General features: G+C 42.5%; 12 protein-coding genes, 1 long non-coding RNA gene, 1 other non-coding gene and 1 pseudogene across 17 annotated transcripts; 7 read left to right on the plus strand and 8 right to left on the minus strand.

Moving 5' to 3' along the window:
- Nucleotides 1-15: 15 nt before the first annotated feature.
- On the plus strand, nt 16-1,087 carry LOC115675037 (putative receptor like protein 25). The gene has a single exon (XM_030597629.2). The coding sequence runs from the start codon at nt 245-247 to the stop codon at nt 1,001-1,003; it is 759 nt and encodes a 252-aa protein (XP_030453489.2). The 5' UTR covers nt 16-244; the 3' UTR covers nt 1,004-1,087.
- Nucleotides 1,088-8,124: 7,037 nt separating this feature from the next.
- Nucleotides 8,125-8,853, plus strand: LOC115675194 (putative receptor like protein 25). Its single transcript, XM_056316961.1, has one exon. It carries the CDS (start codon nt 8,125-8,127, stop codon nt 8,851-8,853), a length of 729 nt encoding a protein of 242 aa, XP_056172936.1.
- A 19,115-nt stretch (nt 8,854-27,968) lies between these two features.
- Nucleotides 27,969-30,892, plus strand: LOC115675151 (thaumatin-like protein 1). Its single transcript, XM_030597760.2, has 3 exons — nt 27,969-28,160; nt 28,264-28,957; nt 30,072-30,892. The coding sequence occupies exons 1-3, from the start codon at nt 28,097-28,099 to the stop codon at nt 30,256-30,258; spliced, it is 945 nt and encodes a 314-aa protein (XP_030453620.1). The 5' UTR covers nt 27,969-28,096; the 3' UTR covers nt 30,259-30,892.
- Nucleotides 30,893-37,861: 6,969 nt separating this feature from the next.
- Nucleotides 37,862-37,945, minus strand: TRNAL-CAA (transfer RNA leucine (anticodon CAA)). The gene has a single exon. It is a non-coding gene; the product is annotated as a tRNA-Leu (tRNA).
- A 4,030-nt stretch (nt 37,946-41,975) lies between these two features.
- LOC115674898 (thaumatin-like protein 1) lies at nt 41,976-44,034 on the plus strand. Its single transcript, XM_030597420.2, has 3 exons — nt 41,976-42,343; nt 42,494-43,172; nt 43,662-44,034. Exons 1-3 carry the CDS (start codon nt 42,259-42,261, stop codon nt 43,891-43,893), a joined length of 996 nt encoding a protein of 331 aa, XP_030453280.1. The 5' UTR covers nt 41,976-42,258; the 3' UTR covers nt 43,894-44,034.
- A 2,551-nt stretch (nt 44,035-46,585) lies between these two features.
- Nucleotides 46,586-51,924, minus strand: LOC115674986 (endoplasmin homolog). Its single transcript, XM_056317198.1, has 15 exons — nt 51,767-51,924; nt 51,353-51,473; nt 51,083-51,236; nt 50,917-50,997; nt 50,650-50,761; nt 50,439-50,565; nt 50,225-50,363; nt 49,536-49,653; nt 49,186-49,391; nt 48,864-49,079; nt 48,593-48,758; nt 48,214-48,358; nt 47,968-48,118; nt 47,371-47,775; nt 46,586-47,101 (listed from the first exon to the last, which is right to left on the minus strand). The coding sequence occupies exons 1-15, from the start codon at nt 51,831-51,833 to the stop codon at nt 46,790-46,792; spliced, it is 2,520 nt and encodes an 839-aa protein (XP_056173173.1). The 5' UTR covers nt 51,834-51,924; the 3' UTR covers nt 46,586-46,789.
- A 6,155-nt stretch (nt 51,925-58,079) lies between these two features.
- On the minus strand, nt 58,080-59,273 carry LOC115675128 (uncharacterized; annotated as a pseudogene).
- On the plus strand, nt 59,036-60,051 carry LOC115674917 (uncharacterized). The gene has a single exon (XM_030597437.2). It carries the CDS (start codon nt 59,333-59,335, stop codon nt 59,711-59,713), a length of 381 nt encoding a protein of 126 aa, XP_030453297.1. The 5' UTR covers nt 59,036-59,332; the 3' UTR covers nt 59,714-60,051.
- A 3,502-nt stretch (nt 60,052-63,553) lies between these two features.
- Nucleotides 63,554-64,922, plus strand: LOC115675069 (E3 ubiquitin-protein ligase CIP8). The gene has a single exon (XM_030597676.2). It carries the CDS (start codon nt 63,711-63,713, stop codon nt 64,791-64,793), a length of 1,083 nt encoding a protein of 360 aa, XP_030453536.1. The 5' UTR covers nt 63,554-63,710; the 3' UTR covers nt 64,794-64,922.
- A 3,704-nt stretch (nt 64,923-68,626) lies between these two features.
- On the minus strand, nt 68,627-74,747 carry LOC115674944 (uncharacterized). The gene is made up of 2 exons (XM_030597467.2): nt 74,595-74,747; nt 68,627-72,286 (listed from the first exon to the last, which is right to left on the minus strand). The coding sequence occupies exon 2, from the start codon at nt 72,171-72,173 to the stop codon at nt 69,105-69,107; it is 3,069 nt and encodes a 1,022-aa protein (XP_030453327.1). The 5' UTR covers nt 72,174-72,286; nt 74,595-74,747; the 3' UTR covers nt 68,627-69,104.
- A 1,828-nt stretch (nt 74,748-76,575) lies between these two features.
- On the plus strand, nt 76,576-77,836 carry LOC130139623 (uncharacterized). Its single transcript, XR_008817721.1, has 2 exons — nt 76,576-76,679; nt 77,781-77,836. It is a non-coding gene; the product is annotated as an uncharacterized LOC130139623 (long non-coding RNA).
- A 1,251-nt stretch (nt 77,837-79,087) lies between these two features.
- Nucleotides 79,088-90,308, minus strand: LOC115674957 (kinesin-like protein KIN-6). Of its 3 annotated transcripts, none has more exons than XM_030597489.2 (20): nt 89,483-90,306; nt 89,058-89,257; nt 88,835-88,955; nt 88,628-88,722; nt 87,478-87,607; nt 87,238-87,303; nt 87,031-87,093; nt 86,784-86,834; nt 86,504-86,586; nt 86,302-86,416; nt 84,724-84,772; nt 83,923-84,071; nt 83,391-83,621; nt 82,854-82,928; nt 82,695-82,769; nt 82,512-82,608; nt 81,052-81,143; nt 80,008-80,141; nt 79,816-79,894; nt 79,088-79,492 (listed from the first exon to the last, which is right to left on the minus strand). In XM_030597489.2, the coding sequence occupies exons 1-20, from the start codon at nt 90,089-90,091 to the stop codon at nt 79,406-79,408; spliced, it is 2,601 nt and encodes an 866-aa protein (XP_030453349.1). In that variant the 5' UTR covers nt 90,092-90,306; the 3' UTR covers nt 79,088-79,405. The 3 variants fall into 3 exon arrangements, with proteins under 3 accessions (XP_030453349.1, XP_030453347.1, XP_056173193.1); XM_030597487.2 differs by having other exon boundaries at nt 83,286-83,621; nt 89,483-90,305; XM_056317218.1 differs by having other exon boundaries at nt 79,460-79,646; nt 83,286-83,621; nt 89,483-90,308.
- A 1,168-nt stretch (nt 90,309-91,476) lies between these two features.
- Nucleotides 91,477-94,912, minus strand: LOC115674956 (receptor protein kinase CLAVATA1-like). The gene is made up of 2 exons (XM_030597485.2): nt 92,182-94,912; nt 91,477-91,918 (listed from the first exon to the last, which is right to left on the minus strand). The coding sequence occupies exons 1-2, from the start codon at nt 94,763-94,765 to the stop codon at nt 91,548-91,550; spliced, it is 2,955 nt and encodes a 984-aa protein (XP_030453345.1). The 5' UTR covers nt 94,766-94,912; the 3' UTR covers nt 91,477-91,547.
- Nucleotides 94,913-100,228: 5,316 nt separating this feature from the next.
- LOC115674955 (receptor protein kinase CLAVATA1-like) lies at nt 100,229-103,774 on the minus strand. The gene is made up of 2 exons (XM_030597483.2): nt 101,009-103,774; nt 100,229-100,783 (listed from the first exon to the last, which is right to left on the minus strand). The coding sequence occupies exons 1-2, from the start codon at nt 103,593-103,595 to the stop codon at nt 100,404-100,406; spliced, it is 2,967 nt and encodes a 988-aa protein (XP_030453343.1). The 5' UTR covers nt 103,596-103,774; the 3' UTR covers nt 100,229-100,403.
- Nucleotides 103,775-115,143: 11,369 nt separating this feature from the next.
- Nucleotides 115,144-120,450, minus strand: LOC115674930 (synaptotagmin-2). Of its 2 annotated transcripts, XM_056317191.1 has the most exons (13): nt 120,246-120,450; nt 119,996-120,166; nt 119,426-119,524; nt 119,201-119,251; nt 118,965-119,088; nt 118,142-118,260; nt 117,921-118,022; nt 117,712-117,786; nt 117,461-117,537; nt 117,096-117,342; nt 116,485-116,835; nt 115,937-116,068; nt 115,144-115,650 (listed from the first exon to the last, which is right to left on the minus strand). In XM_056317191.1, exons 2-13 carry the CDS (start codon nt 120,104-120,106, stop codon nt 115,519-115,521), a joined length of 1,620 nt encoding a protein of 539 aa, XP_056173166.1. In that variant the 5' UTR covers nt 120,107-120,166; nt 120,246-120,450; the 3' UTR covers nt 115,144-115,518. The 2 variants fall into 2 exon arrangements, with proteins under 2 accessions (XP_056173166.1, XP_056173165.1); XM_056317190.1 differs by having other exon boundaries at nt 119,996-120,450.
- Nucleotides 120,451-121,896: the final 1,446 nt, after the last annotated feature.

Genomic DNA, 121,896 nt, shown 5'->3' on the forward strand with positions numbered 1-121,896 from the left:
CACATTGTCCCGGTCCCTAGTCGAATGTAAATCTCTAGAATTTCTAGATCTCAGTAGTAATCAGATAGAGGATACATTCCCAAGATGGTTGGGAACACTCCCAAAGCTAAAAGTTCTCGTTTTGAGGTCCAACAACTTTAAGGGTCTTTTGAATATTCCAAAGGGAGCTATCCTATTTCCCAAGTTACGCATTTTGGACCTCTCGAGAAACAATTTCGGCGGTCCTTTGCCAACCAACTTGATAATGAACCTTGAAGGCATGATAAATAGAGAAGATGGGCAAGACGAATCATTGTATATGACACAAGCTTCCCAAATATCGTTATATGAAAACTCCGTGACCGTGACGATGAAAGGGCGAGAGGTTGAGCTAGTGAAGATCTTGACCATCTTCACAACCATCGACTTGTCACACAATTCTTTCCAAGGAGAAATTCTCGGAGTCTTTGGAAATCTTCACTCCCTCATAGGGCTCAACCTTTCGTACAACCACCTTATAGGTTCCATCCCTTCAACTTTAGGGAACTTGACTGATCTTGGATGGCTTGATCTTTCTTCGAATAAGCTTAGTGGGGGAATTCCTAGAGTACTAGGAGATTTGGCATCCCTTGGATACTTGGACCTCTCGAACAACCAACTCACTGGCCGAGTTCCTCAAGACAAGCATTTGAGCACATTTTCAAATGACTCATTTAGTGGGAATCCAGGCTTATGTGGAACTCCACTTTCAAAAGCATGCCCTGGCGATGCTCCAACTCCTCCACTATCGTCCTCGTCAACTTTCTATCCCGAAGGGTATGGAGGTTGGTTTGAACAAAAAGTACTGTGGATTGGTTATGCATCTGGAATCGTAATTGGAATTTCCATAACATATATTGCATGTGAAACTGGAAGGCCCAAATGGCTCACGCGAGGTGTTAGAATGCTAGAGACAAGAGCAGCGAAATGGATGGAGAAGACAAAGCGGAAGGCCATCAAGTTTCATGGACAAAGAAATTGTTGAGTCTCAGTCGTCTCTTTAAGTTGTGCAATGTAGATTCGGTGAATAATGATGTCACTAGACTAGCTTGAAATGTCATTTCCCTTATGGAGGCTTGTTTCTAATGTCTTCTCTTCTCGTTTCTTGGTGCAATTGTATATCAGTTCAATTGAGAAGATGAATGATGAGATTTGTCAAGCACACAGCTTTAAAAAAAAGAAACAAAAATAAAAAAAATGAAGCAAGTGTCATTAACTTCCACAAATTTCTTTTCCATCTTCCGGTGTGCGTAGCCTTGATATTGCCATGTGAATCTTTTTGCAACAAACTCCATTTGCTCCGCCCTTTACTGGCCAAAAGGTTTTGGGTGAAACCCAAAGTTCAAAAATCGAAGACATAGATTGTGAGAGATGGAAGTGGATAGTTATCCATGGGAACTGTATGTACACATTCTGTAAAAAGAAGTTACAGTAGTAATCAAACTTGCTACTTTTTAGTGGAAAAGAGAGACGTGTGTTTAACTTTCATAAGAGCGGGAGCAGTTTTTTCGGATTAAAAACTTCAGCGAGGACATTTAAGATGTGTTCTAATATGGAGCCATTAGTATCTCGTTTCTAACTTTTTCAAGGGTTACTCCTGTCTGTTTTTTTAGGTGCACAGCAAGTTTGAATCTTGGCTTTGTAGGTAATTATCGAAACCACATAATTAGACTATGGACAACTTTTTAATAATCCATAGATGAGATACGCAATAAACAACTTTTTGGAGGCAGAGATGGTATGTAATCTTCATCACCCATGAAAATTGTCAAGGCTTACATTTATTGGAAATGTAGGTTCATTGGTGATGTGATCCACTGGTCATGAATCAAATTTAGTTCTACATATATTCCGTCTTCCTTCTCTAGAATTTGTTCAGGTTTCTCATTAATGACTTGCGTATCAATCTTCAATTCTCAGGAATCCAGTGAGCATGCAAGCATCGCAAGCAGGTGGTTTGACGGTTCAATCAGTGAAGACATTCAAATAACCAATGAAGTTTACTCCATCCACACCATTGATTTTGACCGGCAAGTAAGTTGACAGATATCTCCTACAGTTTAAGCTCTTAGCTTTATTTTTGGAGCATACAAATCTCTTGCAGTCCATTTATAACTACTTGAGCAACTCCATGCCGGGCAAAAGAGAAAAAGCTCCATGGGTTGCTGAATCTGTTTCTCATTTGACATTCTGCTCTTGCATCGTAAACCAATTGATGGTTTTTCATTGTACACACCGTTACAAATTGGCATGTAGGTAACATTTGTACAGGCCTCTAATTGGTCGGGCTACCTCATTCCTCCAACTTGTACAACATTATGTAGGTGACTTCCCTTTGCATGCACAAACTTATACATGTTTATGTCGTTCTTCAGTGCACATGCAAACATTGCCGGTCGGTGAAATGGTGGTCCATGTGTTAGTGCTACAGACCTGTCGATAAGATCCAGTTTTCCGGTGATATGTGGCCTGCATTTCAAGTGGCTCCATTTCTGACCACTCTCAAAGATTAATTAAATTTTTAGGTACTCTTTTGAAATGTTAGGAATGCGTATATATGTATATATCTGTGAGTGTGTGTCTATGTATATTTATATATATTGTATTAGATGTGAGCAGGGGCTCATTTTCGACGGCCTAAAATCTTAAGAGAACTGTGTTTCCTCTGTCGTTGAATTTCCCTCTTCCATAATTGCTTCTTCTAATTAGATATAAATTTATTAGGCTCTGTGATTTCCATGTTTTACATCAGAACGTGGCCAATCCATGTTGCTGTGAAGATCAATTTCACCCCCATTTACTTGTTCTTGCTTACAGAATTTGACGATTCCCATGATTATAAGTCGGATTCAGGACATACGGGTTTGCCAATTCAAGGTTTCGTTGCCATGGAGCTACAAGTGCTTGCTGTGTCGACGCGGACTCCAGGTATATGTCGAGCAAACGAAGTTACAAATCAAAACTGCCAATGGAACATGTTGGCCAGGACGTAATTTCATCGTCCTCCCTAATCGCCTTGTGCAACTTCAGTCAGCAGACTCCATATGAATCTTTTTGCAAAAGACTCCACCTTGTAACAATACATTTTCTAGGCCTATGCCAATGCTTTCCAGAAAAATGATTTCCCCTTTTTTCAAGTAAGGGATTTCATTTTCCTAAATTTAATAATGCATATTGTAAATGTTTTTTCGTTGACTGATTATTTTCAGCAAAACCAAAACGCGTAAAAAGTCTAAAAAACTAATTCATAGAAAATTCTTTCATTCAATCGAATGCATTTATGGCTCAGACATGCCCTTCCACAGTGTTTTGGACCATTTTATCTCTTTCTTTTATTCATTGTACCCACGCTAAGGTATCACTGAACTCATCCACGGGTGCAAACAGTCTCTTCAAGGCCAGTGCCGAACTCATTCGCCGCAAACGTTATCTAGTCGCCTTTGACTTTCCAATGCCTTCTAATTTGATCAATTGCAGAGAGTTATAAAAGAGGCGAAATACTGCAAATCATCTTATAGTTTGAGTTAGAAGTAAAGCGGAAGAGAAGAATTTATGTATGTTCGATGATATAATAATGAGATTACATCAGTCTATTTATAGGCTCTATGAAATGACTAAATAAGATGACATATTGATCAACGTACGCGTAATCAAAAAGAGATATTCGCACAATCTTGAGAGACATAAAAAACCATCAGAATTATCATAAATATCTCTAACAGTTAGAAAGAAAAAAAGAATAGGAGGTTAAGCTCTTTTTGTATGTGTTTATTTTGACACTCATTTGTAGGTGTATGCAAAAGCCAGTTTATCCTTTGCATTCCAATCCACCTGAATAATATTCATACTCGTTCTAGTACAGATGAATTTAAATCCCATACAAATACATTTGTACTGAAATTAACAAACATATGTGTTTCCCCTTTTGATCGCAAACAAAAGACATCAAATATTGAATTGAAACTGAAGATGATTTCATTTCAATTCCTTTGGCTCGTCCGTGAACGTAACTTTAGGGTCGATGAAAAGAGAAAAAAGAAAGTACCTAGAAACATGGTCCGGTCAAATTAAGAGCAATTCATGGGAAGGTTTTCTATTGAAGCTTTTCTAACCTTAGCGGGTGAAAATCACTCGAAAGACAAAGGAAATACGATACTAAATTCTGTCTTAATGTCCTTTTCCGGTCATTTGGAAAGCCACTTCCGGCTGCTTTTTTCATGCTTTTCTAAGCTTTGTTTACTTTTGACAAAAGCTGGAACGCTTTTACATGGGAATCCAATCCCATTTTGATGTGGCGTTCGGTGAAAGCGCTCCAAAGTATAACGTACGTTTGGCATAAGCCCACCGACAAACCTTTGGCAAAAGACTAGTGTTGATCACTTGGCTTGTTAAACGGATTACATAAGTTGAATCCCTATCCTCATCAGGGCCACCAGACCTATCAAAGTGGGTTTAACCCAAATTTGATGGGCCGAGATTTTATATGAGTTAGTTATATTCAGTACATAGGTCATAAAAGTGTTTAGAATGGTAAAATCCAAAATAATGTGGATGTTAAATAAATTCACAGCTTACTTAGACTCAATCCACCTCTATGACTCTCTCTTCACTTTTTCTCGCCCTCACTCGATCTCACGCTCACTCACTCCTCACTCTTACCTAAGTTTGGATATAAGTTTTCCTATATTTGGTCAAATATGGAAGTGATTTAGCATTATGAGTCGGATCGAGTATGGATTAGTCGGGTTTGGATCACTAGTTTTGTATTACATAAAAATGGATCAAAACAAATTAAATGGCTCAATTTGGGTTGGACCAATTTCGATCCGACTCAAACCCAACCACCCTTTTGACGGGTCCAGCAACCACCAATGCCATTCCATCATAGGCCAACTATAAAACATCATTATGGTAGTGGTATAGTGAACAATCCAACCAATAGGGCTTTTAGAACGGCTAACCCATTTTGTGAGCTCACCAACAGACTTTCTAGAGAAGACTTGCGTCGATCACTTCACCACTTTACAAGGACAGCATAAATGGAAAATCTTACTCGCATGCTAAAGTGAATAATGGGGTGGATCTAATAGCTTTTCCTAGTGGGTGGATCAAATTATAATAAGCCTCTAAATAATGGCTGAAGAATCTCTTCTTGTTAAATCTAATCGAATGTGAAATCTAAGATAATTATCCAAAAAGTCATAAAGTTATTATACGGCAGTCAAGGACTACATTTGCAAAATTGTCAAAAAGTCAAGTACTAAATTGGCTAAATTGAAAAGTTTATAACTGAATTTATCGCCGTATAATAGATTTAGGACTTTTTTGACAATTTTCCCGTTAAATCTAATTTTTCATAACATGTATAACACTATTTCTTTCTGATTTTTCCTAGTTTTAATTAATCATGGCGCCAACCCGCTTAACAGCTCTTTTCCAATTCTGATTGGGTTGACATGGAGCAAAGCGACACCACCAAACCCTGTCCCTTTGAGGAGAAAACTCAAAAGGGAAAGAAGAATATTTGGACTTGGTTAGTTTGCTAATAATGGAGTTGGAACATTCCATTTTTAGTCTAATTAAACCCAAGACATAGTCTAATTGCTCTAGCGGGGGGAAGCGTTCTCACCAAAGTTTGACTCTTAACTGTGAAACTGTTTCCAATCTTGAATCTCTTAAGTTCAACGTTAAGTGAGAAGCCTGCCCATCATAGGCTAGCAAAGGATGTTATCCGATATGCAAGAGAGAGTCGAGAACATTGTTTGATGATGAGGCTAAAAAATATTCTCGTGATTACACAATATAAGCACGGGCCAGAAGTAACTACCCAATTTTGAATCGAGCGCCAATCATCTCTCCTAGGAGGCGAATTTAGGAAAAAAGAAAACTCTTTCAGTTAAATCGATGGCTCCAAACTCAATACAAGGAAAGATGGATTTTAAATTTGGATGAATCAATGCCTCGTATAATAAGTTGCGCCGAGTTCTTCAGCAGTTAAATCTCTTTCCAAGAATAGTCCATCTAGGATCCACTCCAGGACCGAAGGCTGCATATGCAGGGACTTATATGGTCTTGCGGTATTTCTTTCGACCAGACAGATGAAACCAAACGTGATAGTGAACAGAACTCGAGTGCTACGATAGTAATTGTGCGTGCCACGGTGCCAAAGTACGATATAACAAGTCCCTTTCCACTTTGGTTAGGCTAGATTCGAAACCCAGAAGCACGAAATTGCTTTTAGGGAACACCCAAAAAGAGAAGTCAAAAATTGTGACAACAAATCAAAATCGTCTAGTCAAATTATGTAAGCCATTGTCAATTGTTTTTGTTGGATACTCGGGAAAAAGAAGAAAAACACGTATGCCCGTAGGCATAAATCTGTGTGAGCCCGCCGACGGACCTTTCAGAGAAGACTAGTGTTGGAAGTCTATATAAGTTGAATGCCTGTCCTAGCCACCAATAAACTCGCTCGCATGATGAATTGCAAAATGGGGTGGCATCAAATCCTTGGCCTCCTCTGTTTCCTTTTTTCCTTACATTCCTACCTTCCCTTTGCATAGCCCCTTTGCCCTCCGGACCAACGCGACGCCTTGCTCCAATTTAAGAATGCCTTTGTGCTTGATAGCAAGGCGTCCAACCATAGTTGTGACCTCCCCCCCTATTCTTTGCAGACAGACTTGTGGAACAAAGGCGTAGATTGCTGCAAGTGGGATGGCATCGATTGTGATCATGTCACCGGTAACGTCATTAGTCTCGATCTTACTTGCACTTGGTTTCGTAACGATCCCTATTCCAATAGCTCCCTCCTTCTCCCGAAGCTTGAAGCGTTGACGTTGTCCTCTTGCAATTTGACCAAGTTCCCCTATTTCTTGAATTCGTTAAAAAAATTAAGAGTCTTAGACCTCTCTTTGAATAGGATTAGTGGGGAGATCCCGCGGTGGTTTTGGGGAATAAACCATGATACATTGGAATACTTAATTCTTTCAGATAACCTTCTGGAGGGAGGTATACAACAATCGCACTGGAGGAGATTGTTGTATTTTGACCTTGATAACAACTCGTTCCAAGGACCGCTCCCAATCCCTCCACCCTCTACATCTTACTTTTCTACCTCCCACAATAATTTCACTGAAGAGATCCCCCTTCGATTTGTCAGTTGAGTTCACTTTGCTATTTACATTTGTCTAGCAATAATCTCTTAGGGAATATGCCACCATGTTTTAGTAATCTAACCAATCTCATAGATCTAGACTTGAGCAGCAATAAATTACAAGGGCCATTACCGTGTTCCTTACTCAAATGCACAAACTTATCAACACTAATTCTGGGTCACAATGAGTTCAGTGATGTCTTCCCATATTGGTTAGAATCACAGCATCTGATCTACCTTGATTTGCAATCCAACAACTTTCATGGTAAGATCAACGCCACTGCCCTTGGACTCTCTTTTCCTACTCTCCAACTTTTTTTTATTTCCAACAACAACTTTATTGGAAGGTGGCCCATAGATTTTTCTCAAACACCTCATTAGGTGCAATAGATTTGTCCCACAACAATTTCGGAGGACCAATTCCACTTCCAACTCCCGACACAACTTATTATTCCATTGCAAGTAATAATATAATAGGAAACATCCCTTCTTTGATATGCAATGCCTCTTTGCTCCAGATGATCGACTTATCTAACAACGGCTTAACATGTAGCTTGCCTCGATGCTTTACAAATTTTAGCCTCGATCTAACAGTTTTGAACTTGCGAATGAATTACCTTGAGGGAACAATTCCTCAATCCTTCTGTTCGGTGAATAGCTTGATGACTCTTGACTTGAGTCGAAATCGGTTTCAAGGCACATTGCCCCGGTCTCTTGCCAAATGTAAAGATTTGGAAGTTCTAGATATCAATGACAATCAAATAGAGGATACATTCCCGAGATGGTTGGGAAAACTTCCAGAGCTAAAAGTTATGGTTTTGAGGTCCAACAATTTTAAGGGTCTTTTGAATATTTTCAGGGGAGCTCACCTCTTTCCCAAGTTACACATTTTGGACCTCTCCAACAACAAATTTGGCAGTCCTTTGCCAGTAAACTTGATAATGAACCTCAAAGACATGATGAATGGCGAAAATGGGCAGGGCAAATCAATATATATGACACAATCTTTCTTGGAAGTGTCATATGAAAATTCCATGACCGTGATGATGAAAGGGCTAGAGATTGAGCTAGTGAAAATCTTGACTATGTTCACAACTATCGACTTGTCGCACAATTCATTCGAAGGAGAAATTCCTGGAGTAATTGGACATCTTCACTCTCTCATAGGGCTCAACCTTTCTCATAACCACCTTACAGGTTCTATCCCTTTGACTCTAGGAAACTTGACTAATCTTGGATGGCTTGATCTTTCTTCAAACGAGCTTAGTGGGGTAATTCCTAGAGTACTGGGAGATTTGGCGTCCCTTGGATACTTAAATCTCTCGAAGAATCAACTTTTCGGTAGAATTCCTCAAGACAAGCAATTGAGCACATTTTCAAGTGACTCGTTTGGTGGGAATCCAGGCTTATGTAGAACTCCATTGATAAAAGCTTGCCCTGGCGATGCTCAACCTCCTCCACCATCATCCTCGTCAACTTTCGACCACGAAGGGCACGAGAGTTGGTTCAAACAAAAAGCAATGTGGATAGGTTATGCGTCAGGAATTGTAGTTGGGATTTCCATTGCATACATTGCATATGAAACGAGAACACCCAAATGGCTTCCGCGAGGTGTGAGAATATTGGAGAGAAGAGTGGCCAAGTTGATGGAGAAGCCAAAACGGAGGGCGATCAAATTTCATTGACAATGAAATTGTTTGAGGAGATGTCCCTTTAAATTGCGCAAAATAGATTCAATGAATTAAGTGTTCACCAAACCAGCTTGAATTGTCATTTCCCTTATGAAGGCTTGTTTCTAATGTCTTCTCTTCTTGTTTCTGATTGCAATTGTATATCAATCTAATTGACAAAATGAATAATGAGATCTATCAAGCACATAGCTTAAGAAAAAGCAAAAAGAAGAAAAATGATGCAAGTGCCATTAACCTCTACAAATATATTTTCCATCTTCTCATGTGCGTAGCTTTTACTTTTCAATGAATGATTAGAAGTGAAGACTGGCCTCAACCCATTCAACGAAAGTTGTGAACAAATTAATCTGCAGAGAAAATATGTCCTAAAGAATCAACACTAATATCTTTGAAGTTGCACTTCAGTAATAGATTGTGGACTGAAAGCTATTATACGTTGTCTTTGATAGAGAACGTAGGTCGAAGTGGAACTGAAAATTGTCCAATGAAATATTCAAAGTATCTTCAAATTCCAAATAATTCTACTAAAAAATGATAAAAGAGAGTGTCCTCCTCGATCATTCACTGTCCAAATTCAAAGTAATTTGTCTACTTAAGGTCATGGCTATAGCCATGCATGTCTTTATTAATGGTCATATTCTGCCCATAGATTATGTCATAGATAAAGATGCTACCATAGACTTGATTAATATGCCTTCAAGAATAGGGAACAAAGACTTCCTTGCCGTGTGGCAAGATTGAATGATAACGGAAGAAATTAACCAGTAAAATCCAAGTTATTAGATCAGCCTATCGATGCCCATCTGACGCAGGGTAAGCTATAACTGAAAAAAAAAAAAAACTTTCCTAAGTAATTCTGAAATTCAATTGATAGTAGTCTTTTTTTTTCATTCATCGTAGCATCCTTTTATAGGCGAGTAAGGAACAACCCTCTAAGCTTGGAAAATAGAGAACTTAATAAATTCGTAGAAGACAAATCACAATTAATAAGGACTCTGGAAATCTAAAACTATTCAACTACTCTCAAAAATATAAGAGATCATTAATGGCCTTCAAAGTCTTCGAGGAATGCTCCGGCATCAGTCACGGTCAAATCGCGTCAGTTTTTGGCGATCACCTTTGTCAAGATAATCACATGCCAATCGTTCTACATCATTCTCTCCTTCTTCAGAAGAACTCGCCCTCGAGTTATCATCAGGATAAAGTGGAATGTCTGGAGCGTGATACTCGAATAGGTCCGCCACGTTGAATGTTGGAGAGATATTAAGATCACCAGGAAGATCAACAACATAGGCATTGTCGTTGATCTTTTTCATAATTCGGCAAGGACCAATCTTCTTGTTGTTCAGCTTATTATATATACCAACGGGAAATCGCTCCTTGCGTAGAAAGACCATGACTTCATCGCCTACATCAAAAGTTTTGGAATGACGTCGCTTGTCAGCATGATCCTTATACTTGGCATTGGACTCAACAAGTTGGCGTGCAACGTCAGCTTGAACCTCCATAATTTTTGTCGCCAAATTTTCTGCTGCTACACTATAACCAGGAATCTTAGGCAGAGGGACCAGATCAAGTGTATGCTGAGGCACACGACCATAAATAACTTCAAATAGAGACTTCCCAGTAGACCGATTAACCGTATTGTTGAAAGCAAATTCTGCCGGGGCAACATATCGATCCCACTGTTTTGGCGTGTTATTGCAAAGACAACGGATGATGTCCGCCATTGTCCGATTAACCACTTCGGTCTGCCCATCAGTCTGAGGATGGAAGGAACTACTATACTGCAAATTAGTTCCAAACAACTTCCATAGAGTCCTCCAGAAGTGACTGAAAAACTTAGTATCTCGATCAGAAGTAATCGTCTTTGGAACACCATGCAAACGAACTACGTCGTGGAAGAAAAGGCCAGAGCATGAGAAGCATCGAATGTCTTCTTACAAGGTATAAAGTGTGACATCTTTGTAAAACGATCCACTACCACATAGATAGAATCCATACCTCGTTGAGTTCGCGGAAGTCCCGGAACAAAATCCATGGATATATCCACCCAAGGTCCGATTGGAATTGGCAATGGTGTATAAAGGCCAGTATTCTGTGAATGCCCCTTTGCAACCTGACAGACAGGACACTTCTGTACAAAACGGCCAACGTCCCGCTTCAATTGTGACCAAAAATATCGCTCCTCCACCAAGGCGATGGACTTATACGGTCGAGATGTCCCCTAAGGCTTCCTCCATGTAGCTTTCGAATCAGTTTCTCTCGAAGAAAACTTTGAGGAATACACAACCTATTGCCATAAAACAAGAATTTATCGCATATAATCATATCACTAGCAGAACCAGCAGCTTGACACTTCGCCCAAGTGTCTCGAAAATCCTCATCGTCTGGATAAAGATCACATAAAGACTCAAAATCCACTACTTTGTTTTTCATGATAACCAGTAATGCAGCTCGGCGGCTTAAAGCATCCGCCACTTTGTTTAGATGACCTGCCTTATGTCGAAGCACAAAATTAAACTGCTCCAAGAAAGAAACCCAGCGCTCATGCATCTTATTTAAATGCTTTTGGCCCTTGATGTATTTGAGCGCTTGGCGATCAGTATTGAGTATAAACTCACGCTGATAGAGATAAGGCTGCCAATTCTTAATAGCTCGAACCACAGCGTAAAATTCTTGCTCATAAGTAGACCATCGGCGTCAAGCTTCATTCAATTTTTCACTGAAATAAGCAACCGGTTTATCTTCTTGCGAGAGTACTGCGCCAATTCCGACTCCCGAAGCATCACAATCTAGCTCGAACAATTTATCAAAATTCGACAAAGTTAGAACAGGAGCAGTAGATAATTTCTCTTTTATCAAGGCAAAGCTTGCCTCAGCTACATCATCCCAGCGAAATTGCCCCTTCTTCAAACATTCTGTGATAGGTGCTAAGATAGTACTGAAATTACGAATGAACCTGCGATAGAATGTCGTCAATCCATGAAAACTCCGCACCTCCCCAACAGTCTTGTGTGTAGGCCACTCTTGAATCGCGGCAACCTTCGCCTCATCAACTCGAAGGCCATCTGCACTAACAATGTATCCCAAAAATAGCAATTCACTGGTCATAAAACTGCATCTAGGCAAGTTGATATAGAGGTGATTGTTCTCCAAAACCTGCAAAACATCTCGAAGTTGGTCTACATGTTGCTGCTCATTGGGGCTATAGACAAGTATATCATCGAAATAAACCACCACGAACTTTCCCAAGAAAGGTTTAAGGACTTGCGTCATCAAGCGCATAAAAGTGCTAGGAGCATTGGAAAGTCCAAAGAGCATGACTAACCACTCGTAAAGTCCTTCGCTGGTTTTGAATGCCGTCTTCCATTTATCCCCGGGTCTCATACGAATCTGATGGTACCCACTCCGCAAATCAATCTTCGAAAAGATCTTTGATCCAAACAACCTGTCAAGCATATCATCCAAACGGGGAATAGGGAAGCGGCACCTCACAGTAATTTTATTGATTGCTCGACTATCCATGCACATCCGTATGCTCTCATCTTTCTTTGGTGTAAGTAAAGCAGGAACTGCACAAGGGCTCATGCTCTCTCGTATAAATCCCTTCCGAAGAAGTTCTTCCACCTTTTCCCATAATATCTGATTCTCCTTCGAGGTCATGCGATAGTGGGGCAAATTTGGAAGACTAGCACCCGGTAAGAAATCAATTTGGTGCTGAATGTCTCGCATCGATGGTAGTCCATCCGATAGATCCTCAGGAATAAGACTAGAAAAAGCCTTCAGTAATGGTTGAAGTGCTTCTGGAATTTCGATGGTTTCCTGCTTAGATCCACTATCCACGATCAAGTACATACCATTCTTCTTGCGAACATTAAGTAAAACACCAGCCTTGTCCTTGTCCTGTTTTTGAGTAGTTCGCAGAACACAAGTAGCTTCATCCAAGGGACGAAGGGTAATTTTCGTCCTATCCCACACAAACGAATAAACATTCTCACACGCTCGGTGAGTAACATCAACATCATACTGCCATGGCCGTCCCAGCAAGATGTGGCATGCATCCATCTCAACAACATCACAGATTATCGTATCTTTGTACGCTTTTTTCAATAGAAATAGGCAAACGACAAATCTAAGTTACCTTTAATTCCGGCCCCTTACGAATCTAGCCAATCGTATAGGGCGAGGGATGAACTTCAGTCTTTAGTTGGAGATGATCGACAAGCGCCTGCGATATGATATTCTCGCAACTTCCGCTGTCGATGATGACGTCGCAGACCTTTCCACTGATGGTGCAACAGGTGCAGAAAAGGTTATTCCACTGCGAATCTTCCTTCTGTGGGGCTAACAGCAGTCGTCTAACCACACAATTAACATGTTCTCCTTCTTCGTCGACTATCTCTTCTTCGTCCCCCCAATCCTCCTCATTAAGCTCATCTTCAGGTTAGACCAGATTCGCCATCTTCCGCCACGGACAGTCACTCGAATGGTGCCCAGGCTCATTACATTTAAAGCACTTTCCTGGATAGGGCTTGGCATAAGGATTCGGAACAACATCACAAGCCTTTGACGCAGCGAATTCAGAAGGTTTGGGCGCCTCAACATTACTCTCCAAACTTTAGTTTGTATTGTTGAATTGCCGATTAGAGGACTCAGCACCCTCCTGCGATTTTCCTCACCCGAATTGTTCTCGAGGAGCATAATTTCCCATTCTGCTTGAGTAATTGTTTCGCTCCAACTGCAATTCCACTTTCCTAGCCATCTCTTGCACATTCTCGACAGAGTATAAACGATGTAACGAAACACGATCTTGAATATTCAAACGTAGACCATTGATATACCTGGCGGTTTGTTGCGCTTCAGATTCGGCAAGATTATTGCGGGCCGAAAGTTGAAGGCATTCCTCCGTGTAAGCTTGAACTGTCCGACTTCCTTGTTTGCAAGCCTGAAATTGCTAGAACAAAACTTGCTCAAAGTCAGCAGGAAGGAATTGAAGCTTCAACAACTGCTTCATACAATTCCAAGTTCGGATAGGTGCTTTCCCTTATCGACGTCGGGAAAGTTGTGTTTGCTCCCACCAGGCTGAGGCGCTGCCCTTCAATTTATACACCACGAGCTTTACTTGGCAGTCCTCTTCGATCTCCATGGCATCGAAGAATTTCTCAACCTCCCAGAGCCAATCTAGAAAGCCTTCAATGTTTAAGTTGCCATTGAAGGTAGGAAGGTCGACTTTCAATTGATACTGTTCGTGTTCTCGCCGATATCCTCCATGTTGACGACCCCCACGAATATGCTCTCCTTGGAATCCTCCATAACAGCAACCTTCACGAATAGGCATGTCCTGGAAATCCTCTTCATCTTCTTCTTCAGAATCCTCGACATAGTCTTGACGCCTTTGTCAGGGATTCGCCCTTCGCTCCATAGCTACTCCGAGAACTCAAGCGACAGGAATACGCTCGGCTGGAAGATCACCAAGGTTAGGGTTAGGGTTAGGGTTAGGGTTTGCAGACAACCGTTGGATGGTGGCAAGTAATTCTTGCATCGTCCGTTGGTGGTCTCGCAGAGGTTGTCGAGTTTCCTCGGCAAACTGGGTAAATTCCTCGCGTGTAACAGGTTCAGCACCCTCAGCTACAGAGGTGTTTCAATTCACGTTGTGAGACATCGTCGCAGGGAGAAACCTTGCTTTGATACCAAATGACGCAAGGTAAGCTATAACTGAAAAAAAAAAATTCCAAAGTAATTCTAAAATTCAATTGATAATAGTCTTTTTTTTCATTCATCGTAGCATCCTTTTATAGGCGAGTAAGGAACAACCCTCCAAGCTTGGAAAATAGAGAACTTAATAAATTCCTAGAAGACAAATCACAATTAATAAGGACTCTGGAAATCTAAAACTATTCAACTACTCTCGAAAATATAAGAGATCATTAATGGCCTTCGACGTCTTCGAGGAATGCTCCGGCATCAGTCACGGTCAAATCGCGTCAGTTTCTAGTGATCACCTTTGTCAAGATAATCACATGCCAATCGTTCTACATTACCATCTTACATCGGTGCCCTAGAGACAACTCAAGTGTCTCGTGTTTCGAGTCAAGCAACAAAGCTCTATAGTACAAGAAATTAGGACCCCAAAAATTTCCAATCAAGTAATCTAATTTATGACTCCAGTAACATGGAGCCTATGAATTCTATAACGGGAACGGAAGCTCTCCTAGTGCCACTGAATCAGCGTCCTGAAGCAAAACATGGCATTATCCCAAATCCTCTGTTTTCTCGTTTCTCTTTCTTTACGGTTATCAGTCCTCCCTTTCACTACAGAACAACTGTGTCATCCTGCGCAGGGTAATGCATTACTGCAGTTTAGCGTTTCACTAACTCTTCAAATTGACTCACGTTCATACTTCAATCACAGGACACGTAGGTTGAAAAAAAGACAGTTCGCTGCACGTGGGGTGGTCTCAACTGCGGCTGTTGATAAGGAACTCGTTCTAGGGCAGCTCTGACGAATATGCATGTTATTGTGGAACTGCCAATAGCAGGACTTGTACGAAACTGGAAGAGTTCTAAAACTTTGAGTTACATCTTTGGCTGATTAAGTTGAAGCAGTTATTTCAATAAAAGCTCTGAGTTATCAAACTTCCAAGGGCGCGTAGTATGTGAGGACACTTCAAGTATCCCTTCTAGTGGCAGTGTGTTTCACTAGGATATATGAAAGTTGTGGCTTCATGAAGAACAAAACTAATAAGAATATCCTCATGGGAAAGAAAAGTTCAAAATTTGATCCTAAAGAGCATTTAGCTGCCATTTTAGCTACGTTTCAGTTATGGTTCTCATTGATACGCAAGAAACCAAGTTTGTTAAATGGCTCTCTGGTAATGGTACATTTAGAATATGGTGAATCTAATCAAGTATGAGATTTAAACTCGGCATTGTTATTTCCATGAGCCAATAAATGTGACATTGTTAAATATGTCTTGAATTTTATGCACTCGGTTCGGTTTATCACTCGACCCAACATATTTTTTGTGCGACCCAAAAGTGGAGAAAAAATTGAGATTTAGTTCGCGACGTGGAGAGTTGGCCCAATAGGTCCAACCCGAAACAAGCGAACAAATCTCTATGGCGGTCCGCCCAAGCTGGAGCAAGCGAACAAATATCTTGGGGGGTTCGGGGGCTACGCCCCCGAGGAAATTTTTTTGGGAGCCCTATTTATACTGCGGCTAGGTTTTTTTCATTGATTAAAGAGATAGATTTTCGTTTCCGGAGAGATTTGTGAGCCGTGAGATTTTGTTAAGTCGTTTTTTCGACTTCTGAAAACTGTACTCTCTTTGATTATAGTGGAATCTTGTTTTGCCTCGCCCATGGACATAGATCACCTTGTGATCGAACTACGTAAATCCTTGTGTTCTGTATTTGTTTTTCCGCGTTTGTTTCGAACAGACATGATACCCAAACATTTCTTCATATACATCAATGAATTTGCTATTTTACAAGATTTTGTTCCCTGTGATAACTTGGGTATAACAGGAGGATATTGAGAAAAAAACATGCTACATAATAATACGATCAGTATGTTGATGCCAATACAGCCACCAATCAGCTGTCAGAAGAGTTGAATGTCAAAATACCGGAGGTATATGATCGCTTTAGTCCTAAGATTTGAACTTGAGCTTTTTTATTACTTATATCTGCCTCCTGAGCTTTGGTTTCCTTTCTCTGCTTGAAGTAAAACCATCCTTTTAAACACAGCATCCTCCTTCTAATGTTCACAAAAAGTGCCTTCCGTGATAGGGTCATCAATGTGAGACTGTATCTGGATTTGTCTGTGAGGCTTTCGGGCACATCCTTATAACAGGTCAAAGCATCAAAGTGAGGGAAGAAGTTGATGGATCTAAGCAAGCTAAACGTGACCACCAGGATCAGGAGGAGTCTGTCTCAAGTTTACAGAATTGAGGTACAAAAATCCAGGGAGTGGTCATGCTTATATTGGTCATCCTGGGGAGTGTCATGCTTATATTGGTCATCTACTGCTTTACGGAGTAATATCTCTCTGATGTCTATCTCTGCCACAGGTTCTATCAAGAAATGCCAAAAAGGTTAGATTTGAACGGCCAGACAAGGAGGAGGAGATGTTGCAGAGTAAGGCGTAACTCGGTTGGTCCCCAAAATCATTAAAAGGAAATGGGAGCTGTAATGAGGACATGCAGAGTCGCCGCACTAATTGGCATTTTTTTAACAAAAACAGGAGGTTTTGTCGCTCAGATAAACATACAAGTGATAAACATGAAGATGACTGGAAAAACTAGTCAATAGTAGCATTGCTACTTCTTCTTGAACATGATAAGAGAAGGATCAACAAATGAATGAGAAGATGAGTTTCGAAGATCAATCGACTATAAGTTATTTCCACAATGCAGGGAAGCTGTGATATCTGCGTCTTCATAGGCAAATTTTCAGTGATAAATTTATCTGTGAGCATCCATTAGCCTATACTGGAGTGCAAATGATCCGATAACTGGCATGCTTGCTCTTCAAGTGTGGTCAGAGATAGAAGACTAGAAAAGGCCTTGACGCGGGGGAACGACTGAGAAAATGAGGCCAGCTTGGGAAAACATTGCAAATGGTTCATAGAACAGGGTGTGGGTCAACTCGGCACCAAGCCACCAGAAGGCTGCAAGAGTTGCCTTAAACATGAGTAGGGTGTTTGTAAATGGTCTGCTTGGAAGAAGGGGAATTTTCTGGTGAACTGATGCAAATCCTCATGTAAGCAAAGCAGGTCTTTGAACTCAAACTAAATGGATAACATGAATAAACTAGCGTAAGTGTCTGGTCCACCGTTGCTGGCCGGCTTGGGTCACTGATCCAATGACTGAATTGTTGGAACCGAGTCCAAGGTCCGCATGCGGGGACATCGAAATAGCACTAACAAGTTTGGCCCCTCCCTCAACTGACTGTTTCACGAAAGATTTAGAAATGGAAAAGTTTGATTTGATCGGCTTCTCATTATCGAACTTCAACTTCTCAAAAGTCTTGAGCATCTTTAACGGCAACTCCAGTGCTTATGAAAATGATATATTAGAGAACTTGTTTACCTTGAAACCAAAATAGAAAAGAGAAATTATTAAGGAACTTGGATTTGGCTTGTTCTTATTGAAATTTCTTTCCATTCTAAACTTGTTCTACTTGATCTCTCTTTAAACTTTTAGTGGTGCTTATGTGACCCCCGGTCTTAAGATCGAAATTACTGGGTTTCAAAATGCTTGTTCTGAAAATGACGGAACTGAGGGAACTTAAACCTGATCCAGTACAAATGTCTGCTGTTTCGCCTAGTTCCTTCGCGAATTTATCATCCTCGTTGACGTTTTTCAGTGCATCTACATGCCATTTACAAGGAGAACTTCCGCTCAACATTTTCCGCTTGCCAAACCTCCTAGATCTCAGTTTGAAGTTCAATGATATCACGGTTTCTTTTCTAAAATTTAACTGGAGCAAGTCTCCTAAATCTTTAACACTTTCATTTACAAGCATCACAGGTAAAATAGCTGATTCAATCGATGAATTGAAGAACTTAAAAATCTCTCTATCTCGGTAACTGCATATTGATGGGATCAATTGCCTCATCGCCTGTAAAGTTACCAAAATTAACCTGGTTCAACCTTTCAGGCAATGAATTAACTTGTCATATCCCGTCATTCGTTGGAAAGTTTGAACGACTCATACATTGGAGGCAATTTCACTTGTGTTTCAGACTTCAGAATCTTTTCAACACTGAAAAGTCTGCTAGTCCTTAGGCTTATGGTAGAGTTAAATCTAGCTTACAACAGTTTGAATTGTACATTTCCAGAGCGTGAGACTTTGACGTTGTCATCCTGCAACTTGGCCAAGTTTCCATTTTTTTCTGAACGCTTCGCAAAGCTAGAACTCTTTTACATGGGAATCCAATCCCGTTTGATATAGCCTTCGGTGAAAGAACTCGGAAATATAATATATGCTTGGCAAGAGATAATTATCAAAAAAGTCATAAACCCTTTGTATACCGGCCAATTTAATCATAAACCTTTCAATTGTGCCAATTTAGTTCTAAACCTATTGTACGCCATCTAATTTAGTCATAAACCTTTCAACTGTGTCAATTTAGTCCTAAATCTTTTGACAATTTGCCAATTTAATCCTAAACATTATAGTGATTTTCTAATTTAGTTCTTCAGCGATTTTCGACTAAAATTATCTGGAAGGGCTACATTGGCAAATCGGTAAAAGGTTTAGGACTAAATGAGCAAATTTTCAAAAGTTTTAAGACTAAATTGGCACAATTGAAAGGTTTAGGACTGAATTGACCGTTGTACAATAATTTTAGGACTATATTGATCGCCGTACAATAAGTTCAGGACTTTCTGGACAATTTTCTCCGCTTGGTAATCTAAACCCCAACTAAAAGGAATTGAGCAGCTCTATTCATTTTGCCGATGAGAACTTACCACAGCACTTGCTATACATATTCTAGTAAGCTCCTTTCGAGTAAGCCCAGCTACTCTCTCTAGCCCAGTTACTAGTTTTGGATTTGCATTCAGAAACTACTCCAGACCATTACACACATTTCCCGCAACTGCACTTTTCTTGGGTCCATCGACTGTAGCAGCTGGAGTTCACGACTTATTTTTGTTATTTCTTTATGAATTGAGTTCAGAAACTTCAAAGAAAGAAAGATAAACCAAAGTGCGTAGCTTTGAGTGGTGACCCATCTCTACCTATCGATAGTGAGAGACAAGCTGCTGTGGCCAGATCAGTGATGGGGGACCAAAGGGATAAGATTAGGCGTTTCTTGACTTCTTCTTTTGCTTCATCGATTGATTATAACCCTACTTGCCGTCTCGTGCAGATATAATGGGCCTCAAACCAGTCAAAGCCTTCAAGCTTACAAATTGTTTGCATGGCGGTTACCTGTAACCCTCGTGAATCATACTTGACATCTGACATTTTTTTAAAGGATTTTGGTAATAAAAATGCCTCCCGAACACTAATTAAGATAATTAGCAATAAGTAAGAATGTGTATCAAGACCCTCTTTTTGTACTTTTGATGCTGAAAACGTGCACATTCATTCATGAAACTTGCCCATACATCGAATAGAAGAAGTAGCATTTCCATAATATACCTAACTAACAGGCCAGTAGAATAATATATCTAACCAGAAAAAAAAAAAAAAGAACATGTGTGGAGAGAAATAGTACAAAAAAATTATTAAAACTAAGCTAGTATGTAAAAGGAAAGATGAGAGGCTTCTGAGATACTTGATAAAGGTAAGAGGTTAATTAATTACTTGTTGATCGTCTAATTGGCGTACTTATGATTTTGTCGATCTATAATTATTTGCGGCCATAGTGTATTCCAAATGTATGCATGGGGAAGTTTGACGTTGAAATGGCCATTGAATTGGTTAATCAATAGTATGTATTAGCGCACTAACATCTATGTATTAGCGCACTAGCATCTAATGTCATTTCTCAATAGCTTTAACCTTCATAAATGCGGACGTTCTTTCGACAAATATCTAAGCTAGCCGCCTTCAATAAGATTTGGCACTCGGCCACAAAGCCAATATGAATTCATAGAGAACCACAAATCTGACCAAACCCCACGAGATATTTTCGTGGGAAGATAGAAGATTCAACTGAAAATGAAATCAATTTGTTCTTAATTGATCTCACAGTCCGCCATGATATACGCACAAATCGTCTTATAAGGGTCCCAAAGCTGCCAAATTGGAGAAACGTACTTCATAGGTTTGAAATCCTCAAGCTGGTAAAGTTGACCATCATCCTCATCATCACCGTCATCTGATCGCTACATGCAGAAGGAAATTGATGTTCGCGGTTCTCTGTTGACGAAGGTTTCACTCACCGCTCCCGTCATTCCTTGGGCTAGCAGATTTGACCTAGGACCTGTTTATTCAAGGTAAGACTCATTCTAGCAATTGATTAAATTTAAGGTTGGGTGGTTGTTTTCGGGTGAGACCAATGTCTGGAGAGTTAACCTAATGCCAAGTAAACAAAATGGCAGTTGCAGTTGAACCGAAAACAAATTATAATGATTAACTTCGGCAACTTAGCAAAGCAGTTGAACCAAGTTGAAGTAAACTTCTATACTTCAAATCGTCTCATTGGCGAATCATCGCGGGACCAACATAAAATATTCGGTAATGTGTTGAGGTTGTTGCAGATAGTCAGCCGATTTAAAGAAACTTTAATTACAAGGTTGACCAGGTTTCATTGATTTTTCGGGGGGTCAAAGGAACGTGTTCCTTACTTGTCAACAGAAGATAGACTTCTTCAATTTGTTTGGGCGGGATTCATACTTCCCATCAATAAAAAAGCACAGATGAACCAAGATAAAAATTTTGCGTTGCAATTTCTTTTTCTTGATTTTACTCTTTATTTTCTTGTGATTATGTGTCAGATCCTAATACAATTAGTGTGATGGGTAGGATGAATTTTCTTTTGCGCCAGTCGATTTCAGGCATCATTAGCTGACAATAGTCCTTTTGCCAATAAACATGCAGGGCCAAACCAAATTGATGTCCTCGAGTTCGGTCTTTTGCACGTTTCTTCTTCTGGTGCTTGGAGGACTGAATTGAGAGTGAAAGGGAAGAAAATGATTTGGAGGCGATGAGATCCCCAAAGATATGATTATCGTCTGAGTCATCGCCGCATGCGTTGCTTGGAATCAATGAACTCTTGAAAAAAGAGAATTGATCATTGTCAGTGAGTTCACATCTAAAAGCTTGTAATGTTATGAGTATTGGACATCAGAAATGTGTCTAATCCCGCACTCTCCATGTATCTGATGTCGTGTCACTATGTGACTCCCGTGTGACCTCAAGCTAGCGTAATGCGTTTCAAAATTGTGACTAGAGTGAATGATATCGTGTTGCCAAAAGGCCCGAGCGAGGACCGCCTAGTAAATTATTTTGTTAAAGGGCACAGAGGATCGGGTCTCGCGTATATTTCGTGCTTGCTTGATTCGATCTGCTCTGGTGCGGGCGAGCCTGCGAGCCCAACTCCTTATTCTTGTTGTTATGAAGTCCATGAAGTGAACTGACAAATAAAGAGACGAAAAGGGAGCTTTTTAAGCAAGGTGTGGAAAGGAAAAATGTAGAGAAGGGTCTCTGATCTTGCATCATGCATGTTTTCACTGCTGAATTGGTAAATGATTCTCACCTGATTTCAAACTAGCTAGATGTGTTTTGTAAGTCGTGCATACGCGAATGAGTCTCAACTACTTGATAATTACATCATATGGTCATTATCATTTTAAACTCTCCCTTGAGATGTTTGATGCGGTATGATTCACTTGAACCCGGAATCAAATCACTCATTATACTTTATGCCAAAATTTAGTATGTCATCATGTATGTATCGCGCAATTTCAACCACTAAAGTCAGACTCAGGTGTGCAGTGATTAGGATTAGAATTTAATGTGGATAAATACGTACATTGAAGAACCAAACTATGTCTGTCTATGTAGGTTATAAATGTGACATCTATGCGGTAAATCGCAAGCGACTAACATTATTGTACGTGTTTAGATCATTAGATGCCTATTTTAGGACAGCAAGTTGGTGCAAAGTGTTCTTGATGGAATGCCACTCAACACGGCATGTGTCTTTAAATCTATGAGGTAATGTACTAGTCGCTTATTTGTCACGGGAAAGTTACAATTTTAAAGATGCAACTTTCATTTGCAAGCGAGCGTCTCGTATACGAAAATACTTTTAATTCATTTCACATACAAAAATATAAATTTCATATTCATGAACGAGTTCCATAAAGTATGCCTTCTGAGTCATAGCTAGTAGCTTAGCCCGACCATGGCATGATTGTCATCTTTAGCGACCGATCCAATTTCCAATTTCACGTTCCACTCAAATTCAAGAGATTTTGAATTCAACTCTTTCATGATCTCATGTATTTAAAGGACGAGATTAGAGCTGGATGTCGAGATTAATACATAGTCCAAATGGTAAATATAGCGACTTCGATTCACGTCGAGAACACGCACTGGATTATCTAGCCGCAACATATCTTGTGTGCAGAGACTCCCTGGCTTCTAGCACATAGTCAGGACTGTGGTGATGAGTTCGCCGACCTTACACCTTCGGGTCATGGGCAAAGAGGAGTAGGAGGGGCTCGATTTAAACATCTCGAAGCAAGTTCATGAGTCTGTGATATCATCCGGAGGAATCGTTAATGCTGGTCTGCCCCCATTAACGCAATGAAAAAAATGTCTTTTGCCGAAACAATGCGAACTAATTTGTGATGTAGATGAAGTGGCCAAGAGATGTGTGCACGCGCGTAATGGTTGAATCCCAGATTGGGCAAAGCAGAGTTTCGAGCGCTGCTGCGGATTTTTTCTACGCCAGAGCGGATCCGCGTCATTCTTTTTGGTCGCATCTTGGGACAAATGACTAGTAGGCAAATTTGTTTCGTTTAGAAGAAAATCACTTTCTCTAATCAAAAAACAGACAGGGACTCAAGTATTTGGCTGCATTTATAGTGGCCATGGCCACGTGCCCAGATCTCGAGTTCGAACGATAATGACAGCAAGCTAGAGATTTGGCCAGCTACGGGTCATGGCGGCCGCTAGCGAGCTCGAGCGGCCATGGCGGTAGCTATTGCCAATTTCTAGTGAAGATCAGATTGCGTGAGCATATGTCTAGCCCAAATAATGTGTTTCAAGGATAATTGTCCAAAATGTTTTGAATTTACCGTACGGTGATCAACTCAATCCTAAATTTTTCAATTTTATCAAATTAATCTTTAATCTTTTGATGATTTTTCAATATAGTCTTTCTAACCAATTTTGGCCGAAAATCATTGACGTTGCAATCCAGTCAGTGTCGGCCGCTTTACGTGGCACGGCTAGCACTGACATAAATGATTTTTTCAATTTTTTTCTCCTTTTTTCCTTCCCTTTCCTTTTTTTTTTTTTCCCATTTCCCTTCACCAGGCATCACCGAGGCCCCAGCAACCGGTGGATAATGAAAAGGAAAGAAAAGAAAAAAGAAAAAATTCAAAATATATAAGAAAATTTGCAAAAATTATCCATTTATTTGACCATGCCACATAGGACGGTTAGTGCTGACTGGACTGTCACATCAGAAGATTCCAGCCAAAATTGGCCAAAATGACTATATTGATAAATCGTCAAAAGACTTAGGACTAAATTGACCAATTTGAAATTGGCCAAATTGAAAAGTTGAGAACTAAATTGGCCACCGTATAATAGGTTTAAATTTTTTTTGACAACTTCCCCTGTGTTTTGCCATGGCCATAGTGTGGGCAAGTTCTCTCTCTCATTTTCGTTTCTAATTTTTATGTTGCATAACGTGGCTTCATAACAAATTTAAATAAATCATAACACGACACGAGTTCTCCAACGCCTTAATCAACCGACGACCTACGTCAACAAAAATCGAACGGCAAGAGAAAGAGTATAACGAAAGGACTAACGTGAAATATTTAAAAAAGTAGAGAGACATTTTTGAAAAAAAAAAACAAGTAGAGAGACTATTTTTTAATCAAAAAGGGCTAAAACCCAATACAAAAATTTAACAGCGTACATTTACTATGCTTATTTTATCACTTAATAAAACATTAAATAACTTTTGTCAAAAAAAAATATGAAATAACTCTGAAGAAGGTAATGAAAAGAAACTAGTATCCAAGCGCTTATCGATTCCAAGATTAGTAAGCCAATCAGCAGAGCGATTTTCTTCTCAAAAATTATCTTGCACTTTAAACTAAAAGTGAAAACACAACAATCTTCTCTTATCTTTAAGGCATCATATATTTCCGGGAAAATTCTAAATAAGGACCTAAAGTGTCTTTACTTTCTCAAATAAGGATCTGAAGTGGACTTTGTGTCAAATAAGGACCTGAAGTACCCTTATTTTTTCAAATAAGGGCCTGAAGTGGCTATTTCTATTTCAAATAAGGGTCTAACTTTCTGAATGGTTAAGGCATTTACGTCTTTTAACTTTTTTTGAATTCTTTTCCTGTCTTTTCTTTTTTTCCTTTTTTTCTTTTTTCTTTTTTCTTTTTCTGGTTTCTCTTTGTGCTTCCCAGTGGCCGGGCAGCCGGCCACCGGCGAAGCCAGGGGAGGGTTGGGCAAGGGTGGCCTCGCCGGCAACAGGCGAGGGACGACCTCGCCTGGGCGAGGGCCACCCTCGCCGGCAACGGGCAAGGGTCGCCTCGCCGAATCTCGGTGAGGCGACCCTTGCCCTGGGCGAGGCCGCCCTCTAAAGTCACAAGCAATGGCTGGCCTCACCTAGGCGACGGGTGGCCGACAAGACCCTCGCCCATAGGGGTGTCAAAACTGAACCGTATACCCGAACCAAAACACGAATCGACCCAAACCAGCTCGAAATTTTATGTTATTTTCAGTTCGGGTCTCATTATGTTCGGGTAATAGTTATAAAATAGGTATTGTAATGTGTTTCTGTTCAATTCGGATCATAACACGTACCGAACCGAAACACGTCTTTACCAAAAACATACTTCGTCTTCGCCACTCCGCGAGTTGAATCGAAGAGACAGTCCTGGAGTCCAAAGAGTTGCCCACAACGTTAAACTGTCTTTTTTTCACGTGTCTCTCTCTCATCTTCTGGAGACTTTGTGAAGACTCTAGCAACCTACACTCTGTCTAGTCTCCCCCCAAACTCTCGCACTCCGCAAAGCATACTCTCTCTCTAGTACCTAGTACCCAGCAGCTGGTCCTGCCGATAAGCCTCCACATCCCTCCATGCAGTTCAAAATTCAAAATAAGTGACCTTCCACTTCTCTATCTCTTTCTCTTCGTTCTCCAAGAACACAGAAGCCAAGCACAGGGACATAAACATTTTCAGTTTTAGTGACGGGGGATTGGGGACCGGTGGTGCTATCGGTGCTGCTCAGCCCGGGGCTACTATTCTAGATCCCGGGACGCCACCGAGCAGTCGAGTTCGGCAACATGCAGACCAGCGGTGCCTTCGTCATCATCCACACCATCATCTTCTTCGACCTCATCACCATCTTTAAACAGGGAAAAGGGAACAAAATTGAAACTTTAGCGGTCACCAACCTTGGTCGATCTTGGGTTCTTCCAGATCTGCTACCCTCCCCCCCACTCCCTCCTCTCCATCATCGAGCCAAGGCTGAAGCCCAGGCCGAGGCTAAGTCCCCCGGCATAGAAGGAGGAGTCGATTGAGGCGCGTGAGGAGAGAGTGATGGTGGACAAACTTGGGGAAGAAAGACCAAAAAAGGGGGACAATCTCTTTCGCCAGACATCTCTCATGATCTTCTTCTTTTTCTAAAATAGGAAATCGAGCCTGATTGTGCCCTAGAGGCTAGAAATGTAGATGCAAAAAAAAACAAAATAAAAATCTGAAATCCAATCCAGACCGACCCGACCCGACCCGATGTTTCAGCTCGAGTTATATGAGATTCGGGTAGTGTTTGGGTCAGCGAGAACACACATCTCCTATGGGTCGGGTCGGGTTAGGTAGCACGAAAACTCGACCCGACCCGATCGTTGACACTCCTACTCGCCCAAGCAAGGTCGGGCCTCGCCGATGGCTTTTGAGGGCAGCCTCGCCAAAGGCATGGGTCGCCTCACCGAGGCGAGACTGCCCTCACCTAGATCCGGTGAGGCCATCCCTCGCCGGCAGCTGGCAAGGGCCGGCCTCAGCTGGGCGAGGGTTGCCCTCACCAGATTGGGCAAGGGTGACCCTCACCCAGCCCTTCCCGAGCTTCGCCGGTGGCCAGGCAACCGGTCACTGGCAAAACAAAGAGAAGATCAGAAAAGGAAAAAAAGAAAGGAAAGGAAAAAAAAAAAAAAAAGGAAAAATAAAAAATAAAATTATTTAAAATTAAAATTATTTTTAGACGAAAATGCCCTTGACCTCACCGTTCGCCAGCCAGAATATTTCGCCGTCCGGTGACCGGCGAAGCCAAGCCCTTATTTGAAACTCTCATGGTCACTTCAGGCCCTTATTTGAGACTGGCATGCCACTTCATGTCGTTATTTAACACAAAGTCAACTTCAAGCCCTTATTTTAGAAAATGATGACACTTCAAGTCTTTATTTGGAATTTTCCCTATATTTCGTATTTTGATTTTCGGACAAAAATACAGGATGGTCAAATATTTCACTCACATCTATTTTCCTATAAAAAATGTAGATGCAAAAAAAAACAAAATAAAAATCTGAAATCCAATCCAGACCGACCCGACCCGACCCGATGTTTCAGCTCGAGTTATATGAGATTCGGGTAGTGTTTGGGTCAGCGAGAACACACATCTCCTATGGGTCGGGTCGGGTTAGGTAGCACGAAAACTCGACCCGACCCGATCGTTGACACTCCTACTCGCCCAAGCAAGGTCGGGCCTCGCCGATGGCTTTTGAGGGCAGCCTCGCCAAAGGCATGGGTCGCCTCACCGAGGCGAGACTGCCCTCACCTAGATCCGGTGAGGCCATCCCTCGCCGGCAGCTGGCAAGGGCCGGCCTCAGCTGGGCGAGGGTTGCCCTCACCAGATTGGGCAAGGGTGACCCTCACCCAGCCCTTCCCGAAGCTTCGCGGTGGCCAGGCAACCTGGCCACCGGCAAAACAAAGAGAAGATCAGAAAAGGAAAAAAAGAAAGGAAAGGAAAAAAAAAAAAAAAAGGAAAAATAAAAAATAAAATTATTTAAAATTAAAATTATTTTTAGACGAAAATGCCCTTGACCTCACCTGTTCGCAAGCCGGAATATTTCGCCGTCCGGTGGCGGCCAAGCCCTTATTTGAAACTCTCATGGTCACCAGCCCTTATTTGAGGCCCGCATGCCACTTCACGTCGTTATTTAACACAAAGTCAACTTCAGTTCCCTTATTTTAGAAAATGATGACACTTCAAGTCTTTATTTGGAATTTTCCCTATATTTCGTATTTTGATTTTCGGACAAAAATACAGGATGGTCAAATATTTCACTCACATCTATTTTCCTATAAAAAAAATCCCACTTGCCGCCGCAGCGCCGTCCCCCCCCCCCCCCCCCCCCGGGCGCCACCACCTCTATAAATTATCTTGCACTTCCATTGAAGAAGAAGAACTTGCTGAGGCATTGATTCTCACCCACCTTCACCAACCTTCCACCCCCAGCTCTTCTTCTTCTTCTTCTTCTTCTTCTTCAGTTAGTCTCCTTTCCTCTGACACTATCAATGGCGCGACTCACATTGTTGGTTACTCTGTTATCCTTCCTAGTCCCTCCTCAGTTGGTACCAGGTCATTGCCAACTCGGAGCAAGTTCTGAGCTCCCACTTCGTATTTGCTCTTTGGTTTTTCTCTCGAGCTGATCAAGATTGTGTTTCTTTTTTCCAACCTGCAGGTGTCTACTCCACGACTTTCACGCTCGTCAACAAGTGCGACCACACGGTGTGGCCCGGCATCCTCTCCAACGGCGGCGAGCAACCCTTCTCCTCCACCGGCTTCGCCCTCGACAGCGGCGCCTCCAAGTCCCTCGCCGCCCCCGCCGCCTGGGGCGGCCGCTTCTGGGGCCGCACCCACTGCTCCGAAGACTCCACCGGGAAGTTCTCCTGCCTCACCGGCGACTGCGGCTCCGGCAAGCTCGAGTGCTCCGGCAGCGGCGCCGCCCCGCCGGCCACCCTCGCCGAGTTCAAGCTCGACGGCTACGGCGGCATGGACTTCTTCGACGTCAGCCTCGTGGACGGCTACAACCTCCCGCTGCTGGTGGCCCCGCAGGGGGGGTCGGGCCAGAACTGCACCACCACGGGGTGCGTCGTCGACCTGAACGCCGCCTGCCCGTCGGAGCTGAAGGTGACGAGCAGCGACGGGTCGGAGGGGGTGGCGTGCAAGAGCGCGTGCGAGGCGTTCCAGCAGCCGCAGTATTGCTGCAGCGGCGCCTACAGCACGCCGCAGACGTGCAAGCCCTCCTCCTACTCGGAGCTGTTCAAGAGCGCCTGCCCGCGCGCCTACAGCTACGCGTACGACGACGGCACCAGCACCTTCACCTGCGCCGACGCCGACTACGTCATCACCTTCTGCCCGTCTCCCAACACCAGGTGAGCTCACCGAGATCTCTCTCTTCACTGTTCAGCTTTTGCAGCTCGGACGTTCGAGCGCAATTTTGTCATTATCGAAAAGTCCGGGTCCGGTCCCCCATGTGAACGTTGCGGAGGGGTAATGCGATTGTCCCCCCATGTGACATGACTGGCCAGAGTTTGTGCGCTTTCAGACAAACTTAGTTTTGCCTGAGCCCTACACGCATATATCTCAACATTAATTTATTAAATATGTATATCGAAAGTTTTAAAATTTATAACGAAATTATAATTAAATTTTAAAATTTTTAAAAGATTACAATCAAATTTTAAAACTTTCAATAAATATAATTAAGTTTTAAAATTTGTCAAGTTGATACAATCAAATCTTTTATGAACTCCGTTCAACTTGACAGACGAAAAATGCTAATAAGTTTTAAGACTTGATTATACTTTTTCAAAATTTTAGAACTCAATTGCACTTTGTAGGTCTTTTAATATATTTATCCCAATTTATTATTATCCGATGTTTCTCGCCTTAATTTTTGCCTATGTTGGCTAGGGACATACAATTTGTAAATAATATTCCCACCAGCTTAGTTGCGAACGTAACTGAAACCGGGTCAGTTGAATTTCAACTCTACGGGAGTCCTACCTTTGAAAACTCAGCCGAGAATTGAATAAGAAGTCCTTTTCCTTCCTAAAATGAATTATTACATAGAAAAAGTATATCGCTCTTTTTAATGTATTTTCCCAAGCAACCCAGTTGATAAAATAATGATTCATTAATGAGTTTAAGGTCCCCCACTCTCCCACACATGTTGGCTGTGTGGGATACCATTGCATCGAATGGCTCAACAAGAGCACGAGATATAGCTCGCAAATGCACGACGGCCCTTCGATCTTTTCACCGTTCCCTAGTTCTGGAGATCCGGGTCCATTTCCCTCTTTTCGATGGCGGCCCCCGCACATGGGCTGAAGCCGACCGTTCCCCCCCCTCTCCTCCTCCTCAACGGTCGTTGGCGGCGGCCGACTGACCGGTGCCGTCCAGACTGTCTGCATTGAATCGCGAGCCCCCATTCTTTTACTTTTCGTTTAAACTAACGGTAACGTTTGTTCTTGGGAAAACGTGCAGCCAGAAATCGTCGTCGTCGTCTTCCGCCTCATCGGACCAGGCAACGCCGGCCGCCTCGGACTCTTTCAACAACAACACGATGGTGTACGAGGGCGTGGAGGAAACGAGCGGCGCGGCGGCCAGCCACGCGGTGGCGGGGCTGGTCGGCGTCGGGGTGGCAGTTTGGCAGCTGTGGCAGCTCTCCTGAAGTATTCCGCAACTACTTTCTTCTTAGACGACTAACCTTTTAGTTTAGGATCAATATTAATTAGGCCCATTTAGCTTCGTAGTTACTTTCACATGCACACCCAAGGACTAACCTTTTAGTTTAGGATTAATATTAAGTAGGCCCATTTAGCTTCGGAGTTACATTCACATGCACACCCATCTATACTTTTTGGCGTGGGTCCCCAAATCGGGCGGATCTTGGACCCACAGTTTATGATCTGATCCGGCACGAATCTAGAACGAGATCACCGGCATTGGCCCCACGCGCATCTGGCCACCGTCATGTGGAGCTGAGTCACCCATGACAAAGAGATCGACCGGCCAAAAACCGAATTGGACCATGGCCAAGGCCGGCTGGTCACGTTTCATCATGCCGGATGATGGGTTGTTGTCATAATCAGAGCAAACACAGCTTGCGTTAGGTTGGTTTTTGGGGGGGATTCATTATTGCGAGACGAGTGCTTTTTTCGCGCTATTCTTTGTATTCTTTAGATGGGAAAAATTTGAGGGGGTGTCGTTGAAATTTGTTCTGGAAGGTGGGGGATTCTTTGTAGAATGTGGCCTGTGCATCATTTGGTGCCAAAATTTATAAGGGGCGGTGCTATTTGATTAAACATTATATCTATTCGCTTGGAGAATATGAACATCTGATTTTGTCGGATGAGCAAAGTTGTCCGATCCGTTATCCTCGGGGACGAGGCTTCTACGTGGTTCCTCGAAGAATCTCTCAATCAGTAGTCGAACTATGTTTTATCCAAGTGCATATGGGTAGGACGTGCCACGCATATTGCTTGTATCTAGAGCTAATATATTTCTTGATGGGTGATGATGCGAGCTTATCTGGATCTAATATTACATTACATTCAAAGGTTTAGGAGTCATTTTACTTTGCTAGAGTGCACGCATGATTTGGGAGGTCAAGGGGATGACCATTTTTGGATTGGATGTATCTAGCGCAACATGACTTTCGAGAAACAATTACCAAAAGAAAAAGATAATTGTTAGAAAAAGTCATATTATTGTACATATGCCAATTCAATTTTAAACTTTCCAATATAGTCATTCTGGCAAATTTTGGCCGAAAATCGCCAATGTAAATACCGGCAATCCTATGTGGCACGGCAAGCGCTAACATGGACAAGTTTTTGCAATTTTTTTTTTAAAATTTCTCAAATTGTTTTCTTTTTTTTTCCTTTTCCTTTTTTTTCATTTTCTTTTCCTTTTACCTATGGCCAGTACTCGACAATGGTCGACAACCGGCCACAGGCCAGGGTTGCTCTTGCTAGATCTAGGCGAGGGGTGGCTTGCGAGGCCACCCTTCACAGGTGGCTGGTCACTTGCTGTACCTAAGATTGGCCACAAGCAAAAAGGAAAAGAAAAGAAAAGAATAAAAAAATTAAAAAATCATATAATTTTTAAAAAATTACAAAAATTATCTAACGTCAGCACTAGTCGTATCATGTTGAACGGACAGCATCCAAGTTTTCCGGCTAAAATTAGCCGGAATGACTATATTGATAAATTATCAAAATGTTTATAACTAAATTAGTCAAATTGAAAATTTATGATTGAATAAGTTTATGATTTTTTTGATAATTTTCTCTCCGTTCCGATTATGGAAAAACTTGTCCAGAGAGAAATTCAAACGTCCCATCTATTATATCATGGGTGTATTACTGCCCGCCCCAGTATCTAAACAAGGCCCCAAATCGTATATGACAATTGTTGCTAGTCAAAGGGTAAATAGTATTCGTGCCGAGTGGCGGTTTCAGGTCATAATCTGCTTGGAGAAAAGAAAACCATTCCACGGCATTTGACTTTCGAACTTGGTTTAGAAAAATAAATCCAGCCATCACGTATGCTGGCGAAAGATAACTCATTTCGGGCACCAACCATATGTCATCTCACCAAACTAGAGAAATTCCCTGCATCCGTGCTATTCCCCATGGAATGACCACTCCATTTCTACCTAGATCTGTTAAATGGGCCTTGAACCTATATATGATCCATTTAAAAATAAATAGATTATATATAGATCACTATAACTTTAAAAAGTCCATCTTAAATAGATCTTAAAGTTTTAAGCCTATCATAAATAAGTCTTAATAGATTGACTATGAGACTCATGTCCAACCCACCCATTAAGCCCACACACACTTTCCCCCTTTTTATAAAAATATTTTTTTTAAAATCGAAATTATTTTTATTTTTCTTCTCTTTTCTTTTCTTTTTATTTTTTTTTGTTTCCTTTCTTTTTGGCCGGTGGCTAGCCATGGCGACGGTCGGCGGCCGGCCACCGACCACGGGCAAGCTCGACCTCGCCGGATCAGCGCCTTGCCCAAGGCTGGCAAGACTCGAGCTCGCCGGCCTCAGGCGAGCCTCGAGCTCACCCAATTCCGGTGAGCCGAGCCGAGCCGAGCCAGCCTCGGGCGAGGCTCCACCTCGCCAGATCAGACGAGCTCGAGTCTCACCATATCTACGAGGCCTCGAGCGAGCTTGGCCTCGTCGGCCTTAGGCGAGGCTCCAGCATCGCCGATCTGGTGAGCCTCAACCTCGCCTCCCTCGGGCGAGCTCAACCTCATTCTACAGGCTCAAAGAGAGAGGGGCCCGTGACATGATGATGTGTTGACACGAAGCGTGGTTTGTTGCATGCACATGGCTTTGCTTGTTCCTTCACTCCCACGTTTTTGCATGCGTCGGTGTCTATGTGCGTGTCCACTTCTCGATCCATTTGCACGATAGGAACGAACATGGCTTGTTCAGGACGACCACGAGACGAACGTGCTTCTCTTTTCCCTTGGTTCTCTCTCTCTCTCTCTCTCTGGTAATAATACGAAGGACGCATGTTATGACACCCAAACGTTGTCCCAAGAAACCTCGTTTCATTTCTCTTTTTCCTCTTTGGTGTTTTCCCCTTGGGAGCAAGCCAATCAATTTAAGCAGTGCACCTCGTTGTTTATCCTACTTTGAATAGGTTCACTCCATCAAAGAGATTTATTTTACATATTTGCTGAAGTATGTGATGAGAGAATTAGATCCTTCCTTGAAGGAAGTGGTTGATGGTCAGGTCAAGCAAAGGGTGCTTTATCACGTTTCTTTCATTGAAAACATGGGATGTTGAATAATGTTATTTGATTTCATAGCACATCGAACGCTTAAAAGTCCGGTGCTTTGTGTCAATGGATGAGGTTATTGGACTGATTTGGTCACTGATTATGACATCTTAATATATTCTGTATGGTCTATTTTCGAGTGAGATCCTTCTGCACGTATTTGACCCTTTTGAAGGGGCCAAAAAAAATAAAAGAGAATCAGCGTTTAGCATTTTTCATCTAATATACTATCACGGGAGTGCTGTTCATCGGTTGACCTAACATGACAATTCCGTTACGGCTCCCAAAAAATGGAAATAGTTCCTGTTGATTTATTTACTGAAACGTAATTAGTTCGTGCATCATTCTGGTTAATGTCCTTCAGAGTCAAAATGACTAATTTGTTCATCCGCTTCGTTTTGCTAAATTGGGTTTTTATTATTGTATTCTGTCTATTCTCCCTTTTGGAGTTGTGACAGAGCATGATTAATATAATGTTGGAGGGATAAGGACTGTCGTGACGATTGTGCGTCAATAGGGTGGCTGATCATTGAGGGTTTGTCTGAATAAGCTCGGCCCAACCATTGCTCCTTCAGCCTAGCTGACATAGATCTTTTGACATGAGGCTTGGAATGTAGGCCCAGCCTCACACTCGACCCTAACGATCTTCATTTCATTTAGGACTGTATTTTCCCCCGCCTTTGATCGAAAGAAATTTTCTCCAATCATGTCTTTAATCGACTGATTACAAGTGATTATGGACATCGCACCACACGTAAAGGGTAATATTTATATGTATAACCCACCTATGATAAGACTGGATCCGGGATGAAGGGAAAGCATGATCCTTTGAGTTGTTTTTTCTTCGTTTTTCTTTCCTTTAGACTATGTTTTTTCTCCATCTTTGGTCGGAAAAAGTTCCTCGATCAGTCTTCTAATTGCTAGCTTACAATTATGGACATTACCCACATTATGCCATGCTTTTCTCTTTAAAGTCAATTTTCTGATCGATAAGTTACTAACGCAAATATCACTCACATTTATTTTTTGACCATGTTTTCCGTCATCCTTGATTAAAGGGACCTTCTCCCAACCAAAACTTCTGATTGGGTAGATTACAAATATCCACATCATCCAACCAGGGATGGAGAGGAAATTATACCACTTTATTTTCAGTTAAATTTGCATATAAGTAATATTTATAACATAACTCAACAATAGGGGGAAGTTTCCTCCAATAGAGCTTTCTCCTGATATTAGGAATCCATTTCTACTCTAGAAAAAATGCAATCTCCTCAAAGCGTCACAATTTGCATTTACATCTTTCAAAAGCAATTGACTTGTGTGTTAACTTAGTGTTTTTGGAACAGACTTGTGTGAGCAGATTAAACACATGACATACATTCAATTCCTTTTAGCACCTTAGTGCAAACAAATTTTCGATTTGAGCGATATCCATCCAATTTTGGGTAGCGCCTGACTAGCTCAATTGGATATTGCATGAGCTCGGAATTTTGCTTACTTAAGATCACGGACATTATGAGCTCCTAACTAGATGAATAAGAAAAGGAATGATATGATGTACATTAGCAAAGTATACAAAGAGCTCCTTCACTAAATGTTTATTCAAGCTTAGTCAAATCAAGACGGCCAAACACTTAAAAAGCTACAACAGTAAATGGACTTCAAGGGCTAAGACACGTGGATTTCCATGTATATAATTATAGTCTATGGATAGATAACCTTCATGATATAAAAAGGGGCTTATCAGCAGCCACCAAATTGCTACAAAAGACATGAGTCATTCACTTTTTCTTTGGATTTTGAGAAGACGCACATGGCATATCTCCCATGCATCAGATAACGCCTACAAACCCTTTTCCCCATTCCCCTTCTCCAGGTCAATCGTCAACCACAAAAATCAAAATTTGCATACATTTAGTATTCGAAAAGATAAAAAGTTGAAAGATTGACGTACCCTTTTCACTATAGTAAGAGATAGAAAACGATTTATCGCCCGCCTATCCGACGTAAAAATCTTTCATTGACACGCACGCATTACTCCCTTTGCTTTTTTGTTAAGTAGATCTCCTAAAAGCATGAACGGTGTAACTCTTCAAAAGAAAAGAGGCAAGAAGCGAAAGGTACGTGAACCCCATTTCTATCCGAACGACCCTTTACACGACAGATAACATGCACGTCAAAAACTACGTACACATGCTTTGTCGGATTGTTAAAGAACTATCGATGTCCAGTAGTCTCGTTTCTTGATCTGTCTACGTTGACTCGTCGTTGGTTTCAATTGCTTTACACGTTAAATTCCCGTCACTTACCAGAAATTTGGATCAGCTTCTTCTGGCAGCAACAAAAGTGTAAAGGGGAAACGGCGTGATCTCACTCGGATTAGTCAAAGTTTTGTGGTTGGGTATTAAGTGTACAGTTTCTGAACCATGCGAAGTTGAAACCACCTTTTCTCGCGAATTATGAATTACATTTGTCAATCAGTTCACCAATGTTCCGCGATCGATCATTGAGTCTTACGACGAGCGACGGTCTTCATCGGTGTCCCAAAAATATGGATAGCGGAAAGCACGCACATGCTTACGCACATCATTGTGCATGGTAGGCCAGTGATGAAGACCACTCGTGTAAAGTTTTCTTTAAATCGGCTACATATCCTCTACTCGGATAATTATGTTCATTTAATAACTAAAAGACAGCATATGCTACCTTGCATAAAAGCTGCCGGGAGTCGGATAAGAGTCTTCAAAGGTGGTTTGCACATGCGCATGTTGCATGTACCTATTGGCCTGGCTCCATCAACGAACAGTGTTATCCGACATGCAACGTAAGCTTTGAGCTTTTCTTTTCCTTCTCTTTTTCTTTACTTCTTCTCCCCTTTGCTGCGAGCATTCTCATTGATGATGAAGAACGAAAGAAAGGGAGCAAAAGACATGACTTATGACGCAACATAATCACTTAACAAATCCCCTTTAACAGTAAAGCAGAGATAAAATAAAAAAGTGCGATTGTCTGTTTGTCTGGCCAGCTCAAAGTGCTGGTAAGTTGAGCAGACTCTTTGCATGGAAGGCACGTCGAGAGGTCCTCGAATTCTTCTGCATGTGTCACAAAAGCTTTTGCATGGTCAACCGCTTACACGACGGATGCTGCAGAGTAGTGGTGTTCTTATCCCAATCTCTATTGCTTTTTTTCCAGCTGCTTTTTCACCCTTTATGAAAGACCAAGATCAGCGTTACGTATGCGTTGTCGATCGCTGTATTAACCTCCCCCGTCAGTGCTTGTCTTGAGATTATGATTACCTTCACGAGGTCAAATGATCTCTCTCCAAAGCTCTCCTAGTGGGGGGAAAAAGGAGGAGAGGAAGAAGAGAATTCACTCACGTAGTCAAACGCTGATTCACTACGCGGATTTTCTTGACAGCCAAGAATACCAACATGTATCTTTTACGGATTTATTATGAATTATCTCGACAATTGTATAGGTGTGAAAAGACGTGTGCCAAATTTGAATGATTGAAAGAGATGTGGGAGTACGACCAAAAAAAAACTAGATATAGGAGATTGTTTGCACTTAACTTTTTGCTTTCCTCGATCATTAGTTGGAGGAAATACCCTCTAACTAATTCTTTTCATTGGTGAATTATAAACGGTAACCTCTCCAAGATTACATGTAGCTCCATCCATGATTGGAGGAAATTCCTGCCAGACTAAGGATTAATCGGATGAAATTGGGTTATTTTCCTCCATCCTTAGATGGATGAAATCAATCATCAAACCAGACTTTTGATTAGTGGATTACAACTATGGGCACTACCCACGTATAAACCTAACCAAAATAAAATAAGGATTGTGTCTATATTTGTCATCCATCAATCAAGAATCTTGTCGAGAAAGTTTTTTCCAAACTATGAATTGATGAAAACATCGCCCCTTTTAGTTAAAAATACATTCAATTGTATCCTTATTCTTAAACACCAATTAAAGCCAATTTTCTCAAATGAGTAGAACATGGGCCTTAATAGCAACAAGGTGTGGGCCTATATGGCAAAGAGTGTTTGCTTCTATTTATTGTGATCTTGGATTTAAGTCTTGTTGGGAACACCCTGAGAGTAAAATCTTAAATGCGCTAAGCCGATGTGAGAAGTGCGCCTTTAAGATCGTCTAGAGAGCTAGACGAATCGATGTGCGCAAAAGCCGGCAAAAACACCACCTAACCCACAATACCAAAAAAGACACGATGGCCCTTAACATACATAGTCTTAAACTCTGCGCGAAGAAGATTCTATATGAATTATGGATTTTGGTGATTACCTCCTTTAACCTTGTGGGCATCAAGACCACTCGCAGAATGGTTTACTTCCATTTGGCGACATAAAGACATCAGAAATTCAAAAAAAAAATTTAAAAAAAAACAAAGGAAGGGAAAAGGAACAATCACGGAAACAAAAGGACATGGAAGAGAAAGGGAACGTGTCAGAAGTGGGATTTGAACCCACGCCCTCTTTCGAGGACCAGAACTTGAGTCTGGCGCCTTAGACCACTCGGCCATCCTGACGATGTGACCTTCGTGTCGATATTATTTTATTTAAACAATATAAACAATTAAAGGTGCATCTAAAATGAAGCAGCAAAAAACGATTGAGAACGCCATGAGTGGACGTGCCGTGGTCTCCAGTATAACTATGCTCTCGCATCTGAATAGGTAACGTCATGACAACGTACCCGTTAATGCCAAGTACACTGGATTCGACGTACAAAACCAATGTACAAAATGACGTGATATATTTTGAAGCAAGCATTCAAATGGGAGGTCCGGTCATCGTGTCGAGGCGACCGATCGGCCTTAGTCACGCAATGCCTTATCGTGTCCGAAATTTTCATGAGAAATATAGTGCGCATCCATCAATTTGAAATCGGTTCGTTCTGATTATACCTGATGGAGAGGAAAAGGGGGTAGGAAGTACACGACTTAGAAATTATGAGTTTCGTACGCGAATGGGATGATGTGCCACGGTCTCGATCCTTTAGCGAGACACAATCCCTCAGGAATCCATCCGTCATCTCTTCTTTCTCCGTGGGCGGGTCCTCCCAAATTCCTTAGTGCAACTCCACGCCACTCGAGAAGAATTTCGGTGCAAAGTGACAAAAACTTTCGGGCCCAAAGCCCACGTAGCTCCTTAAAGCTTTCTCATCTAGAAAAGATTTTTGCAAATAATCTAATGAATCTTCAAAGTAATATTAATATAAACATAGCACTCGCAATCGTGCGTACGAAGCGAGGGTGGAGGAGAAAATTAGGAAAGGTTATACGCGGGCGAATGATCATAAGTCCGGTGCCATTTTGTCAATCACATTGCATTTATCCTGAACAATCATATTGAGAAATATACGTATTTTCGCTATAAATTGTTGCGCACCCGTAAAATCAGAATATGCTTTTTCTTTAAATTCTACCTAAGTCCACATTTTGAAAAGTCGATACAACACTAAAGTAACGTAATGTATGTCTAAACATAATCAGCTTCCAAACTATAGACCACTCGCACGTGAATGTTCGGTTTAATGCCCCCCAAATTTTGCCATTTACTCCACTATCTCTTGGGCAAACCCGTCTCTCATGCCCCCACCATGATGCGAGTGGGGAGCCCAAAACAGACGATACGGCTAAGACGAAACCCGAATTACGCAAAACCCGAGTGGCGTTTCTTGAGGGTGGATGATAAAACTGGGTACATATATATGGGTGTTATTCAACACTTTTCAATTCTAAGGAACGTGTCCATCTTTTCCCAAATTGAAAGATGATAGATATAAAAAGAGGAAAGGAACATGGAAAGGAGCAATTATTACGTATCATTGAAAAGGAAAATAAATAAATAAATAAATAAAAAGTGCAATGATAAGTTTTGGGGGGGCCGGCGGTGGAAGCGGATCTTGGGCTGGAAATGATGAGGAAAGTGTCTCTTCTGGGGGTTCCTCCCCTAGCCAACCACCGATCGACAAGTGGCGACGCCTGGGGCGGTGCTTCCACCGTCCCCACGAGCTCTCTCGATCGTCGATCCCATCATGGCAACTGCAAAGATTTGGTCGTTCCCATGCTCTCTTATTTTTATTTTTTTTTTTCTTACAAAAAAGTACCGAGGTTGGAGAAAACAAAAGCCTAGAGCAAACAATTTGAAATTCATAGCAATTGAATGCGATACGAAATGCTCGAATATGTAAAAAGGATGAGGAATTGGCTTCGTCTCTATATAAAATTATAATCGCGTCGCGCGCTGTTGTTCTTAAATTGAGGTATAGTGTGTGGACAGTTAATCAACTAGTGATCATGATTCAATTTGTCAAGGAAATGTCTTTATATGTTGACACTCGCCCTATGGAACAGCTTTAAATATGTCATCACTTCAACATGTGTTTCATTCGTCGATTTCTTTATTTGCATTAGAATCAGATTCTCTCGACCGAAAATCACAGAGAAAACAAAAACAAAGAAGAAAGTTGTTTGAAACCATCATGCAAAAGTCAGAAGATTCTCAAACATGCATGGTGCTCGGGACACGTCGATCGATTTAAGGGGCGACGATTCGGAGTTTTCGACTCGATCGGGATTAAAAAGCTAAACTAAAGATTCTCGGGTTGATTTTAGCCTCCGGATTGATAGCTGTCCATGTCGTTGTCGTAATTTAATATTGATCCGATCTGATTTGACGATGAATCGGGCGTCTTAAGGAACGAATTTGAATGAAAGCAAAGAGGCCATTTTTTTCAAGTGTGAATACCTTGATCGTGACTGAGTTACCAAGAGAAAAACAGCCCAGCGCAGAATCAGATGCAAACTGTCTACTTGATGTTTCTTGATTAGGCCATTTTCCAATTCATCAATAGAGAAAAGACAAAGAAAATTAAGAGAGAAAAACGAGAGTTTCTTGGCTGCTTTTGAGACAAGGAAAGTGATGGATCCACACCATCTTTGCTTTGCCTTGCCCCCTCTACCAAAAGCTTTGACATGGCCGTCCATCTTACTTAGAAAAAGGTTTAAATTCACGATGAAAGTGTCACGTAAAGGATTAAGTGTAAATGTGTAATTATTGGCTAAAGTTTTGAACTTTAGTGATGATAAATTTGTCCGGATAAAAAGGAAAGATGAGTTTCGATTTCACTCGACGAGTGGCATGTGTGTCGAGATTCGTATTGGATAAACTTTTTCTTTATTCAAGAATAGATAGGAATTTGTCATTGAATTTTGCTTTGACTTTTTTCCAAAAAAAAATAGGAACATTCACAAAATGTAAATGGTGACACATAAACCCAAGTATAATTTCTCATAACTTTTGAAAATTCAAATAACATTTGAAATTTAACGGGAAAACGAAAAGTTCATTTCAATTGAAACGGTGGTCATGGATAGAGGTGTGCAAAGGAATCGAGAACCGCCCAGAACCGAACCGAGCCGAACCGAAGTAGCCCAGAACTGGCGATTCTCATGGGGACCAGTCCGATTCCCAGTTTCAATATACTAGAACTGGTGAGTACCAGTCCGATTCCTAGTTCCAGGCGTAGAATCGCCCACCTATCCATCCGAACCGATCAGTATATATATATTAAAAAAAATTATAGCTCACTTTCAGTAAAAGTGAGTCTTTCTTGTTTGATTTTTGTCATTTACCCTACAGTCCTACTCATGTCTCACGGTCCTCAAAATAGGAACAAAAGGAAGAAATCCTAACCTCATCTTACTCTCATCATGAGAGTCTCGCGCGGCCAATCCTTCAACTCTGTCGCTGCATCACAGACTTGCAATCGCCTCACCTACGGCTCTCCCTCACATCTCGCATCAGGCTCTCGCCTCACCTTCAACTCTATCGCTGAGTTGCAAACTCGCAACCTAGTTAAATTTTCTGCGTAAGGGTATTCATTCTTTTTGCTGCTGTTGGCGAATTCGAATTCCGAACTTAGGTGCTTCAAATTATGTTGAAGTTTAGTTCGGGATTGTTAGTTTTTGACTTGTCGATACCTTTTGCTCTTGCTCTAGCTGTCACTCTGGGTGATTCTGCGCTTACTTGAGTCTCTGTTAGCAGATTATTTCAAGGAATATACTTGGTCACTATGTTTGTAGTCTGGTTATAAATCTGTAGGAATTGGGGACTAATTCCGTGGACTCACTAGAGAACCGGACCAGACCGGCAGTCCAGTTCCTGATTTCAATTTTTCAAAATCAATTCTTAGTAGGCGGTTCCCGTTTTCGGGGTGGGAGGAACCGTTTACCCGGATAATGCTCACCCCTAAGTATGGAAGTTATTTAGGAAACGATAAGTTTGACACCATTAAAGAAACTCGATAAACTAAAAACTTCGTGCACTCTCTTTCAACACTGGGTCAAATGTTCATTCAAATACCAAATGGGCCCCGCACACCGTAAAGTTTGACCACAGTAAGAAAAAACGACGTGCCGTATCACTTGTCATTACACAACCGCAACACCAAACTCATCTTTTTCCCCGAACTGCCAAATTGTACACTCTCTATTTGTATATATAGAGTACCCACATGAACCTGCTGACACAAAACTCCTAAACACTTCTCTCTCTCTCTCGATATCTCACTTTCTCTTTTCTTGAAGTCTTTGATCCCTTCGCAAGTTATTCAAGACCTCATTTTTTATGGGTGAAACCCCCCACCACTTCTATCTCCACCCTTCTCTTCCCTCCTCCAATCTCATTGACAGTTTCTCTCAGCATTCTCGCTCTCATTCTGATTGCTGTTGCTGTTGCTCTCGCTCCTCTTTGTCTCCAACATCAACCTCATAAGACCCAGCCTTCCGAACGAACGTCAACCAGTTAATCTCATATCCCATCCATTGAACCCCAGATGCATCCGGTCCTCTGTTCTCAGCCGTCATCCCGATCTTCTGTTCGTAGTTACATTTGCCTCATTCTACTTTATTTATGTAGAGGTGAGTAAAGCTCATTCCGCCATCACTCTCTCTCGTTTTTAATTAAAGAAACTTCATTTCAATGCAGGGTTTTTGTTCTTCGTTTATGCAATATCAACATTTTATGCCCATGTTTGATCGAATGAAACTTTTGTGGTGCTAAATGTACAGGCATATCAGGAGCTACATTCACTCTAATCAACCGGTGCGACTTCACAGTGTGGCCGGGCGTTCTGGCCAATGCGGGCAGCGCTGCATTGGGCAGCACCGGGTTCGAGCTCCCTCCTGGCACCTCGCGATCCTTCCAAGCTCCCCCGACCTGGTCTGGCCGGTTCTGGGGCCGAACCGGCTGCAGCTTCGACCCCTCAACCAGCCAGGGTAGTTGTGCCACCGGGGACTGCGGCTCCAACCAAGTCGAGTGCAACGGGGCCGGGGCAGCCCCACCCGCTACCCTTGCTGAGTTCACGGTCCAAACGGGCGGTGCCCAGGACTTCTACGACGTTAGCCTGGTCGACGGGTACAACCTGCCCATGCTCGTGGATGCGAGCGGCGGGTCCGGTGCGTGCCTTTCCACCGGGTGCGTGACGGACTTGAACCAGCAGTGCCCGGCCGAGCTGCGGGACGGCTCAGGCCAGGCCTGCAAGAGCGCGTGCGAGGCATTCGGGAGCCCCCAGTACTGCTGCAGTGGCGCATACGGCTCGCCAGACACTTGCCAGCCGTCAATTTATTCGCAGATGTTCAAGGCCGCATGCCCGAGGTCATATAGTTACGCATATGACGATCGGACGAGTACATTTACATGCACCGGCGCGAATTACGCAATCACATTCTGCCCTTCATTATCAGCAAGGTAGGGAGTTAACTGAGAATTTTGAGTCTCATTTCTGTTAAAAGTAATTTGCTTATGATTACTAACTCTGGCAAATTAATTTATCATCATCAGTACTTTAGATCAAATTATTGAATCGAGCAGAAAGACGTTATTTAAATTGCAAGATACAATTGTTCCATGTTACTTTTGCTTCCATACCACTCATTTTCCAGCCATACACATGATCGATTCCCTTTTGTATGCAAGAAGCTAACATGGCATATTTCTTTAGCTTGTCATGCACAAAATGGACGGCTCAGATAGGACTTTGTTATATAATATCACATACTCGTACGAGCACGTTGCTCATCAGATACTCAAACAAATAGAATAATGCTCAACCTATAGTTTGCACATCTAAGAGGAAAGTTCGAAGATGCTTTGCTAGATTTAAATGTTTCCAAGATTCTGAACCATGTGAAATGATCTATCAGCTTCTAATCTGCTGTTCTTTCGAAAATTTCGCAGTCAAAAATCTGCCACGGACGGGTCTTCGAATGCCGGAACGACAAGTGGAAACAGCTCGGGAACAACCAGCTCGGGAACAACCGATTCGAACCAGAGTCATCCGGACGACAACCCTCCATGGTTACTGGGTTTCACCATCGGAAACTCGAGCGGCACCCTTCTCTCTCGTTGCGATTGGCCGTGGCTTCTGTCTGTCATCGTCTCTCTATCTCTCTGTTCTCTACATTCGTAATTACTCTTTATAACACATTGTTCCACATACACAAGTTTTCAGTCACACCCTTAGACTAGAGGCCAATATTCGAGGCGACCTTGTGTAGATATTTCGAATGCTTTGTTGGAAACGGTAATACGAACTGTTTATCTTCGATCATTTGTTTTCGCCCGTTCGGCACGATTTATACTCTCAGCGATCTGTAAGTAAGGAATTACGGAAAGGAAGAGCCTCTTGGAGGTGGAATATGGTTCTTGAGAATGATATATTAAAAAAAAAGGGGGCTGTTCTGTATCATTCAAAGGTGTTCGCGCGCTCTGTTGTGAATCTGAAGAAATTTGGATGAGTGATGGCCACGGCCATAAAGAAGCCCACTTTGCTGTAATCGCAAGCCTCATGTCACTTCATTTTTCATCCCAAGAAAAACCAAGATAAAGAAGTGAATGAATAGGAGAGAAAAAGTGGATTGAGTTTAAACTCTGATCTATTTGCTAGCCGGTTGGAGTGAAACGATGACATCAAAAGTGGAAAGAGACACTAAATGCAACTATCAAACGGGCAGAATTGGATGAATCTAATCTTTGGAGAATCCAATCTGTTTTAATTGTTTGGAAAGTGGCTCTAGTTGTTTCATTCTAAGAAAAATGGCACAAGTGACCTCCGAACTTTAATCCATGTGCAATGTCAACCCTAAATTTTTAATCTGTTTTATGTAATCCTTTAACTTTAGCTCAACACGCAATATCGTCCTTGAATTATTATTCTGTTTAATACGATCCTTTAATTTTTTGTACATGTTCAATTTAGTCTCTGGATTAGACAATCCAAAGATTAGATGAATCCGGGGACATATTAATCTAAGGACTAAATTGAATATTTACCAAAAATTCAAGGATCACATTAATTGAAAATTTGGGAACGATATTACATATTGAGTCAAAATTTAAAGATGTTTATTCTATTGAATGGTGATAGTACAAAGCGTGAAAGGAAAGGGATCGCTCATATCTTCTACTAACAATGTGATGTTGGAAGACAGAAGATTCTGTGGAGTGTCAAAAGCTTCGATTCTTTCTCCTCCCTTTTTGATTTTTAGACCCCCTAGTGTCCTGCAGGATGAGGCAAAGCAAGGACAATGACTAGACTTGGGAGGGCATGAGCCACCCAACTTCCTAGTCCTCGAACGAGATTCTAAAATCCCATGAAGGGGACTCCAGATTTGATGTTACGTGGTCCTAAAACAAGATCCTTTCTTGCCTGGTGGAAACAAGAGGGGGATCTACCTCTATGCTAAGGATGAACAAATCCACGAGCTCATTCGTCGTTCCATCTAGCGACCGAAGGAACGGTCCGGGGATGGAGAGAGACTTTGCAATTTAGTGCGCTTGTATGACAACCAAACATGGTTGTAGCCGCTAGTGGCTCATTGGCCACGGTGTACTTCTTCCTTTGATCGACTATTAAACACAAGTGCCTCAAGCCGCCCACTAAGGATATATGTAGTAACGTTTCTGTTCCTAAAAACAATTTCTGTTCTATTTCTATTCCCTGGACGAGTTTTTGAGCAAAAAAACACATTTAGTAACTGTACAAAATCTCTATTCCCGAAGTAGAAAAAGAGCATAAATGCATTTGGTATGATATTAAAAATTTCTACTCCCAATTTTTTCATTTAATTATAAAATTATCAATGGAGACTTAATAATTCATGTTTGGATAAAATTAAACTAGAAATAGAATAAGAACATATTATGATATATAATTAGATGACCTTAATACAATCATAAAGAAAATTAATCTGTATAGACAAAGCAAATACCGGGTGGTGGTCGAGAAAATTGCAGTTTAGGGGACTTAACAATTCATGTTTGGATAAAATTAGACTAGAAATAGAATAATGAATTGGATGACTTTAATACAATCATAAAGAAAATTTCTCCTTATAGACAAATTAAATATCGGTTTTAGGGATTCGGATTTTGGATATTGCGGTTTGGGATTTAGGGTATAGGGTTTAGGGTTTACAGTTTAGGGTTTGGGGTTTTATGGTTTAACGTTTTAGGATTTAGGGTTTGGAATTACAATTTTAAGGTTTAGGTTTTAGGGTTTCGGGTTTGGAGTTTTGGGGTTTAGTGTTTTAGGTTTTGGGTTTGGGACTTTAGGGTTTGGGTTTTTGGGTTTAGGATTTGAGGTTTAGAAGGTTTAGGGTTTTAAAGTTTAGTGTTATGGATTTTAGAATTTGGGTATTGATGTTTAGGGTTAAGGTTTAGGATATTAGGGTTTAGAGTTTGATGGTTAAGGTTTTGGATTTTAGGTTTTGAAGTTAGGGTTTGAGGGTTAAGATTTTGGATTTTAGAGTTTAGTATTTGGAGTTTTAGGATTTTGTATGAAAATATCTTATGTAAGAGAAAGAGTGATTTTGTTTCTTTATTGTTTCTTTTTTTGTCCCAAAATCAGAAAAGTAAATTTTTTTTACTTCTTATTTCTATTCCAAATTTATTCCCAGGCCACTACTCTCCCGTTTCTGCCGTGCGCTCATCAAATGATCTCAAATTCTTATGACAGAAACAAATAAAGAAAAGTTCAGCCACCCATCAGCAGGAAGTAGGATCCGCGTCAAAGAAAAAATAAACTAGCTTGCAAATTAAACTCGAATGATCGAAAAAAGGCCTCATCTTGAGCGTTCTTGCGGAGGTGAAGAAGGCTAGTAAAGAAAAACATCCCTGATGATCATAACATTACAGCTATCCTACCAACTCATATGGTTAATCCCTCTTCCTGGACATTCAAAAACCCAGAGAATCTAAACGCAGTGGATATCAGATTTCGGGTTGCTCACTAGAGAAACCCTCTTTTTATCTAAGGAAAGATCCTCCCTTCAAAAAAGGAAATCCCTGAAACCGCCACGGGAATTTTACAACTCGTCCTTGGCTTCAGCAGTTTCAGCATCTTCATTAGCATCCGGCTCGTACTTGGCTTCAGCAGTTTCAGCATCTTCAGTAGCATCAGGCTCGTCCTTGGGAGTTGCTGAGGCTTCCTTGGATTCTGTCTCAGCTTCTTCAGCATCATCGTCCTCTTCAACAGCAGCATCTGGACTAATACTTAGGCCGGATTTGACGGAATCGTATATCCGGGAAGCGAAATCCTTCGGGTCGCTGAGCATGAAACCACTCTCCATGAGTGCTGTTTGGTACATGAGCTGGGCTGTATTCTTTACGCTCTCATCCTGTAGAGCAAGCAGACCATCATTAAGACAAACTCTGAGAAATCCAACTCATTGAATGCTGTCTCGCTATAAGCTTCCAAATCATATCAGACAAGATAAAACAGTAAGTGGGAAACCAAGGGTATACAGAGGTTGATTGCACAGGGAAAAATGCAACCATAAAGAAACTTACATGGTAACGTTATTTCATTTCAAGGTTGTGCAAGTTAGTTAGTTTAGCCAAGAATAGACAGAATACTAGTTAAAGTAATTATGAAATCTATATGTACCTCAGGGTCCTTCACCACCCTTTCTCGAAGCTCCTTGATGATTGGGTGTCTTGGATTAATCTCAAGGACCCTCTTTCCACGCATATATGCCTGCTTGCTAGCATCCGATAGGGTCTGTGACTGCATGATCCTTTCCATGTTTGCACTCCATCCATATTTTGAAGTCACCACGACACAAGGAGTGTTATCCAAACGATTGCTTATCTTCACGTCATCAACATTGTCACTGGCAAGCGCACCCTTCCACCATTTAGTCAGCTCCTTGAAGGACTCCTTGAGGTCTTTATCTTTTGAGCCTTTTCCGAGTTTCAAACCCTCCTTGGACACGTTCTGGAATTTCATATCTTCATAATCCATTAGGTACTGCATCAGGTACTCATCCACTGGATCAGTGAAGAAAATAACCTGCAAAGCGAAGACACAGACACCCATCAGCATCAAAACTCAACCACCATCATAAGAAAAGACTGACATGAATTATATTGAGAAAGGTAATGTACAGGAAGGGTAATTAACTCATTAACCCTGCACCTAATGTCAGCTGAGGATTAAAGAAAATTAATAGTTTTGCACAACAAAGAAAAGAAAAACACAAACCTCATAATTTTTCTTCTTGAGTCTCTCAAGGAATGGCGACTTCTCCAATAGTTCCTTGCTGGTTCCTGTTATATAAAAGATATCCTTCTGGCCAGATTTCATTCTTGAGATGTACTGGTCCAGTGAAGTTAATTGACCATCAGACTTGGTACTGCAGAAATAATAGGAAACAAAAATAAGTGATCAGCCAAAATCATCCGGTCCCATATGATATTTAAAAATGCAACAACAGACGACAAATCATACCTCTCAAATCTGAGGAGCTTAGCCAACCGGTTTCTGTTAGTGGCATCTTCAATTATACCGAGTTTAATGGACTTGCCAAACTCATTCCAGAATTTTGTGTATTGACCTTTCTTCTCATCATCTTCATCGACAGATTTTTCAGCATCTGCTCCCAACGGCAAAAAATCCATTAAGCAGGCAGAAAAATATGAATTGGAAAGATCATCAAACTGTTTGAATGAACAAAAGACTAGCCCTAACTCGTAACAAAGTTATCACAACTTATTAAAGCAATCCCTCAAGAAATCTAGCGATGCTTCAGAGAGGAGAAGTAAACATTAAATTTCATGACATATATTCATATACAGAGGAGATGTTACTTCAAGACGAAAGACGGTACCTTTCTTGTCTTTGTTGTTAGCATCTTCCGGGTCCTCCTCAGCAATCTTACGGATCATATCAAGTGCCTTCCTGATAAGTTTCTTCTTAATTGTCTTCAAGCTGCTGTGTTGTTGAAGCATTTCGCGCGATACATTCAGGGGCAAAGTGTCGGAATCAACAAGACCCTGGGAAACAACACTTCTTTGAGAAACGCAATCTAGAAACCCATATTAGAAAACCAAGTTTCTCATTATGGATAAAAGAGCTAGAACTAAGCAAACTCTGGTTACCTTCAAAAAGTTCAGATACTTGGGCAAAAGCTCATCAAATTCATCAGAAATGAATACCCGTCGAACATATAACTTCAAGTTCGATTTGTTGGAATTGTAATAACTTTCATACAGATCCTGAGGTGCTTTAGGAGGCACAAAGAGAACAGACTTGAACTCAACATCACCTTCAGCAGTAAAGTGACTCCAAGCCAAAGGCTTCTCATCACTGAAATCCTGTAGAAAGATGAACAATTGATGATGAGGGACTATCAGAGGAAAGTTAAAATTTGGAAGAAGAAGATGATAATGAATCATCCTAGTCGCAGAAATAGTCAATTACCTTTGCTAGAGAGTGATAGAACTTCGTGTATTCCTCCTCAGTCACCTCCTTTGGATTTCTGAGCCATATAGCTTTCACATCATTCAAAAGTTCCCATTCATAAGTAGTTTCCTTCACCTTCTTAGTCTTTGGCTTTTTCTCCGCATCGTCATCTTCAGTTTTCTCAGCGTCTTCATCCCCTTCTTCCTCAGAAGAGCTGGTTTCCGCTGTTTTTATTGATTAGGATAGAAGGTTCATGAGTACGCATGCAATAGCAATCTCAAAATACATTGACATGAATATCACTAAATCGAGTACAAAAAAAATATATTAAAATTGAAAATATAGTGAAAGTCTTTCAAGATACGCACATGATTCCTCTTCATCGCTTGATTCGTCCTCGTCTGCCGGAACTTCCACGTCAACCTCTTTGCTTGCCCACAAATTGATAGGGAAGTTAATGAATTCAGAGTACTTCTTCACTAAATCCTGCAGAAGACAACCGGTGCTAGATGTTACCAAACCATTGTGTCATTAGTGAGGAATCCCATATACAAGATTGAACACCCCTAGTGGCAAGGTTAAGATACTCCATAACTTTCATGAGAATTCGGTGCTGAGAACACTGTAAGAACTACAGACGCAAGATAAGAACTGTATAGTGTACGATAACATAATAACCAGGAGGTTCTTTGGTTCTATACTGGCTTTATGATGCTGAAGTACAGAACTGTGCTTAGGGGTAGACAGTAATGACAAAATCCGCTCAGACTGCCTATGGTGACAATAGAACCTCAGTGAAGGAACATCACCACAAGAGAAAGAAGACAAAGGCATAACTGGCATCAAATAAAAAAAAATTAGTATTATTGACAAACACATCCTTGGATGCAGCTTGTTCAGAAGAAAAAGTGCATATCTAGCTCCAATCCTTTAAGTTATCAGTGCTAAATATTTGGAGAAGAATAAATGAGGCAAGGGTTGCAGAATATCCCAGAGTCTACAGTCCCTAAAAACAAATGGAACCTAGTTGTGACCCTGCTTCAAAGTAGAAATGCACCTTTAATTTGCTCTCTTCCAAGTATTCACCCGCTTCCTCTCTTAGATGCAGTCTAATCTCAGTTCCACGTCCTAACGGCTCATTCCATGTGTCCTCAGAAATTGCAAATGCCCCATCAGCCTTTGATTCCCAAACATACCTGATAGCCAGACAATAAGATATCTAATAACTGAAGGCAGATAATTTGATAATCCCAATAATGCAATCATCTTACTGTTTGTCATCATTATGTTTGCTGACGACTTCGACGTAGTCAGCAACAAGGTATACGGAATAAAAACCAACTCCAAATTGACCAATAAGGTTCAGATCTCCACTCGTCTGCATTTTCTCCACAAATGCTGCGTGAAACATTAGAATTGAATGAATAGGAGTTCGTTCAAGTAATTGAAGCAACCATCACGAGCTTGGAAATATCAAGGCACCTGAAGTTCCAGACTTGGCAATTGTTCCCAAATGCTTAATCAGATCCTCTTTTGTCATCCCAATACCTCTGTCGCGGATGGACAGAATCTTATTTTGTTTGTCTAATTTAATCTACAGAGATAAACAAACCCACCAGGTCAGTAACTAGTCAAACCCCGTGTTAAACACATTTTGAAATCATGCATTGACTAGAACAGCTAAGCCAGTGGGTTTGACCGATCAATACAGGAACACAAAAACTAGTTGGGAAAAGGTTTCAAACCAACCTGGATCTCGAGCTTAGTATCATCGCCCTCTCCCAATATCTCCTTGTCTGTCAGGGAAAGGAATCGTATTTTGTCCAGAGCCTGAATCAACAGAATCATACATCAGCCTTTATCCAAAGACAGAAAGGAAATAGTGCAAACTACAAAAAGAAGAAAAGCGTCGTACATCAGAAGCATTGGAGATCAATTCCCTAAGGAAAATGTCCTTGTTGCTGTAGAGCGAGTTGATGATGATGTCCATGAGCCGAGAAACCTCAGCTTGGAACTCAAACTTCTCCGCACTGCTGCGGAGCGACCTCTTCGAGATTGACTCCGCTTCCCTGGACCAACATCAAATTCCCAAACTCTCAATACACACGCCCACGCAGAAGACCCGTAAAACCTTACGGCGAAACTAAGCAGAAAGTAAGGGGCGAGTTCATCGGCAAACACCGACCTTTTGACGACGTCGGAATCGGTGGACAGACCATTCGGAACCGCACCGAGCTTCTCCTCGACCTTCGGGGGATCGACCAACTCGTCCGAATCACCCTCCGCATTCGCGCGCAGCTTCCTTCCTGAACCACCACAGATCCATCCCATCAGCAACACTTTACTCTTACTTCTCAAACACGCGCGATGATTTGGAAACAAAACCAAATCTACCCGCGACTAAAATCCCCAGCCACGCCTAGCTATACACCAACCCAATCGATCGCTTCTTCCTCGCGGTGGTCCGCCAAAAGTTCATCAAGCGCAAATACGAGGATCTAAGAAACTGGAAAACTACGCCGGAATCCTCGCGGCGAAGGCACCGATCTGAAATGCCATTGCCTCGACCAAGAACCTCGAAGCCCTAGGGTTTTCATACCTTGATCCGGAAGCGCGCAGAGGAGGAACAGAACCAGCAGCACGGACGGGATCGTCCACTTCGCCATTGACGATCTCTCTCCCTTCGAAAGACCTCCCTCCTGCTTCGACTTCCCAAGCTCACTCCTTTCTCGGATGATTAATGCTTCCCCGCAACCTTGTTTTATATATATATTTAAAGCCTCACGCGACTTCCGAGCCTACGAGGCCAGGCTGCTGCGATTGGCTGGATTGGTCCAGCGCGGACGATCCGACGGCCCAGAGCTCTTGCGCCGAAACGTGGCGGGCGGGTATTGGCTGCTCGATTCGTCCTCGACGTGGAGAAATGGGGCCTTTTGTGTGTAGTGTGCGGAAGGCCCCACGGGAAGACTCCGAGAGTCAAAGTCGCCCATCGGGTCTTGACCGATCTGATTGGTTACTGGATGCCAGAGTGGCGGGATCAACGGCTCCCATGCAATTGGCCAACGTGGATGAGTTTCTGGATTGCTCTTCCGGGGCGTTTGTCCACAGGGCAGAGCGTATCCAGCACGGGAATTAGAATTCCGTGCACTTCGCCGTGCACAATAATTTTAAATTTGAAAAGTTTATTGTTACTTATCTCTAAGATAAATATTGACCCCAAAAAGAAATCTTTAAGATTTTCACTTGACAAACATGATGATGGAGTAGGTCTCGAATTAGAAAATATCCGTATCATAGGTAAAATGGCAAAAGATACCAAAAATCCTAAACTATGCTCGCTATGGCACATCTACACTAATCTTTTTCTATTACACCAAAAATCACAAACTTATACATGCGCGACACATTTACCCTTCGTCAAAGTTCTGTCGATAAAAATCGTTAAAAATATGCCTACAAAGATGCCAAAAGGGAACGTTATTTTGGCTGAAAAAACATATAACGATACCTTGACAAAGGATAAATGTGTCATATAGGTACAAGTTGAGGGGTTTTTTATGTCACAAGAAAAATTTTAGGGTAAATGTATTACGATAGGCATAGTTTGGAATTCTAAAAGAATTCAGGGTAAATGTGTTACGGTGAGCATAATTTGAGATTTTATGTGACTTTTTCTCTAAATAAAACGAGACACTCATTAATCATTTCTATCTGCTCGTCGGTAAAATCGTTTTCTGTATCGTAATAACTACACTCGTGAAGTATATAGAGGACGGGACTTTAAAAAGGGATAAAACTAAAACAACAGAGCCAAAGAGCATGGTGTCATTAGACTAGTGTGTTAATCCTCTAAGAGGTAAGGGTAACCATGTATTTATGAAAAATTCAATCTTTTATTTAAACTAATTTTGACTCGTATTCATTCGACTTCCATAAATGATATAGATAAAAGAGAAAGGAACCAAAAAATTCTTTAAAATACTAAAGAAAACTTAATTCTAAGTGATGATGAAAATTTTAACTAAATAATAGATATGAAATGCATGACGTACTTACGTACTTAACATTTTTTGAACTAGCACAACAAAAATATGAAAAGTATGGAATAAAAAAATAGCGATGAAAAGATGGAAAACAAAAAAGTTAAAATTAAGATAGATCATGTCATCCTAGAAGTTAAAATTAGCACTATAAAAAACAATTTAAGACGCGCTTGCCCATATTCTACGGTCTCACCGCTCTCCTTTTGTCCTTGTTTTATAGAATCGGAGCAAATGCGACTTTACCATCATTGCGTTGCAACGACTTTACCATGACTTGCAAGCGATACTCTCATCATAGATGTTGCTGAAAAATGTTGAGACTGAGATTCCACGCATAATCATGATTTGACTGTCAAATGTATTTAATAATTCACATGACATCTCATATTGTACCTAGGGGTGTCCAAAAAGCCCGAGTCGGCCCGGCCCGACCCGCGCCGGCCCGACCCAGCCCTAAAATTTGGGTTATTTTGGGGTTGGGTATTGTCTATTTTGGATAGGGTTTTTAGGTATGGGTATTACTAAGTTTGGATAGGGTTTGGCCCGATCCATTGACACCACAAAAGCACCCATGGGCCACAGTCCACACATCTCCCTCTCTCTCCTCAACTCAAAAAAATCAACACTTTCTCTCTCTTCTCTTTCTCTCTCTTCTGTATCTTCTTCTTCTACGACATGATCTAGGGCTTCGGGGATGCTCTTCTCCTTCGCATTCTCCTCTTGAATTCGTGGCGAGATCCGCTTCCCCCCCCCCCCCCCCTCCTTCCTCCGGTGCATCCCAATTTGATCTTATTCGATTTGATTGGGGTTTCGATTTCCTTTCATCTGCTCCTCCTGATGGGACCAGAAAGTTAGCGCCTTTGCTCGCCGCTCCCCCGCCGTTCCTTCGATCGGGCCTTGGCTCCGGCATCCCTGCAATCGTCGATTGAATCCTTCGGTTGTGGATTTCCCTTTTGGTGTGGGTGGTGTTGTTCTTCAGGGGAGAAAGCGGAGACCTTTTTCTGTTTTGGGACATCACTTTTCATCGATTGGGACGGTTCTTTGCCCAATTTAGGCTTTGCCTTTTGCTTTTGCGTTTTGATTTGATTCATCTCGGATGGTGAGTTCGGAGGGATTGAGGGAGTCGCCGCCCCCCGTGCCGACGATGGCAATGGCGGCGAGGCAATTCGGGGTTACGAAGCCGATTTCGGTGTTGGGGCCCAACGAAGCCGATGTTCAGAGAAGCATGGAGTTGGAGAAAGATGAAAAAACTGGAAAGGTCGTAATTGAGTGACGAACACGAAACCCGACCCGACCTAACCCGACCCGACCCAGACCTTGGGGTATATGCTGAACAGGGCCTTGGGCCGGGTCTGGGCGGGCCAAGCGCAACCCTATTGATTTTGGGTCAGGTAGGGTATCATGAAAGCCCGACCCGACCCGACCCATTGACACCCCTAATTATATCTAGCTTTTTCACATATATATATATATATATATATATATATGTGTGTGTGTGTGTGTGTGTGTCTGTGTGTGTGTGTGTGAGTATACCTAAACATGGATATATTTAATTAGAGAGATAAATATTCTATTTATAAGCGTTGGCCGTCGTGGTCCCACAAAATCTTACGTTTTTAGAATATCCATGTGTGATTATTATGGGTGTTAAACGGGTCATAAACGGGTCTATAATTTTTTTAAACACAATCCACTTCTATGACTCTCTCTTCATTTTCTCTCGCCTTCACTCACCCCCATACTCTCACCTCATTTTGGGTATGTAATTTCCTAAATTTGGCTAAATATGAAAGTATTTTAGGTCAAGTATGGGTCACTAGATTTATATTGTATGAAAATTAAACGGGTTAAATGGATTTATTTGGATCGGATTATTTTCCACTCGATTCAACTCACCCGTTTGACAAATTTAGCTGATGTATCGGAGCCTTAATTGTTACGCCTCAATTTAGTCCTAATTTCTTCGTCTTATCACTCCATTTATTCTATTGTCTGCTCCCTGATAGCGCAACTGTTGGCGCGTCGAAATCCACTGAGTTTTTACCGCACCCTCTTATTCCATGACCCCGTTTTCCTGAAATTGCACTTGTTTTGACTTCACCGTGATTAAGTTAAAGTAGAATTATATCTTAGCCCCACCAATCTAATCCGCCTTTCGAAATATTGGCCCGTCTGGCTAGCCCACTTGCAAATTCAAGTCCAATCCAACTCAAATGCATTCATTGTAACGCTTTATGAGGGGCCTATCTGGAATGTGTTCATTTCGATGGAAACGAATAGAAAGAATGATTGCTTGAATCACTTACAAAAATGAACAAGCGAAAATATTTTCATTGTTAACAAAATTGTTCATATCATTTTTTGAAAAATATTTTCCAAATCATTTACTCTCCACAAAATAAATAGAGTCGTGGTCTTTGTTATTCAGACGAGATACCATATACAAATTCCAAAGTACATCAACATTATATACGAAAAATGGATAAAATCCAACTCAAAAGAAGAAAGTAGAGAAAAATTCAAGGCATGACACTTCCGGGAAACTTTCTTCGTGTTAGTTATTTTCCTGCTGTGGTGCAAACGATTTCAATGGAAATACACTCAATGCCTTTCGTAAGTACACAATGATGCACTTAAAAGCATTTGTCAACTACGAAGTATGAACTTGAACCCAAAAATTAATATATAGAAAAGGCTCATGCTACTTCCACGGCTATATAGGCTCTGAGCATGACTTATTCGAGAAAGAGGCAAAACTACCCTTTCGATATCGATTATTATCGTGACGTGTCAATAGCAAGTAATACCATTTTAGTTCGCCAAGAAATAAATAGATGTTAGGAAACCAGTTTTCTTAATCAAATCCTTCCCAGGGATAGATTGATGGAGACTTGAGACTCGATCTCGTTTCATTAATTCCATTAGTTACAAACTATTTGCAAACTCATTTGTAGATTTTTTACCCAAAATTAGCATTTTTTTTCCCTTTCATTCAATGGAAAAAGTACAAGGAAAACATTCGTGTATGACGCTCAATTCAATTCAGTGTCGCAACTTTAAATCCCTCATTTAAGTTTGATAACTCGGGAAATTCGATCACTCGAGGTACATCGAGCACCGGGCTTGCCGAAAAAGCCGGTTTGGCATTATCGTAGCATTAATTAATCCTACGCGGCTCGCCAGAGAAATCCTCCTTTTATAGATAAACCAAACAAAAAGTTGGCCCATGTCATGTCATGGATCGGCCGTTGGTACGATGTCCAGATCTTTAATGCGTACATTTCGTTATCATAAGATGCCAAATTTCATAAATTTTAAAGATAAGGGAGAATTGGTACCCTATAATTTCAAATGCTACCTACCGTGAATTATACTATCATTACAGTGCTGCTAATAAATTTTCGCACGAATTTCGTAAGCTTCTCCAGATTGTTTCCACCGACTACTTCCCTAATCATACTTTCCACATCATGAATTATTCAATTGCTATAGTTTCCAATTCATCATTTAGAACTTCTTTTTTCTACTTTCACGTGCTTTCAACTGCTCCTTTCCAAACCGCGTTCAAATTGGCAATCTCGGTTTCCAAGTCCAGTCGCGCCTTTTTTCAAACCTTCCTACCTTTCTTTCCCTTGATAATCTGTTTCCAAACAAAGGCAACTACGGTCATAAAAAGGAAAGATAACACAAATAGTTTATGAATTTTGGCCCAAAATACAATGTGGCCCCCAAACTTTTAATTTGTTCAATGTGATTCATGAATTTTAACTCAATGTGTGTGATCCTTAAAACTTTTAATTTGTTCAATATATTCCATGCACTATATGAAAATATTGAATGTAATCCTTTCATTAATTCAATATTAGAGACTACATTGAATATTTTCATATAGTTCAGGGATTATACCAAATATTAGGTTAAAATTCAGGAATTATATTGAATATATTAAAAATTCAGGGATTATATTACATATTAAGTCAAAGTTAAAAGATTACTTGTATTATTATTCCTAGTTAAAATTCATGGGTGTTTTTTTTCTTTTTGTTCAAATCCTGGGCGACGAAGAAAAAACGCACGCACTTCAATACATGTCTCATATTCTAATATAATTTCGAAAGTGTTACAGTATATTTTTCCTCGGGATAAATGTCCACCTGGTTAATTAATAGCCGCTTTAAAAAAGGAAAAGCGAAGGGGATCAATTTGCGGTTTCCTAGGACTCCACCGACGGAACTACCACTGGTAGTGCCCAAGGCTGACACTATTGACTTTTTGCCTTTTTGGGGTCGGGAGGGGAAACAACAGCGTCCCGTCCTAAAAACGGCGTCGCCCGGTCCGCCTTGTCCCTCGTCGCGTGTTCTCGAGAAAAATGGAAATTCGGAGAAAAAAGAAAATCGGCATTCAGAGCACCGATCTGACGAGAATTCCTAGCGCGGCCACGTCAGCGGCTCTCCCGTCGTGATCCCGAATCATATCCCGACTCGTGGCGGCACCCCATTGGACTGTCAAAAGACCCGGTGGGCGTAAGGTGCATTTAATATACCACGTAGGATTTATAATAATCCATACAGCGATCGACACGTGTCCGTAGCGGACCCACCTGTCAGACAATTGTCTCTCTCTCCCATCTCCCTCACGCGCTATGCTCTCGGTCTCCTCTGCAACCCCCCCTCTCTCTCCTCTCGTCGGCGTCGTCTGCCCGGGCCGACGACGCCGACGCCGCCGTCGAGCAGCGGCAGCGAGTGAAGCGCCGAGTACATTTGATGGCGGCGACGGAGATGGCGCGTCTTGCGCAGCCTCGGACGGACGGCGAGCGCGACCGCGTCCACGAAGCGCTCGTGGAGCTCGAGGACTAGCTCGTGAATCTCCTCTGCAACCCCACGCCCAACCCCCCCTCTCTGTAAAACCTTCGCGCATGCCTGACTTACGACTAGCTCTGCTCTCTAGTCCAACGAGCCACGCCACCGCCTCCGCCTCCGATCCATCTCCGGCGACAACTTCCGAGGTATTCAACCTTCGGGGACTCCGGAATCATGGGACTTGTCGTACACGACGTAGAACCCGTCGTCCTCGCCGACGACACAAGAGTACCAATCGTCGACGCCGAAAGCCGGGGTCGAGCTCGTCTTCGGCTTGAAGACCAACCGCAGCAGCTTCTGGATCGACCGTGAGATTCGGGAGTGCTTCTTCGCCGTCGTCGAGGTCGCCGGTTGCGGCTGCGGCTGCAGAGGAGGAGGGGGGAAGGCGCGGCGGTCAGGGTAGTGAGCATGGATAGGGTGCGGGCGGAGATGGCGGAGCCGAGCTTGAAGGACTTGAGCTTGAAGAACTGTGTCGAGCGAAGAAAGAGAGAGAGAGAGAGAGAGGGGGGGTTGGGCGTGGGGTTGCAGAGGAGATGGAGAGCAGAGCGCGTGAGGGAGATGGGAGAGAGGGACAATTGTCTGACAGATGAGCCCGCTACGGACACGTGTCGATCACTGTATGAATTATTATAAATCCTATGTGATATATTAAATGCACCTAATATTTTCTCGTCCTCAATACCTCTCTGCACCCAGCTTTCCCCTTTAAATAAAAACAAAAAAATAATAATACAAACAACCCCTAAACTTTAATATAATATAATTTATTCAATATAATTCTTAAATTTTAGCTTAATATGTAAGGTGATTCATAAGCTTTTAATTTATTTAATATATATTAAATAAATTAAAAGCTTATGAATCACATTATATAGTAGATCAAAATTTAAGACCGTTCGTTTTATTTTCTTAAAAGAAGAGGAATAGAAAGAAAGAAAAGGTGAAGATAAGCTCGAACTCCGAAGCCTCGCCCCAAAATTCACTTCACTGCTCCTCGCCGAAACGCCGCCGTTTCCCCCCGAATACCAACTCCTTCTCCTCTCACACGCACTCCTAAAATCCCCGACACACCGAACCAAAAACCCACAGCCGTGAAAACCCTCTTTACCTCTTTTTCTTCTTGTTCCTCAGTCTCTCCGTTGAGATTCCGAGGTCGTCATCATCATCATCATCATCATCATCATCACCCACCACCGTTATCCATTGATTCCGCTCGCTCCCCTCGAAGAAGAGAAGGCGAGAATCGGGGATTCGGATACCGATATGGCGGTGTCGGACGCGGTGGTGGGGAACCTGACGACGATCTACGTGGCGGTGATCGCGGCGATCAAGGCGTACGGGCTGTTGTCCGGCCGCAGCTTCGGCGGCGGCCTCATCCTGGTCCTCTCCACGGCGGTGGTGGGCCTCATCCTCGTCGCCACGCTGACGTGGGACGTGTCCCAGAAGGCCGCCCACGCGATCGCCCGGGACGACGACGACGACGACCGCCCCCCCCACGAGGTGTCCTGCAAGGGCGGCATCTGCTGGCACGGCGTCGCCGTCAAGTCCCCGGCCTCCCAGGTCCGGTTCCGCCTCCCCCAGCATCAGCAGCAGCAGCCGCCGCCGCCGCCGCCGCCGCCGCAGCACGGCGCCGCCCCTCTGTGAATACGACGTCGATTTCCGCCCTTCTTTTTGCCCATTTTCTTCCTTTCTTCTTTACTTTTTCTCCCATTTTTTGTGTTTAGTTGAATGAATTTTGGTGACGGGATTGGGATGTGAGGTTACGCTGTCCGCCGTGGTAGGATGCAGAGTCTCTGTCTACAGCTGGTCGGCCATCGTTCGTCGGTCATCCAAGCTTGGGTTTTTCCTTGTCGAAAATCAATATGGGTGTTCTCTCCTTTTCCTCCTTTTCCTTGCAACATATCGAGGGAAAGAACGTGTATACTTTCTTTGTGAGATAAATAAAGAAGGCAAATACGAGTGGAATGTTACGTGGGGTCTGACGCCTGAACGCCACCTACCGTTCGCCCATCGAGATGATTCGTTGGTGTGTTCTTTCCAAGAAAGATGATGGCAATGACGACTTAGTCAAAGCGCTGCATGATGATAAGTATCGTCCCCGAATTCTGAATCGGGGTCCACCCGGAGCGAGCGAGCGAGCGAGCGAGCGCGCGAGCCATCCGCGAGCGATTTGGCAGCAAATTGCTGAAACTCGGCTTGCGCAGGAGCTCTTCCAATGGGGGAGACGACAGTCAACATCGATCCTTCCCATCGATGGCCGAAAGTGGGGACGCCCCCCCATGATGCGTTCGTTCGGGGCATCTTTTGGCGGTCTTTAATTGTCCCCCATTTAAAGTTGCCGGTTCGTTTCTCGGGGGCGCGTGGGGCCCTTTGCCGTTTGCGGTGGGAGGAAAACACCTTTCGTTCATTAATTGGACCGATTCTGATTGGAGCCGAGCGTCGCATTAGTGTCGTCCATTGACTACAGAGCTCGCGACTTGTCGCTGCTAAGTTTGGATCTTTAGATGCTCTTGCTTTGATGCTAAACCCATTTGGGGTGTTTTGAGAGGGGAGAGGGAAGAACATGTGGGGTCTCGAATTTGAAGGGTTGCGATTCAGTCAGTGGTTAGGTAAAGCTGTTATGGCGATTCTTAGCTCTTTTAGAAGGTTAGGGAACAATTAGAATTAGGTCATACGTATCCTATGTTGATTTGACAAGTACTTGTCCAAGGAACGATATACATGTGTGATCATTAATGTAATGCGAATTCGCTTGTGAAAGGACATTTAAGTGATGGTAAGACGAGATGAATTTACATTTAGTCTCCGAAGGTAAGATGTTTATGGAACGAATTCGTTGATTATGTTGAATTACGATTTTTCACGATCTCGTGATACCATGTCAGTATGGTATAATCCGTTTATCAAGACATTTCATAATTGTCTTTTCGGTAAATTTGAGGCGGAGACCCTCGTTGGTTTGCTTTTTATATAGTAAGGACGAGCATCATAAAAAACGCAAATCTTGATTCAACAAATGGCAAGTTAATGATGAGATGACCCTTTCCAAATATGGCACAAACTCTAAATTTGAGTTAACAAGAACATTAGAGCATCGGGTTTGGTGTAGGAATAGATACTCCAGTCACCATCTTTGTGCTTTGTCAAGATGTGGGGAAAAAACGCATTGAACCCTCCTCAAATTTTGCAACTTTACCGCTCTGCATCCTCTATTTTAAGAAACGTATCCTTGAACTATCGGACAAAATCTCATCTTTAAAGAGGCCAAACTACCCTCCTTTGCAATAACTAATCTCTAAAAACCTAACCAAAATTCTAACTCCCAATAATTACCTAACAAGACCACACGCCGTGACCTGCAAATCCAGCTGCCTTCGACCATCTTCCTTCCTCGTCTCTTGTATCTGTCTTCTCGCCTTTGATCGTTGTATCCCTCATTCTCTCCTATGTTATCTTGTGCGCCGTGCGTGACACGACCTCGGATGACGGTGGCGAGGTCGCCGAGGTAGGGACCTCGATCCGAGGTCACGACAGCCATAACGACTGCGAATCCAAGGTCCTCGTGGCCCTCCTCAGCCAATTGATGGCCCCCCGGAAGCCCTAACAAGTTGGGGAGAGACGCAGAACACGGAGTGCGTGGGGCGCACACGGAGGGAGAGAGAGAGAGAGAGAGAGGGGGGCAACACTAGTGCCGGCGACTTAACTATGCGTTTGAAGAATGTGTCCGGTTTTTCTATGTCAACACATAAAAATGTAACCGGCGATTTGGCTAATAAAATCACATGATAATCCGGCGCATAGCGAGATCTTGTGCCTAAACGTGAAAGTGAGGACGTAAAAATGTACTTTTAAATACAGATGTAGCAAAGTGGTATTAAGTGGAAAACTCGGGATGATTTTTTTTTTATAAATTTGCCCAAGATGAATCATAGCACTTTATAAAAATGGTCAAATCGTAATAATAGTCAGTATAATTATCAACATACCTCATAAATATCTCACATTTTAAAATGGAAGCAAATCTCTCCCTTTTAACAATCACGTAAATCTCTTTTGTAAGCTAATCTTTTATTTCTAAGTATTTATCTCTATACACGCAAATTTAAAACTCTCTTTCGCACAGTGTCTTTTAACCGGGGGTACCGAGCCAACAAGTCGGTTAAGAAAACATTGTGCGAAGCACCGGTCGACCCAACATGTGCCAAAACACCACCTCATCACCTCAGGTGCGGGAGACTATTATACTTGCATACCTGGTAATAGCCAACTGAAGCTGACGTGGTGTCTGCCTTCAGCACCTAAGGCCCCCTAATTCCCTCTTTATCTTTGTCTTTCCGAGAGAATGGAAGTACGGGAAGTGATATTGGGAAGTCCCACCCCTTGAGGGTTCTTCCCCGTGTTTCTTCTCTTTTGAGCCTTTTAAGGACATGCTCAGGTCCATCGCACACTCATATGCATGTCCTCTTTTACTAGTGTAAGAGTGAATGAAGTCATAAAATGGAATTAAGATGCTAAAATACAAAATTTTAAAATTTTTTATCTTTATGTCCAGTGAATTGGATGGATGCAAGATTAAAATTGCATGTCCCTAGGTAAGCCTCATATATAAATTTAAAACACCTTTCCTCGTAAACTTAAAATATTTTGACGTGTCATCGCATAATGAGATATACAATTATTTGATATTTCCACCAGTTATACACTCGCTTATTTAGTCCGAAACTCATGTATATTTAGATATTAAATCACGTACTTTTTTTTTCACTTTTAATGCTATATACGTGACCTTTCTATACCAAACGCTAATATATGATCTTTTAAGCATTGAGAAGCTACCTTTTCAGTTTTTGTAAAGTAAAATACTAATTTTTTTAATTTGTTGATTGATTAGAACACTTAAAAAATTATTTGACCCAAAAAAAAACACTTAAAAAAATAAAAATTAATGCGGTTGCAAATACAATGCTTTTGTTTTGTTATTTAATAAACATTTAGAGGTAAATTATTAAAATAAAATCCTTGCGACAGGCCCGAGCACATTTCTTGAGCATGTCAAATAAGGAAAAAGAAAAATCGTTTTTTCTTTTATATAGTGCTTTGATTACGATTATTAAAAACAAAAATTAGCGCATTAAACAATCGAAAATTTCTTTAATCGGTCTGCGCACACCAAATTCCAAACCGAATAAAATAAAATAAATCAATAGCGATCACCGTCCGTTCGCGTGGTTAATCAGACGGTAATCACAATCCCTCAAAATTCAAAATCCTCCGGCGTTCGTTTTTTTCGTGGGCGGTGGGTCCCACCATATCGGTTCTCCACAGCTCACGGCCAGATAAACGAAATCGCCAATCACAGCCGTCCAGTGGCCCCCGGAACCGCAACATCGAGTCCATCCGACGGCGGACGGCGTCGCGTAAATCACCGACGCGGTACCACCTGATAAACTCTCGCCTTTTTTTTTATAAAAAAAATCTCATTAATCAAAACTTCAGCAATCTATCTACCCCTCTCTCTCTCTCTCTCTCTCTCTTCTTCTCTCTCCTCTCGCTCGTCGACGCTACTCATTTCTCAGTAAATCGCCGCCGCGCACGGCGTTCCTCCCGGCGGTCCCGTCGCACCTCGATCGACCGCAAGGCCATGGCGGAGTCTCCATCCCAAGCGCAGGCGCATCCCGTGCCCGACGCCGCCGCGGCGGCGGCGGCCTCGGAGTACTGGTGCTACCAATGCGAGAAGCGCGTCGCCGTCGAAACCCTAGCGGACCTCCACGACGTCGTGTGCGTGGAGTGCAAGAACGGCTTCGTCGAGTCGAGGCCCGCCGCGTCGTCGGCGCAGCCATCGCCGTCCGATCAGCTCGACGATCCCGCCCTCGGCTCGCAGTTCCTCCAGGTCCTGCGGTTGATCGCGCAGGCGGCGCGTGACGAGGACGTGCCCCCGCCGCCGCCCTCGAATCCGCTGTCGGACGACGATTTCCTCCGGATCGAGCTCGATGGATGGGACAACGACGAGGACGAGGATGAAGACGACGACGACGACGATGGGGAAGAGAATGAGGAGAACAGTAACCGCGAGGGAAATGAACGAGGCGAGGGGGGGAGGGAGGGTGATAATCAATCGGATAACGAGAACGGAGGAGAGAGCAGGGATGAATATGATGAGGACGATGCGCGGCGGAGGCGGCGTGACGTGCTCAGGCTCCGGATCCGAGACTTTGCAACCCGAGGTCGGAGCGGGCGTAACCGGATTCTCGATTGGGCGGAGATTTTGATGGGATTGGATGATAGCTCCATCGAGCTGAGGCTCGAAGTTCCTGAATCAGACCGCTACATAGGCAATCCGGAGGATTACGTGGATGACGCTGGGTACCAGGCTTTGCTGCAGAATTTGGCGGAGAGCGACAGTGGAAGAAGAGGAGCTCCACCAGCCGCAAAATCAGCGATTTTGGAGCTTCCAACTGTGGAGATCAGATCAAAGGACGAAACCTTGGTGTGTGCGATCTGTAAGGACATGGTGAGTGTCGGTGAGATGGCGAAGAAATTGCCCTGTGGGCATGGTTACCATGGGGATTGCATCGTGCCATGGTTGGGTGCGAGGAATACGTGTCCGGTTTGTCGGTTTGAGTTGCCGACTGATGATCCTGAGTATGAAGAGGAGAAGAAGAAGAAAATGAATGTGAATGCAGGTGGGAGCTCCGGTTCTGTTGGAGATAATTCGCTGGAATAAGTTTGCTTGATTTATTGTTGAATTTGCTTGTTTGGTGGATTAGAACAACAAATTTGAATGCTTTTTTTTTTTTGCTGCCTTGATAATGAATGTAAATGATGTTTTACCAAGTTGTCTTGTTTGTGTTTATCTGCAATTGGCTTTTGTTATATGATTTAGGATGTGATTACTCCAGCTGAGATAGGATCATAGGATGGTGTCTGTGACTTTGGGAGGATGAAGGACTGAACTACTTCTTGGTCGTATAAGGACTTTGATTGTAGATAGAAATTAGAAGCAGCCGAGGCTGAGATGCCAGAGAAAAAATGAACCTCGATAATGTGTTGTGGTCTAGACCATTGCTTTTGAAAAATATTGTGAGGTGGGTGGGGTTGGGTTTGGGAACTGCCTCGTCATTAACGACTCGTGGGCTCTCAATCGTACTTAGGTGATGTGAATGTTAGTAAGTCTTTTTTTTTAACAGGTTGGATGTAGGATGTTAGTCGGTAGTCACTCTTCGTTGTTCCATTACTTTGCAATCTACTTGTGAAGAGGTTGAACTTGCTTTTTCTTGATAGTTTGCTTCACATCTTTGTGTTGGAATTCACTGTTGTAGCGATTTAGGAGCTTCTAGTGTGCAGAGTAGTCTTCCTTGTATTCACTGAAATGCCTCATTGGTTACGTTCATACTGGAAACTGTTGTGCGATGAAGATTAAGTGCTTCTAGATGCTTTATATGTCAATCATACTTAACGAAGCAGGTTATTAACTAGGTCAGTTGATCGTCAACCTTTGTTTAGATGATGAAAATAGCCCTTTCGACTGATATTCCTGCTTTTGTGAATCATATAGTATACCATGATTGCCATTGATTTCTCAACAATTTTGTGGTTTTTGATATTGCTGAATCTTTCTACGAGGCAAATATATTAAAGTTGGGTTGTTTTGTTTGTGTGATCTAATACAAATCGCTTCTGCACCGCCATTTCCAGAAGAATTACTTATAGTGAGTCCATCTTGATTTTGGCCGTGGTGATAGATCTCACTTTGTGTCGATGAATGCAATTGATGATGAGTTGAGCAGACTAGACCTGCCGTTTGTCATAAGCATTTTTAAGAGGGGTATGACGGTGTAAGCTGAGCGGCTTTTTTTCACCTTTATGGGTGAGTTGCCCTTGCTACCTCCACTCTCATTTTTCTACTCCCTCGTCCCACTGCACATAGGCATTCCTGGGTAGTAGTTGTTTCTTGTTAGTTTGCTATTAGTTCACCTTTTCTGAAGCTTCTTTTTCTTTCCAGCGAATGTCAATTTGTGTCGCCTTTTCAATTTCTAATAGAAGTTGTTCGATTTTCTACTCTCTTGATTTTACCAACTATTGGCATGGAGGAGGATCTTCTATTCATAATGGGTACGGCGTCTTGGTCGGAGCTCGTGAAACATCATGCCGTATAACTTGTAATTTGGTAATACTCTAGGATTTTTATGGCTGACAGAAATTTGATTTGAAAGTAATTGAGTCGAGAAGAGTAATTTTTATTTGGGTGGTGAGTTAGTTCGTTGGTCAGTGATCTGCTACCGAATTTGACTATTGACCTAGCAGATTCTGGATCACCAGAAGACGCAAGTTTACCTCTTGAATGTTTGTTCTTTGGCGTTTACCAGCGGCAAAGTAGATTGAATTTGGAAAAAAGAGATCGGTACGAATATAGTATGGCCGCTGGATTGGGGAGAACTTGGTGGCTTTCTCATACAAGTAAGGGTGCGCATGACAATCATTCTGTGCCCGGGAACTATTTTTACTTAGAAATGATTCTTTTTTATTCTGTGCCCGGAAATAATTTATGAGCATTTGAAGGCGTTTGGTAACTGTCCAAAATTTCTATTCCTGGGATAGAAAAGAACAGAAATACGTTTGGTAACTATACAAAATTTCTTTTTATTAATAATATTTTAAATTGTTTAATATATATATATATATATATATTTTTTTTTTCTTTCTACCCTTCCTTTCTTTGGCCATAGCCGATCGCTGGCGACCAGCCACAGGCCAGGGCGTCGCGGCCCTTGCCGCCGCCCTGGCCGCCTGCCTCACCGCCGGCCTCGCCCAGATCAGGCGAGGCTGAGCCTCACCGTCGATCGCGATGGCGAGGTCGGCTTCGCAGTGGGTCGCGACGGCGAGGCCAACCTCACCGTGGGTCACGACGGCGAGGCTGGGCCTCGCCCGATCTGGGCGAGGCCGACCTCGCCATGATCGACAGCGAGCCGCCTCGCCCAGGCGGCGAGGGTCCAGCCCTCACCCTCGCTGTCCCCCTCGCCTCCGCCGGCGAGGGCCGTGACGCCCTCGTCGGCCCTGGGCTATGGCCGGTCGTCGGCGACTAGCCACAGCCCAGGGAAGAACAACACAAAGAAGAAAAGAAAAAAAAGAAAACGAAGAAAAAGAACTCATTTTCAAAATTGTGCCGAGAAACAAGAAGCAACTTTTTTTTACTTCTTGTTTCTCTTCCAAAACTGTTTCTGGGCACAAATTTTTGCGAAAATGTGCCCGGGAACAAAAAGTTTACCAAACGCATTTCTGTTCTCAAATTATTTCTGGGAACAAAAGAACAGAAATTTTTACTATTTGGCATGTTACCAAACGGGCCCTAACTCTCTGACAATCTTTCGGTCATTCGAGTTAGCTTTCGATGGTTGCTTTTATTTATTTGAGGCCCTTCCCATCAAGGATTGTAGCTGTTCCTTCCACCTAACCGACGGAAGATGCTTTTGATGGAAGAAAGATTGATGTTAACAATGGATGCTTCAGCGGTTTGAAATGCCATTGAGTCGATAAATTCGGATGGCTATTGGCTTAGATGTACATGTATCAAATCCGTACGGCAAAACAACGTTCTTTTTTTTTGTGTTTGATGAGAAAAGGCCAGTGTAGATGTGTAAAATAATGGGTGTTCATGGATCGGAGACGATGCTAGTCAACGCCCCGGTGGGTCAATAACCGGGTCAAGTACTATGTTTACCTAGAGTTTTGTACAAGGTATAAATTAGTGGCAAAGGTGGTATTTTTTTAAGTAGTTGAATGGGAAGATAGCAATGATTTTAATCTTGGATTAAACATGGGTGTTGGCAATTGATGCACAAAAATGGAACATGTATGGTAATCACTAAATCGATTCTTTGTGGTGTTATCTCACAAAATTTTAATCTCAAAGTTACTCTCATAAGTTCAATGTACATATTATTCATCGCGATGCAACTAGTCGGTTAGAGCCCCAATGCGACGGCATACATAGATCGGGAAGGTGGTAATGGATGATGCCGTGATCGGATTGGCCGAATTGGCTTAACTAATTTATAAATCATGCAGGATCGTTTACGTGAAATGCTTTTTCTAAGACTAACTCAGATATCTTTACTTTTTACGGTTTTGCTATATTGCATGACCAGTAGCATGCGCACTTGAACCTTCTTTGTTTGAGCACGTGAAACTTTTCAAAATAATAAATGTAGACACGTAGATTTACAAAGAGTAAAATTTTGCTTTTCTAGAAGTCAAATGTTAGCAGAGCTTGAGCTCAGCTTTATTATGCAGTCGAAGCAGCTTGTACATGAATACGAGGTCTGAAAGTGGCGACGGCATTTGACCCTTGAATCACGATACGATGGATGAGAAGCGAATTGGGTTTTGAAGATAATTCAAGAGTAAGTTCTTGGTTATTGTTCCATACTTTCTGAAAGACTAACACGCAAAGGAATAAGTCCCATATATCTTTGCAACCGAGTTTACATCGAGGTCCATAACCTCTCTGGACAAGCAACAGCCCTCCGTCATATTCAACAGCAAACGAGAAGCGAGAAATAAACGGAGTTAATTTACCTTCCCATGACAACCAATTTTCAGCATTACACCTTGTGAACTCCAAAGCAAGTTAGCTCTGCACATTCTTCTCTCCAAGGAAAACACAAAGGTGACAGAAAAATTTGCTCCTACAAATATTCTTCGACAGACATGGGACTGGGAGAGATACAACAGCTATCTAACCAAACCTCCAGCGGCTGCTGAAGAGGCCTTCTATAAGACACTAATAAAGTGAGAATATAAAGAAAACCCCAAAATTTAGGCTATTAAACTAAAATTCCCCTCCCCCACCTAATAAAAATTAATCTCTTAAGAATCGGATTTCCTTTGCTATCTCCAGATTTTATTCAGTTTCAAACCCACTTCCCATGAAAGCCAATTTGTTCCCCCTATGCTCGTGATCTTCAGAGAGGAAGCACTCCCCGATCTGTTTGGTTGGACATTTGGACTGACCCAAAAAGCTTGATGGGACTGACATTTATTTCCACGGTGGTTGCTGCTGCCGAAAGCCAATCGAGTAAGGTTCCCGTCCGCCCTCCGGTTCCTTCCTCTTGCCACCCAGCCCAGAACTTGAAGACGGTTGCAAGCTAACCCTCAGATGTTCTTCCATTGATCTACCCTGATCTGGCACTAAAAACTGTCTCAAAACAGCCGGCTCACCGTTAACTCCATCAATTGAGAATCCAGAATTCAGATCAAATTGTGCCCGAGAAGGGCCAGGACCATTGAGACCGAGGGGCGCAGAGGTCATGTTCATCATGAACGGCGCCTGAGGGAAAGAGGAGAGAACAGGTGAAACAGATCCGATGGCTTGAGGCACAAATGGGGTCACACGTGAGTCCATCATGTAAGGCATTGAGACCCCGGGTCGATACATGGTGGAAGAGAGAGAAACAGCAGGCCCTGTGTTTAGTCCATTGTATGCCCACGCATGTGGATAAGAGAACGTGGGACCCACCCCAAAAAAGCCTCCTGCTCTTGCCACGCCGGCATCTGCTGCAGACTCGAGAGCCTTGCCATTTAGTAGGGACAAACTCCGAGGTACATGATCTTTCTTGTCAACCTCAACTTTTGCACCGAATATAGAAATAACAGGTTCTGATTTAGGCTTCCCATAACTGGCCACATTTTGGGAAGATCTGCCACTGTAGGGGCCTTGGTCAGAAAAATCATTCTGAAACAGTGGCCTGTCATTCAAATCAAAGTTCCTCATGGTTGATGAAGATGATGCAGGAGACGGGCTGCGTTGGCCATTTCTAAGGTTAAGCAGCTGACGCTCCACCCTAATATCCGAAATTGATGGTTCACCATCATCACCAATGCGATTCAAATCTAGTTTGAACCTCTCTGATCTCTTGGAACTAACCTCTACTGAAGATTCTCCAGATCGAAGGCTTGATGAGACTGGGATTTGTATCCCTGGCATGAGATCAGCAGCTTTATCATCTCCACCTTCTGCAACATTAAGATCGATATCTAGACACGGATGCCTCTGCTTGGAATCATGGGATTCCTCCCCAGGAACAGTTTTATCGGCAACAGTACTTCTACGAGGTGATGCGGGACGAAACGCACTCCTAGCAGAGTTTTTCCAATTAAGATTTCCTTCAAATTGCAACGGAGCTAGAGGTAATCCAGAGGCTGTTGCTGTCGGTTTTGAAGCAGAAACAACAGAGACTGGCGTACAGACTGTTTTTGCAGTGCAATCCACATCATCCGAGGAAACTTCTTGGTTCAGATCAAAGATGCACATGCCTTTCTCCGTCTTATCTTCCGGTTCTTGCGTAGCTTCTGTTACTTGAGAGGACTCCATTTCATGCATAGAACCGTCCTGTTCAGCATTCAAGTTGTCTGGATTTATTAAACTTCCCTCTCCCTCAGAAGATGCCTCAGAAGCATCATTCTGTTCTCTTGGCCTCTCAACTGATGGGACAATGGCCAATACATCTTGTTTCCCCTTGATAGGCTCAGGGCTACCATGTTGCCGGATTCCACCTTCTGAATCTCTCTCTAAGTTCATTTCTCTCTCCACTTCCTGAGCAACTTGTCGAGCTACTTCTATCGCATCAACAATGCCATAATCAATCTCAATTCTTGACCTCTTCCGTTCAGCCATGCTAGGACCTCTGACTTCCATTCCCAGCCTGTAAGAATTAGAAGCACCTGCTACATTTTCACCATCATCACTTGAATGTTCCTCATCTTCTTTATCAGCTCCCCTGTCTTCCCTCTTCAAAAATGCAATGTCCAACACATCTGGTCTACCTGTGCCACAGTCAACAACAGAGGACTTTTGCACAGTAGCAGAGCTGCAAGCACTATCTTCAACTGTCTTAAGCACCGTGTTGCATTGGCCTAAAATCCCCTTATCATCCCTTTCATTCTTCACCTCAGACGCCGTTCTCCTTAGACCTAGAGAGGCCTTTCCAATGCGGAAACTGTTGCTATTAATGTCATCTGCTGATATAACTTTAGGCACAGCGACTTGAGCAGTTGCAGTTGCAGCATCAAGATCTAAAGAAACAGCTGTAAGTTCAAATGCGTTGAAAGCAGATTTTTCTGCTATTACCGATTTTTCATGAGAAAAACTAAGCTTGTCTTCCTGCTTTCCGATTTCATATAACTTTCCCATATCAGGTTTTCTGATTCGTCCACCACTCTCCTCTTGTGGAACCGAATGACCAGGAATTTCAAGTGAGGGTGTCCCTTCGACTCGGCATGTAGAGGACTCTTTTACAACCTCATTTGTCTCAGGTATAGGGCTTGACGTGGGAGAAGATGCCAAAGGACCCACAGATCTATCCTTCACATCTGCATCTTCCGATATCTTCGGCGGAGATAGCTGATTCACATGAGTCTGAATCTGGTCATCCTCAACCTGTTGCCGTTGGAGACGGTTAGGACTTCTTGATGGAAAGTTTTCATGTCCAGCAGGTTCTGCAGCCAAATCTTCTGCATTACCTCTTTCATTGGAAAGTGCAACATTTACATCAGGGCATTCAGACTGACCACTCTCTCTAACAGGATTCCCGACTTCCTCAGTCCCATTGTCACGTGACATAGCACTTCCGATATCATGGCAACGATTATCACCATCCTCACTGTGCTTCCAGCTCTCGAAAAGCGCTCTTGCACTATCCTGAACCTTTACGCTACGGTGGCCAAGAAGATTCTTGATGGTAATCCAAATTCCAGAAGAAACTGACCTCCCAGTGTCTAGATCTAGCTTCTTTATTGCATGTAGCAGCACAGTCATCGACTCCTCCACAAGACTATCACTAGAGTCATTTTCAAACTTTTCAGCATCCCTTAGCCATCTATCAATGAACGATACTCCATCTAACTCAACAAAAAGATCAAGACACTCTTTACTCTCCGTGGCAGCAATGGTACTTGCAACAGCAGCCCACTGCCTGATTGCATCGCCAGCATTCTTCAGAACATAATCCTTTTCTTTCTGCATAACACTGACCAGCTCCTCAACACGGGAGGGAGCAGTCAATCCATCCTTCATCTCAGTTAGAGTGAAAAAATCTTCAAGTGTCATGGTGCCTTAAATATTGTACTTCATCCTAAATATATCCTTGTGCCATGCTCATATTTTGCCAAGCAGCAAAAGTTGCATTACTCTTTGGATGGCAAGAATGTTTGAAAGTTTCCCTACAGAATGTAACATTAAAATGCAGGTAAATACTAGACCTCACCATTTCTCTAAGGAGGAGAAGATGCCAAAGGAACTGACATTCTGAAACAACCATAATTTGCACAGCACAGACAACGTTCGGTAGCAAACAGACATTTCCCACCCATTTAACGACAGACCAATCAAGTCAAGCCAAATACAAAAGGCTTTCAAATAGATGCCTCGAACAAGAAGTAACCAACGAGCAAATTAGTTCTTTGGCAATCCTTCTTCAGTGTAAAAGAATGTCTCCTGAGTGATCATGACATGCAAAAATGTAATCACAGAACAATATTAAAAACTCAAGGAACCCCAAGGAATAACAAATGATCTGGGCATAAGAATGTTACAGAGGTAAGTCTATCCAGTCGCATCAACTCAGACAAGCTGCCGTTGCTTCCTACAAGATGCACTTCTACGACATAAGGTGACCCTTGCTGTCTTGTCACAGTCGAATTCGAAAAAACACCAAACCGCAAAACTAAATGGTGCAAAGCGGATTCCAAGAAGAGAACTCCCTATGTTAACTTTTAGGTCTCTTACAGAAATATCATATCAAATCTGGTGACACTCATTTAAGTTACAGTTTAAATTGGCGAATTGTCATGTTTGATAACATCTGAAACAAGCCAAAAAAAATTAGGCAAACTGCCATCCCCAAAAGTAAAAGCATCAAACAGGTCATTGCAAAAGATAAACGAGAAAAGGAAAATAACATATCCTAAAACATTTAATAAGGAAAAGACAAAGTACTCTGTCGGATAGTGAACTTCTAGCTGCTTGACTCCCAGTTTATTGCTAGATAGGAATGCAAAATGGCCATATGGTGAACTTCCATCGGTTTGACTTAATTGTGTGGATAGCGGATACAAACTAGAGCGAAGAACAAAAGAAATCTGGGTAATCACAAAAAATCATGACAATAACCCGACAAGGACATTCAGCGACTCATCATGTAACATCTGATATTAGTGCTTAAGGAGTCCCACCTAATGCCGTGGCTCGTTAATTTGTCTTAATCTTCGCTCGCTGGATGTTTGTCGAGTGATATAATTCAATTAGCAACAGTAGCAAAGCAAAACAGAACAAAACACGGTAAAAGCAAAGCACGCAGCAGCATCTACACTGTTTTCTCCCAATCATATCTGTAATCCTAACAGGATAAGCACAGGAACCATCGCTTAAGGCCTAAGAAAGCAATGCCGCAGAAGTATAGGGCATGTACATTCAAAAAGCTTAAAACATCTTTGCACAACAAGTTTTTATGAGGAAATCATCTCCAGCTCCCTTCTTTAATTGGCTGTACATAGCATGAGAACTACGAAAAAAATGTCCTCGTGTCATTTTCTCGAGATGAAAAGTTATAGTGTCCTTATGGAGTTACACGATCTAATTTCCTCATCCAGCATTGAGCTACTGGCATGCCAATATAATAGAGAATGAAACTTGATCGAGTCGCACCCATTTACAGCAGAAATGAAACCCACAACTTGCCGGAGTCAAGTACTAATAATGGGACAAGTCCAGTAATAAAGCCAACATCAAGACTTGTAACTTGAGAACCAAAGTTAACACGGTTCTCAACTGGCCTTGTCGTAGAATTTGACAAAATCTTCTAACTGCTTTCAGTACCGGGCCTACTTCACTATGGCGGCTAAGTGCAAGTGAATCCTTTCCTCTTGACAGGCACAAAATAAGGCCAGACACTTGCTAGTAGCGATTTATAACCATCTCTAGTTTACTGTGCATCTATTCCACCTTTTTGTAGGGAAAAAAAACAGCAGAAGGAACTACAATATTCTTCAGAAGGAACACCTAAAGGCACATACACTTCAGAAAACAATAGGAGACAGAACTGTTAACAGGCCTCAGCTCCACTCCATAAACTTGAGGAAGGAAAAAAAATATATATCGACGGAGAAAAAGGTATTGGAAACAAACAGTTAAAATCATCAGTTTGACAGACAATCAGTAGCACGGTTTGCAGTTTTGATATCTCGAATAATTAACCACTAATTAAAAAAATGATGAAACAAACCTGTGACAATTTACGATTCATCGACATGCAGATGCCATGTTTTACACCAAATCCAAAAGACAGAAAGCCTATTTAGGACAAATACTGGAATCTGAAAGGACAAACGACAGAAGGTAGTCCCTACACTCGACACATTGAACGGGCAACAAGTCTTACACGGCCTAAAACGAGGCGGAACACCCAAAAGCCGTGTAATGATTGGGGGAAATACCGATACAGAAAAAACTACAAGCAAGGATCAGACTTACCAGACACCGCGTGATCCAGCTATTCAGCGATATGAAAGCCGGCATCTTCCAATCGAATTCCCGAAACTAATCACACTCCGCACCTGAAAAATCCAAGCAAGGCACGAAATTCAATCCACGTATCGGCACCCAAACAAAACAACAACACGAAAAGATCGCAGCAGGTACCGACTATAAATCCTAACCAATTCGGCCCCGACGGATGCCCCAACCGTCCCCCCCCAAAAAAACAAAAAAAACACGGACGAGCAACCGACGAAACGACCGACGGCTCATCGGGGTCCAATCCTAGACCGCGAACAGATGAAGGCACGATCAAGAGCGACCAATTTTCGACCCCCCCTTCGAAGGAGGAGATCAAACCCTAGAGACCCCCAAACCGAAACAGGAGAGAGAGAGAGAGAGAGAGAGAATGCGAGGAGAGCGAGGGAATTCCCCCCGCGGTACCCCCGCCCGCGCCCGGGGTCCTCCCCCCAACCTCGCGTGCGAAAGCAGTACGGAGATTGCGGCAATCCAATCAGGATCAAACCCCACGCCCCCGAGAGAAGGGGGGCAAAACCCGCCCCGAAACGGAATTCAAAAGCGGGGCGAGCGAAATCGCGAGAAGAGAAGAGAAGGAGGGGAGGACGACGATTCGCCGTCGCGAGAGAACACGCCGAAACCCTAGCTAGCGCCAGCCCCGGCTCCGACGAAGCCATGGAAAAACCTACCTCCCTCCTCCGTCGTCGTCGTCGTCCTCCTCCTCTTCCTCCTCCTCTCGTTCTAGAATTCTCTCTCCACAGTGCAGAGATTACCGACGCGACTCTCTCTCTTCTCTCTTCTCTCTTCTCTCTTCTCTCTTCTCCCTTCTTGAGCGCTCGCTGTTGCTGGAATAGGCGGCCGCTCCTGCTGGCGGCTGGTGGTGGTGGTGGTGGTGCTGCTGCTGGGCCGTAGTTTCTCTCTCTCTCTCTCTCTTCGCAAAAACCCACGGTTTTGTCCCCCCAACAAGAAGAGAGAGAAAGAGAAGAGTGGGGGGGCGAGCTATAGCCTTTTCGTTTTCCTCTTTTTCTTTTTATTTATTAATTAAGTTTATTATTATTCCGTTATTTTTCCCCCATTTCCTTTCTTAATTTCTCGGGGTTTGACGCTCCAGAGCCGAGAGAGTCAATCGAAATCCCGTCAATTCTCCCCCACATTTTTTTATTTTTCCGCCTCTATTATTATCGTTATCATTATTATTAGTGATTTTTTTTTTCCCCGCAAATTCAATTTATACTGACCCGTGGGGAGGGCGAGGGGGGGAATGGGGGGCCCACAACCAAAAAGAGCCGCTGGGGGCGAGACGAGCCGCGCGGCTCGGCTTGGAGGAGCCGGCTGCTGCTGGCTCCCCCCACATCAAACCGGTATCGTTAGTTGGAATACCATATTCTCCCCTTTTTCTCTTTTCTCTTATTATTTTTTTTTTTCAAATGCCTATTTCAATTGCTGGGTTTGCCTCGATGATGGTCAGCTTTCCTACTTAAAAATAGAGAGATGGGAAATTTGAATCCCCGCCTTCTCAACATAGGATAAAAGTGAGGATGTGTAGTTTCAGATATGGATTTCGGCTCCCACGCCTTGTAAGAGATAAGGTAAAAGCTTGAGAGTGAATTGAGAGTCAGAGTAGAGTAGGATCGATAATCAAAAAAATAAATATCTATTTTTTTTATTTTCATTTTATTTTATTTTATTTTTGTCTTTTGAGGGGGGATTTGGGGGAAAGGGGGAGGGGCAAAGCCTCCAAAACTGTCAATTTTCTGCGAAAGTTGTGGGGGGGGGGGGGAGGGAGGGGCAGAGGAGCTTATCATTGTCACTGTCATGTCGTGGCCCAGCAGCACTGTCGCGTGGAGCATACACGTGCGAGCCCCGCCTTGCCCTTTTCCTTTTTTCCCTTCGCCCCATGTAAAGGAGAGGGACGATAAAAAGGTGTGAATTTGGCTTTTGCTGCTGCTGCTGCTGCCTGGGCCTGACCCGACCTTTTGCCGGTCCGTGCTACGACGGCTTCTCGTTCGTTTGTTTTCCTTTTGGACCGGAAAGAGGAGCACGATTTGTACCATGTTTTCGTGCGTGTCGGATCTTTTTTTACCTTGGATCCGGGAGGGTCCCCGAAGGAAACATAAAATCGGATGAATCCATCGGTCGGCGTGCCCACCCGCGAGGCCGTCGCGGGCTTGCGAGCCTGCCGTGCGAGGCACGAGAGCGAGAGCGAGAGCGGAATCGGCGATGGAAGCCTCAGTTAGTGCATGGAAGGACCGAATTGCGCGGATGCACGCGTTGCGGGATGAGTAGGGTATTTGTCGTTCCGTGGATGAACGTCCTAGGCTTTTGGAATCTGGAACATGGGATGTAAGTTTATGACCTTTTGATTTCGTAGATTACTGCTATGTGCTTTTTTTTTCGAGGTATTTTATTTTGGAAAAACAAGTTGCATATATATATTGTGTGTGTATGTCAATGATTAGCAAATTCAACATAGAAAAGGTGCAATTGCAAAGTGGTTGAATTGCATTTTGCCCTTTCGAGTTCCGTGGCTGTTGTAATTTGCTCCCCAATGTGCTTCCATGTCACATTTCAACCTGCCTCCTTGTTGTTGACTTAGGCCAAATTTGAATAACCCAATGTCGTGGAACTTTACCAAGTTACTCACCAAATTTCCCACTTTTGGAACATGGATCTGCAAAATATTGAGTTACCCCAGGTTCCCTTGTACATCCCCCTTTACAGATTCTCGAGCGTTTTCGGAAGAATTAGATGATCTTTCGCCCAAGCGATCAATACTTTACTCACCCCGAATCTAGATGCGTCTTCAACTTCTATTTGATAGTGATTCATTATGTGGGATGATATTATGAATCTAATGAATCGCATTGAGATAGTACCATTTATGTCGACCAAGGGCAACGACATTAATAATAGGACGATCAAAAAAAGGCAATTACCAAGCGCAATAATCTCACAGCACGAGTCGGTTACACAAAGATCCTGCTCATACCAAACCATTTCAAGAACGATCTCTATTAATCGATATCAAGAATCGCTTTCTTGTATCGAAATGGCAAAACAGAAGACCAAACTTTCTGTCAACTCCCCGGCAAAGTTCAAGGCATCTGGAAGCTTTACCTCTTCAATCCAATAAAGAAATTGCTTTCTGGGCACTCAAAAGGGTAGCATAAGTCTAATTGTTGTTGGAATTTACCTCAGCAGGTGGTAGTCTTGCTTTCTTCTCCGGCCAAGTGTCAAACATTATTCGATGCAGATTGATCTCGATGTTTCTTTTCTAATGGTTTTTGCGAATCATCATTTTGACTTATCGCTGAGGCTGGTGGGGAAGCAGCAAAATCTGGGAGGGGGACCTCGTCCCCCTTTGATTATGTAAATAATAATAAGATAAAAGACAGCATCTGGAGCATTTCTGCATATGAGGAAAAGGAAAAGGACAACTTCCCATCAACCCATGAATTGAACGAGCCCCCACCAGAGAACATGCTGTGCTTTTGTTTATTGTTAATTTAGGCTGTCCTTGCCCCAATTGATACATCATCATCCATCCTCATCTCGCGGACAATCTCGTTCTGTTTCTATCTGCATTACTTCTCTGGGCCGATACCAAATACCACCAATGAGGCTGCCATTCGAAACGTTCCACAGTCTATCCTTGTTTGGTTATGATCTTCTTACACTTGACTACGACGACACATTGAAACGTTATAAATAACTTTATGACTCAAGATATTTTTATACTTGATTACTACAAGGTTGGAAGATACACCGATTCTATACCTAAAAGTGCCTAGGCCCCAAATAACCCAAGGTGGCCCATGACCGCAAGGCGACATGCTCTATTCACTTCTCTTTTTGGCCATTTCACCAAAGAGGAATGTTCTAAATGTCTCTAATCGTCCTTAGAATAATGACAAGAAAGAAACTCCCTTCATTTATTTCTGGTCTGGGTAGTTTGGGCGGGCGTGACAAGAATGATCTTTACAGGAGAGTAACTTCAAATCCAAGAAACTCATCTTTTTATCACCAGGCTAAGAAAGGGCGACATGGTGGCAGTCAGTGCTAAAAAAGAGAGAGCAAAGGACATCTAGACACCTAAACTACACACGAGCTCACGCTACAAAGTTCATCCAGAACTCTGATTCCTCACGCTCGAACCATGGAATACATCGAGCTGCTGAGGAGACGGCATGAAAGTTCCCTTCTCGCTCGAAGGTCCAGCACCAGAATCAGAAGATAGTACTGCATCTCCACACCAAATACCCTTCCCTTTGGCTAGCAAATCATGGCCTCAATTCTAAGTCATCGACTGAGCTTTTGTCGGGTCCTCCTTCATGGTTCATTTCAAATCTATTAGGTGATAAAATTGGAGTTTTCTACTCTAGAGTCCGTAAAATTGAGTGTTTAAAGGCTTTTAGCCAGTTTTACTACTGCCAAAAAGGTCCTCATCAAATCAGACAAAAACAAAACAAGAATTTTTCCAAACTTAGCATAGGTGTATATATCATAAAGGTGTAGCCTGCATGTTTATATACATCTCCGAACTTCATATGTAAATCTATGACACCGCTATTTCAGTTCGCTCCCAGTGGGTGGCCAACTCTTCCGCCTATAATCAGGCACGTTCCAGGACACCATCAATCATGTCAAGAACGAAGTACACATGGTGTTGATGAATCATCCACAGTGAGATGACTTCACTTTCAAGCAAAAATGGGTAAATCACAAAACGCCCCAACTATACACATTGACACCACCAGTTGCTAAGTGACTCGACTACCTTATGTATGAGGTTACTTTTTCAGCAGCCGTAGTAAAGTGGTGCTCCCTTGAGTTCTCTTTCTGTCTTCTCCTGGTAGTTTCTTCTGTCCTCTGTTTCCCTGCCCATTAATGACAGAGTTGAAGAATTCAAGTAAACAATAGGAAGTTCTTTCTCTCCATTGTTTGTTTACGTAATTCTTAATTATATCCCGGCAAAGTAAGAGACATTCTACGTCTAAGAGGATAATGACTGTCCACACATATCCCAGCTACCTGCTAGTCATGAAGTCCATTACATCAATAAGCAAACAATAGACTTCACCATTACTCCAGGTTGCCGGACAAAAAACAGTTGCGGATGTATAAACTAAAGAAGTCAGTGAGCTAGAGAAAATTTGTCAAACCAATTAACAAGAATTCCAAATGCGCATAATGAACTTACCTTAGGTTTTTCCATCTCATCCTCTACATCTAAAGCGCTCATATCTCTTAACAGTATGGACGAAGCAGGCAATAGTCTCCTGGCAAGGACAATTTATCAACAAGGGTAACAGGAGAAGCAATTTAAAGGAGACTTGCAAAGTGTTGTCCTCAATAACACTACGGGAGATGAAAATTAAATGTCACTCTTCACCTTTTTGGCTTCTCCAGACTTGGGCATTTGTAGGAAGAGTTGAGCCCCGGTTCAGTTTCTTCCGAACTGCCAAAGCTACATGCTTGAGTAGATTCTAAATCTTTGTCAACTGATGCTGATTGATCAAGTGATTTCTATAGGAAAATGTAAACTACTTCCTTTAGAATATCAACAAAAAATACTACCTCGTGCGTAGTATGTTCTGCATAAATTTACATTATTATGAAATAAATCCAGATTGATTTAAGAAGATTGCAGAAATATTGAATATAACCCAAGAGATAGAATTAGAGGAGGATATTTCAGAGTGGGGAATATAAGAAAAGATTCGATTGAGTTGATGAGTGCCCACAACAACTAATATGCTGGAATTCTGAAAAGGTAGTTTTGCATATTTGATTTTCTAATGATGTCTCAATGAATTTATCATATTCTGCTTTCAATGTCTTGAAATTCAAAAAGATAAACTTCTGTTACGAAAACCAAAAGAATTAAGCATCTGGTGAAAACGAAATTTGCTCAAAGGCTATAAATCAGTGACAGATACAAATGTGTAAAAGAATGAAACTATCCGTATGCAGATGCTTGAAATATCAGACATAACTTAAAAGTCCAATATGTTTAATCTCAAAGTGACATTCTGAATTATGTTCGGTAAGTCATTATTCATGAGGAAAACTACATTTGCCTCTTCCATATTTAGATCCCACTACCTCTCATAATACAGCTAAGCCACATATAGAAAGTAAGAATCAAGCAAGGCACTATCCGAGATCGCCACTTACGCGTTAAAGCAACCTTTACAAACTCCAAATGCTTATGCCTACATAACCTATTAAAACTCTAAAGTATTTGTCCTGCATTTCAATTTAACATATAGAAGCAAGATCTTAAAAAGTCCCATAGCATCAACCTCGTATTCGTGCTCATTAAATATACCAAAGAACCTCGACAAACAAAGATGGACCCTAAAAGAAGTATACCAACATTACAAGAGCAAGGCAGGGCTAAATGGAACGTGATAGGATCCAAAATAATTAAAACCTCATCATCTTCGCTTAGCAGCTGATCAAGCTCCACTGACGAACAGCTGTTTTTCCTAACCATAAAAACTGGCTGAGAAGATAAATCTGCACCTGCACGTTGAAATTTTATATGTATATAGAAGCCATGAGATAAAACACTCTGATAAAAAGACCTAAGATGTACTAGTCAAATTATCAAGGGACAAACATAGGAGTCTTAGCATCACAGCTGCCAAAGTCCAAACATCAGTTGAACTGAATACACAACCGAAAACCCAGAACAGCAACTAAATTCACGTCCTGATCTTTCTCTAGATCTTCTATGAGCAATTAGTTTGTACTTAAAATTTGTGCATTAGAATTTTCCCATTCTACCAGACCATTAATGCTCTACTAAATTAACTAGTAAACGATAAATGTTGATGAGTTGGTTGACTCGACGATGATTAATGAGGACATGGCATTGACTACATAGATAGTATCTACTACCACTTTTCTTGCTCTTGTTTTTCTTTTTTTGGAAACTGACATGGGACTTTCTTCCTTGATTGATCATATTTCACGGCTAAAATAACTTTGGCCTCATGACGAAGCCTCATCAATTGCCAGACCGGTAGCTAACCAATGGTCTGATAGATTACCAAATGCATGATGATAATGAAACCGCCATTAAAGATCATAATAACATTGAAGCAGTCAAAATCAAGAACATGTAACCTGACAACAAACAGAGATCATAATAATTCTACGTAAGTTCTATATTGCGCAAAGACGCCTAACATCATAGTTCCACATCCACATGGCACGGGGTTTTCATATTGGTGTCCCTTCATAGAGAATCGGTTTTGCACAAGCTCGTCTTCCCCCCAACAATTGAACAAGCAATAGTGCTTTTGTAAAATTTCAAGCAGACTCCAACTTTTCAATACCTACACTGACCCACCATTCAAATGGATCTTCAAAAATTGTGCATTTTCATTTAAGTACAGAAGAGGCCCTTGCATTTTCACCAAATTTTGGAGGATGCCCATGCACTTCTCAAAAGAACATTAAGGTGTCCAAGCAACGGTCTCAAGGAGACTATCCTACTTTTTAAAAGTGAAGGGCATCTGCTAATTTCAACGTACGAGGCTGTCCAAAAAATTTACCCTTCTTGATTAAAAGATGTTCTGAGTAACTATCTTCATTCCTAGTAACAAGACAATCGAGATGGTCTAACACCATGTTCCACTTTGGCTGGTCTTCTTTAAGCAGGCTAGCTCCATCTTCAAGACATATAACAAGTCTATATATATGTGGTCCATACCTAGAAAAACAAAATATTTGTCTGTATGCATGTGTCTGAATAAGTAGCTACTATTCCTTGTCTGGCAACACAGCATCACACCAGGAGTTCTCACAAACATATACAAACACAATCTTTCTTATCAGGAATATAAGTGGAGTTTGTAGCATAGAGTTCACAGGTTGACATCAAACCTTTTGAATCTGCATCAGAAAGATCATCCATGATTTTGAGACAAAGTAAGTCCATCAAATGTTTCCCTGCATTCTCATTCTCACCAAAACTTTCTTCCTGGCAAATCAAATATTGCGCCTCAATAATTTTTACTGCCAGTGTAGAATGCCTACGTCTATCACTCACCAAGTTGGCTATTTTACCGGATAAATCAGCTGACTGGACTTTGGAACAGAAATTTGTGAAGCATTGGCAGCATCAGAAGCAGGTACTGCCACCTGACCAATCAGCAAAGCCCAACCTGTCAAAAGTTTCTCAAGCCAAACCAACGAAAACTGAAACTACAAGATAAGCTGCCTTACATTAACATCAGATTCTTGCAAACCATCATCAATATCAACTGCATCAGAAACTGTACTGAAGTTTTCTCCTCCCACCTTGGCCAAGCAAAAAGAAAGGTATGACAAGCTAAACTGGAGGAGTAAGGGAGAAACATCATGAAACCATATTGCTTGCTATGTTAGTTTCAGCCAATAATAGGGCACGGTCCTTAGCGTGATTGTTTACGAGCTACGAAGTCTTCAACAAGCAGGAATTGGAGTCAACTATATCAGAACACCTGATCTGATGATGTGAAAACTCCCTGAGACAATTCAATTGAGTACAAGGAAACTATTCATGCATTCTTCTACAGTCAAAATGTTTAACAGTCTTGGGCGGGTGTAACTAAACCGTGTAAAATACTGAATAAATGTCAAGATCTCCATGTCAAAAGCAGATTTTCTTTTCCAAACCTGATTGGAGTTGCCAGGTTTATGTCTGTCCACTTCTGCTGAGAGTGAATATGAACCATTTGCTGCAGAGTCTGAACCAACATTCAGAACCACTGATTTACAAACCTCATTTGAGTTGCCAGGTTTATGTCTGTCCACTTCTGCTGAGTGTAAAGGTGAACCATTTACTGCAGAGTCTAAACCAACATTTAGAACCACTGAAGTGGCCTCCATGACATGTTCCTTCGTGCACGTACAGTTGGCCCTCAAATTGATTAGTTCCTTTTCCAGCTCAGAGCACCTCGTCTTCTCTTGATCAAGATTTTCTTGGAGACTCTGGATTTCACCATCTGCTACCTGATTATGGACGACAAAGCAACTAATTGAGAAATGGTAGCTTCATCATTATTGAGACCTAAAATGCATTGGTAACCATAAGAATATTTTGTCAAAGAATGCCCTCAGGACTCTTCTTAAGTGACTAAATAAGGAAAGTTCATTGCAGTAAACTACCTTCTCTTGTTAAATGTACAATTAATGCATTGGAAATTGGATATTACTTTGTTAAGCCTGCTTAACAAGTACAGGCTTAATGAGTGCCCCCCTAACATGGTTCTGTCAAATAAGAAAACGCTAAAGACAACTCCCTTGTAAGTACCTTCAGTTTATCATTATACTTCTTCAGAACTTTCCACAGAGCTTTAGCAAAACCCTGCATGATACGATTATACCTGTCGCTCCCACTAGTTTGAATGGTATCCAAATTTTGGGATGTGGAGATAATGACATCTGGCTTTACACCGGCTTCTGTTTTAAGGAAAAGATCCCAGTAACAAATAAAATCTTACAAAATATTTGAAAAAGAAAGAAATAGTGTCACCAGTGGTCCCTCTACTTTTGTTTGAAATTCAAAACAGTTACTTCATTTATTTGTTCAAAAGCATCCTGTACTTCTTAAAAAGTGCCACTGGTCGTCCCTCGGTCGGTCCAGTGACGGATTCTGCTGGCATGATGTTAACGCCGTCAAAATTTCTGTCCTTAATTTTTTTCCCTTTTTCCCACATGTCCATGCTGCTCAAGCTCTTCCATGGCAGCGAGCTTCGAGCTCAAGAAGCCACGGTGGCCGCAAACTTTGAAGCTAGATCTGACCATGGCGGCTGCAAGCTTTGAGTTCAAACAGCCATAGCTGTGAGCTGCGAAGCCCGATCTGGCCATAGTGGCCGCAAGTTCGAACTCAACTGGCCATGGTGCGAGCTTCAAGCTCAAGCTGCCATGGAGGCCACAAGCTTTAAACCGGAGAAAAAATTAACGGAAGGATTAACGTGAAATATTTTAAAAAGAACAGGGATGCTTTTAAACCAAAAAAAAGTAAAGGGGGGTTTTGAATTTCGAGCAAAAGTAGAGGGACCACTAATAACATTTTCCCTAAAAGAAAAGGAGAGCAAGTGTTAAAATCCACCTTCCTCAGTTGATAGAGAAGCCTTGCCACTACATTTTCTGTCTTCTACCTGAAAGTGCGACACGTTAATAAAAAGCTAAGTTGGAGGCACTTACGTATGTCGTCATCAACAATGTATAAAGGTCAGCAAATGTAAAAGGAAGATGAAAATTTCCTAGCAGCTTATTTATGTAGAAGCATGTAGACATGAAGTTATGACGAAGAGCCCAGAAAGAACCGGAAAAAGAAATCTATTTGAATGAAAGTAAAAAAATTTCTTGATGGTCATACGAATTAAACGATGATTTGAAAATAAATGTGGTTGCAGTTCATGTCAAAACAGAAGACAGTTTTCCCCAACATTGTTATGACTCTGCTTTCTAGTGCAAAAAACCATTAGCATAAATTTTCCCCATGCAATATTCACTTAAGCACCCTCATTATAGCAAAATCTTGTCCTTGCAGCTGCAGCAATTAAGTTAATCACTCATCCTCTACACCGAGTGTACAAATCACCAGAAGAAAGAGAGTGCCAAGACGATCACATATCACTGCTACTGTTGACTGAGTTGTTAAAATCTAAAATTCAATGGGTTGCGAGGATAAATTGCACGTTTAGTCACCAAACTTTACCCTATTCAAATCACTGAAGTCAAAATTCTTCAGTCTGACAACTCAACTTCACCTAAAATGTCAAAATGGTAACTTGATCATGCTCTGTCAGAATACTACAGAGTCAGCAAATGAGAATGCACTAGTGCTTACATGACACCAAGGTGGCGCTACTATGGCACGTGTGCATTTTACAGGAGCTTTTGTTTCCTTCTTTTTCACTGTTGGTTTTGTTCACTCCATGCCAAATAACAGATTAGCCAGTGATAGCATTGTCTTAGACCAGATTGACACATATGAGTTGCTAGTCATCACATCCTACGGCTACTACTTTCATGTTTTTCCTTTAGAAGAAAAATAAAGATGCCTTCGAGCCAAAGACCTAACACGCTCAGCTTGGTGGTCCTCGACCATGTCCAAGGTTTTACTACGTAGGTTTCTCTTCGGTGAGCAAGACAAAACACCAACTGATATTCAATCCACCTAAGTTACAAATTACAATAGAATCTATAAACTCACAATTGGCATGGGTCCTAATCAGAAGCAGGGAACCCACACCACACAAGCAGCAAAAGAGCACAAAAACTCCATTGCCTAATGTGAATCTATCATAGTCAAAGTAATTAATTGAAGCAGCAGTAAAATCATGACTCTGCAAATTCCATCAAACGCCAACATAAGGTCTCTGACTTTTGTCGACTGGAGCATTGCCTTGTAACGATGAGTTTTCACACAAAAAAGTTCCTCAGGAAGTGTAATATTACGTTGTTAGGAAACCTATAGGACCTCAAAACCATTTACAGAAGCATAGTGACTGTGTGCAGATGCAACACCAAGCAAAATTATTCAAACACTTGAATCATGCATGTCAAACCAATGAAAAGAGAGCAGTACCACAGAAACATCGATGCCACCATATGCAACATCAAGCAAAAATATTCAAACGCTTGAATCATGCATGTCAAACCAATGAAAAGAGAACAGTACCACAGAAGCATCAGTGCCACCATATTTCCTTCTCTTGGGCTCTTCAACTCTAGGCGCTGTCAGATAATGTCTCTTAGTACCAATTGGATTGGAAGATTCCTCCACTTTGTTAAACCTGAATATGCCAGTAGCACAAGTATCTAATTATACTACACAAAAGATTCATAGTTTGAATGAAGTAGCATTGCAGATAGAACCATACTTAATCTTCGTATAAGGTGAAGCCTGCCGCAAAAGATATGATGCATCGAGGTAGTCATCTTCTCCTGGTTTAACCGTCAATACCTGCAGTTACAACAACCAAACACCTACGTATTAACAATTTGAAGATGATATAAGATAACAATGCAGATTGCTAACATCTCCTTGATTCTTCAACAACTTGAACCAAGAAGACTTCTTGTTGAACAAGAAACAATTTTAACCCTATAAAATCTAAAAACAATTGGAACCTCAGAAGATTGATAGTGAACAATTCCTACCAAAGTCATCCGCTTCTTGCCTTCGAAGTAATCTCGCAAGTATCTGGTCAACTGTAATACTAACTTACGTTAGTAGCCATCCGAATTTGGCACCATAAAACATAAGGACTACACATGGACATACTAATTCCAAATTGGCCGTTAGACAAAATGCATATGACCAGAAGAAAAGGCATTCCATCAAGAGCTATTGACACGCAAGTCTGTATATAAACTGTTACTGATAACGATATGGAAAGATTATTACCAAAGAATTCTGGTAATGCTTCTGCAACACTTTCTTCGGGTTTTTTTGGTGCTCCAACAATGACTTCATAACCAAACCAAGAAAGGTCAATATCATTACTGTATAAGTAACTGTAAGCATTATTGAAATCATTAGTTTGATTATCTTGCGATAACTGCTCTAGGTATTTGTGGGAATTAATTGATGAAATGAAGTCAAATAACATACTCTCAAGCACAGACCAAAAACCATGGATGTGTTATTGATGAAATTACTTTCAAGTAATCTTGTCCCCTGCAAAATAACAAACTACCCATCACATGAAGCTCATACTTCATTATTTTAATTAAAGGAACTACACTGAGTGACTTGTTAAGTACCCTTTTCCATTATTCACATTGTAAAGATAAGGAGAGACTAGCTAGAGTATTTCCCACGTGTCTTACACACAAAAGGAAAACATAAAACCTGATTTCCAGTTCTCCTCTCTCTTTCAGCTCCAGCAAGGTCAGCAATTGTCATAATGGCAGCATTAGATCGATCTTCTCCATCATGTTTTGTAGACACATTACGGATGTTTATCAGGCATTGGGATCGGCTACAAACACGAAAGAACTTCTGTAACAAGTTGTGCTAACTATGACTCAAACTAAAGCAACATATGTGCCATAGTTAACAGGTAGAGTAGTATACATTCAAGTTCAAACTAGCAATTCAGTCATCAAAAGAGAGGTAACAAAATCAATGCCCCTGAAACGGCAGGTCCAAGTTTGATGAAACCAATATTGCTACAATAGTTGACTAATCTCAAAATAAGAGGAAAATAATGCGACACCATGCACCTATAAGCCAAAGTCAAGTCATCGAAGTTAAGACCTCCCATATCGCATACTTGTGCACATCTACAAATGCATATTATTCACTATCTTATGTTTCCCCACAGAAACTGATTGGTTAAACTTATCTGCCCATAAAAAACAAAAAATGATTCGAAAAGACAATAGTAAGTTGACTCACGATCCTTTGGTAAAAATGCATTCAAGGCTAAGGGCACTCATAAGTACATAGGAACACCTTCAAGAGAAACCACAGTAACATTACACTTCACATTAATCTCGACGAGATCAAAACATGAAGAGTCTATTTGTTGGTATGAATTACACTTCATTCATGACTGATGAGTTATGAGCCACAATCATTGGGGCTCAATAAGGTGGCAATGTGATAGAATTGGAGTATTGGACACGGTGGCACTAGGAACTTGTTTTCAAATTCAAAAAGAAGGACCACTTCCATGCGCTGGCGGAATAAAATTAGCCAGTCAATTACCCGAATGATGGTCATAATTTCTTTGAATATGTCCTTGAATTTAATGAAAACAAGAGGATTGCATCAAGCATTACAACGTGCAGTAAAAGCATTTTCACCCAAACAGTAGCAAGTGTACGAGTAACATCATAATTTTTCACAAGCATGGTAAATAAACTGCAACAATAATGGTTCACCAGTTGTAGTTTTGCATAACACTTTTTTGTACCATATATGCAATACTAGAAACATCAGTTCTTCTGTGATATATCAACCTTCGCTTTTAAAAGTGAGAGGTGGTTCCATTTACCTTGATTGACTATTTGTGTTCGTCATGGCAGTGGCACGCTTCAACATTCCACAGGCTATTAAGGACTCTGCCTGTTCTAAGTCCGTAATGATGACCTGCTTCAATTCAAAAATTTAAGTCATCATATCTTATCAACAACACATGCAAATCAAGCAAAAAAGAAAAGATGCCAATTTACTGAAAGCATAAATAACTATCGACAATCACCTCCTGGAGACCTTTTAGAGTCCACTGTTGCATAGAAAGCTCAAAGCCATTAGACAAATCAAAGGCCTTTTCCCCTTTGCCTCGTTCTGAGCATATCTCAAACATTGAAAGTAAGAATGACCTGGAACCAACAATCATGCTCAGGATGGTCATTACCAAACTTTTTCAAAGATTATTTTTGAAAACACCTTATCACAATCCTCAAAAAAATCTACAATTTTACCTCTGGGACTTAATGGTTCCTCCCTGAGAATCCTCAAAAATCTGTCTCAACAAAAGTGGCACCATGCCTGGGTCTTTAGGAGTCCCAAATACTGTATGAGTCTTGCCAGAGCCACTAGGCCCCAGCGCAGCCAGCATCCCACTTTTACCCCTCAAAAAATCATCCGCAAGAGGCTTCACCATGCTTTTATACACTTCATCCTACAGCAAGTCAAGAGATTTAAATAAATCCCAATCTATTCTGTAATTGTCACTAGTTAAAATTCCCACATCCCAATTATCGTCCAAGATTATGGGAATGCAGAGAGTGTTGCTTTGAACTACATTCATGCAGAGAGCATGAATTCAACTATCTACATCTATTGAAGTGAAGAAAAATTCATAATTCCTTCGTGATTCTAGCAAACAGTGAAATGCGATTAAAACCTGCGTGGAATCGATCGAGAAGACTCCAGAGAAACCTCCATAGACCTCGGATTTGATCCTCTTCGACTCCTGCAAAGCTACCGGAGGCATCAACGTCACCGAGGTGGCATCGTTCACACTGATGCAGATCTCGCTGCTCAGCTGCTGCTTCTTCCTCACGCTCTTCTCTCTCGCGTCCTTCTTCCTCACCGGATTCAACGGCCACACGTTCCGAGCCCTAGAAACCGGCTCGACCATATCGCGGTTTCTTCTGGACCCGTGAGCACTACTGACGCCGGGAGGTCGGATTCTGAGGTACACCTTCAGATTCTCCGACTCGGACTCCGAGATATTCGGCCGCGGTTTCTCCGAAACGTCGGAGGACAGAATCTCGTCCAGTCGAAACGAAGAGACGTCCGGTAGCTCCGGTCTTCGCGAGCCAGGCGATCTGCGAGCGGTGGTCGCCGACGGCGTGGGCCTCGCTCGGCGGTGAGGGTTTCGGCGCACGGTGACCGTGTCCGGACACGGCGGCGGGCTCTTCTCCGTCGTCTCCTCCGCAGCATCCGCACCAGGCGGCGGAAGCGGCGGCGGTGGCGGCGGCGGCGGCGGCTGCTCTTGATCTTCCTCCATTTCACTGGTGAGCTGGTGGGGCGAGAGTGTTCACAGAGTGAAATGGCGGAAATCAGGACTTCGATTTCAGTAGAGATTCTTCCTGATCGGGAGGAGGGAAGTTCGGATGCTTTCGGTGTTCAAAAAGTAGCGGACGATGGCGCTAAAAGAGGTCGTTCGTAATTCGGGCCGATTGTTCGGGTCACAGACCAAAATGGGCCAAAAAATTGCAACCCGGCCCTGAATATCTCGGGGCACCGGCTGAATGACCCGAGTGGAGTCCGACTCACTCGCATCAAGTATCTAACCTCGTTGTTGAGATCTCGGGATCACCGCAATGTAAAACTTCCATAGGGCATGCCCGCCCTACGGGAAAGATATAAAAATAAGGAAAATCAGGAGTGCGAAGAATGCAAACACCGACACGTTAATATAAAGAACGCATCCGTAAAGCCCGTGCCCTCAGGATGGGGATCAACCAAGAAGCCCCTTGTAGGAGTGAAAGCTCCCTTCTTTGACGAGGTTACCTATTAAAAGAGCACTAAAGATCTAAGGAAGCCCCTCGTTAAGAGGTAGCCTCTTAACGAAGGCCAGCGTGAGCGTTTGGTCGATACATTCTGTCAATTTAGTCGGATGCTATATCAGCGTTCGAAAAAACAAACTTATTGTCAAAGCCATGCCCAGTACTCTCATTATGGATTTTTGACTTAGGCGCGCAAGTCACGTGTTTTGTTTAGAGATAAGAGCGTTAGAAGTCCTAAAACTTGTCACGAAAGTGTAATTGAGTCATAAAACTTTCAAAAAGTGCAATCAAGTCCTAAAACTTGTCATGAAAGTGCAATTAAGTCCCCAAAATTTCAAAAAGTGTAATCGAATCCTAAAACTTGTTGCGAAAGTGCAATTAAATTTTAAAACTTTTAAAAAGTGCAATAAAAAAAAATAACTTAATCGAACTAACTTGACAAGTCTTAAGACTTAATTGCACTTTTTGAAAATTTTAGGACTCAATTACACTTTGTGACAAGTTTTAGGACCTTATTGCACTTTTTTTAAAAATTTTAAGACTCAATTGCACCGTGTGACAAAATTTGAGGACTTTCAATGCACTTATCTCTTTTGTTTAAGCACCACAAAATGCATGCACGCTAGAACGCAAGTGATTCTTGATCCCGTCATCGTAAAGGGAAAAATCTCCTAAGATCAAACTAACAGGAAATTTTGATATGCAAGAGGCTGGTCACTCTGATTCGGGAACTCCGGCGTCCACCGATGATTGCCCCCTTTATTTGCAAGAGACTTGAGCTTCTTTACATTGAACAACCACAGAAGGAAAAACACATTCAGGACCCACTTGCACAAGACAACATTATTACATGAAAATTTGAACATTCACCCATACACAGCCTCTTCTGGCCCAAAGATAATTTTTGCAAAGCCCTATCAGCTTTGTTTTGCTGAGAAAACTGCGGAGAGTCCCCTACAGTTTGATGCGATCCGGAGAGGCGGCGACGGAGGCGGACGGAGGAGGGTTTGTCAGCATGTGGACGACTTCTCTCATGGTGGGCCTCTGGGAGCTCTCGTCCTCGACGCACCGGATCGCGATCTTGAAGAGGTGGATCACGCTCCCCATCGGGTACCTGCTCAGCCTGTGGTCGATCACGGCGAGCACCGACGCCGTGTCCGACGGCGGCTGCGGGAGGTCCGACACGGTCTTCTTCACCCACCTCACGATGTCCACGCCGTCGCCAAACTCCCCCACCGGCTTCCTCCCGGCTATCAGCTCCAACAGCACGACGCCAAAGCTGTAAACGTCGCTCTTCTCGTCCACCTTCAGCGTGTAGGCATACTCTGTGACATAGCAATAGCAAGCGGTTCTCCAATTAGCTATAAATAAACAAGATTAGTTTCGAGTTGACTTTGACTAACTCGCTAATAATTAATAGTTAGCTACGTTTTGTTCTATGTCTATAGCCTATAATTATTAACTAAAAAACCCCCGGCCATGGATGAATTGCCAATTGACATTTCTCTCCAGGGACATTGCACTTGTTCTGCAGAGTGACATATCAAACACGACTTAGATATTAATGAAGCCAGAGTCTACTCCCGACCTGGGGCTATGTAGCCGTAGGATCCGGCCACGGACGACATGCACTCCGACGCACCGGCGTCCTGCAAGAACTTGGCCAGCCCGAAATCCGCGACGTGCGCCTCGAAGTCCGAATCCAGCAGAATGTTGTTCGACTTCACGTCTCGGTGAATTATCAGCGGCGAGCAATCGTGGTGGAGGTAGCACAGCCCCTTCGCGGCCTCCACGGCGATCCGATACCGCGTCTCCCACTGCAAGTGACCGCCTTTCGACCCGTGCAACAACTCCCCTAAGCTCCCATTAGGCATGTACTCGTACAGCAACAGGTTGGTGTCCTGGTTGGAGACGTACCCAAGGAGCCTCACGATGTTCCGGTGCCGGATCCGACCGAGGGTCTGAATCTCGGCGGAGAAGCCATGGTCGCTGCGCCCGCTCCCGCTGTCGCCCTGCCCCGCCAGCTGCTTGATGGCGACGTCCGCCCCATCGGGCATCAACCCGCGGTAGACGATCCCTGCACCACCTTTGCCGATGATATTCTCCTCTTCCAGGCACTTGAGCACGTCCTCGGCCTTGAAGCCGAGCTTCTGGAAGGCAGTGAGCTTCCAGGCCCTCGAGCCCCGCCACCTCCGCTTCAGGACCTGGTAGACCACGACAGTTATGAGCAGCGCAGCAGTCACGAGCGAGATTGCCGCGATCACGAGCCTCAACGAAGTGCGCGAGGCTCTTGACCGCGAGGGACAAGACGAGCGGCTTGGCGAGCATAGTTTGGGGTTTCCGGCAAAGGAGGAGTTCTTGAAGACAAGGAACTGGCCCTCGTGGGGGACTTCGCCGGAGAGATCGTTGAAGGACAAATCGAGCGTGTTGAGGCTGGTCATGACGCGTATTTCCCTCGGAATCGGGCCGGTCAATCTGTTGCTCGACAGATTGAGGACGCTCAACACTTTCAGGCGAGACAAGCCTTTTGGAATCTCGCCGGCGAGATTGTTCCTGCTCAGATCAAGGGCTTCCAGAGAAGTGCACCGAGCGACCGAACCGGGAATCTCGCCGGTCATGTTGTTCCCGCTGATGTTCACAGCCAGAAGGGACCTTGGCAAGAACAGCTCGCTGGGAATCACGCCCGCGAACCTGTTCGCGTCCAGGGACAGAGTATGCAAGCCGCTTAAGTTGCCAATCGCCGGAGGGATCTCACCGGAAATCCAGTTGTTCGAGAGCGACAGGATTCCCAAGCTTTCGCCGGACATCTCCGCCGGGAGCTCGCCGGTGAAGAGATTGTCGTTGAGCTCGATAATAGTTGCTCGCGGCAAGTTAAGGATCCCCCGGGGAATCGTGTCGCTGAGACAGTTCTTGCCGACCCGGACTTTGGTCAGCGACTTGCACTCGCCGATTTCTTCAGGGATCGGGCCAAAGAACGAGTTGTTCGTCAGGATCAAAGCCTTGAGCCTCCCGCCCCGGCACAAGTCCCGAGGGATCGTGCCGGTGAAGTGGTTCTGCGTGACGTCGACCAATATCAGCCTCCCGTTCCTCCCTAGGCTCTCCGGCAGCTTCCACGTGAAGTTGTTGCTCCAAACCTGGAGGACCTCCAGGTTGGGAAGCTGGCCAACGAATTCGGGGATCTGGCCGTACAGGTTGTTCGCGAACAGGTGGAGCAGAGTCAGGTTCTTGAGCTCGGCGAAGGTCGCGGGAATCTCTCCGTTGAGGTAATTGTTGGAGAGGTCGAGGGACATGAGGCTCGACATCTTGGAGAGCTCGGCGGGAATGAAGCCCGTGAGCTTGTTGAGGTGGAGGAACAGAGTGTGCAGCTTCTTCAGCTCGCTCAGGCTCGCCGGAATTTCGCCGGAGAGGCCGCAGCTCGCCATGTCGAGGATTCTGAGCTCTTTCAGAGACCCGAACTCCGCCGGAATCCCGCCGTCGAACGCGTTGTAGTAACCCAGGTAGAGCCCCCGGAGGTTCTTCAGCTTCGCGAGGCTCGCCGGGACTCTGCCGGTCAGCTGGTTCCCCTGCAGGCCCAGGTACTCCAGGCTCTCCATCTCCGAGTAAACCTCCGGTATCACGCCGGTGAAGTAGTTGCCGGCGAGGTTGAGCCACTTCAGCTTCTTTAGCCCCGCCACCTCCGGCGGCAGCGGCCCCTTGAAGTTGTTGTTGTCCAAGTTGAGTTCTTCGAGCTCGGTCATCGCCCTCAGGACTCCGCCGGGGAAGACTCCGGAGAGGAGGTTGACGGAGAGGTTGAGGAAACGGAGGGACGTGAGGTTGCCAAGCTCCGGCGGGAGAGTCCCCGTGAGGTTGTCGGCGGCGAGCGTGAGGTTGACGAGGTCGCGGAGAAGGCCGATTTCGGGGGGGATGTAGCCCGAGAGGCCGACGGAGGTGAGGTTGAGAGAGACGACCCGCGAATCGGCGTCGCACGTGACTCCGGTGAAGGAGCAATGCGCAAGCGGCTGCGGCGGGGAGGAGCAGCCAACCCAGTCGCCGAGGGCGGCGGAGGAAGGCCCGACCATGGCGGTCTTGAGCTTCAGGAGCACGTCGAGGTTGCTCCGTGCGAGGGAAGCTGAGACGAAGAGGCAGAAGAAGAAGAAGACGACGTGGTTGCAGGGTGGTTTCAGCTTCGTCATCAGCTTCTTCTTCTTCTTCTTCTCTGTTGTTCGATGAAGGACTTGCGACGTAGCTTCGAATAGGGAATAGGAGCTGCACTATTATCTATAGCAGCAGAGACAGCAGAGGATAGGGCAAGTGTGCTGTGCTGTGAAAGGGTGAGAATGGAAAGTCTCTCTTCGTGATATGAATAAACGATTGGAATTTGGAGTTTTGTGAAGCAAGTCCATGCATGCTGCTGCATGGTTATGGGGATAAGAGACATTTCCTGCACAGTTTCTGTGAAGTTTCAAACTGGGGACAAATTAATCCGTGTGATTAATCTTATGCGGTTTCTGGAAGATAGTCTTTAAGGTCCCAGTGCAAGCGAGCCCAACTTCACTAGTCACGTGCACCGTGAATCTCACCTCATCTAAAGATTCATATGAACCCGAATGCAAGTATGAATCTTTCTTTAATTCTTTTATGTTACATTATTCCAAACTAGGATGATTCACGTTAATGAAAATCGGCGTCCAATTGATGTGGTCATCCAAGTCGGGTCGGGTCTAATGCAATTGCGATTTCAAGTCGAGATCAAACTCAATGAATTAGCACCGCTCTGATTAACCTCGCAAACTCAATCTAGAATTGGAGCCCGCCGAGATTTCTGAGATCAACGCCGAGTTTAAGGGGGCCGACGATGGATGCTGCACCTATCGGTCAGGTCAATTTCGCGTCGTGTCGTCCAGATTGCGTCGGTCGCACGTCGATCTTCGCCGTTCCTAACCGGTTTCATGTCAATAGACATCAGCTACACTCTTTGCTCTTTTGCTCTGGCATCATTACATTTAAAGCCAATTGTCGTCGCACGATGCGCGCAGGCACTACCGTGACCCCGTCGCTGTCGACCTTTCGTCCTTTTGCCTTGGGAAGAATCGAACAAAGATGTCAGATGGGGGGATGGTGTAGGAGGCGACTTTCTGACTCCGGAACGACAGCTTCTGCTGTCCTCAGGACAAAGACACGATACGGTGCACCGGGGATGAATCTCGATCATTGATGGGTCGAACTTACACATCAAAAGTTCACGAATCTACAGGGCAAGAAGCGCAAAGACAACCCCCCGCTCGTTTGAATAGTGGTCCATGTGTGAGGCCCGGTTTGCCAAATTTGTTTCGTATGATCGACGGTTGGGATGGTTTTGGATCCTGAGGGACTCGGATGGGGTCAAGTCCGACCCCCAGCGCAAAGGCTCGGCATGTCATCTACCCTCCCCTCCCGGCCTGACACCCGTTTTTTGCCGCGACCTACGAAAGTCCACTCTCCTGTTTGTTTGCATTCTCTCCGTCGCCACTCCCCAGGTGAAGTGGCCCCCCTCCGCCTCCTCCTCCTCCTCCTCCTTCAAAAAGCTCTGTTCGTACGGCTCCTCCGTCTGCTCTTTCACGTCCAGCTCTGAGGTGCAGTGGTGAAGATCTTGAGTGGCTTTAGCTGGTCTGATGGGGAAACTCGGAAATGGTCAAGTACATCAAGATCTATATTTTTTAAAGCTGATATGTTAATGTGACCTCGCCAGATTCTTTGATCGAGCTGAGGCTGGCGATCGCCAGGGGTGACAAATGGGTAAGTTGGGTTGGAGTTTTTTTTTTTTTTTTTGGGTCGGAAGTTTTTTTTTTTTTTTTGGTCGGAAGTTGGGTTTGTGTTTAATGGGTTCGATTAAAATTTTCTCATTCAATTCATATCGACCTATTTATTTTCTAAATATTTTAGATAATTCATACCTAGCGCGGCCTACATCCAACTCAAATTCACCCATTCAATCCATTAAAAAATAAAGAAAAAGGCCTAATAGATCTGAAATCATTTTTCATCCTTTAAATTGATCTGCAAAAAATATTAAAAATATTAAACGATTGATCCTAATCCGCCTCCGCTGCCGCTGCCGCACCCCATCCGCCTTCCCCTCCGCTTGTGAATTCACCGGCTCTCCAATCACGTGCCAGTCTATCCGGCCATAGCGTCCCTATCGAGAGGCGCCACCGCCATTGCCATTGCCATTGCCATTGCCATTGCCATTGCCAGTGGATCCTACGGCTTTCTCGCCAGGAATTCTTTTCCAAAGCTGAATAGGAAGTCCGGATCCAGCGCCACCACAGCCGCCGTCGATTCCATTGGCGACAACCGAATTCAAGGCATCCATGAACCACCCCGTCTTATTTCGCAAAACTCGCGGAAGCCGAACCCGCTCATTTGGAACCAAAAGATCCCCAACCTCGCGGGCTTGGACAACATGCGGCACAGCCGATTTTACTGCGATCGACGGCGAGGATCTTGGTCTTGCCGCGTGTTGGTTGTCATGGGAACGCCGCTGGATCTCGCCGTTGTAGCTGCACATGAAGCGGACCCTGTAGTGAAGCTTGGTGTGTCGAAGTCGGCTGTTTTAATTCTTTTTTTTTTTTTTTATTTCTTCAACTAATAACCTTTTTTAAGCTAAATGGGTTTGTCTTTAGACCCATTCGGATCAAACAGACAAAACGGGGCAAACATCATTCAAGCTGGACTTTAATTCATTTTGTTTATTCACTAGTGATAAAACGTGAATAATAACCGTTCTCTTCTCCGGCCCTATTTCTCATTATAAATAGAACAATTTATTTCTCTATTCTCCATATGAGTTTTATGAGAAAAAATAGCATTATTTATTTTTATTTTTTGCCTGTCCTACTCTAACTCTCAATTCACGCTCAGACTTTTGCCCTACCTCTTGCAGGACGTGGAAGTCGAAACTCACATCTGAAACTACAAGTACCCATCCTTAGTCCCCCTGAGAAGGTGGGGATTCGAACTCCCCACCTCCCACTTCCCGAATAGGAAGAGTGGCCACTGGAGCAAACCATAGTGATTAAAAAAAAATAGCGTTTGATAACGACATAAAATTTCTGTTCTCGGATTAGAAATTCGTTTAATAGGTTATTCTTAAATTTCTGTTCTTAGCGGCGACGAAAGGCTGGCGAGCGAGCAATGGCAAATGGCCAGCGGGCAGGTGATGGTGGGCTATGGCGAACGGCCGAAAGGCGGGCAGCGAGAGCGAGCAATAAAGAGAGTTGTTATTTTTGTTTATGTTCCAGAAGTAAAAAAGTAAAAAAATATACTTCTCATTTCTGTTACAAACTTATTTCCGGGCTAAAATTGTTCCAGAAATAAAAAAAAATGAAATTGCATTGCCAAACAAATTTCTGTTCCAAATCTGTTCCCGATAACAGAAAAATAGAAAAATATAATGGTTGTCATTCGCGCCCTAACTATCTCAATTTTATCAAACATTTTTATTTTAACAATTTATTTCATATTAGATTTCTTGGTTATTATTATTTTCTTTTGGGTACAGGCGGCACTTCCATAGACGCTAATTTACAACATATTAAAGGCGTGTTTTATTGGCAAAAAAAGGTGTGTTTTACTAATGAAATTTCTTTACATTTGCGTGGTACATGCATATATTATTCATATCGTCGTGATTAATGAAAGAACAATACTAGCTGTATCAAAACTGAATTATAAAATTAGTTTACGAAATGAAGTGGTATACTCATAGTAAATACGCAATTATAATTTGCAACTTACGGAAATTCAACTGATTAATCTTGAAAACGCTAATCGTATTGTATCAAAGAATCACGCTTATTGAAATAAATAGGGAAAAGTGCCAGAAAAGTTCTAAACCTTTTGCATTGATGCAAATTCAGTTTTAAACCTTTTTTTATACCAATTTAGTCCTAAAAAAAGTTTATTTTTATGTCAATTTAATCATTTCGGCTAATTTTGGTCAAATAGTGCCGACATGGATGCCGACTGGCTTACATGACACCGCCAGCGCTGACGTGAATAATTTTTAATAAATTTTCGATTTTGTTAAAAAAATTGATTTTTTTTTCTTTTTTTTCCTTCTTTTATTTTCTTTTTTCCTTTCTTCTACCTTTGGCCAATGACCGGCCACGTGCTCAGCGGCCATGGCCCAGCGGGATGGCGAGGCCGTCATCGCCCGCCACAAGCGAGGCCTAGGCAACACTCGTCAGGGCCCGCCCTCGACCAAGCAAGGCCTGCTGAGAATCAGCCTTGCCCAAGCCAGATTTGGCGAGGCCGACTCTCGTTGAGGCATGCCCTCGCCCAAGGGAGGGTCAACTGGGCCTCGCCCTCGCCCTCGCGAGGCCAGCCCACCCGACCATCGACCGTGGCCGATCACTAGCCGAAGGAAGAAAAAAGGAGCAAAAAGAAAAGAAAGAAACAAAATCAGAAAAAATAATATCAAAATAAAAAAATAAAAATATTATTAAAAATTATCAACGTTAATGCCGGCGGTACCACGTAGGCCGGCGGGCGACTATGTCAGCAATATCCGACCAAAATTAGCCTAGGCGGTGGGATTTTGATTTCCCAAGTCATCCGATTTCCTTGGAAAAATATGGGGTCAAGACTGCACCGTTACTTCAACTAAGTTTTTTCCCTTGCATTGCTATATTTATTCCTACAATTCACATGCACCATACACTTTCATTAATCATCTAAATGGCAATGAGTTCAAACCTAATGCTAACTATCTTCTGCTTTTTTATTCTTGAACTTCGGAATCGATGTTCATGTTAGCTTGGCTCGTATGTACCAATGTTGAGCATGGCCATGCCTGTCCCTGCTTTCGACATGATCTTGACCGAACCTACCATGACGTTCGGCATCGTAAATTTGAATCTGCAGCGAAACCGTTTCATCATACGTCGAAAAGTAAGTTGCATGTCGCTGTATATGAAAAAAAGAAAAAGAAAATGTTGATTCATTTCATGGCCGAGCCTATTGGGCCTGAATGTCTTGGTTCATGTACATTATTTTTACCCTTGCTAGTGTTTGTGGAACAAACGATGAATACATTTTATGGTATAATTTAGTCGGATGCTTTATCAGCGCTCGAAATAACATACACGCATTTCTGGAAGGGAAAATATCACCAAAATTCCTAAACTATGTCACTTGAGATAAATTTACCCTGAACTTTTTTTTGTGACACGAAAAACCCCAAACTATGCCACTTGTAACAAATTTACCCTGAACTTGTTTTTGTGACACAAAAAATCCCAAACTATACCACCTGCGACACATTTACCTCACGTTACTTTGGCCCATGGGCATTTTCTTCTTTTTCTTTTTTCTTTTTTTTTTCTTTTCTTCTCTTCGGCGGAGGAAGCCCTCTCCAGATCCGACCCTTGCCGGCGTCGGGCGAGGGTCGCCCTCGCCAGATCCGCGCCCAGGCGTGGGCGACCCTTGCCGGCGATCATAACGAGAGAATCTCTTAAGATCATGCCAACGGCAAATTTCAATTTGCCAGGGGCCTGATCACTCCGATTCAAGAACTTCGGCATTCACCAATGTTTGCCCCTTCATTGCAATTCGAAACTAGCTAACGAGTGCCAAATCGGATCGACGAGTTCCTAGTAGCCAATTTTTCAAGAGACTTAAAAAACTTTTTTACATTGAACCACCATAGAAGGAAGATACATTCAAAACCACTTGCACAGGAAACCTTATTATATGAAAATCGAACATTCAACCATACACAGCCTCTTATGGCCAAGATCATTTGCAAAGCACCATCAGCTTTATTTTACAGAGAAAACAGCGGAGAGTCCCCTACAGTTTGATGAGATCCGGGCCAGCGGCGACAGTGGCGGATGGAGTGGACGGAGGAGGGTTTGTCAGCATGAGGACGACTTCTCTCATGGTGGGTCTCTGGGAGCTCTCGTCCTCGACACACCGGAGCGCGATCTTGAAGAGGTGGATCGTGCTCGCCATCGGGTACCCGCTCAGCCTGCGGTCGATCACGGCGAGCACCGACGCCGTGTCCGACGGCGGCTGCGGTAGGTCCGACACGGTCTTCTTCACCCATCTCACGATGTCCACGCCGTCGCCAAACTCCCCCACCGGCTTCCTCCCGGCTATCAGCTCCAACAGCACGACCCCAAAGCTGTACACGTCGCTCTTCTCGTCCACTTTCAGCGTGTAGGCATACTCTGTGACACAGCAATAGCAGGCAGTTCACCAATTAGCTATAAATAAACAATATTACTTAGCTATGTTTTCTTAATTGTCTATATAGCCTATAATTAACTAATAACCCCCGGCCATCGATGAATTGCCATTTGACACTTTCTCTCCAGGGACATTGCACTTAATCTGCAGACTGCTATATCAAACACAAGTTAGAAATAACTGAAGCCATAGAAATAACTCCAGACCTGGGGCTATGTAGCCGTAGGAACCAGCCACGGACGACATGCACTCCGACGCACCGGCATCCTGCAAGAACTTGGCCAGCCCGAAATCAGCTACGTGCGCCTCGAAGTCAGAATCCAGTAGTATGTTGTTCGACTTCACGTCCCGGTGAATTATCAGCGGCGAGCAATCGTGGTGGAGGTAACACAGCCCCTTCGCAGCCTCCACGGCGATGCGATACCGGGTCTCCCACTGCAAGTGGCCGCCTTTCGACCCATGCAACAACTCCCCTAAGCTCCCATTAGGCATGTACTCGTACAGCAACAGGTTGGTGTCTTTGTTGGAGACGTATCCGAGAAGCCTCACGATGTTCCGGTGCCGGATCCGACCAAGGGTCTGAATTTCCGCGGAGAAGCCGTGGTCGCTGCACCCGCTGCCGCTCCTCCCCACCAGCTGCTTGATGGCGACGTCCACCCCGTTGGGCATCAACCCGCGGTAGACGATCCCTGCACCACCTTTGCCGATGATATTCTCCTCCTCCAGGCACTTGAGCACGTCCTCGGCCTTGAAGCCAAGCTTCTGGAACGCAGTGAGCTTCCAAGCCCTCAAGCCCTGCCTCCTCTTCAGGACCTTGTAGACCGTAACGGTGATAAGCAGCGCGGCGGTCACGAGTGAGATTGCCGTGATCACAACCCTTGAGGAAGTGAGCGAGGCACTTGACCTAGAGGGGCAAGACGAGCGGCCTGGCGAGCATAGTTTGGGGTTTCCGAGGAAGGAGGAGTTCTTGAAGACAAGGAACTGGCCCTCGTGGGGGACTTCGCCGGAGAGATCGTTGAAGGACAAATCGAGCGTGTTGAGGCTGGTCATGACGCGAATTTCCCTCGGAATTGGGCCGGTCAATCTGTTGCTCGACAGATTGAGGACGCCCAACACTTTCAGGAGAGACAAGCCTTTTGGAATCTCGCCGGCGAGTTTGTTCCTGCTCAAATCTAGGACTACCAGAGAAGTGCACCGAGCGACCGAACCAGGAATCTCACCGCTCATGTTGTTCCCGCTGATGTTCACCACCAGAAGGGACCTCGGCGAGAAAAGCCCGCTGGGAATCTCGCCATGGAACCTGTTCGCGTCCAGGGACAGAGTATGCAAGCCGCTGAAGTTGCCAATCGCCGGAGGGATCTCACCGGAAATCCAGTTGTTCGAGAGCGACAGGATTCCCAAGCTCTCGCCGGACATCTCCGCCGGGAGCTCGCCGGAGAAGAGATTGTCGTTGAGCTCTATTATAGTCGCCCGAGGCAAGCTGAGGATCCCCCGGGGAATCGTTCCGTCGAGGCAGTTCTTTCCGACCCGGACTTTGGTCAGCGACTTGCACTCGCCGATTTCTTCAGGGATCGGGCCAAAGAACGAGTTGTTCGTCAGGATCAGAGTCTTCAGCCTCCCTCCCCGGCACAAGCCCCGAGGGATCGTGCCGGTGAAGTGGTTCTGCGTGACGTCGACCAATATCAGCCTCCCGTTCCTCCCTAGACTCTCCGGCAGCTTCCACGTGAAGTTGTTGCTCCAGACCTGGAGGACCTCCAGGTTCGGCAGCTCGCCAACGAAATCGGGGATCTGTCCGTACAGGTTGTTTGCGAACAGGTTGAGCAGAGTCAGGTTCTTGAGCTCGGCGAAGGTCGCCGGAATCTCTCCGTTGAGGTAATTGTTGGAGAGGTCGAGGGACATGAGGCTCGTCATCTTGGAGAGCTCGGCGGGAATGAAGCCCGTGAGCTTGTTAAACTGGAGGAACAGAGTGTGCAGCTTCTTCAGCTCGCTCAGGCTCGCCGGAATTTCGCCGGAGAGGCCGCAGCTCGCCATGTCGAGGATTCTGAGCTCTTTCAGAGACCCGAACTCCGCCGGAATCCCGCCGTCGTACACGTTGAAGTAGCCCAGGTAGAGCCCCTGGAGGTTCTTCAGCTTCGCGAGGCTCGCGGGGACTCTGCCGGTCAGCAGGTTCGCGTGCAGGGCCAGGAACTCCAGGTTCTCCATCTCCGAGTAAACCTCCGGTATCGCGCCGGTGAAGTAGTTGCCGGCGAGGTCGAGCCGCTTCAGCTTCTTCAGCCCCGCCACCTCCGGCGGCAGCGGCCCCGTGAAGTTGTTGTTGTCCACGTCGAGTTCTTCGAGCTCGGTCATCGCCCTCAGGACTCCGCCGGGGAAGACCCCGGAGAGTAGGTTGACGGAGAGGTTGAGGAACCGGAGGGACGTGAGGTTGCCAAGCTCCGGCGGGACCCCCCTGGTGAGGTTGTCGGCCGCGAGCGTCAGGTTGACGAGGTCGCGGAGGAGACCGATTTCGGGGGGGATGTGGCCGAAGAGGCCGACGGAGGTGAGGTTGAGAGAGACGACCCGCGAGTCGGCGTCGCACGTGACCCCGGTGAAGGAGCAATGCGGAAAAGGCGGCGACGAGGAGGAGGCGGGGCCGACCCAGTCGCCCAGGGCGGTGGAGTTAGGCGCGGCCAGGGCGGTCCTGAGCTTCAGGAGCACGTCCAGGTCGCTCTGGGCGAGGGAAGCTGAGACGAGGAGGAGGAAGGAGAAGAAGAAGAAGACGTGGCTGCAGGGTGGTTTCACCTTCGTCGTCGTCATCTTCTGCTCGTCCTCCGTTGCACGACGAGGATGGACGTGCGCCGCAGCGTCGCCTGGGAGTTGTACGAGGAAGAGAAGAAGCTAAGATCGAGTGGGGATGAGGAATTACCCTATCATTAATAGCAGAAGGGAAAGCAGAGGATAGTGCAAGTGTGCTGTGAAAAGGTGAGAATCGAAGTCTCTCTTCATCATATAAATAAACAAGTTGGAATTTGGAGCTTTGTAAAGCAAGTCCATGCATGATGCTGCATGGTTTGGGAATAAGAGATATTTTTTCTGCACAGATTCTGTGTAGTTTAAATTAATCTTTATGTGATTTCTAGAAGAAGTTACAAGGTTTTCCAGTGCAAGGGAGCCCAATCCCACAAGTCGCATGCATCATGGTCCTATCTCATCCAACTATTCATGTGAATTGGTCTTCTAAGGTCTGAATGCACGCATAAATTTTTCTGTCATTCTTTTATGGTATGTTATTCCAAAATAGATGATTCGCGTGTTTGGGATTATCCCGAAGGAGCTAATGCAGGTTATAAGCGTAAAGGAAAATCTCATCCTTTGAGTTAAATTTTAAGATAAGAGAGGCCTAAATTGATATCGGAGCTTAGGTTGCCAACAAATTTGAATCAAACAATCATATGGGAAATTCAGGTCCTTGCTACTCCAATTTAAGAACCCGACATCTGAGAGGGAGATTATTAGGGTTTATCTTACGTCCCTTATGGAAGGGACTGGTGGTCAATTTATAAATGTGAGGAAAAGCCTCACTAGCCTAACTCACATCGCGTTAATCAAAATTGACACTCAATAGAGGTGATTTTCTAAGTCAACTCGAGTCTAACGCAACACCAAGACGAGATTAAACTAGATGAATTAGCGCCATTATGATTACCTCACAACTCAATCTAGATTTGGAGCTCGCAGAGATTTTTGAGATCAACGGCAAGTTTAAGGGTCCGGTGATGACGCTGCCCATAATGGGACGGTCAATTTACTCGACGTGTCACCTTTGAGTCAGTCGTATCATGCCAATTTAAGGATTTTCTCGATACATTCACACTATGTTTGAACGGTGTTCTCGTATCACGTGAAGAATTGCCAAGTCGGCCTTAGCAAGTCCCTCGACGCGCATTAAAATTTAATCTACAATTTCTTATGTAGATATTTTCAAATGAACATTGAAGGCTCAGTGTAATTTTTTTTCAATTGTCGAGGGATGAGGAAGATCAATAGACATTAGCTACAACTCTTGCTCTGGCGTTATATTTAAGGGTTAATGCCACGAAAAACTCCAAACTGATATATTTATGAAAATTTTAGTCTAAAATAATTTTTCGATCACCAAAAACCCTAAACCGACACACGTGTAATAATTTTACTCTCCGTTTATTTCCGTTAAATTTTACCGTCAAATTTCTAAATTGGATGACACGTATACCAGTTTTGGGTTTTACTCTCCACTTGTCACGGGTGCACCGGTTTATGCTTTTTCGTGAAATTAATTCAATATAACGGAATGTAAATTTGTCACAAATATACCGATTTAGGATTTTTTTATGATCAATAAATTAATTTGGGGTAAATTTATCGTAAGTGTACTAATTTAAAATTTTTTATGATAAAAAAATTAATTCGAAATAAATTTATCATAAATATATTAATTTAAAATATTTCGTGGTATTAACTGTTCGTGGAAAATCCCATTGTCGCTGCATGATGTGCACAAGAGCACAACCGTGACCCCCGTCTCTGTCGACCTTTCGTCCTCTGCCCTGGGAAGAACCGAACAAAGATGTCGGATGGGATGGTGCAACACACGAATTCTGTCTCCCGAACGAACGAGAGCTTCTGTCTTCCCGACAAAAGAGATATTATACAACGTACCGATCAGCCACCACTCCGGTTTCGGCCGCGGACGTCGAAAGTCCACGCTCCTTTTTGTTTGCATTCTCCGTCGCCATTCCCCAGGCGAAACTGGGCCCTCCTCCGCCTCAAAAGCTCTGCTCGTGCGGCTGCTCGTCTGTTCTTTCATGGCAGCTCCGCCGGCGCAGTGGTGAAGAAGATCCTAGTGGGAAACTGGGAAATGCTCAAGCACGTCAAGATCTACTTCGGAAAGCTGATATGTCAAGTGACATGGCCGAATTGTTTCGGTCGGAGCTGAGGCCGGCGGTCGCCTTCGCCTAGCTTCTTTGCCTACCTTTTTTCGTGGAGTGAATCGCTATTGAAAGTTGAATGTGTGATCAATGCCCAAATTCGATATGCCACGTCTTTTGATACACTGATTTTGTAAATTATTGTTTACCTAGGTTGGGCTCCTCTTATAATATTCAGAAAGTTGGCTCGAGCTTACCGGGTGAGTGTTCGGAGGAGAATGTGCTTGGTTTCGGTGAAAGAAAGAAAGAGGAGGGAAAATAATTTCCTCTTTTTTGAAGGTAATTTTTCCATTGATGAAATTTTTTTTCCTTGACCAAAAGATGGATTTTTTTTTTCGGATAACTTTTATTTGGAAGTTGTTTTCCGTAATACAAATGGAACCTAAAGTTTTGAATTTCTCTCTTATCTTTATTTCTAATGAATTCTAAACTACACGATTTTCTGATAGATTTATGTTAATTTTAACTTTCAATGAATAAATTTGCTTAAAGGGTATAGGTCATATTTAATTTCGAAAGATGGACAAAAAATCGAATCTTCCTGTTTCAAATAAGTTAAATTTTCACTTTTCTTAGTTTAATAAACTAATATTATTGTAAAGGTTAATTCTTAGTGAATGTTAAGTAAAAATGTCATTGAAAAGGTACCTTCAAACTGTTTAATATACTTTAAAATAAAATAGATAGATAAATTGTGTACTTATAATGATGAATATTATCCATATAATAAGATATATTTCTCTCTCTAACTTAATTTTTAATCATCTAAATAAATGTTTCGGAAGCATAATAATTAAATATTTTAAACCATTTGGTCTCTTTATACTCTTTTTTTCAAACTTAAATCAAAGTCCAAGGAGAAAAATATTGGAGAAGACATTTGCCATTCTATCTCTTTATTCATTTGTTCTTGTAATTTAAACTTTATGTAGGATAAAAGTTCGGGGATAACAAATTAATATCACGAAGACAAAGTTAAGTGCCATGTGAACACTCGTTCAGCTCCGATTTTAATAATGTATAATGGATAGGCAAATTGACATCGCACTAAATCTTATTCCTCGCTTGATCTTCGAAGCTTTCAAATTGTAAAATCATATTTTAGTGGCCAAAGGAGTACATGTGTATGCGTGGACTAGGCGCATAATACAGATTAGACTCCACTAGCTCTAAGTGCAAACTGTCTCATGTTAAGACCACTAGTCTAAACATTCGCTTTCATCTTACTTAGACCATAAGATTAATTGCATATTTAATTGTTAATGCTTATCTACACAAACAGGCTCCCCCGTCGTAAGACAACATCACTTTCATGTACAAGTTTTTGAAGAATTGGGAGGCGCAAACCGACCTGTTTTCCTTTCCTTCTTTAACCTTAGACTTGTTAAGTTACTCGAACGCACCACTAACCTGGCCTATATGAGCAATCGTCTCATTTACAAGGACCGAATCGCTTGAAATTATAATTACTCGAACACATGATGAATCTATTTATACCATCACCATCTCTTCTTCAAGAAGTCGAATAGTACGACCTTCTCTCCTTGAATCCCTTTACCTTTTGTTTCTTTTGAGATGCGTACACGCACCCACTTGAGATAAATCCAATGACTCCTAAATCTTTCGTATTCAAATCACCTCATTTCACGAATAATAATACTTTTCAATGGGGAAAATTATCTAAAAAATTTTAAACCTATCATCCTTTTATCAATTTAATCATAAACCTTTTATTTTTGCCAATTGAATCAATTCGGACAATTTTGACCGAAAATCGCTAACATTGATGCTGTCTATCCTACGTGATACAGCTGGCCATGACATTGACAATTTTAATAATTTTTCTAATTTTAATTAATTCTTATTCTTTTCTTCCCTTTTTTTTTTCAAACCCTGGCCGGCAAGGACCGCGACGCCCTTGTCGGCCATTGGCGAGGGCGTCATGGCGTTCATCGGCCAACAATTTGACCTTCTCTACTTGAATCCTTGACCTCTTGTTTCTTTTGAGATACGCGCTAGCACCCACTTGAGATTAATCCGAAAATCTCCTAAATCCTTCGTATTCAAATCGCCTCATTTCACGAATAAAAAAAACAGAATACTTTTCAATGCATTTCGAATATCTCCATGCCGAAAGAGCTTTTATGGGGGACCCTTTTTATTCCCATATGGAAGGATGAACAAAAAAAGGGGTGGTTCTCAATTAATTGTAAGCAGACGTTCTCCTTAAGGTTTGATTGTTAGACAAAAATACGAGAGCCGCGTGACTTGTGACAACCAAGACAAGCATTTATTCCAAGCCATTTTTCCTCAGCGTCAGTCCACTGTCCATGAGAACAGATTCTATTCTCGGATCTTGGATAAACAAAGAGGTAGTGGGAAGCTCACCGTTCCTGTGGCTGGTTGAACACTGAGAAGGTCAACTGTCTTTTGCCGAATCACGAGTTGAACGTGGGGGGTATACAAAAGAATTGAGAACCATTTCAGAATCGACCTGGACTATCCCGGAACCGGCGGTTTTTATAGGGATGATATGGTTCCCCATTCCAATTTATTGGAACCGGTGAGTACCAATCCGATTTTTGATCCACCATAACCGTAACGATCTTTCAATAAAAATGAGTTTTTCTTATCTGCCTTTTGCCATTCACCCTACAATCTATAGAAACAAAAGGAAGAAACCTTAGCCTCATCTCACTCTCACCGTAAGAGTCTCACGTGGCCACGCCTTCAACTCTGTCGCTGCGTCGCAGTCTCGCAATTGCCTCACACCTCGCCTCCGGCCCTTCCTCACATCTCTCATCTCGTATCTCTCTCACATCTCACATTAGGCTCTCACCTTGCCTTTGACTTTGTTGCTGAGTTGCAGACTCACAACCGAGTGAAATTTTTAGCTTAAGGGTACTCATTCTTTTTGCTACTATCGGTGAATTCAATTTCCGACCTAGGATGCTTCAAATTTTGGTGAAGTTTACTTCGGGATTTGTCAGTTTTTGGCTTGTCGTTGTCTTTTGCTCTTACTCTAGCTGTGGTTATGGGTGATTTTGTGTTTACTTGAGTCTCTGTTATCAGATAATTTCAGGGAATATACTTGGTTACCATGTCTGTAATCTGGTTGTGAATCTGTCGGGATTTGGAACCGGTTCCATGGAGCAATTCGATTCTCAGATGGATCCATGGAACCAGCGGGCGATTTCCAATTCCAACTTTTCTGAACCGGTCCTTAGTGAGCGGTTTCTGGTTCTACATGAAAACTGCCCACCCATACCATGTTCACCCCTAGTTTAATGTAATTATAATGGACTCACCAATCTCAAACCTTTTAGTCGAGGCTGGTGCGGAGTAGTCATTATCCCATCCGATCGTTCCAAATGAACGTCAAGCCCTTATGATCCTTCCCCGCCATCCTTTTCTGTTCAAAGAAAAGAAAAAGGAGTAATGGGGAATTTTGGCTTGGAGGAATATTCCAAACAAAGTGATTTAGAGAATAAAGATTAGCCGCCTTTAGTGGCAACTGAACATATGTGGATGGTTGAGTTTGCGGTATCTAAGTAAAGGCCACAAGAATCATTCCATCAATTTCAGTGTCTTCATCATTTTATGCCCATTAGTAGTGGCTCATTGAAGGCAACATAGGTTTGATCAATGTTCCCTTTTTTATATAGTTTAGTTGTGGAAAATCCACATTGGGGGGGACGAATGGGAGGAGGAGGAGGACCAGAAAAGGCAACCATATTCTTTGTGTTGCCCAAGTGGGGGAAAATGGAGTACACTGGCATGATAGAAGAATTCAAAAGATATCATGAGCTTCAGCTAGTGAAAGGAATAAAAAAAATACATGATACTTTTTCCACAAATTGAGGTTCGAGTACACATTTGACTAGAGAAAAAGGTGACGAAATAAAATAATTTGACTAAAACGAGAGAGTTTGCTTTGCTTCTTATGATTTTGGGTGCAAATCTTGCTAATTTGACTACCATTGCCCAGTGTAGTGGATTAGTCAAAGTGTGCGAAAATTTGATGCGGGAATCACCTGATCTTGAATAAGGAAAAACAAGAATCGAAAAAATTCCAAGCTTATACAATTCATGTAGTTCACCTCTAAGATAAAGAGCAGCTCATGTCGTCAATGGCTAAGATTTGTGTAGGGCCCGTTTGGTTCAGCATTTGAAAGCTGCTTTGGAGGTCTAAAGTCCCTTAAGCAAATGCAAAGTTGTTTGGCAAGCTTTGAGGATATGCAATTGCATCTCCAAAGCTTTCCAAGGGCCTTTGGCTGAATGGAGTCCATGAGAAGCCTTGGGAAGTTACATTTTCGGAATGCAACTCGGGTATTGTTCATCGCCACTGTTCACCTCTTCCCAAGCAGCTAGTCCGGTGGCCGGCGACCACCGCCTGAGGGTTAGCGCCCCAGCGACCGCCGCCTGGGGGTCGCGCGACCTTGGCAACCGCCGCCTGAGGTCAGGCAAGGCTGGCCGGCGACCAGATCTGGCTGTCAGAGGTTGGCCAGCAACCAGATCTAGCCGGCGGTGGTGGTCGGTTGGCTAGCCTTTTTTTTTTTTTTTAATATCAATACAAGTCTTTTACAAAAAAATTTTACCAAACGGTATTTAAGCCAAAGTTGCTTTCAAATGTAATTTTAAAATATACATTACCAAACACTATTTGTATTTCGAAAAACCTTTTTAGCTCAAAGGCTTTTGCATTTTGTCAAATGCATTCCCCAAAAGCCGAACCAAACAGGCTCGTAATCTGCCGAAAAACTTCAATTTAACACTTAAAGCTCAATGAGCCCTAATAAAATGTCTTAACTCTTAAGAGCAGGTTTTTTTTGGGGGGGTTGTAAAATAGTTTTAATATTCAAGTGTCAGCTAATAGTTGGGTATTTAGTACTAAACTTTTTGAAGAGAATCCATGTAAGTACAGTATTTCATCCGAGAAATGAGAAGTATAATGAAACTTTTCAGTGCACTCGATATATTAAGTGATTTGGCTAATCGTGTCAGGTGTTTGAATATGACAATAATTGTGTACGAGCATCATTTCTCTTTCATCCTTTCTCTATTTTAGTCATAGATATCCTGGTCCTATCTCCAATATTCCTTAGCATTTTCGTAAGACCATATCTGGAATGTCCACGCATCTCCAATAAAATAAGCAAAATTTCAACATTTTTTTCTTTGTACTATCACGCATTATCTAACCAAGTTTGTGCTCTTTGAATTTGTCCAATTAATTCCTTCTGCTTTTAATTAAATCCCTCCGATATCAAATCTGACCAAATTTAGTTAACGAGATCGTTAAACGACGCTAAAGTATGACGGGATATAATAGCAGATGCCCATGTGGACATTGATGGAAAAATTCAGTCAATGTAAATAACGTTTGAATATGACGTGGATAAAAATTTAGCCAATGTGACCAACTTCCACATTGGAAAAGTTTTATCCATGTCACCTTATGTCGTTGTCCTAGAGCTGTTTTAGTCGGATTTTCCGGATTTGGTGTCGTAAGGATTTGATTAGAAAGCCCGTCTAAGTAGAATGATTTGATTAGACAAAGAGTGAGGCTATTTTCACACCCTTTTCAGATTGGTACGCATCATTTTCATATATGATAATTCCAATAAGGTAAACAGATAACTGTAACTGTTTTTTTGCTATTCTCTCCTTGCTTGCCCTTATTCCTTCCTATATCTCGGTACACAAAGTTGGTACACTGAAATTGCATTTCGAGCTCTAGTGTTTTTAGGTCAGATAGTCCTTCAGTGTTTTTTTTTCCTTCTTATTGCTAAATAAAACGGAAAGAAGAAAGTATAGAAGATATGTACATTAGCCCTAGCGCTTTTGATGAATGGGAGACAAAGGAAGTTTGATTCGATCCTCCATCACGTTGACCATGATTAAAGGAAGATGAAGTTTGCTAAAACCCAAGCTCAACTCTAATAAAAAAGTTTATTCGCTATACTTTCTTTGTGTCGAAATTAGCGAAAAGGAATTGGAAGGAAATAAGAGAGAATATCTAGGATTATTGCTTGTTTAATATTTCAAAAGGAGGTGAAAATTGAAGAGATGAGAAACAAAAGATATGCATCGTCACTTTTTAAGGATGTTTGCGACATTTCACCGAAAAGGATGCGTGGAAATATCTTTTCCCTTGACAAATAAAAGTATAAAAACTTGATTAGAAAAAAAAGCATGAAAATATTCGAACGAAAAGCATAGCTTTTTCATAAAACTATTGATCTTTATCAAAATACCTGCTAAAGCCCCAAAATATTGTCATTAGGCATCATTTGGTCTGTCACATTTAGGGGCGATCGATCGAATTGAACCTTTGGATCGAGCTGTCGCTTGTCGGTTAAAAACCATGTAACAATTTCGAGTCACGAGTAGACTAACTCGAACCCAGTTGATTTAGGCCGGCTTTATAACGATAGGCCCTTGCCAAACTCATAAAAGGTGCCTTCGGGATGTCAAGAGCATCCGGGCTTATGAGTTTGTGAAATCTATGATTAAGTCTAATCACGAGGAATCAATTGGAGTCCAAAAAATTGTAATGGATTTCACAGAAAGTTAGCTTTTATTTTGGGTCAATACCACAAAAACCTATGACAAATATATCTCAAACTGGTACACATGTGATGAATTTACCCTAAACTAATTTTTTGACCACCAAAAACACCAAACTGGTACATTTGTAACAAATTTACCTTTCGTTAAATTGGATTAATACCACAAAAAAACTATGACAAATGGAGGGTAAAACTTCAAACCAGTACACCGGTCAACTGCCATGTGCCATCTAACTCAGAAATTTGACAGTAAAATTTAACGGGAACTAATGGAGTGTAAAATTGTCATATACTAGTTTGGGATTTTTGGTGGTTAAAAAATTAGTTTGGGGTACCAATTTGGGATTTTTCGTTAGGGGTGAATGGTTTCAGGTGGAACTTGCACGAATCACCACTTGCTGCTTCGATTCACTAACCACAACTTATTTTAGAGATACGAAGAATATAAAACATTAACATATCGTAAAATGAAAGTTCAAACTAGTGATTCCAGATTATACACTCATCATTAAATGCTATGGAACAACACATGATTATGTGAAAACTTAGATAAAGAAAAAATACAAATAACTTGTTTAAGATTTTAGCTTCCAAACTTAGAACTTGAAACTTACCTATCAATACAGGTTCTCTAGTTTTTAGAATCTTAATTTATCATGTATATCTTAAAACCTATAGGTATTTACTACGTATGCCTTGGAACCTGGAACCTACAAGTTCCACTGGTCAAGTTCTCGGATTCCCGTAAGTTCTCAGGTTCCAGGTAATGCTCACTCTTATTTTACATGGTACTAATCCTTATATTTTCACAAGCTAATGCCAACCCCGAGCTCGCCATATACACGATTAACGAAATCATCCTCGAATCTTGACTAATGCACACGATCTTTTCTTAATCGAAATAGCACCTGTACTTTTTAGAAATCTAATCGGAAATACGATATCCCATATCTTTGGCAAGAGAAAAGAAACGAATATCCCCGAATCGATTGACCCAGAAAAGGAACGCAATTGCAGGTGCAGATTGAAGAGACGAGTGCAGAGAGAGCACGATCTTCGAAATACAAAATGGGATCAAACATGCAATGATGATGTAAGGGATTTTTTGTTTTTCAGAATGATGATGATGATGATGTGAAGGGGAAAATTTCAATTCTCCAAGTTGGATTTCATGTTCAATCACAGTCAGTCAAAATAGAGTGTAGATTCGGCAACATATCCCATCTCCCAGAAACTTCATTGAGAGGCCTAATCATTACAGCATGGAAACTGGAAAATGAAATCTTTTTTTTTATTGCTTTTTCTTTTCTTTCTCTTTTGGCTAAATGGGTGAAAAAAATGATTGTGAAAAATCTTCTCGTATTGGAATTTGGGAGATTATTAATAGAGAAAATGGCACAAATAATAACTGATTTTTAATTTTTTTAATATAAGTAATAAATTATGAATGTATGTCCAATATTCGACGTCGTTCTTCCGTCAATGCAAGTTGCCGGAATCTACCTTTATGGCTTCCATCAGGTTAAAAGTTTCAATATGTGAATTATCCAAATAAGATGTTCATATCAAATCAAGATGTAAAAATCCACATAACCAATAATGAACGACATGTTAACATCCTAACTTTTTTTCCTTTTCGTTGATAGATATGTTGACCCATCATTTTTAAGAGTCCAACTAACTCAGCATTTAATAATCCGTGTCATTAAATAACGTTTGATTTGTCGTTTGAGCAAATAGAATAATTATATTGAACAATTAGCAATAGTTTAAGGACCATATTGAGTATATTAAAAGTTTAGAGGTGATATTACACATTAGGCCAAAATTTAATGACTATTTATGTTATTTTTCCTTATTAAAAGAACATAAAAACTCAATGCAATATGCACAACGCTATTACAATCTCATAGGGAAACAATATAAGAATTGGGCATTGCATCTTCAACCAAATACGCTAGAACTCTAGTAATTACAAACGGAACTGTAATTTGTGTTTGTTTAGTTTAAATTTCACATTTTATAGAGAAACACAAACTCACACCATTTAAACTGCTTATTCATATTAATCGAAGTTTTTTCATGTAATGAGATAAATTATACTTTGAATTATAAGTACTTTGTTCGTAAATAAGATATAATAGTAGCTTATCTACTTCTTATTTGACTTCCGTTGAAGGATATCCTTAATGTTACAATTACAAGTTGTTCTAACCATCTGATGAGAATGGTATCCGATGAGAACGGTATCGGCTCGATTGGCATAACAAATCAATTATAACCCTTGTAAATTTAAATGATCTAGTTTATTTTGGCTTCATGTAACATTAATTGAAAAACTTCCAAAGGTGGCTAGTTCCCCAAAAAGTATAAATTAGTTAATAAACAAATAGAAGACTTCTGACAAAAAAAAAAATAGAAAACTTGAAAAAATGAAATTAGGAAAAAGCCAGATGCAAGGTAATGACTGATAACACTTTCGAAGTTGGATGCGTTACTATTCAGGAATAAACTCTTCAAGAATTACCTTTTCGAGTTTTCAGAAAAGCCATAAAAACACTTTTTGACTTTGCCAAAGTGATTCCAATGGATAAAGAAAGACATTTTAAAGTTATTCCCTGTTAGTTCCTTATCACACACACACACACACGTCTCGAGACTCGAGATTACCTTAAAGAATGGCAAAAGAATGCTTGCTATTTTATCAGGATAAACGCTTGGATGAATCAAATTCCACCAGCATGGGCTTCACACTTCAAGTGAGGCCACATACCATAATTTAATACCATGGCCTTAAGATAAATCAGATGCAACTAACAAGACAAATTGAAATCAATATAAGAACATAGATCTCAGACTGAAACTTCACAGAGGCTGTGGGGTGAGCAATGTATGAAAGCCCAAAAGACAGATGAAACAGATAGTATATCGTGGAGATGTCCCTAAGCTGAAATTTCAAAAAATGTAAGTGCCACGCGCAGTAGTTTGTACCGCAGCTAAAGGGCTCGCTCAATGATTGCTGATGCTGATCATGAGCAATAATCTAGCTCGAGCTTATCATCGAAAGCAGCAATAATATCGACAGTAAAAATCTTCAGACAGACAGATTTATACAAATGTTCATTCACACAGATTGACTAAAGAGAGTTAAAATGTTGGGAGGGGAGGCACCCTCCAAACACTGCCAACCCAAGCAATGCCCTAAGCTGCAGTTCTCCACTGCAACTCAATTTGGATTTGTCCATTCTTGGAGTCGATGAGATTGTACTTCCCATTGATCCTCTTGTTGCTGACAACATCAGATAAGTAGATATCCGCATAGCCTAGCGTTTCCTGATTAATTAAGCAAAATTAAACAAAGCGTGAGAAATTGGTTCTGATAAGTTCTGCATGATACATTGCGCAGAATCCATGGTCTACTTGGAAGAAACAGGACAAAAATCCTCAATGTTAACATGTAAATGACCTAAATTAAACCTCAGAACTGAAAAGAGACAGCAATCCACAGATTGGAGAGAGGAAAACCATCCAAGTTTACTTGGTGAACACTGATGGCGATCCGAAATTCCAAGAACCTACAATTTCCCAGTCAAGCCAACGTTGGAAAGTAGGATTATACCTTCGGATGCAACAAGCCCATCCTCGAGGAGGTACTAATGACTTCCACATGGAGTCTGTCATTGGTAGGTGGATCATCAAGCATAAACGAGAACTCTTCTTCCCATCTTGGATCTCTGTTCTTCTTTACATACTACAGAAAATGCAAACAGCAATAATTAAGTGCTAGAACCGAATTGATCCTGAAACGTTTCTGGAATCTTAAGTTCCGAAGATCAATAAGAGTAAACATTTACTGGAGCTAGCCAGCAAAACAGGGAAAGCATGCAGGTAAAGGCCTGATCAAGTGGTAGAATATTCCTATACTGACAGCTCTTGCATTTTGAGTAAATAAACAACCAAGAAACTCTGTCAGCATGAGATTAAGGACATCAAAGTGAAACCGACATTACAACCACTCTATCCACTTTCAAACAGAAAAGTGCTGTGCCGTTTCAATGTTGTAATAAAATCTAATTGACTAACTTGACACAAACATGATGTAGCGCGAGTCATTACTGCACTCCATTCTGAGATGGAACAGTCTCATGCCTCATTACTGTTTCATACCTTAGTCTTTCTTTCCTCCCCTCTGAAAAACAGGCGGACATGAGGATTTGTGTGATGCTTTCCTTCGAGATCTTGAGCCTCATGTACGATAACTACAAGCAAACCACCGCCAGCAGGTGTTCCTTCAGGAGCCTTGTCTACTGCATTTGAATCTTCAAGATCATCGGGCATCTCATCCTCCTTGAAAGGCTTGTATACCACTTCAACAACAAGGTCCCCACGTGACTTCTCGTTCTGGACATCATTGGGGTCCATGTTCTTCAACAGATTAAGAGTCATAATCTTCGGTTCCTCAGGTGTAAGCTCCTTCAGTGGAATAACATTCATTCCCATCTTCTCGTGTTTACCAACCTATGCAAACGACAGAGGCAGCTTAGATCCCATTCAGTGTATGCAGAACAAGTATTTCAACCCATGGCCTTTCTAGAATATGACCATCAGATATCGAACTGCTTGGTATTTATGACATCAGCCAGGGAAGTACTCCACTCAACCAAAAGGAAAACAAAGCAAAGTCCAGCGGGGAAACAAAAAAATAAACAGGCTAAATTGTGAAGAAAAATTTGAACCGACTAAATTAGATGCCTAAAGAACCAGTGAGGAGAAATTACCTGTTCCCAGTCATAGACAATAAGCTCTAAGGCTTGAGATTCTGGGTCCTTGACCAACAAACTGAACTCCTCATTCCATTCAGGATTTAGATTGCTATGTTTGACTGTTGTCTTCTTTGTGGATAACTTGTCTTCAGTAAGCTTTAGCTTCACATAAGGGTCTGACTTGCCCAGAAGGTCCTTCTTTTTAAGCTTTATTCCCCTCACGACCTTTACATTGAGAATCCCAGCCGGTTTCTTTGCAGCTCTGCAGGAGTAAGCAAAAATCCATGTAGTTGGACCAGTCATAGAATTACCACCTTTATATTCATTAACTTGGCAGCACAAATTGAAGGAAGTAACAGTTTGTAAAGAGGAAAACTTACTTAGAAGGATCCAAAATAGGTACTTCTAAGTACTTAGGCCAGAGGTACATATTTGCAACTTGATCCTTGATAAGTTCCTGAACACAAGCATAAATATAATACTAAGAAGTCTTATTACAATGTAATAGTCGGTAGTATTTTCCCAAACTATTTTACATCAGCAGTTTACATGGTTATTGCCAACAATTGGTGAAGTTGGAGAATGGAGAAATCTGTTCAAATTATCCTTATAAAAAAGGTAAGAGCATTACCTGGACAAATCTATAGAGGCCAGGAATGGACATAGCATCTGCTCCGAGAAGCTTCAGGCCAAAATCTACATGTGGCTGCACAAAGAAACATTGAATAACTAGACAGAAAACAGGATTGGGGTCATCTTATTATGTTAGAACCAAATAGTTCTTGTAAAAGCAGCTCCTCTAAACAAAAAGAAGTCTACCCTGGAAATTATTAAACACACCTTCTCCATTAAAGAGACAAATATCTTGGCAAAACAAGGAAAGGTTGGAACCAGAGGCTTCAGAGTGATGCGCGGAGAAGCGAACACTTGCAAATCAACCACCTAAAATGCACCGAAATTGAATGAGAGAGAGAGAGAGAGAGAGAGAGAGAGAGAGAGAGAGAGAGATAGAGAATAAGGGTGAGCGATAGGGACAGAATAAACTAGCTATTCATCGATACCTGAACAGTAGCCCTCAACCCGAATGCCTTAGCAGCAACAATGATGTTAGGATTCCCTGCCCACTTCATCGACAGCTCCATTATTAACTCCTTCTCATCAGTAAGATAGACTTTCATTCCTGGTGAACAGAGTAAGATAGCATTAAAGATATGCCATTTGAGAAGATGAATGACAACTAAACAGGAAAATGTTATCATTCAGCCCATAGTTCACCGTGTAGTGCTAGGTAAATAAAGAAGCTGTCAACAAGAAACTGGACTGAGTGAAGCAGCTTCTCCCAAACATTCTGTCATTGGGCCACCATGAGCTTTTGTTCTAATTACTTACCCGATTGTCCAAGCAATGCCCAGTCCAAGTCCACGAATTAAAGATAATTACTAACATGCATAGAATTGTATCTCTTAGGAGAACAATTAAGATAATTAAAAACTCTATCATCATCTAGAATTCAATGTACCAGGATTGAGTTAACAATTCACAAACTACCTATCCACCAGAAATCTAGTGTCAATATTGCTTTGTCTTCCAATCAAGTCCAGAGCACACGGGTCTCAACAGAACAATGCCATTCACTAGTCAAACATAATATGTTTCCACATTTACATAAGAGCAACCAAGCAAATATGAACAGTACAAAGATTCCAAATTCAGTTTATTTCTTTTGCCAATGAAAGCCAAGAAACAACCACTGACAAACCAATCAGTCTTTCAGATTATGCTGCTGCCTATGAACAACATTTGATGCATGAAAAACATGAAGCAAGAAGTGCAAAAATTCAAACTGGCTAATACACCAGAGAGAGAGAGAGAGAGAGCTTCAACCGTTGAAAGTAGGCGGCAAAGAACCCAATGTAAGCTCCTCAAACTCGACAGAATCAATCTTGTATTTCGGTATTTGCTCGGCAATAATAGGCTTTGCTATGGTCTTCACAGTCTTGCATATGGCCTATGAACAACACACATGTTTACTCAGAAATAGAATAACAATCTAAAGCAGTATAACTGCAGCACAAACTACCAGTCAAAACTGAAAAAGCAACTTTGTCGAGTGATAATACCTTATCTAGATAAGGCCACAAGGTGAGGATAAATTTGTTGAGCCAGTCAACCTGTTAAGTAACAAAACACAAGAAAGCAGTCATCTAAGAGCTCCTGAAAGGCTGAATAACAGCATTTGAAACCGTAATCATGGCCGTAATAGCAGCAGGGAGCAACATAATCAGAATTTTTCATAAGCAACAGCAATAAGCTTGAAGCCTGAGGATGCATTGAAAAGAACATACACGGTCATAGTCCGGATTTTTCACCCACAAAGGTATCTCCGGGAGCAGACGCTGCAAGGATTTCGTATCTTGCTCGACTAGAGGACGCACCACGGGGTCCTGAAGAGATCCAATAAGCAGAGAGAACAAGACTATGCTTAGTGTCACACAGATGAGACGCTCCCCATTTTTTTTTTTAAACCAGTGATGACACTTTTTCCTTGTATTCAATTAAATTTCACAATTTCCATGATTTGGCCAAAAGCAAATATATGCCAGAGGAAGGTTAACTAGCTATGATACTAGCATACACATGACCTGAGCTAAAACTAAGACTGACTGCAGCCCAAGATTATCCAATTAAACATCTGTAAACAGAATAATCCTATCCCATCAGCACTCTCTCGACGACCATAAAAAGGTCAAATCTTTTTAACAATTTTTTTAAGTGTCAAACAACAAAAAAACCAACACACGAGTAAACAAACAGAATCAGCCAGCACAAGCAGCAATTCCAGAGAAGCAAGCGGCCAAAATTGGAAAACGCAATGGCAGGGGAACAAAGGGACACGAAAAACGGAAAAGACAGACCTTGACATCGGTCGGTTGGAAGTAGATGAACATGTAGTAGCCAACCACGAGCCCGATCGAAGTTCCCACCCCAAACCCACAAAACCCAAGAACCGTACTCACGATCCCCATCCTCACAACACCCACCTGGAAACCTCAAACACCCACAAGACACCCCCGCTCCCTCCGCGCCTTCAACAACCACCCACCCAGAGAAAGATCAGAGAAAAGAAAAGAAGAAAATAAGAAAACAAGAAAAAACCGACGCAACCTTCCCCAAATTCTCTCACGAATTCCACCCGGCAGGCGATCCGGCGGAGGTAAACTCACGGGCCCCGGTGGACGGGCGAAGACGGTGCGCAATTACGCCGAACAACACCAACCCATTTCATCTCCTAACCCGGCAGGCGCGCGCAGTAAAGGAGGGCATTTAATCCCGCGGCCGAAGGCAGAGAGAAGGAGGGTCGGCAGCCGAGCGTGGGGGCGCGCGTGTGCGTGTGGCGTGCGTGTGAAGTGCGAGTGTCGGTAACGTCCCTTCGCCTTTGTGGGTCTGGCTAAGGACGAGGGCTGCTTCCGATTCGTCAACGCATTCACGCGAATTTTTAACGGCCACACAGAGAGGAAGAGAGAGAGAGAGAGAGAGAGAGAGGTGGGTTCTTCTTCTTCCTCGTCTTCTGTTACTCTCTGCAACTGTTGCGGGAAGAAGGAGCGAACGATAATGTCGGAGAAGGAGGAGGGGGAGGTGGATCGTGTAAAAAGTCAAATTCCGATTTTTTTCCCCCTTTTTTTAAATTTCTTTTTTCCTTTCTTCTCCTCCCTTTTATTATTATTATTATTATTATTATTATTATGATTATTGATAAAAAAGAGTTTTCCAATTTTTTGTTTTTGCTTAATCGGATAATGGGGGATTTTTTCCATCTCGATCTGGACTTTCCATTTTGGCTTTTGTACTCACGTCGCGGTCGCGGCTGTCTCTCTCTCCATGTCTCTTTGTCGGTTTACGACATCGGCCAATGCCCCCCCTTGCCGACATCGTTATTGTTGAGGAAATTGTTTGAGTTCCATAGCGCGCTCGTTTAAAAAAGTCGTTCGCAATTTTTGGGAAAATATTAACATCCTTATTCGAAGTAGCTCTTTCTCCTTTTGTTTTTTTTTTAATGCGACGATACGAGTATTTACTTCTGAATACTCTCGATTGGTGTCGCTAGGATGCCCGTCAATAAAATTCAGAAGCAATAATTGTCGCCAGGACAATTATGACCGATGATGTTATGATTTTTTAGCATGCGTTTACTCTCGTGATTTGGATAATCAAAAGTAAAAACATGAATATGTTATTACGAAATATGTCGATAGCTTTTAATGTATCCATCATATATCTACCGTAATAATTAGAAAAGCGGCATGATTGACGGGTGACATGCGATATAATTTCATAAGATGCTTCTCCATGACAAAAGTTTTGTATCACGAGTTTTAATAAAGTTTTCTCGCAACCGTTTTAGGGTTTTTACAATGATATGTAGATCACCCCGTGGATTATTTTTTATATCATTATTCTTTTTGAAATAATATGAATTGCTACCGAGAGGCGCGGACGCAGAATTGCCGAATTTTCGTTCGGTTTCTATTTCTCGAGAAAAGTTTTCTTTGGCAATTTAAAAAAATCGGGCGATTCCACTTTCCTTTACACGACGAATCGGTGCACCCAAGGATCTAATTTTTCCCAAAAAGGTTCGATTTTATTCCATTCCTAGTGAATAAAAAAAATAAAAAAATAAAAGCAAAAAACAATTTCGGAAAATTAAGAGATCGGCATTTTCCCCATTTATTTTATCATTTTCGCTCTCTCGAGCAAACGCTCATCGCGCTCTGATCATCAGCAAAGATCAGGGCCGTCCGTAGCCCGCGCATCCATC

The sequence above is a fragment of the Syzygium oleosum genome, unplaced genomic scaffold (assembly GCF_021117445.2).
Source record: "Syzygium oleosum isolate NSW1041296 unplaced genomic scaffold, Sole_v2.1 Sole_v2.13, whole genome shotgun sequence".
In the NCBI taxonomy this organism is placed as follows: Eukaryota; Viridiplantae; Streptophyta; class Magnoliopsida; order Myrtales; family Myrtaceae; genus Syzygium; species Syzygium oleosum.

Coding starts and splice junctions, on each gene's coding strand:
- LOC115674955 (XM_030597483.2), bottom strand. CDS start 103,595: ATGACGACGACGAAGGTGAAACCACCCTGCAGCCACGTCTTCTTCTTC. Junction 100,784..101,008: donor CTACGGCTACATAGCCCCAG/GTCTGGAGTTAT, acceptor GCTGTGTCACAG/AGTATGCCTACACGCTGAAA.
- LOC115675194 (XM_056316961.1), top strand. CDS start 8,125: ATGATGAATGGCGAAAATGGGCAGGGCAAATCAATATATATGACACAA.
- LOC115675151 (XM_030597760.2), top strand. CDS start 28,097: ATGGCGCGACTCACATTGTTGGTTACTCTGTTATCCTTCCTAGTCCCT. Junction 28,161..28,263: donor CCCTCCTCAGTTGGTACCAG/GTCATTGCCAAC, acceptor TCCAACCTGCAG/GTGTCTACTCCACGACTTTC. Junction 28,958..30,071: donor TGCCCGTCTCCCAACACCAG/GTGAGCTCACCG, acceptor GAAAACGTGCAG/CCAGAAATCGTCGTCGTCGT.
- LOC115674957 (XM_030597487.2), bottom strand. CDS start 90,091: ATGGAGGAAGATCAAGAGCAGCCGCCGCCGCCGCCGCCACCGCCGCCG. Junction 88,723..88,834: donor CTCTAAAAGGTCTCCAGGAG/GTGATTGTCGAT, acceptor GAATTGAAGCAG/GTCATCATTACGGACTTAGA. Junction 82,770..82,853: donor TGCAAGAATCTGATGTTAAT/GTAAGGCAGCTT, acceptor CTGATTGGTCAG/GTGGCAGTACCTGCTTCTGA.
- LOC115675069 (XM_030597676.2), top strand. CDS start 63,711: ATGGCGGAGTCTCCATCCCAAGCGCAGGCGCATCCCGTGCCCGACGCC.
- LOC115674898 (XM_030597420.2), top strand. CDS start 42,259: ATGCATCCGGTCCTCTGTTCTCAGCCGTCATCCCGATCTTCTGTTCGT. Junction 42,344..42,493: donor TCTACTTTATTTATGTAGAG/GTGAGTAAAGCT, acceptor CTAAATGTACAG/GCATATCAGGAGCTACATTC. Junction 43,173..43,661: donor TGCCCTTCATTATCAGCAAG/GTAGGGAGTTAA, acceptor AAAATTTCGCAG/TCAAAAATCTGCCACGGACG.
- LOC115674917 (XM_030597437.2), top strand. CDS start 59,333: ATGGCGGTGTCGGACGCGGTGGTGGGGAACCTGACGACGATCTACGTG.
- LOC115674944 (XM_030597467.2), bottom strand. CDS start 72,173: ATGACACTTGAAGATTTTTTCACTCTAACTGAGATGAAGGATGGATTG.
- LOC115674930 (XM_056317191.1), bottom strand. CDS start 120,106: ATGGGGATCGTGAGTACGGTTCTTGGGTTTTGTGGGTTTGGGGTGGGA. Junction 118,261..118,964: donor TTTGCCGCCTACTTTCAACG/GTTGAAGCTCTC, acceptor TCTGTTCACCAG/GAATGAAAGTCTATCTTACT. Junction 117,538..117,711: donor GCCTCTATAGATTTGTCCAG/GTAATGCTCTTA, acceptor GCTTGTGTTCAG/GAACTTATCAAGGATCAAGT.
- LOC115675037 (XM_030597629.2), top strand. CDS start 245: ATGAACCTTGAAGGCATGATAAATAGAGAAGATGGGCAAGACGAATCA.
- LOC115674956 (XM_030597485.2), bottom strand. CDS start 94,765: ATGACGAAGCTGAAACCACCCTGCAACCACGTCGTCTTCTTCTTCTTC. Junction 91,919..92,181: donor CTACGGCTACATAGCCCCAG/GTCGGGAGTAGA, acceptor GCTATGTCACAG/AGTATGCCTACACGCTGAAG.
- LOC115674986 (XM_056317198.1), bottom strand. CDS start 51,833: ATGGCGAAGTGGACGATCCCGTCCGTGCTGCTGGTTCTGTTCCTCCTC. Junction 50,998..51,082: donor TGATCTCCAATGCTTCTGAT/GTACGACGCTTT, acceptor CTGTTGATTCAG/GCTCTGGACAAAATACGATT. Junction 47,776..47,967: donor TCAAGAAGAAAAATTATGAG/GTTTGTGTTTTT, acceptor TTCGCTTTGCAG/GTTATTTTCTTCACTGATCC.